The following is a 144,179-nucleotide window of genomic DNA, read 5'->3' as shown; positions in this document are numbered from 1 at the left end:
CAGTATAATGGCCCACACTAGCCCTCCAAACAGTATAATGGCCCCACACAGCCCTCCATACAGTATAATGGCCCCACACAGCCCTCCATACAGTATAATGGGCCTACATACAGTATAATGGCCCACACTAGCCCTGCAAACAGTATAATGGCCCCACACAGCCCTCCAAACAGTATGATGGGCCTACATACACTATAATGGCCAACACTAGCCCTCCAAACAGTATGATGGACCCCACACAAACCTTCACACCGTATAATTGCTTTCATACAGTATAATGGCCCCCCACATAGCCCTCAAAATATCATAATGGCCCCACATAGACTTCCATATAGTATAATATGCCACCCATAATCCTCCATATAGTATAATGCACCCTCCAAAATCCTCCATATAGTATAATGCACACCCCATAATCCTCCATATAGTATAATGCATCCCCCATAATCCTCCATATAGTATAATGAACTTCCCATGGTCCTCGATAGAATATAATGCACTCACCATAGTCCTCCATACAGTATATTTCACACCCCAAAGGGCAAAATGCAGCCCCCATATAGTATAATGCACCACACAGTCCTGCAGTATTATGGGCACCACGTACTCATTGATTTTAAAATACCGTATGTTTTAAATAAGACGACCCGAGTATAAGCCGAGGCCCTTAATTTTACCACAAAAAAACTGGGAAAAAGTATTGAGTTGAGTATAAGCCTAGGGTGGGAAATGCAGCAGCTACTGGAAAATTTCACCATCCTGGTATGTATGGCACCCCTCATCACCAATCCTGGTATGTATGGCACCCCTCATCCCCCAATCCTGGTACATATGGCACCCCTCATCCCCCAATCCTGGTATGCGTGGCCCCCTCATCCCCCAATCCTGGTATGCATGGCCCCCCCTCATCCCCCAATCCTCGTATGCATAGCACCCCTCATCCCCCAATCCTGGTATGTGTGGCCTCCTCATCCCCCAATCCTGGTATGTATGGCACCCCTGATACCCCAATCCTGGTACATATGGCACCCCTCATCCCCCAATCCTGGTATGCGTGGCCCCCTCATCCCCCAATCCTGGTATGTGTGGCCTCCTCATCACTCAATCTTGGTATGTGTGGCCTCCTCATCCCCCAATCCCGGTATGTGTGGCCTCCTCATCCCCCAATCCTGGAATGTGTGGCCTCCTCATCCCCCAATCCTGGTATGTGTGGCCTTCTCATCCCCCAATCCCCTGGTGTGTGTGGACCCCTCAACCCCCAATCCTGGTATGCATGGCCCCCTCATCCTCCAATCCTGGTATGTGGGGCCTCCTCACCCCCCAATCCTGGTATGTGTGGCCCCATCACTGCACACTGTCTGTCATCACTGTATTCCTGTGACAGCCAGCCTGTTGCTAGTGTTCATAGGAGACCGTGATTTCTGCTATATATAGCAATGCTGTATATAGCACAAGCAATCAGATGACTGCAGGTTCAAGTCCCCTAAAGAGACGAACAAATACAGTGAAAAGTAAAAAAAAATTGAAAAAAGTATAAAAGTTCAAATCATCCCAGTTTTCCCCCATTTAAAATTAAGAAATATAAAACATTTAAAAAATACACATATTTGGTATCGCTGCGTTTGTAAAAGTCAGATCCATCAAAATATAAAATAAATTAATCCATTTAGTAAACAGCGTAACTAGAACATTACATAAAATGCCAGAATTACAGAATTTTTTTAAAAAAATATATAATAACAGGCAATCAAAACATTGTATATACCCCAAAATGATATCAATATAACCATCAGTTTGTGGTGCAAAAAACTAGCCCTCACGCAGCCCCATTCCCGAAACATGAAAACGCCGCGGCTTTCAGATCTCGGAAAGTGGCGACACAAGCAAATTATTTTTATTATTTTTACAAATTTCAGAATTTTTTTTCATCACTTAAATATAAATCCTATAAATCGTCACTTAAGTAGAAGAGATGAAGCTTTACTACCTCCTGCTCCAGTTCCAGCACTTCACCGCTGCCGCTGATCTTTAGTCACTGGCATCTAGGGTGACATCATGACTGCAGCTCTGCAGCCAATCACTTGGCTCAGTGGGCCATGCTGACAGAGCTTCTAAGCTCAGTGATTGGCTGCAGCAATGATGTGTGCTGAAGTTGAGCCATCACCCCTGCAGCCTGTCACAATAGAGCACAGGAAGCGCTGAAGATCCAGAGCTGGAGCAGCAGGAGAAAGTAAAGCTCTGTGTGTTTTCTCTACCACTGGGACCCTCCTATATATTACATAAAAACATTCCTGAAAACCCCTTTAATCTGACTTTATAGAAAAAGTCTATATCCGGCTACTGTCCCCCCCTCATGAATCACAAAATATGCCAAGTGTGAACAACTCCTGTCCCCAAATGAGGACTTGCAGGCGATCAGTTGATAGTCGGGGGTCTGGCAGTGACCACCCTCAGCAATCAGCTGTGTTTTGCTGGACGTAGTGGCCTCTCCAGGACACATGTGGTATTACATGGTGCTCTTTCAGAATAATATGTAATATGTAATACATGATATCTTGAAGTCTTCCAGAAGAAGATATTGGCAGACAGGTAATGACTTATTACCTACCAGCCATTGTCTCCTTTATCACTCGCTAGTTCTTATACACATTTGGATGATGTCACATCTTCGTTGGAAGCCGTATTAGGAACCTCCATCGCAGATTTTATCATACAGGACGAGTTCTCAGCCAACAGCTATTTGGCCATTGTTCACATGACGCAAGCCTATGTTATATACAGCAATATGCAGCAGGATACACAGGGAAATGCAGGGAAATATCCAATCGCCAGAAATGGGGTCAGGAGTGGTATGTGTGGCCTTCTCATCCCCCAATCCTGGTATGTGTGGCCCCCTCATCCCCCAATCCTGGTATGCATGGTCCCCTCATCCCCCAATCCTGGTATGTATGGCCTCCTCACCCCCCCAATCCTGGTATGTGTGGCCCCATCACTGCACACACAAAAAATAAACACTTATACTCACCTTCCTTCCTCACCTCTGCTCCAGAGCTGCTGTGTTTTGTCTGCCAGCAGCTCATGTTGGTATCTGAGCAGCGCGCGCTCTCAGTTGCCTAGGTGAGCTGCTCCTGCTGCCGGCATATTCACTCCTCTCCACGCCGGGACTATGAGCGTTGACAAGCGTGAATATGCATTCTCTTTAGTAGCGGGCACTGTAAGCAGGAGCCACGGCTCAGCGCTCCTCCGTGCCCGCTACTAAAGAGAATGAATATTCCCTCTTCTCCACACCCATGGAAGTGGAGAAGAGGGAATATTCATGTCCCTTTAGCAGCGGGCACACGTGGTAGCTACAGCAGCCGCTACTGCGTGTGCCCGCTCCTCCGCCGCCGCAACCTCCCACCCCCCCAATACTCACCTATCCTCCTCGCTCCCCCGAGGCTCACGGGCCCCATAGCAGTGGTGTGGCCTGCCACCATTGGCGGTACGCCACTCATTATGGCTTACAGCCAATGAAATCACAAAAGTCATTATCTCAGTAAATTAAAATACTTCATAACATCAGCTTGAAAAATGTTTTTAAAATCCGAAATGTTGTCCTACTGAAATGTATGTTCAGTAAATGCACTCAATACTTGGTCAGGGCTCCTTTTGTATCAATACTGCATCAATGCGGTGTGGTATGGAGGCGATCAGCCTGTGGCACTGCTGAGGTATTATGGAAGCCCAGGTTGCTTTGATAGCAGCCTTCAGCTCGTCTGCTTTGTTGGGTTTGGTGTTTCTCATCTTCCTCTTGACAATACCCCATAGATTCTCTATAATAGACTCTCTATGGGGTTAAGGTCATGTGAGTTTGCTGACCAATTAAGCACAGTGATACTGTTGTGTGTAAACCAGGTATTGGTTTACTTTTGGCCGTGTGGACAGGTGCCAAGTCCTGCTGGAGAATGAAATTTCCATCTCCAAAAAGCTTGTCGGCAGAGGGAAGCATGAAGTGCTGTAAAATGTCCTGGTAGACGGCTGCGCTGACTTTGGTCTTGATAAAACACAGTGGACCTCCACCAGGAGATGACATGGCTCCCCAAACCATCACTGATTGTGGAAACTTCACACTAAACCTCAAGCAGCTTGGATTGTGGCCTCTTCACTCTTCCTCCAGACTCTGGGACCTTGATTTCCAAAGGAAAATTGGAACTCTGGGACCTTGTGGAGTGTGTCAATGACTGCCTTCTTGGCATTTGTCAAGTCAGCAGTCTTCCCCATGATTGTGGAGCCTACTGAAACAGACTATGGGACATTTTTAAACACTTAGGAAGCCGTTGCAGGTGCTTTTTGTTAATTATTCTAATTTACTGAGATATTGACTTTAGTGTTTTCATTGGCTGTAAGCCATAATCGTCAACATTAACAGAAATAAACACTAGAAATAGATCTCTCTGTCTGTAATGACTCTATATAATATAGGAGTTTCACTTTTTGTATTGAAGAACTCAAATAAATTAACTTTTTGATGATATTGTAATTTAGTGAGATGCACCTGCATATGATGACTGTTGCCCCCAGTGGAATATATGCGGTGTCTATTTTGGGATATTTTAGTACACCCATGATGATACTATAGACAGCCATTATACCTGGAATGGCCCCTTCCTTGCGTGCCTTGCTTTTTTTTGCTTACATGTCTAACAATCACATATGTGTTGTGTCCCTTCCCCCATCATCCTATTCTTCTATTGCTGAATAAATATGATAGATTTTATACTCCCTGGACTCCTTTGATGGTCTTTTACCCTGCGGGGTTTTCTTTCATATATGGACTCGCTGTGTGGTGGTGATGGTAGAGGACATTGTGTAGGAGGATCATTTTGGCCTTGTATAGTAGAAATTTTGGGAATATTGGTCTTTGTATAGTGTATTTTAGATTAGTAACAGTCGTATACTGTAATTATAGATGTATAAATCCTCTTTTAAGTGGCGGGTAGGTTATATGGGGAAACATGTACTTTGGGGCTGGGGTCCCTGATCTCTTAGGACCCCAGCAACGCTCCTGCACTGGGGAAAAGCAGGGTCTGGAGGCCACTTTAATATCATCATTTTACGGATATGACGCCAAAGAAACTAATGAAGTGCTTTGCAAAGTGCCAGAATTTTCACAATTCTGAAAATAAATTGTAAGTTTAGTTCCACTATAAGTGATGTTAATTCTGTTATGAGAGCTAACCTTCTGAGACAATTTATCAATGCGCTGTGTGAATTGTCACATTAAGCTTTGCTACATCTATACATAGTGAAGTTCAGGATGAAAATGCTGCAGGTCCCATCTCTTCTACAGAACAATCCCATGGAAATAAAGCTGATCATTTTATCAGACGGGATCATTAGAACTTACCTGGTTGGATCCTTTGTTTCTGGTGGTTTCTTTCCCAGGTCGTCATTAAGGCCCTTTACAATAAGCTCCAAAAACTCATCGGACTTTCTGAATCTTTCAAGCGTTTTCTCCATCACAGAAAGGACAGAAAGGACGCGCTTATCCTGGCAGAAGAGAATCACAGATATATTGTTCTACATCTTCCAGATGTTTGGATTTATCTACAGACTAATGATTAATCTCGCATGAAGAATGATAATATTATCAGAGATCACAATTTTGGGGTAAAATTATTCAATTTTAAATATATATATATATATAGCAATTACATTATTCTGACAAGAGCAATTTTTTGTTTTTTTTCCTCCCCTTTTTCCCAAAAAATATAACTTTGTTTTTTCATTAACAGACGGAGGGCTTGTGTTTTGTGGGACTAGTTGTTGTCTGGAATGAGAACATTCAATTTACCACATAAAGTATTGAAAAATGGGGAAAAAATCAAAGTAAGGTTATTATTTTTGGTTTTTTGTTTTTTTTTATGAACATTTAAAAAAAATGTGGTTTGTGAGACCATTTTCATCTTGTGAAGACCTAATTTTATAAAGTGATCCCATTGATGGAGTTGTCGGCTTTTTCTTGTGGAGAGATCAGTAGTTACAAGTTTCTGATTGCATTTTTGGGAGGGAAGTAGAGTGACCCAAAAACCACAACCACAACCATGGCACTTTACTGTTCTTTACAGCATTGACCCGACGTGTAATAGATTTATATGTAATGAAAGATTGTACTTATGTCAATGCAGCAGCAACAAATATTGTTTTACGCTTTTTTTTTTTTATAGTTGGCCAGAAAACTGCAGAACCTTAAGCAGAAAATGACATGAATGAGAACATCTGCCCGGCTTGTACCGGATCCGGGGGTGTTACGTACAAGGCGAAGCTCCCAGAATAAGGATTTGCTTCATTTTGGTGCAGAGTTTCTAGTAGTTTCTGGTTACTACTGTTACAAGCAGATGCCGTCTGCATAATACAGCCAGCACCGCCTCAACCCCTCCATGCATGTGGACCCCGGCACAAACACTCCGGTACATCCTTTTATGTAAGACATTAATAATTCTACAATTATCACACACAACTTATATACAGAAACCTCCCAACCATCCCAGATCCAATGGGACTGTCCGGCTGTCGCTGGAGGTCGGGGCTATGTCCTGACGAGCTGTGTTCTGACAAGACAGTCTGTGTAGTACAAGAACGTCTCATGCCGTGCTGCTGTGATCGCTCCTGGAGAGGGGCAGCATCCGCTCCGTACGCCTCGTACACGCGCGGCTCTGCTCCATACACCTCGTACACGCGCGGCTCCGCAAGCCTCGTACACACCCGGCTCCGCTCTGTACGCCTCATACACACGCGGCTCCGCTCCGTACACCTCGTACACACGCGGCTCTACTCCGCACGCCCGGCTCCGCTCCGTACACCTCGTACACGCGCGGCTCTGCTCCGTACACCTCGTACACGCCCGGCTCCGCAAGCCTCGTACACACCCGGCTCCGCTCCGTACGCCTCGTACACACGCGGCTCCGCTCCGTACGCCTCGTACACGCGCGGCTCTGCTCCGTACACACGCGGCTCTGCTCCGCACGCCCGGCTCCGCTCCGTACACCTCGTACACGCGCGGCTCCGCTCCGCACGCCTCGTACACGCGCGGCTCCGCTCCGCACGCCTCGTACACGCGCGGCTCCGCTCCGCACGCCTCGTACACGCGCGGCTCCGCTCCGCACGCCTCGTACACGCGCGGCTCCGCTCCGCACGCCTCGTACACGCGCGGCTCCGCTCCGCACGCCTCGTACACGCGCGGCTCCGCTCCGTACGCCTCGTACACGCGCGGCTCCGCTCCGTACACCTCGTACACAGGCGGCTCCGCTCCGTACACCTCGTACACAGGCGGCTCCGCTCCGTACACCTCGTACACACGCGGCTCTGCTCCGTACACCTCGTACACACGCGGCTCTGCTCCGTACACCTCGTACACACACGGCTCTGCTAAGTTCACCTCGTACACACGCGGCTCTGCTCCGTACACCTCGTACACACGCGGCTCTGCTCCATACACCTCGTACACGCGCGGCTCCGCTCCGTACACCTCGTACACACGCGGCTCCGCTCCGTACACCTCGTAGACACACGGCTCCGCTCCGTACACCTCGTACACAGGCGGCTCCGCTCCGTACACCTCGTACACAGGCGGCTCCGCTCCGTACACCTCGTACACGCGGCTCTGCTCCGTACACCTCGTACACACGCGGCTCTGCTCCGTACACCTCGTACACACGCGGCTCCGCTCCGTACACCTCGTACACACACGGCTCTGCTAAGTTCACCTCGTACACACGCGGCTCTGCTCCATACACCTCGTACACGCGCGGCTCCGCTCCGTACACCTCGTACACACGCGGCTCCGCTACATCCACACTGTAAACCCCTCCTGACCCCACACATAACCTTCAGCTCATCCAGCACCATGACAACCAGCACAGCAGAGTCCTGCATCCACTGAGGCCCCTGATCATGTGACCCCTGACTCCTCCCCTCCTGTGACCTCATCACAGCTCCTGTGCGCACAGAGCAGCCATATATGTGGTGGCGGCTCTGCAGGTGGAGGTATGTGGAGACCCCATTACTGGGCGCAGGGGGCATTAACCCCTTCAGCACGGAGACTCTTTATAAGAATCATAAGGTTTTTGTTCTGTTTCCTGTAATAGATACATAAGACCCAACTATGGAGACAGGAAGGGGGGAAACGTATTGTTCTCATAGTACAGGACCCCTTTACTGACCCCACAGTGTAATGCTCCCATTATGCCCCTTATGCAGGATGTATGATGCCCCACACAGTGTAATGCCCCCATTATGCCCCTTATGCAGGATGTATGATGCCCCCCACACAGTGTAATGCCCCCATTATGCCCCTTATGCAGTATGTATGATGCCCCCACACAGTGTAATGCCCCCATTATGCAGTATGTATGATGCCCCCACAGTGTAATGCCCCCATTATGCCCCTTATGCAGTATATATGATGCCCCCCACAGTGTAATGCCCCCATTATGCCCCTTATGCAGTATGTATGATGCCCCCACACAGTGTAATGCCCCCATTATGCCCCTTATGCAGTATGTATGATGCCCCCACAGTGTAATGCCCCCATTATGCCCCTTATACAGGATGTATGATGCCCCCCACACAGTGTAATGCCCCCATTATGCCCCTTATGCAGTATGTATGATGCCTCCACACAGTGTAATGCCCCCATTATGCCCCTTATGCAGTATGTATGATGCCTCCACACAGTGTAATGCCCCCATTATGCCCCTTATACAGGATGTATGATGCCCCCCACACAGTGCAATGCCGTCATTATGCCCCTTATGCAGTATGTATGATGCCCCCATTATGCCCCTTATACAGGATGTATGATGCCCCACACAGTGTAATGCCCTCATTATGCCCCTTATGCTGAATGTATGATGCCCCCAGTGTGATGCCCCCATTATGCCCCCTATGCAGTATGTATGATGCCCCACAGTGTAATGAACCCATTATGCCACCTATGCAGTATGTATGATGCCCCACACAGTGTAATGCCCCCATTATGCCCCTTATGTGGTATGTATGATGCCCCCACACAGTGTAATGCCCCTTATGCAGTCTGTATGATGCCCCCCACACAGTGTAATGCCCCCGTTATGCCCCTTATGCAGTATGTATGATGCTCCCACACAGTTTAATGCCCCCATTATGCCCCTTATGCAGTATGTATGATGCCCCCACACAGTGTAATGCCCCATTATGCCCCTTATGCAGGATGTATGATGCCCCACACAGTTTAATGCCCCCATTATGCCCCTTATGCAGTATGTATGATGCCCCCACACAGTGTAATGCCCCCATTATGCTTCTTTTTCAGTATGTATGATGCCCCCACACAGTGTAATGCCCCATTATGCCCCTTATACAGTATGTATGAGGCCCCCACACAGTGTAATGCCCCTATTATGCCCCTTATACAGGATGTATGATGCCGCCCCCACAGTATAATGCCCCATTATGCCCCTTATGTTGTATGTATGATGCCCCCACACAGTGTAATGCCCCCATTATGCCTCTTATGTAGTATGTATGATGCCCCCACACAGTGTAATGCCCCCATTATGCCTCTTATACAGGATGTATGATGCCCCCCACACAGTGTAATGCCCCTATTATGCCCCTTATGTAGTATGTATGATGCCGCACACAGTGTAATGCCCCCATTATGCCCCTTATGCAGTATGTATGATGCCCCACACAGTGTAATGCCCCCATTATGCCTCTTATGTAGTATATATGATGCCCCCACACAGTGTATTGCCCCTTATGCACAATGTATGATGCCCCCACACAGTGTAATGCCCCCATTATGTCCCTTATGTAGTATGTATGATGCCCCACACAGTGTAATGCCCCTTATGCACAATGTATGATGTCCCCACACAGTGTAATGCCCCCATTATGTCCCTTATGTAGTATGTATGATGCCCCACACAGTGTAATGCCCCCATTATGCCCCTTATTTAGTATGTATGATGCCCCCACACAGTGTAATGACCCCATTATGCCCCTTATGTAGTATGTATGATGCCCCCACACAGTGTAATGCCCCCATTATGCTCCTTATGCAGGATGTATGATGCCCCACACAGTGTAATGTCCCCATTATGCCCCTTATGTAGTATGTATGATGCCTCCACACAGTGTAATGCCCCTTATGCAGTATATATGCTGCCCCCTCAGTGTAATGCCCCCATTATACCCCTTATGCAGGATGTATGATGCCCTCACACAGTGTAATGCCCCTTATGCAGTATATATGCTGCCCCCTCAGTGTAATGCCCCCATTATACCCCTTATGCAGGATGTATGATGCCCCCACACAGTGTAATGCCCCATTATGCCCCTTATGTAGTATGTATGATGCCCCACACACAGTGTAATGCCCCAATTATGCCCCTTATGTAGTATGTATGATGTCCCCACACAGTGTGATGCCCCCCTTATACAGTACGTATGATGCCCCCACACAGTGTAATTCCCCCATTATGCCCCTTATGCAGGATGTATGATGCCCCCACACAGTGTAATTCCCCCATTATGCCCCTTATGCAGGATGTATGATGTCCCCACACAGTGTAATGCCCCCATTATGCCCCTAATGCAGGATGTATGATGTCCCCACACAGTGTAATTCCCCCATTATGCCCCTTATGCAGGATGTATGATGCCCCCACACAGTGTAATGCCCCCATTATGCCCCTTATGCGGTATGTATGATGTCCCCACACAGTGTAATGCCCCCATTATGCCCCTTATGCAGGATGTATGATGCCCCCACACAGTGTTATGCACCCATTATGCCCCTTATGCAGTATGTATGATTCCCTCACACAGTGTAATGCCCCCATTATGCCCCTTATGCAGGATGTATGATGCCCCCACACAGTGTAATGCCCCCATTATGCCCCTTATGCAGTATGTATGATTCCCTCACACAGTGTAATGCCCCCATTATGCCCCTTATGCAGGATGTATGATGCCCCCACACAGTGTAATGCCCCCATTATGCCCCTTATGCAGTATGTATGATGCCCCCCACAGTGTAATGCCCCCATTATGCCCCTTATGCAGGATGTATGATTCCCTCACACAGTGTAATGCCCCCATTATGCCCCTTATGCAGAATGTATGATATCCCCACACAGTGTAATGCCCTCATTATGCCCCTTATGCAGTATGTATGATGCCCCCCACAGTGTAATGCCCCCATTATGCCCCTTATGCAGGATGTATGATTCCCTCACACAGTGTAATGCCCCCATTATGCCCCTTATGCAGAATGTATGATATCCCCACACAGTGTAATGCCCTCATTATGCCCCTTATGCAGGATGTATGATGCCCCCACACAGTGTAATGCCCCCATTATGCCCCTTATGCAGAATGTATGATATCCCCACACAGTGTAATGCCCCCATTATGCCCCTTATGCAGGATGTATGATGCCCCCCACAGTATAATGTTCCGTCTGAAGTCCTGCAGTTGGAATAATATCTCTGGAAAATAGTTTTCCCTCTGCCTGCTCCCCTACATGTAGACCCTCAAGCATGTATATAGAAACAACCTTTATTCCAAATGGATTAAAAATTCATGTTCTTAAAACAAGCGCTGATTCAGATGCATTCAACTGACTCGTTTTGAACCAATAAAGTTCTTACTCCTAGAATTGCAATTTCATTTGGATTAAAGGTTGTTTTTATTTATTTTTCAGATATTTCCACGTGAATGGTGCTGGATTATTCACCTGCCTCTTTTTGCTCTAATTACTTGTGGCTGATACAAGCTTTCAGCTCGGGCACTACCGATGGACTTCATCAGAAATAGTGAGTGAGCTGGATATATTGTTTTTTATTTTTTTGTTCCTCCAGCATGTAGGGGAGCAGGCCTTACTCTGCTCCCAACCGTCCTGAATTCTGCGGGACTGTCCCGTCACGGCTCAGCTGTTCTCCTGCGGGACTGTCCCGTCATGGCTCAGCTGTTCTCCTGCGGGACTGTCCCGTCACGGCTCAGCTGTTCTCCTGCGGGACTGTCCCGTCACGGCTCAGCTGTTCTCCTGCGGGACTGTCCCGTCACGGCTCAGCTGTTCTCCTGCGGGACTGTCCCGTCACGGCTCAGCTGTTCTCCTGCGGGACTGTCCCGTCACGGCTCAGCTGTTCTACTGCGGGACTGTCCCGTCACGGCTCAGCTGTTCTCCTGCGGGACTGTCCCGTCACGGCTCAGCTGTTCTCCTGCGGGACTGTCCCGTCACGGCTCAGCTGTTCTCCTGCGGGACTGTCCCGTCACGGCTCAGCTGTTCTCCTGCGGGACTGTCCCGTCACGGCTCAGCTGTTCTCCTGCGGGACTGTCCCGTCACGGCTCAGCTGTTCTCCTGCGGGACTGTCCCGTCACGGCTCAGCTGTTCTCCTGCGGGACTGTCCCGTCACGGCTCAGCTGTTCTCCTGCGGGACTGTCCCGTCACGGCTCAGCTGTTCTCCTGCGGGACTGTCCCGTCACGGCTCAGCTGTTCTCCCGGCTTCTTATACTCACCGCTCCGATGTTGGGCTGTAGCTCCTCCTGCTCAGTGGGGGTATGGGGGGAGGGTGTCAGTGAATAAGTTAAATTATATTACTCAGTAGATGCCTCTTCATTCTCCTGTGACCACACCTGCCCGCGACTCCAACCAGGAACTCAGTATCCAGAGGCTGAAGATCTAACCATTGAGCTACAGCTCCAAATGGTGAACATAGGAGGATTTAGTTAACTTGACTTTACAGTGCAGTCAATGCATCCAGAAGCAGCTCATATAATTCCATAGAAATACATTGTGTATAGCAGTATTTTTATGGTGCCTGTATACTGAGCAGAAGAAAATGATTATTTTGGTCCTATAAATGAAAAGTGGTAAATTTATGAGCTATTACAAATTATGTTTTTTCTGAGAGTCCCTGGTTTTGAACCCTCAACCTCAAAACATTACAGACACAGCAGAATGAATGGATTTCTATACTCACATTGTACACGCCTCTTCATTCTCCTGTGACCGCACCTGCCCGAGATTTTTTTCATCCTATAAAATTTCTTAAAAATAATATAGAAAAACACTTGATAATTAAATAAAAATTGTAATTTTTAATGAGTTTTGTAAAAAATAATGAACATCACAAATCCGCACATAACATGGACATATTTGGTGTCCCTGTAATCGTAACGACCTGCAGAACACAGCGATCAGATTATTTATGGGGATCGGTAAATGGCGCAATAAAAATCTTCTCTGACTATTGTGTGTTTGCTGCGTTTCTATTATGCGTTTTCCTGCTTATTTGATGTGATTTTGGGGCGGATATGAAGCAGAGTTTTTAACGCTTTTTAATAGTACAGAAAAGCTTTGATTCTGCGCTTAAAAACGCAGCTGAGTTTTTTTTCTTCATCCGTTTTTTTCAGAAGAAGCATATAGAGAAAATGCACCAAAACCGTAGAGTAGTGATGAGGGTGTATTGTTAACCCTTTCGGCTAGCACACTCTGGTGCTTGCAGAGTATTTTCAGCGTGTTTGGCATCTATGTTTGAGCTGCTGCATGTGTGTGGCGGCACTAAGATTAATACCAAGCGTGCTAACAATACACACTCACTCATCTCGCTCTTCAAACGCTTCTATGTGGAGCCTAAAAAATGCAGATACTTCGTTATGTTCAAAATCAAAGCTTTTCTGTCCTATAGAAAGCACCTTAAAAACACGGCTTCACATCTGCACCAAAACGCATCAAATAAGGGGAAGAAAAGTGTTCTTGTGTAGTTTGGTGCGGACATCTGCAGACACACAGATGACGTCGCGCTGCCCCGAAAGATAAGACTCATGGCCTCTCATCCACCCACCAGGTGGCACTGACCTGGACTCTGGACCAGAGACCCAGGAATCCATCTGCTTATCTCTGTCCCAGATACTGTGGACAGTCCCGGATTTGGGTCTACACCCTACAGTCTCAGGCTCCTCACTACCAACGCCCCTCTGACAACTCTTTCTACGGGGGGGGGGGGGGGGGATTGTAAATGGGCGTGGATTGGGGTGTGGCCAGGGGCATGACCAAAATTTGCCATGGCGCGCGTAACTGGTGAAAGGAAACCACAATATCATTGAGAATAATAAGTGGTGACATCCATATATTGGGGTATGGTATAGATAGATATATTGATGACATTTTTGTCATCTAGTCAAGGACGAGTGAACAATTTCTTGAATTTGTCAAGGAACTCAACATCAATAGAGTGGGCTTTAGATTTATATCCAAGTTTAATTATTACCAGTTCCTCGATATACTAATCAAGAAAGAACGGGATGGGACCCTAGAAACATAAACCTACAAAGCACTAATAATCTATTCAAGTGGGTTAGCCACCACCCCATCCCCCCTAAAAAAAAAAAAAAAAAAAAAAAAAGAATGCAAAAGGGACAGTTTTTAAGGCTGAGAAGGAACTGTTCTAATGTCACAGATTTTAATATGCAGGCAATAGACATGAATACCAGATTCAGGGAAAAAAGATATCCACAGTACATTTTGGATTCCGCATGATCATTTGCAGAAAAACAGGAGAGAGAGACACTCCATACCTAACCAAGAGATCAAGAAAAGGATGGGATAACACAAGTAATAGGAACTTACGCCAATCAGAGTGACCATATCTTTAATATCCTCAGATAACACTGGGATATACCTGTGGTTGACTTGGACCTGAGGGTGCTGTGGGATCTACTCCCACAATAACTTTCAGAAAGGGTCAGTCAATTATGGACTGTTTAGTGAATAGTTTCTATAAAAAAAAGTACGGATCCGGGAAATATTTTTGAGTTGGAGTTGGCAGGAAGTGGAAAGGGCTTGGATATGTGGCTTGAAGGGGAGATCAGAGTACAGGGTTACCCCGAGGCAGCGAGTCTGTGGAACTGTGGAGAGTGAGCAGTCATTTACTTTAACAGATAGGTCTGTTGAGGGAGTTGAGTGAGATGGGGGATAGATGATAAATTCTGTTTTGTCCATGTTAAGTTTTAGAATTCTAGCAGAGCAGAAGTATGAAATAGTGGACAGACATTGTGAGATTCTGGTTAGTAGGGAGGTGATATTGGGTCCAGAGAGGTAGATCTGTGTATCATCAGCATAGAGGTGATACTGAAATCTGTGGGATTCTACAAGCTGTCCTAGGCCAAAGGTGTAAATGGAGAAGAGCAGGAGCTTTAGGCATGAACCTTCCGGGACACCGACACATAGGGGCCGAGGTGAAGAGGTGGTGTGTGAGACTCTGAATGTCCAATCAGTTAGGTATAATGAAATCCAAGATACGGCCAAGTCTGTGATGCCAAGTGATGAGAGAATCTGTAGTAATAGGGAATGGTCCACCATGTCAAAAGCAGAGGACAGAATAGTGTCGCTTGGATTTGGTGGCTAGTAGGTCATTGGTGACTTTAGTCAGGGCAGTTTCAGTGGAATGGTGTAGTCGGAAGCCAGATTGAAAGCGGTTGAAGAGGGAGCAGGAGGAGAGGTGGAAGGACAGTTCATGATGGACATGTTGTTCCAGTAATTTTTTGAGGCATATAGGAGAAGAAATATGAGGCGATAGCTAGACAGAGAGGATGGGTCATCAGAGGGCTTTTTGGGGAGGGGTGTGATTGAGGCATGTTTAAAGTATGAGGGGAAGACACCAGTTGTTAGTGATAGGTTGAAGAAATGGGTTAGGGTTGGAGTAAATTCTGTTGTGAGATTTGGGATGAGGTGGGAAGGCAACGGGTGCTGTGAGGGTTGTTGGCCAAAGCTTTCTCTAATGTTATCAATCTTCTGCTTGAAGAATGAGGCAAAGTCTTCAGCTAAGATGGGTGGAGAGGGAGGACGTGCTTGGGGACGGAGGAGAGAATTTATAGTGTTGAATATTTGTTTAGGGTTGTGAGACTGGGAGGATATGAGAGATGAGAAGTATGTTTGCTTTTCTGCAGGGAATGTGGACTTGAAAGTAGTGAGGGATAGTTTGAATGCGTTGAAGTGCCTCTTTGATGTGGGATCTTTTTCATCTCCGATCAGCAACTCTGGTCTAGTCTCTCTGGTGTGCAAGGGTTGCCTGTTAATTTTACGAGCTTTGGTATGTGTGAGAGGGGCAGCCGCTTCGAGAGCTGTAGATAATGTGGTGTTATATAAAGCGGCAGCAGCATCTGCATTGTGTAAGGATTCAAACTTACATTTGAAAGAGGGAGAAGGGACTCAGAAAGTGAATGTAGATCAAGGAGCATAAGATTTCTGCGAGGGTGTGCAGGTTTGTGGAGTGGGGATTGTGGACCTAGAGAGGAGAGGGAAGATAATGTAAGTAGGTTGTGGTCAGAAAGAGGGAGAGGTGAGTTAGAGATGTTAGATACAGAACAGAGAAGGGAGAAGATGAGGTCCAGTGTGTGGACATCTTTGTGAGTGGCTGCGGAGGACCATTGAGCGAGGCCGAAAGAGGAAGTGAGAGATAGAAGCTTAGAGGCAGCTGTGAGGGAAGTATCAGTGGGGATGATGAAGTCACCCATGATGATAGTGGGGTTGTCAGCGGAATGGAAATGAAATTAACCCCTTCTCGACCTTGGGATTTTCCGTTTTTGCATTTTTGTTTTTTGCTCCCCTTGTTACCAGAGCCATAGCGTTTTTATTTTTTGGTCAATATGGCTATGTGAGAGCTTATTTTTTGCGGGACGAGTTGTACTTTTAAACGCCATCACTGGTTTTACCATATCCTGTACTGGAAAACGGGAAAAAAAATTCCAAGTGCGGTGAAATTGCAAAAAAAAGTGCAGTACCACAGATTTTTTTTTTTTTGATTTTTTTTTTACCACGTTCACTGAATGCTAAAACTGACCTGCCATTATTATTCGCCAGGTGTTATGAGTTCGTAGACAACAAACATGTATAGGTTCTTTTTTATTTAAATGGTGAAAAAAAAATCCAAAGTTTGCTAAAAAAAAAATGGCACCATTTTCCGAGACCCGTAGCATCTCCATTTTTCAGGATCTGGGGCTGAGTGAGGGCTTATTTTTTGCGCACCAATCTGATGTTTTTATTGATACCATTTTGGGGTAGATCCGATGTTTTGATCGCCCGTTATTTCATTTTATTGCAATGTTGCGGCGACCCAAAAAACGTAGTTCTGGCGTTTAGAAATTTTTTTCTCATTACACCGTTTACCGATCGGATTAATTCTTTTTTTATATTGATAGATCGGGTGATTCTGAACGCGGCGATACCAAATATGTGTATTTTTTATTATTTTACTTTGAATGGGGCAAAAGGGGGGTGATTTAAACTTTTATATTTTTTTCATTTTTTTTATATTTTTAAAAACTTTTTTTTTTTTTTTTTTTTTTACACTTTTTGCTTGCTTCTACAAGCTGCAACTGTCCGATCTCCTCTGCTACATACAGGGGACGAATAGATCCCCTGTATGCAGCAGAAATGCTCCTGTACTATGAGTGCTGACCACTAGGTGGCGCTCATAGCGATCAGTGCATGACCACCACTGGGGTCTGCTGCAGACCCAGGGTTGTCATGACCACCCATCGGTGACCCGCGATCAGAGATTGACAGCGGCATTTAACATGTTAACAGCCGCAGGTGGATCGCGATTCCACCCGCGGCTGTTGCGGGCACATGTCAGCTGTAATAACCAGCTGACATGTGCTCGGTTCAGTGCGGGCTCAGTGCCGGAGCCCTCACTGATCCGGGTGTGATGACCCGGGGTGTAATAATACGCCCTGGGTCGTTAAGGGGTTAAAGGGGAATAAGTTAAGAACAGATTCCCTATCTTAGGCTAACATTTAAGCAAACAATTGTCTATACTAGAGAGGAAGTTACAGTGTTACCAAACTGGGACATGAGTTCTCCCACGAAGAACTGAAGATGAAAAGCCACAGCAAGGAGGTATTGAATGTAGTTTGTGAGTACCAGTGAGGAGTCGTACCGATATACCTCAGCCAGTGAGGTACTGACAAATCAACTGGGAGTAGAGGGCACCCATATGGTCCCCATAGAGGATGATGGACCTACCTATAATGATTTTTTGGACTGTTGTAGCCTGTAACAAAAGTTATGTACCGCCAAATATAACCGGAAAGTTCTTGACTCTGCATAATGCAAAAGAACCATCCATGAAATGTTGTGCCTGCCATCTGATGTATATCAAGTTCTTGTAAAGTAAAGAAAAGTTTATTTTCAGACTTTGGTTTCCCTCATTCATCTCCATACCATCTGGTCTGCGTTATATAGTTATATTTATGTTTTATATTGGGATCTGTGATTTCAGTCTACTCCACTGTGTGTAGGATGTCTATAGGATAATAGAGTATAGTAAAGTTGTTATGGACGTGACTTAACTAACATTGTGCAGTGTGTCTGGTTTCCCTATAGTGACGGATATTTCTTGTTGCTAAAACTGTGATATTTTTTTTACGTTAAACCTTTTTTAAACAGCTCTCATTAGTGCGATCATACAACATACAAGCCTCTGATTGCTCCGGTGATGCTCTGTACTACTGTAGTGCCGTGTATTATCACTGCCTGTCAGTGTAATACTAACGGCCCTATACACATGAGATAATTGTTGACTGATCGGTCATTTGGCAGCCGGCTATCTCTCCTGACTCCCCCCATACACACAAATATTCCAGCTTTCCTGTGGTCTGTATGAGAGAGTCACCTCCAGACTCCTCTAGCGGAGGATTATCTACAGGAAGAACAATAACTGATTAACCTCTGAAATTCATGATGCCAGATTTATCTCTGCCCTGACATCATCTGTCAGGAGGCCCCCAAATACATTATATAGTCTAAACCCCCCCCCCCCCCCCCAAAAAAAAATATAGTGCTTTCTTTAGTCTAATATGACCTTTAGTCTAATATGTAGGGGGCATTAAAAGGTAACTTATTGGACGCTGCCTCTGGCCCGGCCTGATAGAATTTAGTACATTGCAGGGCCAGACACCATTATTAGGCATTTATATATCATAGTAACTAGGCAGCCCCATTTTATCAAAACCTTGGAGGAGGAAAAGCATTCAGAATAACTCTGCCAAACCTTCTTAGATGCCATGTTTGCTTTTGACAGCAGCAAGTGGTTAAACTGCCAGGCTTTGTGTTGCAGCTGCATCTGCAGTGTACATCTATGTTCTGGTGCTCAAACGAGTTAATTTTTTTTGTATTTAACGTATTAAAAAATAAGAAAATATGTCTCATGCTTTTGCATGTTTTTTTCTTTTTACAAGAATTTTTGTTGCCAGTTTTCTTTTGAAGCATTTTAATATCTGCTTTTTTTCTGCCGTTTCTCTTGTAATATAGGAAAGCCTAAGGCCAGAAATAAACCCCATAATACACTGTATATGGAGACTTTGGTATCAAATAATTTCTGTCCGAGGTGTTTGTGGAAAGAAAAAAGCTTTTATAAATGTCCCAAACTTCTGTATGTGAATCAGACATGAGATCTAACGTGATAGAAGATTACAGCCCGGAGAAGACGGGAAACATTCATATAGACGGTCGGTGGTGATGTAGTCAGTGACGGACTCTGGCCCAATATGTTTCTAGAGCCGTAGTAGAAGATGAATATGTCGTCCTCCTCATGAAGTAGTTATTTCTCATGTCGCGTGTAATGAATATCTCTTGCAGTATTACTAATGCCGATTCCAGTGTCTGTAAATAAAATGATAATTAGCGTCATGGAAGATGAGTTTATGAGAAACGTATTCAGCTGGAGACTCCGAGGAAGAAAGTACTTATTGTTTGTGGGCTAAAATATATAGGTTTTATTACTAGATGTAAAGAATAAAACTAAATACTGTAAAATAATAAATCTCCTCATATGTTTCCCTTATTATCTCCAGTAATTGTATTATTACACAGGATTGTTATGTTACATTGGCTCATCTTCTTCTCATTCAGGTCTCTACAATATCAGATCCTCTCACTGAAGATCTTCTATATAAGAGAATTTTCCCGATTTACCCATCAAAGATGGATATGGACAGAGACAAGATGGCGGAGAGGATATTACACCTCACCCTAGAGATCCTCTTCCGTCTTACTGGAGAGGTGAGAGATTCTGATGACGTCACATTACATCATTCTTATCTATGGGAATAACAGATGGACAGAACTGGAGAGGTGAGGACTCTGGAAATGTCTGGAGGGAGATTTATTAATGTGTCTCTCCATAACCAGGATTACACAGTAGTGAAGAAAACCTCTAGTGAGCGCTGTCAGGACCCTGTGTCTGAGGGATGGGGAAGACCCCTGAGCCCAATCACAGGGCCTCCACCTCACCCCCTGATACATGAGGACATTAATACCCAGAAGATCCTAGAACTCACCTACAAGATGATTGAGCTGCTGACTGGAGAGGTGACACTGCTGGGAATGCTGGGACATTATACAGTAACGCTATGAAGGGATCGGTGGGATGACTGAATCATTGTATGTGTCAGGTTCCTATAAGGTGTCAGGATGTCGCCGTCTAATTCTCCATGGAGGAGTGGGAGTATTTAGAAGGACACAAAGATCTGTACAAGGACGTCATGATGGAGGTTCCCCAGCCCCTCACATCACCAGGTAATAGACAGGACTAAATACACACGGCCTATAATTATCTGTATGTAAAGAATGAATTCAGTCCCTGTATGTGTTTCCTCCAGATCTATCCAGTAAGAGGACAACACTAAAGAGATGTCCCCGTCCTCTTCTTCCACATGACTGTAAACAAGAAGATCCCAATGTTCCTCAGGATCATCAGGTAGATGGAGAGAAGGTGTCATGAGATCTCCCCTATGATGTGTAGACGGCTGTGAAGGTCTTATGCTCAGTCTTGTTTTATCCACCATTATTATGTTTTATACTTGTGTAATGAGAACGGTGGAGATGGCAGGATTAGAGCTGATCATAGATGGGACTTCTCCATATGTCTGTGACTTTTACAATATTTGTTTCAGGGTGAAGATGTGACCCATATTAATACTACAGAGATATATGTGAGGGGTGATGAGTGGTGTAAAGAGGAGATTCTTACATATGACTACCCAGGTGAGTAGTAACCACTAAATGCAGAGAAGTTACAGATTCTTCTCACCTTTGCTGGTAGTGTATCCTGACCATATCACAATCGTGTGATCACCATTTTGCCTCTAGACCACAACATTCTCCAACACCCAAAACTGTTCAAATGACTTTGGGTATTGAAGAAGGGAAAGAGCAGCATTTAGCTATTTGAATGTAGATCTTACTGGAATAGTTTGCAGACTCAATGTATTGGGGTCAGAAAGGATGGCTACCACAAACAGTCTTGGCATTATCTACTCCCTTTCCAGATTTCATAGATTGCCTTGTTCATTACTAGCGATGAGTGAGAACTAAAATGCTCGGGTACTTGTTGCTCGAGTTGAGCAAATTGGAATGCTCGAATGCTCAACCCGAGCAACGAGCCCAATCTAAGTCTATGGGAAACTCGAGCATTTTTCTGGCAGCGGAGGTCTCCTGGGGTTAGGGTTTTGAACTGGAGTCTCAGGTCAATGGGGAGCCAGTGAAGGGATTGACCGAGAGGAGAGGCCAGGGAATAGCGAGATAGAAAAAACTGACAGCGCTTCCAATACAAGAAATAGGTGTGAACAGGTGCTTACTAGGAGGAGCTACCTTCATATACAATTAATAAACAAAGTAGTACTCTGTAACGCTTAGTATATAATTATGAATAGCATTACTGCTGTAGAAAATAGAAATAAATGAGAAATTTTAGCGCATGTAAATATGAAATATGAATAGCATTACTGCTGTGGAATATAGAAATCAATGAGAAATCTTAGCGCATAAATTGGCCAATTCATGTGTACCTGACAGCCGCAATAAGTCGTTTCTCAATGTCAGGACCCATTTCTCGATGTCAGGCAGCTCCTCCTAGTAAGCACCTGTTCACACCTATTTCTTGTATTGGAAGTGCCGACAGTTTTTTCTGTTTCTATGTTTAAGGTTTGACTGAGCACTTCACCCTGATGCCGCAGGTGGTTTTAATTGCAGTAGGATCTTACTTTCCCACACATGAGCAAACGGATGTCCCTTAGAGAGGTATTCACATTGGTAGGGTCCTGACATTGAGAAACGCCTTATCGCGGCTGTCAGGTACACATGAATTGGCCAATTTATGCGCTAAGATTTCTCATTGATTTCTATATTCCACAGCAGTAATACTATTCATATTTCATAGTTACATGCGCTAAAATGTCTCATTTATTTATATTTTCTACAGCAGTAATGCTATTCATATTTCTTAATTATATACTAAGCGTTACAGAGTGCTACTTTGTTTGTTAAGGGAATAGCGAGGGGACAGGTGGATTCTTCGGGCTACAGAGTTTAGTATAGATTGGAGGAATGCTAGTATGTTTGAAGGGAGGCCACAGAGCAGGAGGTTGTAGTAGTCGAGACGGGAGATGATGAGGGCGTGCACTAGTGTTTTTGTAGATTCGTGGTTGAGGAATGTGCGGATCCGGGAGACTTTTTTTTTACTTGGAGTCGGCATCTTCTTCACCCTGATCCTCCTTCCTCCCACCATTCCAAGTTCCCTGAGACAACTGATCCCACACTTGGACACTTCGAAGAGCTGTTTTGTTCATCTTTCCATTTATAGATTCTGGCCTCTCGCACGGTCTGCTCGGAAGTCGAAAGAGCTTGGATATGTGGTTTGATGGAGAGATTACAGTCCAGGATTACCCCAAGAGCTGTTCACTTTTCTATTGTTAGATTCGGGCCTCTCGTCCGGCCAGCTTCAAGCAGGGCAACAGAAGATCACATGTAGCGATTTGAGCAGCCATGGTCACCCGAAGGTGACAGTGGGAAAGTGCAATTATTGTCGCAAGGGGTGGATAATTATAAGGCACAATGGACAGAAAGTCAGTAGGAGAACCAGGGTGCGGAAGTGGAAGACGAAGCTGTGGACTATGAAGTCACTAACACAACCTGGCAAGGGGACATGCAGATCAAGGAAAGCAGCACACAGGGGGAATGAGGCGTAGCACCACAACAGGCAAGAACAAGCAGTGTGGTGGCCACAGACACAAGACGGGCAGCCGTTCCCTGGAACACCAACACAATGGAAGTTGCCAGTACAAATATTAGGTCTTCCTGAGTCTGGTTCTTTTTTAAAGATGTTTAGATAACCCCAAAAAGAGCATTTGCAACATCTGCCAGGCCAGCATCAGCAAGAGCACCAAAACTAACAGCCTGACCACCACCAGCATGCTCAGGCACATGACAGAGGATTGTGGGTCATGGGTCAATCATGGTTGCCTCCACATTCTACAGCTCCTGCATTACCTCCTCCTCCTCAGCCCTCCATCTCCATCACTTGGTTAATTTTTTTCAGGAGATGTTCCAGATTATGTACTTAAACTTCATGGGTGCCAATAACAATAAGCAGCACTGTATGCTTAGGTGACAAACCGCTCACCGTTGCAGAGTTGTTGAAAGCTGTATCAGAGAACCTGATGGTGGCTCTGATGCTAGGCAAGCTTGCACACGTACCATGCCTGGTCTATGTGCTCAACTTAGTGGTTCAGGGGTTTCTCAAAACCTACCTGGATCTGCCAGAGCGGCTTCTGAAAATACTCCGCGTGTGTGCCCATTTCAGAAAGTCAGCTACAGCTTCCACTGCCCTGGCAGGGTTTCAGCAGCGTTTGCAGCTTCCAGCTCACCGACTGGTGTGTGATGTGACTACACTTTGGAAATCAACGTTGCAGATGTTTGGAATGATTTTGAGCAGCAGAGAGCAGTTGTTGAGTACCTGCTTCAACACGCCCGTTGGCATTCAGGTCAACCTCCGCACATAAGAGCTGATGAGTGGGCATGGATGTCTGACATCTGTGCCGCCCTCCAAAACTTTGAGGACTCCACCAAGATGGTGAGCGGCGATGAAGCAATAATTATCGTCATCATCCCGCTTCTCTGTCTACTGAAACGCTCACTGCTCACAATTAAAGAGGAGACATTGCAAGCGGAGAAGGGAACTATACAGGGTGATGCTACTCAGCCCAGCCTCATCTCATCTCAACGTGGATTGGGTGATAATGAGGAAGAGGAGGAGGAGAACATGGACAGTCGTCCTCTTGGTGAGAACAGGGAAGTCTTGGCTGTTGGCAGTCTGGCACACAAGGCCGACTTTATGTTCCGCTACCTTTACCATAACCATCATGTTGTACCCGTACATTTTGGGCATTGCAGATAACTGGCATGGCATGAGAGAATTCTTGGAGACGGAGGTGTGAGGTTTTGATTAAGGAGGATGTCTGTCTTAGATCAGTTGCAGAATGGAGGGTACGGGAGGGATGATACACAGAAATGAGGGATGAGATATAGGGCGGTGCAGAACTGTGGACAGCTTGGTGGGTGAGAGAGATGAGTTTGTATTGTATTCTGTAGTGCTTGTTTAACCTAACCAGTGCAATTACTGGCACAGGGTAGAGGTGTCGGTGAAGCAGCTTGATAGAAATACGACCTTGGCTGCTGCATTCAGAAGGGATTGAGAGGAGACAGTTTGTTTAGAGGGAGACTGATTAGAAGAGTGTTGCAGAAGTGAATAAGAGTGACAGTAAGAGTTTTTGCAGTATCAAAGGTGAAAAAAGGTTGAATTCTGGAGATGTTTTTAAGGTGCAGGTGACATGAGCAAGTGAGTGATTTTCCACGTTGAATAAAGGATAGTTGTGTGTCAAATATGACACCCAAGACAGCAGGCGTGCAGAGTGGGAGTTATGGTGGCACCAACTAAAAGGAAATTTTTAAGTCAGGTATAGGTAGGTTAGTAAAAGTCAGATATAGGTAGGTTAGTAAAAGTCAGGTAAAGGAAAGGCAGGTTAGTAAAAGTCAGGTATAGGTTGTCGAGTATTCGCCGAACATTGCCGAACGCCATTGGATTCAATGGGGGTCAAAACCCAACGCATACACAACACCTTCAAACGGGACCAAAAGCTGCAAAACACATCAATTTAGGGGCAGACAACAGGAAAGTGCCATCAATTGACCCACAGTACAAGTAGTATAATAATTATTATTATAGTGAAATTTTTTCCATGGCGCTTTACATGTGAAAAGAGGTTACGGACTGGTACAAGAGGAGAGAGGACCCAGCCCGTGAGGGTGCACAAACAGTTTATAAGGGATGGGTGAGGGTACAGCTGGTCGTGCAGCAATATGGTGGAGCAAGGGTTACTGGGGGTTGTAGGCTTGTCGGAAGAGGTGGGTCTTCAGCTTCCTTTTAAAGGTTTCGACAGTAGGCGAGAGTCTTCCCACAGACTTCTTAGCCGGGGCTGCTTCTTGTCTGGGTTGGACGGGCCCACCAGAGAACAGGAGACTCCTCCGGTGGGCCCTGGCTGCTCCATCAGGAGAGTTCATAGCGCAAACTTTGCAGCTACTATGGGGCTCTTGAGCTGGGGAGAAAGGTGGGCCCTCAGAATCAAATCCTCTGGTGGGCCCAATGTTCTTCAGTCTGACACTGCTTCTCGGTGAGAGTTGTATTTCACCACAGCCATATTCTTTAGCTCGGTGAAAGGACTGGCATAGAGGGAAACCGTATGTAGTCCGGCTGTCATTTCTCCCAGGAAGTCCTCTCATGCAGCTTGTTGCATAAGCAACGGCAGCCCGTCCAACATCAGCTCACACTTCTCAGTGGTGCTTCGACACACAAAGATCTTTCTTTGCGACTTGAATTTCATGACTACAGGGTTGGGCAATGGCCTCATCTGTAATGCGGTTTGAGAAATAACATGCATAAGCACGTCCGATCCACATTAAAATAGCAGCCATAGAGTGCCAGGGAACCTTCACACAGACTTTTCTTAGCCAGGGCTGCTTCTCTGAGAGAGTTGTATTTCACCACATCCATATTCTTTAGGTTGGATGAAAGGACTGGCATATAGGGAAACTGTATCTACCCCGTCTGTCATTTCCCCACAACCAGGTTCTGGCCATTGTCACACATGACCATGCCTAGCTGTATGTTCAGCGGTGAGAGCCACAGATCAGGCTGCTGTGTTACAGCTTTCAACAACTGCACCGGTGTGTGGTTTGTCACCTAAGCATTAAGCATATTATCTTCAGCACATCCTTTTGCCGCTTGGCCAAGGCAGTGCTACAAGCTTCCAACTTGGGACTGATGTGGTCATTTCGGAGATGGAGGCTGAACAGGAGGAGGAGGTGCATGAGCTGAACAATGTTATTACATTGAGGGTACATTGGCGAGTCTTGTTTTTATACTAATGAAAGATCCTACTGTGTTTTTATTTATTTTTTTTTTTTTTACGACATTTCAAATGTGTACTGGGTTCCGTCCTAATTTTTGGCAGCCCTTGAAATTGCTGCATATGCAATAACAGTATAGGAGACACACTCTTTAATAAGGGGAAAGACAATTCAAATAGATTCTATATTCTAGAATATTAACTGTCTTATCTGAAATTCATTTACGGGTGAGGAATCGCAGTATGGATAGCGTATTACACCGATCCAGCCAGGTATTATTGCCTTATACTGTGTGCTGCCCAAAAATTTTTAAATCTATTCTACTCCCTATTGATAATGCTGTTAGATGCATTTACAATAGGGACAGGTGCTGCTTGGTGGTATCATCAGCTCCAGATGAGTTCATTTTGGTCGCATAAATGTCTTCCACAGTCCATACATTTTTTTTTTAGTATTTCTTTGGCCTTATATACAAGTCATTACCCTGGAAAGAATGTTTCTTAACAATTGTTTCTATTTTAGCTTATTTTTGTATGTTTTTTTTTTTTGTCAGTGGTGTAATAATACTCTGACAATATTGTTCACAGATTGTTTGTCAGCGGCCAATTGTGAATATGTTTGAACCCACAACTGCAATTCTTTAAATGGAGTGTAATATTTGACACGCTTACAAAAATTGCTGGATTATTAGGGCAGTCATATGGGATCACGTCTGATGGCCACAGTTTCCGGTAGTTGCCAAATAGTATGGTATTTGTCAGCGACCAACTATCAATTGGTTCAACAAAACACAGCTGTCTGAATTTAAATAGTCTGATCATTGAAAAAAAAAGTTTCTCTGCTTCCACAATACAGTAATGTGAATAAAATAAAAAAAATCTGGCTGTATTCAGCGAACAAGCAAATGGAGCAGTAAAATGGTGTACTCTGGATTACTTTTTAAGCAAATAATCAAGATAAAATTTTTTTTAGCCCTGGCCCCTGATACCTTGGGCTATATCTACAGATATCTGTAACAGCAGCAGCAGACGGAACGTGCAATGGACCCTCTTGTGCTGTATACACTGCCACAAACCCTGATTGCCTAACTCCTGCTATCACCACTGAATATATGCAGCTGGATTAGTCCTCAGAAGGACTGTTAGTTCAGATGAATATATATATACTCCTGGAGTACCACTACCAATATCTAATTATTACACCGCCAATTCTGTCCCTCACACAGCAGCACCTCTCCCTACTCTGCCTGTTTCCGGGATAGACTGTGACAAGCCTAGTGTTATCAGGTCTTATATAGACCTGATGACGCTATGCGGCCAGCCAATCCCTGTAATGCCACAACCAACATGGCTACGACATTACAGTGCATGGCAGGAATCCCTGCATGTTCGTTGGCTCTCTAAAGAGCGTCAAACATGCGGGGCGGAGCTCCCCCCGAGCAAGCCGGAAATACTCGCCAAGCATGTCGAGCAGGTTGATGCTCGGGCGAGTAACGAGCAGTAGTGAGCATGCTCGCTCATCATTACTCACTACCCTTTATCCCCTCTACATGGATCTGGACTTACACAGAGACTCTTAGGCTTGGGCTAAGGTGTTACCTGCTGTTCTGGGGAGTGAGATGGGAAGAAGAATAGTCAGGTATCCGGGTTAGAACAAGGGGGGGAAGAGAAAATACAAAATTAGAAGACACAAGAGTAGTCCGTAAACGGGCTGGGGTCACAACAGGAAACAAATACACAAGCCGGGAGCTGAGCACAGAGGACTGAACCAGAGGAGAACAAGGCTGTATCTGGCAGCTTCCGGCAATATGCTTCCAGCTTTAGTAGGGTGCGGTGCTTTCCAGTTGGCTGAAGCAGAGACCAGATTACTTCAGCTGGACAGCACACACACCATACTGCCAGACTGGATGGTACTACAGGTCGCAGGCACCCTAATCTTAGTGGCTAGACAGAGCATGAGTCACCCAGAGCTTTGGTTCAGATGTCTCTTCCATTACCAGCGCGGCCTGCAGGATGAATAAGGCGGCTCCTGGTGACTGAATCAGTCGTCACAGCAGCAGATCCCAGAGGAGATGGGACACATCATTTGCAGAAGCCCTAATGTGACAAAATGGCAAAAAAACACAGCAGTAGAAATTCCCATAATGTCTCCATTTTGGACATTATAACCCTCTGTGAATTCATCTGTAGGAATAGTGACTATATTGACTCCACAGACAATTTTCGGAAATTAGCACACAGTGGATGTTGGAGAATGAAAATTGGAAATATACCATTTTATTACCCAACACATAGTGCCCAGATTGTGCTCCAGGAGACACACACCGTAAATTAAATGGGTTTTTCTCACTATAGTAATGCCAAATACATGGATGCTAAATGTGGTTTGGACGCACTGCAAGGCTCAGAAGTGAGAGGGAGATTTGACTTTGGGAGATCGGATATTGCTGGATTGGGTTATGGAAGCCATGTTGATTCTCAAGAGCCTTTGAGTCACTAATAATGAGGAAACATCCGTTTTTCCACTGACAGATGATGGACTTGAATAGGGTCTTGTTTTTTATGAGATGAGTAGAAGTTTTTATTGGTATCATTTTTGCCTACATAACATTGTTTGGCTTTTTATTCCATATTTTGGAGGCAGAATGAACAAACAGTTGAACACTACGATCCACTGGTTCATCCTATGAGGTTTTCTATTAGACTGTGATCTGTCATCTTGGTGCATAATTCAATATTTTACATAACTTGACATTTTTACGGACAGTTTGAGTAGAAATGTTTAAAAATATTAATTTCAAGGATATTTTATTAAAAAATAATCATTGGTTTTATTCTTGGCAGTTGTCTGTACTAGGAGATCAGATGGACAGCTGACATCTTCAATTTTTAAATCAGTTGAGCTTGAGATCCCACAAGATACAATTGAAATGAATGACATTACTCCTGAAATACCATCATCCCTTTGCAGCAACGATCTGTCATCTGATCCTTCGAAACAGCTCCTGTCTTCTGATTCATTGCTGACAACTAAGGAAAATCCAAGCCATGAAAGAACTATTAAAAAACGAACTGCTCTTAAAGCAAAGAAACCATTTTCATGTTCAGAACGTGTGAGATTTTTTAACAAGAAATCGCAACTTATTAGTTACCAGAGAACTCACACAGGGGAGAAGCTCTTTTCATGTTCAGAGTGCAGTAAATGTTTTGTAGATAAATCAACTCTTGCTACACATCAAAGAAGTCACACAAGGAAGAAGCCTTTTTCATGTTCAGAATGTGGAAAATGTTTTGTAGAGAAATCACACCTTGTTAGACACCAGAGACTTCACACAGGGGAGAAGCCATATTCATGTTCAGAATGTGGGAAATGTTTTGTAGGTAAATCAGTTCTTCTCGCACATCAGAGAATTCACACTGGGGAGGAACTGTATTCTTGTTTAGAATGTGGGAAATGTTTTATCTGGAAATCATATCTTGTTAAACACCAGAGAATTCACACAGGGGTTAAGCCATTTTCATGTTCAGAATGTGGAAAATGTTTTGTGAATACATCATCTCTTATTAGTCACCAGAGAAGTCACACAGGGGAGAGGCCTTTTTCCTGTTCAGAATGTGGGAAATATTTTACACAGAAATCAAGTTTGGTTCTGCACCAGAGAAGTCACACAGGGGAGAAGCCTTTTTCCTGTTCAGAATGTGGGAAATGTTTTAACTATAAATCATATCTTGTTAGTCACCAAAGAACTCACACAGGGGAGAAGCCTTTTTCATGTTCAGATTGTGGAAAATGTTTTAACCAGAAATCGCATCTTGATAGACACCAGAGAACCCACAAAAGGGAGAAGCCTTTTTCATGTTCAGAATGTGGAAAATGTTTTAACCATAAATCGTATCTTGTTAGTCACAAAAGAACTCACACAGGGGAAAAAGCCTTTTTCATGTTCAGATTGTGGGAAATGTTTTAACCAGAAATCGCATCTTGATAGACACCAGAGAACCCACAAAAGGGAGAAGCCTTTTTCATGTTCAGAATGTGGAAAATGTTTTAACCATAAATCGTATCTTGTTAGTCACAAAAGAACTCACACAGGGGAAAAGCCTTTTTCATGTTCAGATTGTGGGAAATGTTTTAACCAGAAATCGCATCTTGATAGACACCAAAGAACCCACACAGGGGAGAAGCCTTTTTCATGTTCAGAATGCGGAAAATGTTTTATCCATAAATCATATCTTGTTAGCCACCAAAGAACTCACACAGGGGAGAAGCCTTTTTCATGTTCAGATTGTGGGAAATGTTATAACCAGAAATCGCATCTTGATAGACACCAGAGAACCCACACAAAAGAGAAGCCTTTTTAGAATGTGAGAATTGTTTTGCAAAGAAATCACAGCTTATTAAACATCAGCAAACTCACATAGGGGAGAAGCCTTTTTCATGTTCAGAATGTGGAAAATGTTTTGTAGTAAAGTCACACCTTGTTAAACACCACAGACTTCACACAGGGGAGACCTGTATAAATCTTGAAGGTAAAACTAGAGAAGACAACTGAGACCTGGCTCCCTGAAAGGCTGTTGAGTGTATCATGTACCTCCTAAGGAACCGTGCAGCATAGGAAGAAACCCAAGCAGTACACTTATTGGACTGGCCTAGATATTCAGAAGTAGGACCAGAACTCCAAGCAGAATCCACTATAGACTATCACCAGCAGCGAAGACCAGCAGGGGGAAGATTTAACTAGTAGGACAGGCAAGATAACAAATGAAAAACAATTGCTATTCAAAATGAATGGACAAAGGCAAATGGTAATCAGCACCCATACAGGTACAGAACCTGCTGTGGCTTCGTGGACAAAGACGGCAACAGAAAAGAACAGGACCGCCGATCAAATCCCGAGGCATGACAGTTTTATACAGAAATAAAATATTATCACACATCAAGGAACTTACACAGGGGATAAACTGTATTCTTGTTTAGAATGTGGGACATTTTTTTAACTGGAGATTACATCTTGCTAGACGCCAGAGCAGTCACACAGAAAAGAAGCCTTTTCCATGTTCAGAATGTGGGAAATGTTTTACACAGAAATCAAGTTTTGTTCAGTACCAGAGAACTCACACAGGGGAGAAGCCGTTTTCCTGTTCAGAATGTGGAAAATGTTTTAACCAAAAATTCAATTTTGTTAAGCACAAGAGAACCCACACAGAGGAGAAGCCTTTTTCATGTTCAGAATGTGGGAAATGTTTTACACAGAAATCGCATCTTGATAGACACCAGAGAACCCACACAGGGAAGAAGCCTTTTTCATGTTTAGAATGTGGGAAATGTTTTACACAGAAATCGCATCTTGATAGACACCAGAGAACCCACACAGGGAAGAAGCCTTTTTCATGTTTAGAATGTGATAAATGTTTCGTAGAGAAATCGCAGCTTAAGCTTATTAAACATCCGAGAACTCACACAGGGGAGAAGTCTTTTTCTTGTTTAGAATGTGGGAAATGTTTTGTGAAGAAATCATTTCTTCTTAGTTACCAAAGCAGTCACACAGGGGAGAAGCCTTTTTCATGTTCTTAATGTGGGAAATGTTTTACACCGAAATACTCTTAATACACATCAGAGAAGTCACACAGGGAAGAAAACCTTTTTCATGTTCAGAATGTTGGAAATGTTTTATCCGGAAATTGTATCTTGTTAACCCCTTCACCCCCGAATTTGTTTTACAATTCTGATCAGTGTCACTTTATGTGGTAATAACTCTGAAACACTTTAACAAATCCCAGTGATTCTGAGATAATTTTTTCGAGGCACATTGTACTTTGTTAGTGGAAAATTTGTGAAGTTTATTAGTGGAGTTTATTTGTGAAAATATCGGAATTTTGGCGAAAATTTTGCAATTTTCAAACTTTCCATTTTTATGTCTGTAAAGGGATTTTCTGGTCCAAATCAATAAATCTACAGTCACTGTGCGCTGTGAGAATTTGTAGGTTTCAGACTCTGTACTGAAGGGTATGTATGAGCTATACATACTGCCGGTCAGTGGGTATAACCTCACTTCCATACAGTTGTATGGAGTGAGGCGGCGTCCACTAGTCAACCATGCCTACTAGCTGAACGTTTCACGAGTGGGGGGGGCGGCCTCGCTCAATACAAGTGTATGGAGCAAGGCCATGCCCACTGTCTGGAAGTATGTATAACTCAAACATACCTTCCAGTCCCGGGTCTGAAACAGTCAGTGCACACTGGGGGGATTTATAATTCTGCAGACTTATCGATTTGGACCGGACAACTCCTTTAAACCAGTTAGTCATGCTGTAGAAAATAATTTATAAATAACATTTCCCAACTGTCTTCTTTACATCTGCATCATTTTTTTTTTTTTTTTCTGTTAGGAAGTCAAAAGGATTAAAAGTTTATCAGCAATTTCTTATTTTTCCAAAAACACTTACAAAACCGTTTTTTTTTTTAGGGACCACATCACATTTGAAATGACTTTGAGGGGTCTATAAGACAGAAAATGGCCAAAAGTGACACCATTTTAAAAACTGCACACCTCAAAGTGCTCAAAACCACATTCAAGAAGTTTGTTAACCCTTTAGGTGCTTCACAAGAATTAAAGCAATATGGAAGGTAAAATATTAACATTTTCATTTTTCACACAAAAATCTTAATTTAGCCCCAAACTTTGCATTTTAACAAGGCTTACTCCAATTGACTTTGGAACACAAAATTGGCTGGAATAGATAGCGCATATGTCGCATTTGCAGAACTCCTGATGTGCCTAAACAGTGGAAGCAAACCTCCCACAAGTGACCCCATTTTGAAAACTACACCCCTAAAGAAACTTATCTAGAGGAGTAGTGAGCAGCTTGAACCCACAGGTGCTTCACATTATTTTATAATGTTGAGCCTTGAAAATTAAAAAATAAATTTTTCCCAAAAACATGTTCCTTTTGCCACAAATTTTTAATTTTCACAAGGGTAACAGGAGAAAATGGACCATACAATTTGTTGTGCAATTTCGCCTGAGTATTCCAATACCGCATTTGTGGTGGAAAACTACTGTTGGGTGTATAGCAGGGCTTGGAAGGGAAGTAGCGCCAAATGAATTCTGGAGCACAATTTTGGCTGGAACAGATTGTGGATGCTATGTCACATTTGAAGAGCCCCTAACATGCTAAAACATCAGAAGCCCCCACAAGTGACCCCATTTTGTAAACTATACCTCTTAAGGAATTCATATAGCAGTGTAGTGAGCATTTCTAACCCTCAAGCAATTCATAGAGTTGTATAACGTTGGGCTGAGTGAATGGAAAATTACCATTTTTTCCACTAAAATGTTATATTGGCTTCAAGTTTTCAATTTTCAAAAAGGATGATAGGAGAAAATAAACAAAAATGGGGAAATCTCACCAAAATATTAGGGGTACTCCTACACTTTTATTGAGGTCTGATATTAATGATTAAGGTCAGCTTTGACTAGTAACAATTATTATACAACTTACTGATGCTTTATCGCTTCCTATTCCTTATATATGTAAATATTTATTTATTTTACTCACAATCTGGATTCCTTATCAGTATGTCTTAAGGCCCCGTCACACTTAGCGACGCTGCAGCGATCCCGCCAACGATACGACCTGTCAGGGATCGTTGCTGCGTCGCTATGTGATCGCTGGTGAGCTGTCAAACAGGCAGGCTCACCAACGATCGGGGAGCAGCGACATCGTGGAAACAATCTTTCCACGATGTCCTGCTCCTGGTTACAAGCCTGCTGAAGCAGGAGCAGGCTGGTAACCATGATAAACATTGGGTTACTAGGGGCACACGCGCACCTAGTAACCCGTTGTTTATCATGGTTACGAGCCTGCTACGGTGAGCGGGAGGTTACCGCTCACTTTAGCAGGCTCGTAACCATGATAAACAACTGGTTACTAGGTGCGCGTGTGCCCCTAGTAACCCGATGTTTATCATGGTTACGAGCCTGCTTCGGTGAGCGGGAGGTTACCGCTCACTTTAGCAGGCTCGTAACCATGATAAACAATGGGTTACTAGGTGCGCGTGTGCCCCCTAGTAACCCGATGTTTATCATGGTTACGAGCCTGCTACAGTGAGCGGGAGGTTACCGCTCACTTTAGCAGGCTCGTAACCATGATAAACAATGGGTTACTAGGTGCGCGTGTGCCCCCTAGTAACCCGATGTTTATCATGGTTACGAGCCTGCTACAGTGAGCGGGAGGTTACCGCTCACTTTAGCAGGCTCGTAACCATGATAAACAACGGGTTACTAGGTGCGCGCGTGCCCCTAGTAACCCGATGTTTATCATGGTTACCAGCCTGATCGCTGGTCACACACAGCGATGTGTGCTGACCAGCGGGAGGGCAACGACCAAAAAATGGTCCAGGACACTTTGCAGCGATCAGCGACTTCACAGCAGGGGCCTGATCGCTGCAAAGTGTCACACATAGCGACATCGCTGGTGAGGTCGCTGTTGCGTCACCAAAACCGTGACACAGCAGCGATCTCGCTATGTGAGAGGGGGCTTTAGGACAGTGGGATGAAACCAGAGCAAACGCAGGCAAACACGGGGAGATCATACAAACTCTTTGCAGATATTGTCCTTCGTTTGATTTGAACCCAGGACCCCAGCACTGCAAGTTGCAGTCCTAACCACTGAGCCACCGTGCTATTCAATATTCTTATATCTGTAAGAACGACGACTAACTGAGACAAAACTGTGTACTAATCAGTGCTGTGGAGTCAGTAAGCCACGCCACCAACTTAGACTCCTCAATTTCCCTGACTCCCAACTCTATGACATGTGCATACAGTGCAGCACAGATTAATCTCAACTAAAAGCCTAAATGGAACAGACATTTATAGGACATTTCATAACTTTTTTTAATTTTTCTGAAAAAAATGACTGCACATATTATTATATATTTATACCCAAGCTGGAGATTATATAATATATAAGGAACACTTAAACAACACAATGTAACTCCAAGTCAATAACACTTCTGTGAAATCTCCCTGTCCAGTTAGGAAGAAACACTGATTGGGAATCAATTTCTCCTGCTGTTGTGCAAATGGAACAGACAACTGGTAGAAATGATAGGCAATTAGCGAGATACCCCTTATAAAGGAGTGGTTCTGCAGGTGGTGACCACAGACCATTTCTCTGTTCTCATCCTTTTTGGCTGTTGTTTTGGTCACTTTTTCATTTTGCCATTGCTCTCACCCCTAGAGATACAGTAGCATGAGGCGATGTCTACAGTACAACCCACAGAAGTTGCTCAGGTAGTGCAGTTCATCCAGGATGGCACATCAGTGCGAGCTGTGGCAAGAAGGGTAGCTGTGTCTGTCAGCACAGTATCAAGAGCATGGAGCAGATACCAGGAGATGTGGAGGGAGCCATAGGAGGGCAACAACCCAGCAGCAGGACCGCTACCTCCTCCTTTGTGCAAGGAGGAACAGGAGGAGCACTGCCAGAGCCCTGCAAAATGACCTCCAGCAGGCCACAAATGTGCATGTTTCTGCACAAACGGTTAGAAACCGAATCCATGAGGGTGGTATGAGGGCCCGACGTCCACAGATGGGGGTTGTGCTCACAGCCCAACACCGTGCAGGAGGCTTGGCATTTGCCACAGAACACCAGGATTGGCAAAGTCGCCACTGGCGCCCTGTGCTCTTCACAGATGAAAGCAGGTTCACACTGAGCACATGTGACAGAGTCGTGGAGAGCGATCTGCTACCTGCAACATCCTTCAGCATAACGGGTTTTGCAGTGGGTCAGTAATGGTGTGGGGTGGCATTTTTTTGGAGGGCCGCACAGCCATCCATGTGCTCGCCAGAGGTAGCCTGACTGCCATTAGGTACCGAGATGAGATCCTCAGACCCCTTGTGAGACCATATGCTGGTGCTGTTGGCCCTGCGTTCCTCTTAATGCAGGACAATGCCAGACCTCATGTGGCTTGAGTGTGTCACCAGTTCCTGCAAGATGGCCGCCCGTTATCCAGACCTGAATCCTGTTGAGCATATCTGGGACATCAGGTCTCGCTCCATCCACCAACGTCACGTTGCACCACAGACTGTCCAGGAGTTGGTGGATGCTTTAGTCCAGGTCTGGGAGGAGATCCCACAGGAGACCATCCGCAACCTCATCAGGAGCATGCCCAGGTGTTGTAGGGAGGTCATACAGGCAAGTGGAGGCCACACACAATACTGAGCTTCATTTTGAGTTGTTTTAAGGACATTACATCAAAGTTGGATCAGCCTGTAGTGTGTTTTTCCACTTTAATTTTGGGGGTGACTTCAAATCCAGGCCTCTATTGGTTAATAAATTTGATTTCCATTGATTATTTTTGAGTGATTTTGTTGTCAGCACATTCAACTTTGTACAAAACAAAGTATTCAATGAGAATATTTCATTCATTCAAATCTAGGATGTGTTAGAGTGTTCCCTTTATTTTTTTGAGCAGTTTATTATAGCTGCGATCAGACTGGTACTATAAGTAGTCCCCATAGTGGGACTAAGTAAAAAAGTGGGAAAAAAAAACAACAATAAAAGTACACATATTTGGTATCGCTGCATCCGGAACGACCTGACCTATAAAACTGTCCCACTAGTTAACCCATTTAGTGAACACAGTAAAAATAAAAGACTAAACAAAAAATGGTGCTTTATCATCATACCGCCGAACAAAAAGTGGAATAAAACGTGATCAAAAAGACAAATATAAATAAAAATTATACCGCTGAAAACGTCATCTTGGCCTGCAAAAGACAAGGTGCCATACAGCTCCATCAGGGGCTCCCCAAATGCGACATGGCGTCCGCTAATTATTCAAGCAAATTTTACATTCAAAAAGTCAAATGGCGCTTCTTTCCTTCCGTACCCTACCGTTCACCCAAACAGTGGTTTTCTCCCACATATGGGGTATCTGCTTACTCAGGAGAAATTGCACAACAAATGGTATGGTGAAATTTCTCCTGTCACCCTTATGAAAATGCAAAATTGATGGCTGAAAAACATTTTTGCGGGAAAAATGTGAAAATTTTATTTTTACGTCTCAATGTTATTGACTCGCCCCCTGGGCCGTGGGGCACTCGGATCCGGGCAATAGGGAACGATGGGAGTAGTAGTGGCAACCCGGGTCCGTGGCTCAGGGTGGTCAGGCCAGTGGTAGTCCGTTATGTGCTATTGATTATGTCCGACTACGCCACCAGTGGATTTGCGGTCATTAGGTACCGCCGCTGCAAGGCAGACCGCTGGGGCTGATGAGGTGTGCAGCTGGGATGGTGTGACTCCCCACGGGAAGAGTGCGGCCCCAGGGCAGTGTAGTGAATGGTGGGAGTGATGGTGGTGAGAGTCCCAGTACCGGTAGTGCTGGAGGCGCGAAGGAGCACACAGACAATAGGTTGCGGTCCAGGGTCTTTACTGAAACAGGTAAACTGACCCATAAACAGTCCCAGCTATGAGGGGACCTGGATGTCTGAGAGCAACGGGGAAATTGGCCCTGGTCAGGGTGAGGGTGTAGGCCTACCGTGCTTCCTGCGCTCCTTCTGGCTATCTCCTCGTTATAGGGTAACAGCCCACGTTTCCGAGCTTTCCGTGTATTCTCGCCTGTATGGCCTGCGACGTGGGTTCCTTTCTGCTCCCAGCCTTGTACGGCTTTACTGGTCCCTTCGGTTGTGGCAGGGCCTCCAGGCTTCTTAGGCCAAGGAATATACAGTCCCTTGCGGACTGGTTCTCTGCTGGGGGATGTGGAATCCTCCCAGCCTCAGACACCAAAGTCTGGTAAAGTAAGTCTTTTATCTGCCAAGACAGGCTCACTTCGCCTCTTGTCTCTGGCTTGTGGCTCTCCTCCTGCCACACTTCCTCTTAGGTGCAATACAACTTTCTGTCCCTGCTCTGCTCTGGGACACATCTCAGTCCTGAGACAGGCCTTTAAGTTCTCCCTAACCCTGCCCCCAGCACCAGCTTTTATAGGGGCAGCCTGCTCCCCCTACTGGCCTGAGACAGGAGGTACTGCATGCTAATGTTCCCCTGACTAGAGAACCTCCCCCTTGCTCTCAGACACAGCTTTATTACATTTTGTGGCATCCAGGCCAGGGTGACACATTCCCCCCTAGTGAAATTTAGTACTCCAGGACTAAACAATAAACAAGGATTATATGCATGACCATAAAACATTAGTATACAAGCGACGCACAGATTGAGTTCTTAAGGTCACAGTGTGGTCTGTGACCGGGTGTCCATATCACCAACACAACGGGGAGCCTTAACCAGGTGGGGGTCTGTCCTACCCCAAGTCCTTCACAGTCTTAGTTCATTCCTGGGTTAGGCTCCGAACGCAGTCCATACAAGGTCCCGGTTATAAAAAGTCCATAACCTTTGAGTCCTTACGATAGCTGCAAGAAACTGAAACACAGAATTACCAAACATGCATGTAACTTTGCAAACATTTCAACAGTTGGTAACAGGGTCATTTACAATCTTAGTGCACTCTATATTCTCCAGCGAGCGGGTATCTGTCCCTTTGTGCTCCTGGTTGACCTACGTAGCCCACTGTCTGGTGGTGGACTGACCTGGCTTTCCCCACTAGCGTTAGGGGTACAGCTACCAGCTGGGTGTACAGGTAGGGCAGGCAGCTGTCTGCGGGTCCTTTGGCTTACCGCAGGCATGGCAGGCTCACTGTCAGCAGAGGGTTGACTCTCCTGGGCTGCTGGTACAGGCTCTTCTGCCTCTGGAACCGCTTGCTCCTCTTCACCTTCCGGCTCTGGTGTTGGTTGTTGCTGTGCCGGTTGCAGGAAATCCAGGACGGGTACCACTATGGCATCATTTATGCGAGTCCAGGACTGAGGGAACTCTCCGAGAACGGTGCTGATCATTTCTTCCTTGTCCTCTGCGGGTTCAAGGTCACTCTGATCCTCTTCTGCACTACGGAGTTGCTCGGGGCACCTTTTGAGGTGGTCTCTGGAGACGACACTAGTGATTTCTCCTCCGTCCTTGGTGATTACGCACACCTTTGGGTTGTCGTGGTCAGACTGCAGTACGGTGTAGGGTTCCCTTTCCCACTGGTCATCCAACTTATGTAGACTTCTTTTTCACTTCAGGACTTGCTCACCAGGTCCTAGGGGACCAACAGGGGCGTGTTGGTTGAAGAGTTTTTCTTGCCTCTCTCTCACCTGGGCCAGGCTCTTCTCCACACTCTCCTGTACCTTCTTGTACTGCAGTTGCCTTTCCGTATCCCAGTCTGCATCCGGGGAGGTGTCCTCAGGTGTTAGGACTCCCATCTCCAGGTCTACGGGCAGCTTACCTGGTCTAGCTCGCATCAGGTAAGCCGGGGTGCAGTTTGTAGCATTCACCGGGATATTGTTGTATAGGTCTATCAGGTCCGGCAGTTTTTCTGGCCACAGGCTGCGTTCCTCCAGGGGCAACATCTTCAGGAGATCAATGACTATATTGTTCATCTTCTCACACATCCCATTAGTTTGGGGGTGGTAAGGCGTTGTACGAATCTTCTTACAGCCATAGAGGTTGCAGAACTCCTGGAAGATTTCAGCCTCGAACGCTGGACCCTGGTCTGTCAGGACCTGTTCCGGATACCCGTGTGGACGGCAGAAATATTGCTGGAAGGCTCTGGCCGCTGTTTGGGCTGTCAAGTCCTTTACCGGGACCACCACTAGAAAACGGGAATAGTGGTCCACGATTGTCAGGGCATAGATGTATCCAGACCGGCTTGGAGCCAATTTGACGTGGTCCAGAGCTACCAGCTCAAGAGGCTGCGTGGTGACGATGGGCCTCAAGGGTGTCTTCTGGCTTGTGCGGTCCTTCCTCCTCAGGTGACAAGGGCCACAGTCTCTGCACCACTTTTCTACAGCTCCTCTCATGCCGACCCAAAAGAACCTTCCTCTTAGCAGGAACTCCAGTTTCTTCCAACCGAAGTGCCCCACTCTGTCATGGTAAGCCCCCAGGACAATAGCTGCATCCCGCCTTGGAACCACGACTTGCCAGGTCAGCTCGTGCGTCCGGTGGTTGACAATCCTTCTGCACAACTTGCCTTCGTAGAGGAACAGCTTGCTCTTCTCCTTCCATAGCTGCTTGGCTTCCTCTGGGGCATCTGGATCTAAGCGGGCGTCTTCCTGGGTCAACAGATCTTTCACCAGGCGGATGGCAGGGTCACTATCTTGGGTCTCGGCCCAGCTGTGGTGAGGTAGGGGATTGATCATCACGGTTGTTAGATCCTCCTCCTTCACGCGGTGGGAGTATTGAGCGGCTCCATACCGGTGAAAGGCGGGGAGTTCTACCTCCTCCAGCTCTTCTGGGTCTTCGTCACCTTCAGGTAAGTGAGGCATTCTTGATAGGGCGTCCGCGTTGGCATTGGTTTTGCCTGCCCGGTACTTGATCACGAAGTCATAGTTGGAGAGACGGGCCATCCACCGCTGTTCCAGGGCACCCAGTCTTGCATTGTCCAGGTGTGTCAACGGGTTGTTGTCCGTGTACACGGTGAACTTTGCGGAGGCCAGGTAATGCTTGAAGCGTTCCGTCACGGCCCACACCACCGCCAAGAATTCTAGCTTGAAGGAGCTGTAATTCTCCGGGTTCCTCTCGGTGGGTCTCAGCTTCCGGCTACCTGCCATTACCCGCTAGTAAGGTCCAAAGTAGAAAAGAAGTTAGCTGATTTTAGTGCGGCTAAAGACTCCTCTATTCTAGGCAGCGGATATGCGTCTTTGTGGGTGATACGGTTGATTTGTCTATAGTCGACGCACATTCTCATGGTGCCGTCTTTCTTTTTCACCAGAACCAAGGGGGCTGCCCAGGGGCTACAGCTGTCTCTAATGACCCCAGCTTCTTTCATTTCTCTTAGCATGCCCTTGGCGTTCTGATAATGTGCAGGGGGTACAGGCCTGTGTCTCTCTTTTATTGGTGGGTGGCTCCCTGTGGGGATGTGGTCTTCTATCCCCTTTACTCTGCCGAAGTCTAGCGGGTGCTTACTAAAGACTCTCTCGTACTCCTGTACCACCCGGTAGACTCCTTGTTTTTGGTGCAGGGGAGTGGAGTCAGCACCCACATGGAGTTTCTGGCACCAGTCCTCCTTTTGTTTCTGGGAGCCATTACCCTCCGCCTGACGAGATGGAGGCAAGGGTTCCACGGCCCTGATAGCTTTGTGTTCGACCACAAACAGCTTGGCGAGTGTAGCGTACCTGGGTAAGTGTACCTTCCTCTCCCCAATGTTGAGGATGCGGACGGGCACCCTCCCATGATGGACATCAACCACCCCCCGGGCTGTCAAAATGGTGGGCCTGCTGTCTGAGTACACGGGTTCTACCATGGCTTGGTAGTCTCTACCTCTCAACCCGATTGCAGTCCGACACCAGATCATCATTTCACTTTTGGGAGGCATGGAAATGGGGAATGGGTCACTCAGTCTTACGCTACCGATCTCACCACCAGACAGTTCTACCTGCTGCCGTCTCATCAGGGCTTTTATCTCCTTGTTGAGGACTCTCTGTTGGCTGGAACTAGCATTCACCGCCACCTGTTGTAAGATTACAATTGCCTCTGAAAGACAATTTTCAATTACGTTAGTACCCACAGTTATTTTAGGGTGACTTTCACGACGGTCAATGTCCACAATAATCACTCCCTGTGTCGGTAGTTCAACTTTACCAATCTTAATGGTCATCTCCTTGAACCCCATCTGCGGCACGGGTAAGCCATTACTGGCGATGATGCTCAAGTTACTGTCTGGATACCGTGTGATATCAGCATCAGTCCAATACTGCTTAAAAAGTACATAAGGGATAGTGGTTACTTGCGACCCAGTATCCAGCAAGGCGCTCATGGGGATACCGTCCAGCACCACGGGTAAAACCGGGCGCCCCCCAACGTGCTTATCACACCAATTATAAGGGCCTGGTGATCTTATGCCTGGGGGTTGGCCCTCTGCCCCAGGTTGGACCCGTTTAAATTACAGTACCTGGAAAGGTGTCCGGGCTGGTTGCATCGACGGCAAATGGGCTGTCCATCCTCTGCGTAGCGGTCTGTGGGCCTCCCTCGGAACGACGGGATCCTCCTCTGTCGACGCCACGGGACATCCTCCGGACTGGAAGCCAGCTCGATGGGTCTTGACGGGTCCACTTGCAACGCCTGGACGGTCCTGGTCAACGCCGCGACGCTCCTGGTCAGCTCCTGGACTTGGTGGTGCAGGTCTTTCGACGGGGCTTGGTTCAGGGCCTGTGCATCAGCCCCCACGGGGTCCATAGAGGAGGGCGCCGCCTCCTGGTGGTAGGTGAGAGCAGGGCGCCGGGGGTTTATAGCGCCACTGGTTGCAGACTCACGGAGCACCCATATGGCCCTGTCCTTAAATTGGGAAAAGGTCAGGTCGGGGTTCTGAAAGAACATGAGGCGCAGTTGGGCCCTGTGGGCGCTAGACAGCAGACCTTCTATGAATTGTTCTGTTAGCAGCTTATCCGTTTCCTGCACACTGCCAGGGTCAGTTTGTTGAATAGCCCTCAAGGCTTCCTGCAGATTTAGGGCATAGTCTCTGATGCTGTCCTGTGCCGCTGCTTACATCCATAGAACCTCATTTTAATCTCAGCGGAGGTACGTGTGTCAAAGGTACCCCGCAGCCGGGCCAGAATACCCTTCACAGTCCTTTTCTCCTCAGTGGGCGATGATTTTACCTCCCTTTGGGCTGCGCCAGTTAACTGCCCTGTCAATATGCTGACCTTCTGTTCCTCTGTCAGGGGGTAAACCTGAAACAAACTGTACAGCCTTTCCTTAAAGTCAGTTAGGGCATGGGGCTCCCCTGAGTAATTGGGCAGCCAGGCCGCTCCAGGGATGTAGGGCAGGGAAAAGGGCATCACCGCTGCTGCAGCTGCGTTGGTGGTAGTGGGCGCCTCTGTATCTGACATCTTCCTCCCCCCTAGTTAAGTGTGGCCTACCTTCCAACGATCCTCTTCTGTAGGCCGCGGCTCCGCTGCTGCTGCTCTGGACGAGGACCTTGCGTCGCGTCCTGATGACGTCAGCGTCGCTCTCTCTCCCTTCCAGGACCTTGCGCAGCGTCGGTGCGTGGGGCGGAGCTTCGGATCTCGCGCGCTTTCGCCGTCCACGCCCCTCTTCTTCCCGCGCGGCGTCCTGAAGATGGCGTCCGACGGCGGGAAAACGACTTCGGATGGCGGGAAAACAGCTGAAGATGGCGGGAACCGACTGAAGATGGCGGGAAACGGCTCCGGATGGCGGGAAAACAGCTGAAGATGGCGGGAACCGACTGAAGATGGCGGGAACCAACTGAAGATGGCGGGAAACGGCTCCGGATGGCGGGAACCTTCACCATGGCAGGTATGACAGTCTTTTGAAGGCACGCAGTACCCGGTGGTTGCGGGCACGAAATCCTGCCGACTACGCCAAAGCTGACTCGCCCCCTGGGCCGTGGGGCACTCGGATCCGGGCAATAGGGAACGATGGGAGTAGTAGTGGCAACCCGGTTCCGTGGCTCAGGGTGGTCAGGCCAGTGGTAGTCCGTTATGTGCTATTGATTATGTCCGACTACGCCACCCGTGGATTTGCGGTCATTAGGTACCGCCGCTGCAAGGCAGACTGCTGGGGCTGATGAGGTGTGCAGCTGGGATGGTGTGACTCCCCACGGGAAGAGTGCGGCCCCAGGGCAGTGTAGTGAATGGTGGGAGTGATGGTGGTGAGAGTCCCAGTACCGGTAGTGCTGGAGGCGCAAAGGAGCACACAGACAATAGGTTGCGGTCCAGGGTGTTTACTGAAACAGGTAAACTGACCCATAAACAGTCCCAGCTAGGAGGGGACCTGGATGTCTGAGAGCAACGGGGAAATTGGCCCTGGTCAGGGTGAGGGTGTAGGCCTACCGTGCTTCCTGCGCTCCTTCTGGCTATCTCCTCATTATAGGATAACAGCCCACGTTTCTGAGCTTTCCGTGTATTCTCGCCTGTATGGCCTGCGACGTGGGTTCCTTTCTGCTCCCAGCCTTGTACGGCTTTACTGGTCCCTTCGGTTGTGGCAGGGCCTCCAGGTTTCTTAGGCCAAGGAATATACAGTCCCTTGCGGACTGGTTCTCTGCTGGGGGATGTGGAATCCTCCCAGCCTCAGACACCAAAGTCTGGTAAAGTAAGTCTTTTATCTGCCAAGACAGGCTCACTTCGCCTCTTGTCTCTGGCTTGTGGCTCTCCTCCTGCCACACTTCCTCTTAGGTGCAATACAACTTTCTGTCCCTGCTCTGCTCTGGGACACGTCTCAGTCCTGAGACAGGCCTTCAAGTTCTCCCTAACCCTGCCCCCAGCACCAGCTTTTATAGGGGCAGCCAGCTCCCCCTACTGGCCTGAGACAGGAGGCATTGCATGCTAATGTTCCCCTGACTAGAGAACCTCCCCCTTGCTCTCAGACACAGCTTTATTACATTTTGTGGCATCCAGGCCAGGGTGACACATTATAAACTTACATCTAGATAAGTTCCCTGAAGGGTCTAGTTTCCAAAATGGTGTCACTTGTGGGGGGTTTCCACTGTTTAGGCACATCAGGGGCTCCCTAAACGCGACATGGCGTCCTCTAATTATTCCAGCAAATTTTACTTTCAAAAAGTCAAATGCGCTCTTTCCATCCCAAGCCCTGAAACACTGAACACGAGGTCGGTGAAAAACCTTTATTTCACAAGCAATCGGTTACATGGTGGCACCGCAGAAGCGGGTGCCCACACTACATAAAATACAATGAATGTATAAATACACAAACAGTTAAATATATAATATATATACATACATATACATACACACAAACATGTATTCTGAACCACAAAGGAGCAAGTATGTACAAGTAGAATGAGGCCAAGCATATAAAGCAATATACCTAGTGCAGCATGTCAATGGTCCTGGGGTAGCCTAAAAATAATAACAAGACAAGTGCCCAGAAGATGCTGGTTAGATGTTAGAGGAAGTGTTCAACGTGAGGGCCAGGTCAAAACTTGTAGACAAGCAGACAAGATAGGTAATATGCCTTATACTTCTGCTCTACGTGGTCCAGGGTACCGAGTATGCGCCACGCTCTGTACCCTGGACCACTTAGGTAATATGCCTTCTATGACCTCATGTTCGGTGTTTCTGCTTTGGGTTTTGGCTTGCAAAACGCAGATTTCATTAGAATAGATTGTGGGCTCCATTAGCTGAGCCCCTAAGAAACACCCCCCCCCAGGTGACCCCATATTGGAAACTTCACTGCCTAAGGAATTAATCTAGGGGTGTAGAAAGTATTTTGAACCCATAGGTGCCTTACAGAATTTTATAGCATTGAGTCATGGAAATATGACATTTTAGTGGTAAAAATGTAATTTTTGTATTTGCTACAAATTTGTCAGGTACACAATGGTTAATAGGTGAAACTGAACCCCATAATTTATTAAATAATATCTCCTGAAAGCGCTGATGTCCCATATGTCATCAGAAATTAGTTAGCCCACACCTCAGGGGCCGATCATCATGTCATCATGACAACATCCGGGTGACCAGAGCTAACAAGTTATTTAGGTCATGTGCAGTGCATGATCTACCTAACTGGTGTCAGTGCAGCACCGACAGTTATAAAGCATAGCAAAGCTCCTGAATAATTAATATATATTATATATATAAACACATACATGCAGTTGTGCTCAAAAGTTTACATACCCCGGCAGAATTTTTCATTTTTTGGCCTTGTTTCAGAGAATATGAATGATAAAGTTTTTTTGTTTTCTCCACTCATGGTTATTGGTTGGGTGAAGCCATTTATTGTCAAACTACTGTGTTTTCTCTTTTTATATCTTAATGACAACCAAAAACATCTAAATGACCCTAAGCAAAAGTTCACATACCCTGGTGATTTTTGCCTGATAACATGCACAGAATTTGACCCAAATGGGTTTGAATGGCTACTAAAGGTAACATCCTCACCTGTGACCTGTTTGCTTGTAATCAGTGTGTGTGCGTAAAAGCTAAGTGAGTTTCTGGGATCCAGACAGACTCTTGCATCTTTCATCCAGTCACTGACATTTCTGGATTGTGAGTCATGGGGAAAGCAAAAGAATTGTCAATGGATCTATGGGAAAAGGTAGTTGAACTGTATAACACAGGAAAGGGATACAAAAAAATATCCAAGGAATTGATAATGCCAGTCAGCAGCATTCAAACTATGATTAACAAATGAAAAATCAGGAGCTCTGTAAAAATCAAACCACGGTCAGTTAGACCAACAAAAATTTCGGCCACAACTGCCAGGAAAATTGTTCGGGATGCAAAGAAAAACCCACAAATAACATCAGCTGAACATCAGGACTCTCTGAAAACTATTGATGTGGCAGTTTCAAGATGCACAATAAGGAGGCACTTGAAGAAAAATGGGCTGCATGGTCGAGTCGCCAGAAGAAAGCCATTACTGTGCAAATGCCACAATGTATCTCACCTAGAATACGCCAAACAGCATAGAGACAAGCCTCAAAACTTCTGGAACAAGGTAATTTGGAATGGTGAGACCAAAATTGAACTTTTTGGCCACAACCATAAACGTTACATTTGGAAAGAGGTCAACAAGGCCTATGATAAAAAGGACCACCATTCCTACAGTAAAGCACGGAGGTGAATCGCTGATGTTTTGGGGATGTATGAGCTACAATGGCACAGGAAACTTGGTAAAAGTTGAAGGAAGGATGAATGCAGCATGTTATCAGCAAATACTGGAGGCAAATTTGCACTCATAAGCCCGGAAGCTGCGCATGGGACCTACTTGGATGTTCCAACATAACAATGATCCAAAACACAAGGCCAAGTCGACCTGTCATTGGCTACAGCAGAACAAAGTGAAGGTTTTGGAGTGGTCATCTCAGTCTCCTGACCTCAATATCATTGAGCCACTCTGGGGAGATCTCAGGCGCGCAGTTCATGCTAGACAGCCCAGGAATTTACAGGAACTGGAGGCTGTTTGCCAAGAAGAATGGGCAGCTTTACCATATGAGAAAATAAAGAACCTCATCCACAACTACCACAAAAGACTTCAAGCTGTCATTGATGTTAGAGGGGGCAATACACGCTATTAAGAACTGGGTTATGTGAACTTTTGATCAGGGTCATTTGGATGTTTTTGGTTGTCATTAAGATTTAAAAAGAGAAAACACAGTAGTTTGACAATAAATGGCTTCACCCAACCAATAAAAATGAGTGGAGAAAAAGTTTTTTTGTTATCATTCATATTCTCTGAAACAAGGCCAAGAATGGAAAAATTCTGCCGGGGTATGTAAACTTTTGAGCACAACTGTAAGAGATTTCAAGAATGTGGAATGTTAATTGGAAGATATAGGAACTGCAAGTTGTCAGGCAGTAATGGGCAAGCTGAAAGGATATATAGGAGAGATGAATGTATGTGATCCCTATGGTATGTTGTTTCATTATTGTATGTACTGGTTTCTTGTTTTGTCAAAAAAAAAAAAGAACTAATGAAAAAAATCTCAAAAATGTATTGGATTAAAAAGAAAAAGACTAAGAAAAAGTCTTCTCCACTGTGTGGGTTCTCTGGTGCCTAATCAAATCTGATTTCTGGTTAAAACATTTCCCACATTCTGAACATGAAAAAGGCTTCTCCCCTGTGTGAGTTCTCTGGTGCTTAACTAAAGCTGATTTATCGTAAAAACATTTCCCACATTCTGAACATGAAAAAGGCTTCTCCCCTGTGTGAATTCTCTGGTGGCTAACCAAAGCTGATTTCTGTTTAAAACATTTCCCACATTCTGAACATGAAAAAGGCTTCTCCCCTGTGTGCGTTCTCTGGTGCTTAATCAAATCTAATTTCTGGTTAAAACATTTCCCACATTCTGAACATGAAAAAGGATTCTCTCCTGTGTGAGTTCTCTGGTGCTTAACCAAAGCTGATTTATCGTTAAAACATTTCCCACATTCTGAACATGAAAAAGGCTTCTCCCCTGTGTGAATTCTCTGGTGGTTAACCAAAGGTGATTTATGGTTAAAACATTTCCCACATTCTGAACATGAAAACGGCTTCTCCCGTGTGTGAGTTCTCTGGTGCTTAACCAAAGATGATTTATCGTTAAAACATTTCCCACATTCTGAACATGAAAAAGGCTTCTCCCCTGTGTGGGTTCTTTGGTGCTTGACAAAATCTGATTTATGGTTAAAACATTTCCCACATTCTGAACAGTTAAAAGGCTTCTCTCCTGTGTGAATTCTCTGGTGCTTAACCAAAGCGGATTTATCGTTAAAACATTTCCCACATTCTGAACATGAAAAAGGCTTCTCCCCTGTGTGGGTTCTCTGGTGGATATTAAGATGTGCTTTCTGGTTGAAACATTTTTCACATTCTGAACAGGTAAAAGGCTTCTCCCCTGTGTGAATTCTCTGGTGCTTGACCAAAGCTGATTTCTGGTTAAAACATTTCCCACATTCTGAACATGAAAAAGGCTTCTCCCCTGTGTGGGTTCTCTGGTGGATATTAAGATGTGATTTCTGGTTGAAACATTTTTCACATTCTGAACAGGTAAAAGGCTTCTCCCCTATGTGAAGTCTCTGGTGCTTAACCAAAGCTGATTTATCGTTAAAACATTTCCCATATTTGGAACAAAAAAATCTATTGTCCGCTGTGTGTATTTTTTCATGTTTAAGAAAATACTTTTCAAGGGTAAAATTATTTCCATTTTCTGAACATGACAATGACTTCATTCCTTTATGAGCAGTTTGTTTTGTAATGCTTATTTTTTTATTTTGATTTTCCTTAGTAGTCGGTAATGAATCAGAGGACAGGAGCTGTTTCATAGGACTAGATGATAGATCTTTGCTGTGAAGGGATGATGGTATATCTGGAGTAATGGCATTCACTTCAATTGTATCCTGTGGGATCTCAAGATCATCAGATTTAAAAATTGAAGATGTCAGCTGTCCCTCTGATCTTCTGGTACAGTCATCTGCCAAGAAAAAAACAATTATTAATTTTGAATAAAATATCCCTGAAATTTATATTTTTGAACATTTCTACTTAAAACGTCTGTAGAAATGACAAGTTATTGACAGAATGACAGAGAAACGTGAAAACCTCATAGGATGAACCAGTAGAGCGTTGTGTCCAACTGTTTGTTCATTCTGCCTCCAAAATATGGAATAAGAAGCCATCAAAAAATGTTATGTAGGCAAAAATTATACCAATGAAAACTTCTTCTCATCAATAAATCAATCCAGCAAAGTCCGCTCTCCCAAAGTCAAATCTCCCCCTCGCTTCTGAGCCTTGCAGTGTGCCCAAACCACATTCAGCCTCCATGTATTTGGCATTACTATAGTGAGAAGAACCCACTTAATTTACGGTGTGTGTCTCCTGGAGCACAATCTGGACACTATGTGTTGGGTAATAAAATGGCCAATGTGCAATTTTCACTCTCCACCATCCATTGCGTGCTAATTTCCGGAAAGTGCCTGTGAAATCAAAATAATCGCTACGTCTATAGATTAATTCACTGAGGGTTATAATTTCCAAAATGGAGTCACTTTGTTATATCAAAGAAGTTGTCCAGTACTTTTTACAATTGCCCCAATGTCCCCCAATGTATTTACCCTGTGCCCATAAGTCTTTTTGTAATTACCTTATGCAGTCCTTCTTGCCTGTGAGCGGCACTATCTCTGGCCGCTCTCAGGCATCACGTGACCCCCGATAGCGTCACTCACAGGCAAGAAGGACAGCAGAAGGTAATTACAAAAATTCTTATGGGCACAGGGTAAATACATTGGGGTACATTGGTCAATTGTTAAAAGTACTGGACAACTTCTTTAAGGCTTCTGTAAATAGTGTGTCCAATCCCTGGGATCTGCTCCCCCGACGTCTGCTTCTGTCACCACCTTAATCATTCTGCAGGTAGCGCTGGTGATGGAGGAGACGTTGGAACCAGAAGCTCTGGGCAGCGCAGGCTCTGTCCAGCCACTAAGATTAGGGTGCCTGGGACCTGTAGTACCATCCAGTCTGGCAGTATGGGTGTGTGTGCTGTCCAGCTGGAGTAATCTGCTTCATCCAATCGGAAAGCACCACACCCTACTAAAGCTTATGGTATATTGCCGGAAGCTGCCAGATACAGCCTTGTTCTCCTCTGGTTCAGTCCTCTGTGCTCAGCTCACGGCTTGTGTATTTGTTTCCTGTTGTGACCTCGGCCCGTTTACTGACTACTCTTGTGTCTTCTGATTGGTATTTTCTCTGCCCTCCTGGTTCTGACCCGGCTATCTGACTATTCTTATTGGGGTTAAAGGGTGATGAGCGAGGCAATCCGTGAGATCAGGAAAATGGAGTATATAGCACCAAGTCTGTTCATGGTAGCCATCTTTTGAGCTGTCAGGTGACAATGAACAGTGCCCCCAATACATTGTGCCTGAAATATATTCCAGCAAGATCTGCATTCAGATAGCTAAATGGCGCTCCTTCTATACAACCTGTACAACCTTATATAGAATATTGTTGGATTCAAGAGAAGTTGGTAAATAGTTTGTAAGGTCCATTTGTTTCCTATTATCCTTTGTGAAGAATTCCAAAATTATCACCACATAAAGTGACACACGTCAGATTTGAAAATGCGCCCTGATAGGAACACAAAACTGTCTGCAGAAAAGGGTTAAATCAGAGTATTTTGGGAACTAACTGCTGCAGTCAAAAACTGTGACTATAGACAATAACACATCTACTGAAATGATCAAATTCAACAGTCTCCATCAGTAAGTAGTGAGTAACTAGTGGTGAAACCTCTCTGGGGTAATTACAGTATGGCGCTTGGTGGCTGTTAGTAATCTAAACTATCGTAAGGGCCAATATTTTCTGTCAGATGAGTTTCAAGAAGAAATATTAGACATTGAAACAGAACTTTTTATAATAGAGCAGAGATGAGGTGTCTTAAATGTAGACCTCGGGCATTGGGAAGAGGTAATGGAGACCTTCTTTTAAAGACTACCAGGGAGTTACAGACTCACATAAGTGAGGCAGGCCGATCCCACCACAATCAAACAAAATGAACCTGTAAAAAAAGACAGAATAAAAGATATGTTACATCCCCAACAACAACGTATATATAAGGGAGAGCTCCAACACTAAACCGGAGTCGCACTCATTTATGGTGGACCATTGGAGCTACTAGGAGTCCTGACCAGGAGAGTAGAGAAAGTATTAGCGCCCCCATTTCAGGAGAGATTGTGCAGGAATCTGAATTCCTTAGGAATGAAAACATAATGGAATTTATGACGTGGAGTGAATCCATGAAACCAGGGCTGGAGCCAACACATCTCCTGCAGGCGTGAATAAATGTATATTACAGCCATCAGCCACGCACAGCTTAGAGATTTATCAAGATCCTGTTTGAAGTTAGTTGGTTTAAAAAGAAATTGAAAAGTCAGGATAAAGGGAAACTCTGTTGTTATTGTACAGAAATTCACACTTGGCCCTCACTGCACATTTAATGTTGTCGATCATAAAAGTGAAGTTTGTCCAGAAAGACTGGACCTGGTCTTGTAGGGACCATATGAGCACATTCAGCAGCACAGAAGGGAGAGAAGGTAGATTCATCCAATAAGATATCAGGGTTCTAGGAAGCCAACAGCATCATTACCCTCCGCTTTCTCTTAGAGGTCCATCATAATTTTGATTTTCTCACTTGTCAGCACATATTACATACTCTGCCATTTGGCTTTGCAGTTTACAGATCTGGGCAGGTAACGGTCAGCGTCTCCTAATCCCAGGCGGTAGGTGGATCCTCCAGGTTGTAAGTTCTACAGAAAATATCTTTTACAATTACACAAAGTAGTGTGAACATTTTCGGATGGAGGAAAATGTTGTGGTCTAGCGGTAAAATGGTGATCACACGATTGTGATACAACTGGACTACACCAGCGATAAAGCAGCCACAGCCGGTGACTGAGAAGAATCTGTGACTTGTCAGCATTTAGTGGTCGCTACTCACCTGGGTAGTCATATGTAGGAATCTCCTCTTTACACTGCTCATCACCCCTCACATATGTCTCTGTAGTATTAATATGGTTCAGATCTTCACCCTGAAACAAATATTGTAAACATGGAGAAGTCACATCTATGATCAGCTCTAATCCTGCCATCTCCACCGTTCTCATTACACAAATATAAATACTGGTGGATAAAACAAGACTGAACACAAGACCTTCACAGCCGTCTACACATCATAGGGGAGATCTCATGACACCTTCTCTCCATCTACCTGATGATCCTGAGGAACATTGGGATCTTCTTGTTTACAGTCATGTGGAAGAAGAGGATGGGGACATCTCTCTGGTGTTGTCCTCTTACTGGATAGATCTGGAGGAAACACATACAGGGACTGAATTCATTCTTTACATACAGAAAATTTTAGGCAGTGTGTATTTAGTCCGGTCTATTACCTGGTGATGTGAGGGGCTGTGGAACCTCCATCATGACGTCCTTGTACAGATCTTTGCGTCCTTCTAAATACTCCCACTCCTCCATGGAGAAATAGACAGCGACATCCTGACACCTTATAGGAACCTGACACATACAATGATATCGTCATCCCCCGATCCCTTCATAGCGTTACTGTATAATGTCCCAGCATTCCCAATAGTGTCACCTCTCCAGTCAGCAGCTCAATCATCTTGTAGGTGAGTTCTAGGATCTTCTGGTCATTGATATCCTCACGTATCAGGGGGTGAGATGGAGGTCCTGTGATTGGGCTCAGTGGTCTTCTCCATCCCTCAGACACAGGGTCCTGACAGCCCTCACTAGAGGTCTTCATCCCTACTGTGTAATCCTGGTTATGGAGAGACACATTAATAAATCTCACTCCAGACATTTCCAGAGTCCTCACCTCTCCAGTTCTGTCCATCTGTTATTCCCATAGATAAGAATGATGTAATGTGACGTCATCAGAATCTCTCACCTCTCCAGTAAGCCAGAAGAGGATCTCTAGGGTGAGGTGTAATATCCTCTCCGCCATCTTGTCTCTGTCAATATCCATCCTTGATAGGTGATTTAGAAAAATTCTCTTATATAGAAGATCTTCACTGAGAGGATCTGATATTGTAGAGACCTGAATGAGAAAAAGAGCCGATGTAACATCATAAAGAATTCTGTGTATTAATACAATTACTGGAGACAATAGAGGAAATATATCAGAAGATGTGTAGATGTTGTATTCTCTAGTCTTTTATGGACTGGAACATAAGTTGAATTGCTGACTTAGACATCTCCTCCATACTTCCAATCACTGGCTAAGTTGGCCACTGCTTCAGTAAGAATCACCCAGAAACCCAAGCAGCAATGGTATTTTTATTATTTTTACAATATTCTGCTTTTGTCCCTGACGTACTAATATAACCTATATATTTTAGGCCACAGACAACAAGTAGTTTCTTCCTCGGAGTCTGCAGCTCAATACGTTTCTTATAGACTCATCTTCCATAACGCTAATTCTTGTCATATTCATTACACGTGACATGAGAAATAACAACTTCATGATGAGGACGACATCTTCATCTTCTAATACCGCTCTAGAAACAAATTTGGCCAGAGTCAGTCGCTGACTACATCATCACCGGCCATCTATATGAATGTTTCCCGTCTTTCCCAGGTTATAATCTTTTAACACGTTAGATCTCATTTATAAGAGCTTGTTTGTAAGAACACCAAGACAGGAGTTATTTGATGCTAATGTCTCCATGTACAGTGATTTTTTTCCTGGATATCATGTTTCTAAAAGCATTTTCCTATAGGTTTCCATATATTACATGAAAAACACCAAAAAAAGAAAACCAAGTGGTTAATACATAAAATAAAATTGGGGTTGGCGGGACTGTGACAACATTATACTGTATGTTACATAGTTACATAGTTTATAAGGCCGAAAAAAGACAAGCGTCCATCCAGTTCAGCCTATTTCTTGTGCACTGCAGCTATTCCGCAGCGTTGATCCACGGGAAGGCAAAAAAAAAACATGCGGTATTGGCCAATTTACATCATTGAGGAAAATTCACTTCCCGACTCCAATCTGGCAGTCAGATTAAATCCCTGGATTAATTAACTATCACTAAGCATAAGATGTAATTTTATTCTTCTCAAGAAAGGCGCCCAGGCCTCTCTTGAACTCATTAAGTGAGTTGGACATCACCACTTCCTCTCCCAGAGAGTTCCAGAGTCTCACGGCTCTGACCGTAAAGAATCCCCTTCTATGCTGGTTCAGGAACCTCCTTTCCTCCAGACGCATAGTGTGCCCCCTCGTCTTTGTCACCATCCTTAGTATAAACAGGTCATGGGAGAGATCTCTGTACTGCCCCCTGATGTATTTATACATGTTTATGAGGTCTCCCCAAAGCCTTCTCTTTTCCAATGTAAATAAGCCTAATTTTGACAACCTCTCTGGGTATTCTAGTCCCTCCATTCCCTTTATTACCTTAGTCGCCCTCCTTTGTACCCTCTCTAGCTCCAATATGTCTTTCCTGAGCACCGGAGCCCAGAACTGTGCACAATATTCTAAGTGCGCCTTACCAGCGCTTTATACAGAGGAAGAACAATGTTCTCATCATATGCCCCTATTCCTCTTCTGATGCATGCCATGACTCTATTTGCCTTCGCAGCTGCTGCCTGACACTGGGCACTCCAATTTAATTTGCTGTTAACCAAGACGCCCAGGTCCTTCTCTATGTCAGATTTCCCCAACGGTTTCCCATTTAATATGTATGGGTGACTGCTGTTTTTCTTTCCCATGTGCATGACCTTACATTTATTGGCATTGAACCCCATTTGCCATTTTTTGGCCCAACTCCCCAATTTATCTAAATCCTCCTGTAGCTGTGCCCTATCCTCATCTGTATTAACTACTTTACAAAGTTTAGTATCATCTGCAAATATTGCTATTTTACTATGCAACCCTTCCACTAGATCATTAATAAATATATTAAATAATATAGGGCCCAAGACAGATCCTTGAGGCTCCCCGCTAGTAACCCTGACACACCCTGAGCTTACTCCATTGATAACCACCCTCTGCTTTCTATCATTCAGCCAGCTATTTACCCACTTGCACACATTATCCCCCAGACCAAGCATTCTCATTTTATATACCAACCTTTTGTGTGGCACGGTATCAAACGCTTTGGAGAAGTCAAGGTATACAACATCCACTGACTCTCCCCGGTCCAGCTGTGAGCTCACCTCCTCGTAGAAGGCGATCAGGTTTGTTTGGCAGGTGTTATGATGTGCTACAAGCACTAAGGAAAGAAAGGAGATCTGTCCCAACAATAGAACTAAGCTGGATCCCTACGATGTAACGGGGAACCTGATCCTGCGATCAGACCCGCTAAAGTCCTCGGCTAGTCTGAACGAAGACCTATAGATGTGAGGGAGGGATCCCTACAAGAACTAGGGACTGGGAGAAAGGTGGACACTTCCTAGCAGAAATTGTATCAGAAATAAGACAAACAAACAACATAGAACATAGAGGTCCGAAGACCCAGCAAAACTGACTGAGAAAGGCAACAGAGCACCAAGCTAGCTCAAGAGTAGAAATTACAATGAAGTCCAGCAAGGCCAGGAGGGCGGAGCAGGATTAAATAGGCAAAAAAGGTCATGTGATGAGCAAACTAGAAAAAACCTAACAGGAGAGTTCTAACAGTACCCCCTCTTCTAAGAGGATCCTCCGGATCCCCTAGGCCCAGGCTTATCAGGAAACCTCCTGTGAAAAGCTCTGACAAGTCTGGAGGCAGAAACATCATCTTCCCTCACCCATGAGTTATCCTCGGGTCCGAAACCCTTCCAAGCGACGAGATACTGCAAACTCCCTCTATACTGTCTAGAATTTAGGATGCGGGAAATTTCATATTCCCCATCCTCCACCACTGGAGGAACAGTGGCAGAGGCGTCACCATAAGACACATCAGCTCTTTTCAACAGAGAAACATGAAACACCGGATTAATCTTCCAGGAGGTAGGAACCTCCAACCTAACAGCAGATTGGTTAGCTATCTGAAGCATCTTAAAGGGCCCTACAAACTTGGGACCCAATTTTTTAGAAGGAATCCTCAATCGCAGATTCTTAGAGGACAACCAAACCATGTCACCAATAGCAAACAAAACCTCTTGCCGTTTCCTATCAAAGTACCTCTTAGATTTTTTGTTAGCCTCCTGAAGATTACCACGCACATCCGTCCAAACTCTCTCCAAATCACCGGAAAAACTCTCCTCCTCAGGCACAGCCGATACCAATTTGGAGAATGACCCAAAAGATGGATGTCTCCCAGAACAACAAAAAAAAGGCGAACACCCAGCAGTAGAGGATGTATGGTTGTTAAGAGCAAATTCAGCAAGTGGCAGAAACTCAGACCACCCCTCTTGATTGTCTGCCACAAAACAACGCAAAAACTGCTCAACATCCTGGTTCTTCCTTTCTGTCTGGCTATTAGACTCAGGATGATATCCGGATGAAAGCGACAAATGAACTCCCAACCTGTCACAAAAGGCACGCCAAAAACGAGCCACGAACTGAGGTCCCCTATCAGAAACAATGTCAGTAGGAACGCCATGTAGTCTGACAATTTCCTTGACAAAGGCCTTAGCGAGTGTCTTAGCGCAGGGCAGTTTGATGAAGGGAACCAAGTGACACATCTTGCTAAAACGGTCCACGACCACCCAGATGACCGTGAAACCCTCAGAGGGAGGAAGGTCAGTAATAAAGTCCATAGCTAGATGTGTCCAAGGTGCACTAGGAACCTCCATAGGGCAAAGCAACCCCGCAGCAGGAGCATGCGAAGACTTAGATCTAGCACACACAGTACATTGACGCACCCACTTAATGACTTCCTTCTGCCATCCAGGCCACCAAAAACTGCGACCCACAAGTCTCTTGGTCTCAGAAATTCCTGGATGACCTGCCAACCGAGACTCATGACACTCAACAAACAAATCTCTCCTAAAGGTCCTAGGCACAAACAACCTCCCATGGGGAGTGTTAGATGGGGCATTCTCCTGAGCTTTAAGAATCTCATCCTCCAAAACGGAGTCCAAAGCAGCAATCACAACACCTTCTTGTAAAATGCTCTCTTCCTCCTCAGCACCGACCATGGGAGAAAAGCTGCGAGACAAAGCATCAGCTTTAACATTCTTGGTACCCGGGATGTAAGTAACGGAAAAATTAAACCACGAGAAAAAAAGTGCCCACCTAGCCTGACGGGCATTCAAGCGCTTGGCAGCATCAAGATAGATCAGATTTTTATGATCAGTGAAAACCTGAATGGGAAATTCAGCACCTTCCAAGAGATGACGCCAGTGTTCAAATGCGAGTTTAATAGCCAGCAATTCCCGATTACCAATATCGTAATTAAGTTCAGTCTCAGAAAATTTTTTTGAAAAAAAGGCACAGGGATGTACTCCGACCCCCACCGAAGAAGCATCAACCTTGACCAAAAACGGCTTAGTCACATCAGGCAGCATAAGGATGGGGGCAGAGCTGAACCTCTCCTTTAGAAACACAAAAGCTTCAATGGCCTCAGAAGTCCACTGAACCGTATTAGCACTTTTCCTGGTGAGATCGGTCAGTGGTTTGACAATAATAGAATTTTTTTTTATGAATTTTCTGTAATAATTGGCGAAACCCAAAAACCTCTGTATCGATTTCAAGCCAATAGGCCTAGGCCATTCCTGCACAGCTTGAACTTTAACCGGGTCCATCTCAAAACCTTCACTGGAGATAATGTAGCCCAAAAAACTAATTCTCTGTACAGCGAACTCACATTTCTCTAGCTTAGCAAAAAGCGAATTGTCAATTAATAACTGTAATACCTCACGTACGCTCCGCCAATGAGACTCCAGATCAGGCGAATAAATCAAAATGTCATCCAAATACACAACCACATTTTTGCCGATCAAAGGTCTAAGGATGTCATTAATAAGATTCTGAAAAAATGCTGGAGCATTGGTAAGACCAAAAGGCATAACCAGATTCTCAAAATGACCCACAGTAGTGTTAAAAGCAGTCTTCCATTCATCACCCTCCTTCATGCCCAACAAATTGTATGCCCCCCAGAGATCAATTTTAGAGAACCACTTGGCCCCCACTAACTGGTTAAACAAATCAGGAATCAATGGCAGTGGGTAAGGATTGCGTACAGTAATTTTATTAATCTCGCGAAAGTCCAGACAAGGACGTAAACCGCCGTCCTTTTTTTTAACAAAAAAAATTCCAACCGCCACAGGAGACTTGGAAGGCCTAATGTGACCGGCGGCCAAGCTTGACTGTATGTATTCCTCCAAAGCCTTTCTCTCAGGAATAGTAAGATTAAATAAACGACTTTTAGGAATAGTCGCTCCAGGGACAAATTCAATGGTACAATCATAGTCTCTATGGGGAGGCAAAATTTGCGATTCCTTCTCAGAAAAAAGTTTCCAAAAATCCTGAATAGGTACAGGTAATTCCCCTTTATCCACAGCAGCAATGCGCCCGTTACAACACTTGTCATAACACTTAGGGCTCCAGGACTTAATTTCATTGGTAGACCAATCCAGTACAGGATTGTGCAATTTTAACCAGGGTAACCCCAACACTACTGGAGAAGGAAAATTATTTAATACTACCAAATCCAAATTCTCTTGGTGAATACCATTAATAGTGAGGGGAAATTCATAAACCTTGTGAGTAACACTCTTTAAGGGAGAGCCATCGACAGAAACCACGGCAATAGGGGATGACAAAGGTTTGGGTTTTAATTTAAGTTTTTCCAAGAATCCCCCATCAATCACATTCAGAGTAGAACCACAATCCACAAATACCCGAAATTCAATTAATTCATCCTGAGCAGTGGTAGTAGCAGAAAGAAGTACACCCTTAGTATTTAACCCCTTAACAACATCTGACGTACTAATACGCGTCTGTGCCCTGGGACTTAAGAGCCAGACCCGTATTAGTACGTCATCGCGATCGCGCGCGCACACAGGCTGTGCGGGCGCGATCGCCGCCGGGTGTCAGCTGATTGTCACAGCTGACACCCGGTACTATGTGCAGGGAGTGGTCACGCACCGCTCTCAGCACATTAACCCCTGTGATGCTGCGATTGAAGTCGATCGAAGTCAATCGCAGCATTGCGGGGGCAAGGGGAGGTGATCGCCGATACTCACCTCCTCTTCCGGCTTCCAGCGCAGTCTGCAAAGGCTTCCCGGGTGTTGCCATGACGACCCGATGTCGTCATGACAACATCCGGTCACCAGACAGCAGGAAGATTGTTTGGACATGCGCAGTGCATCTCCAAACAATCTTCACACTGTGCCCCGCTGACAGCCTGCATGGCATAGGGATGGTGCTCCATTCCTATGCCATGCAGGCGATCAGAGAAAAAAAAGTGAAAGTCCCAGAGTGGGACAAAGTAATAAAGTGTATAAACTGTCTGAAAGTGGAAAAAAAAAAAAAATTGCAAAAATATAAAAAAAAAATAAAAAAAATTATCCACCAAAAATAAAAATATAATGTACCCATCAATAATATTATTATAAAAAAAAAAACAATAAAAGTACACATATTTGGTATCGCAGCGTCCGGAACAACCTGACCTATAAAACTGTCCCACTAGTTAACCCCTTCAGTGAACACGGTAAAAAAAAAAAAAAAAAAAACGAAGCAAAAAACAATGCTTTATCACCATACCGCCAAACAAAAAGTGGAATAACACGCGATCAAAAAGACGCATATAAATAAAAATGGTACCGCTGAAAACGTCATCTCGTCCCGCAAAAAACAAGCCGCTCCATCAGCCAAAAAATAAAAAAGTTATAGCTCTCAGAATAAAGCGATGCTAAAAAATATTTTTTTCTATAAAATAGCTTTTATTGTGTATAAGCGCCAAAACATAGAAAAATGATACAAATGTGGTACCGCTGTAAACGTACTGACCTGAAGAATAAAGCTACCTCATCAATTTTACCACACGCGGAACAGAATAAAAAAAAACAAAAAAAAACAATTCCTGAATTGTTGGTTTTTGTTTATTCTGCCTCCCAAAAATCGGAATAGAAAGCGATCAAAAAATGTCACGTGCCAGAAAATGGCACCAATAACAACGTCAAGTCATCCCGCAAAAAAACGAGCCGTCACATGACTGTCTGACAAAATCTGGAAAAATTATAGCTCTCAAAATATGGCGATGCAAAAACTAGATTTTACAAAAAATGCGTCTTTTAGTGTGTGACAGCTGTCAGTCATAAAAACCCCATATGATTCTGGCATTGCTGTAATCACACCGACCTGAAGAATAAACTCGTCTAATCACTTATACCGCACAAGGAACGGCGTCAAAAATAAACTCTTGGGTTAGGATTGGGCTAGGGTTAGGGCTGGGTTTGGGGCTAGGGTTGCGCTGGGGCTAGGGTTGTGCTGGGGCTAGGGTTGTGCTGGGGCTAGGGTTGTGCTGGGGCTAGGGTTGTGCTATGGTTAGGGTTGTGCTAGGGTTAGGGCTGGGGTTGGGATTTTTTTCAAAAGTAAGAAAAAAAGATGACGATATGGTGACTAGTGTTGAGCGCAAGTGCTCGCTACTTGAGTTTGCATCGGGTGCTCTGGTATGCATTGAGTATCGTGGGTATTTGAGTGACATGCTCGAGTCTCCGCCCCATATGCTTTACGAAAACTTTACGAGGATTGCCTGCCATGCACGAGCGATCCCCGCATGTTTTTTTTTGGGTGTCTAATAACCGTGAAACATGCGGAGCAGGGACTCGAGCATGTCACTCGAGCACACGCTGTACATGGTGCATACCTGAGTACCCAATGCAAACTCAAGTAGCGAGCACTTGCGCTCAAGAATAATGACAACTTATTCAATATGATGACCTAATGTAAACAAATTCTGTGCCGTACCTCTGGGTTCAAAATGTTCACTATACACCTTAATAAAATCCTTGAGGGGTATAGTTTCCAAAATGGGGACACTTGTGGGGGAGCTCCACTGTTTAGGCACATCACGGGCTCTCCAAACGCGACATGGTGTCCGCTAACGAATTGAATGGAAAATCGGCTCAAATTGTTAGCGGACACCATGTTGCGTTTGGAGAGCCCCTGTGTGCCCAAACTTTGGAGCTCCCCCACAAGTGACCCCATTTTGGAAACTAGACCCCCCAAGGCACCTATCTAGATGCATAGTGAGCACTTCGAACCCCCAGGTGCTTCACAAATTGATTCGTAAAAATGAAAAAGTGAAAAAAAAAACACTTTTTCATTTTTATGAATCAATTTGTGAAGCACCTGGGGTTCCAAGTGCTCAATATGAATCTAGATATGTGCCTTGGGGGGTCTAGTTTCCAAAATGGGGTCACTTGTGGGAGAGCTCCAATGTTTGGGCACACAGGGACTCTCCAAATGCAACATGATATCCGCTAACAAATTGTCGGCTCAAATTGTTAGCAGACACCATGTTGCGTTTGGAGATCCCCTGTGTGTCCAAACTTTGGAGCTCCCCCACAAGTGACCCCATTTTGGAAACTAGACCCCCCAAGGCACCTATCTAGATGCATAGTGAGCACTTGGAACCCCCAGGTGCTTCACAAGTTGATTCGTAAAAATGAAAAAGTGAAAAAAAAAACACTTTTTCATTTTTATGAATCAATTTGTGAAGCACCTGGGGTCCTAAGTGCTCACTATGAATCTAGATAGGTGCCTTGGGGGGTCTAGTTTCCAAAATGGGGTCACTTGTGGGGGAGCTCCAATGTTTGGGCACACAGGGACTCTCCAAATGCAACATGATATCCGCTAACAAATTGTCGGCTCAAATTGTTAGCAGACACCATGTTTTCCTGAGAGTGGGGTGACATCGCCCCAATCTCCATCGGCTCTCCAATGTCAGTACAGACCCTCTCAAGACTCGGAGCTGACATGGCAGAGGATTTACTCTCATTAACCCTTGCATGCAGTCTCCTGTCCACCCGTATAGCTAATTGCATTGCCTCCTGTAAGTTTCCAGGTGAAGGATAAGCAATCAGCAGATCCTTAACCCTTTCACCTAGCCCCGCAAGAAACAAACTTTTCAAAGCTGAATCGTTCCACCCTACCTGTGCAGACCACCGACGGAAGTGAGTACAATAATTTTCCACATTACCTGATCCCTGCCTCAAACGTCTTAATTCAGACTCAGCAGATGAGACACGATCAGGATCATCATACAACAACCCCAAAGCAGCAAAAAAACTATCCACTGATCTAAAGCACGGATCATTGGTTGGAGAGAAAAGGCCCATCCCTGAGGTTCTTTGCGCAAAAGTGACATTATGAACCCTATGCGCTGTGATTCATCACCAGAGGATCCGGGTCTTAAACGAAAATACAATAAACAAGCATTTTTAAAGGAAAAAAAATCTTGTTGTTCACCAAAAAATAGATCAGGCAGACGTACCTTTGGCTCTACAAAATGTGCTCCAGAACAGCTACTCACGTGTTGTTGGAGCTTGGCCACCTCCAGAGAGAGTCCCTGCAAGCATTGAGCCAAATCATGAACCGAGACCATGATGGAAACTGGAGGTCTTTTCCTTAGAGAAATTTTTCAGGGCTGGACTTACTGTTATGATCTGCTACAAGCACTAAGGAAAGAAAGGAGATCTGTCCCTACAATAGAACTAAGCTGGATCCCTACGATGTAACGGGGAACCTGATCCTGCGATCAGACCCGCTAAAGTCCTCGGCTAGTCTGAATGAAGACCTATAGATGTGAGGGAGGGATCCCGACAAGAACTAGGGACTGGGAGAAAGGTGGACACCTCCTAGCAGAAATTGTATCAGAAATAAGACAAACAAACAACATAGAACATAGCGGTCCGAAGACCCAGCAAAACTGACTGAGAAAGGCAACAGAGCACCAAGCTAGCTCAAGAGTAGAAATTACAATGAAGTCCAGCAAGGCCAGGAGGGCGGAGCAGGATTAAATAGGCAAAAAAGGTCATGTGACCAGCAAACTATAAAAAAAACTAACAGGAGAGTTCTAACAGCAGGAGCGATCCCTCATGAATCCATGATGATATGGAGTTCGACAGTTATTATCATTAAGATATTCTACAATAGCATCTCTAAGAGACCCTTCAAACAATTTACCCACAACATGTGGGAAGATGGCGGTACTGTGAGAACATTATACAGTGTGGGGAAATAGAGGTATTATGAGAGCATTATATTGAGAGGCTTAATGACCGCAGTTGCTCCTGCAACCGGGCCCAGCCAACACCAACCCCTGCTGCAGCTGGATGTGTGTTCTCGGACTGACATTCAGCTGAAGTGCCACAATACACGCTGCCGACCAATCAGAGGCCAGCAGCTGACATCGGCATGTACGTCATTAGGGGTGCATGGAAGTAACATCATCCTCTCCTGTCGCTTCCAGCTGAAGTCAGCTGGCAGCTCCAGAAAAAGACACTGCGCAGCGAGGGAGCGGAGTGAAGGTGAGTATAATGTTTCGGTTTTTTAAATCAGCGAGTACACGGTGCCCTTGGCCATACTACTACATGGATGACTGTGGGCTGTGCATTATACTACATGTATGGGCTGTGCATTATACTACATGTATGGGTTGTGCATTATACCACATGTATGTGTGTCACCCTGACCTGGATGCCACAAGTGTAATTAAAGCTGTGTCTGAGAGCAAGGGGGAGGTTCTCTGGTCAGGGGAACATTAGCATGCAATGCCTCCTGTCTCAGGCCAGTAGGGGGAGGTGGCTGCCCCTATAAAAGCTGGTACTGAGGGCAGGGTGAGGGAGAACTGGACGACCGATCTGAGGATTCAGGTCCCAGAGCAGAGAGGGACAGTTGTGTTGCACCTAAGAGGAAGTGTGGCAGTAGGAGAGCCACAAGCCAGAGACAAGAGGCGAAGTGAGCCTGTCTTGGCAGAGAAAAGACTTAATTTTACCAGACTTTGGTGTCTAAGGCTGGAAGGATTCCACATCCCCCAGCAGAGAATCAGTCCGCAAGGGACTGTACATTCCTTGGCCTAAGAAGCCTGGTGGCCCTGTCACAACAGAAGGGACCAGTAAAGCTGTACAAGGCTCGGAGCAGAAAGGAACCCACGTCGCAGGCCATGCAGGCTAGAATACACGGAAAGCTCGGAAACGTGGGCTGTTACCCTATCAGGAGGAGATAGCCAGAAGGAGCGCAGAAAGCACGGTAGGCCTACACCCTCACCCTGACCAGGGCCAATTTCCCCGTTGCTCTCAGACATCCAGGTCCCCTCCTAGCCGGGACTGGTTGTGGGTCAGTTTACCTGTTTAGTAAAGACCCTGGACTGCAACCTGTTGTCTGTGTGTTCCTTGCTCCTCCAGCACTATCATCACTGGGACTCTCAATACCATCACTCCCACCATCCACTATACTGCCCTGGGGCCGCACTCTTCCCGTGGGGAGTCACACTACCCTAGCTGCACACCTCATCAGCCCCAGCGGTCTGCATGCAGCGGCGGTTCCTAATAACCGCAATCCACGGGTGGCGTAGTCGGACATAATTAATAACACATAACGGACTACCACTGGCCTGACCACCCTGAGCCACGGAACCGGGTTGCCACTACTACTCCCATCGTTCCCCCTATTGCCCGGATCCGAGTGCCCCACGGCCCAGGGGGCGAGTCATATGGACTATGGGCTGTGCATTATACTACATGTATGGGTTGTGCATTATACCACATGTATGGACTATGGGCTGTGCATTATACTACATGGATGACTGTGGGCTGTGCATTATACTACATGTGTGGACTATGGGCTGTGCATTACACTACATGTACGGACCATGGGCTGTGCATTATACTACATGTGTGGACTATGGGCTGTGCATTACACTACATGTACGGACCATGGGCTGTGCCTTACACTACATGTACGGACTATGGGCTGTGCATTATACTACATGGATGAGTATGGGCTGTGCATTATACTGTATGGAGGATTATGGGGAGTGCATTATGTGGCACCCCAGGGTTCTGGTTACCACAGTAATAGCAATATTACGTCTGTGAGCAGGTGGGAGGTCTCCTGGTCAGGAATCCTAAGCATGCCACACCTCCTGCCCAGTCCTGGGAGGGGAAGAACTTCCCCTATATAAACTGGGGCTGAGGTGGGGTTAGAAAAGAACACAGACAGAGACAGAGACACAGTCTGGTCTGGTGTGGATCAGTTACAGGGAAAATAAGAACAGGAGCTCTGTGGGAGCAGTGATAAAAGGAGTCCGGGACTGGAAGCTGTAGAGCTCGTCCGGACTGGAGAGATCTCACCGGACACGGAGTCCGAGGCTGTGGGGACTGTTCCATACCCAGCAGCAGAAACCGACCGGCAGGGGATTTCAGGTCCTCTGGCCAAGAAACCCGAAGGCACGGTCACACGCAAGGGACCAGCACCGCCGTCGTGGAGCGGAGGCTACCAGAAGGCCCCGAGTCACCGGCCATACGGGTGAGCACCACACGGTACACTCAGGGACGTGGGCTACTTTTATCCGCTTCTAGCAAGGTAGCCAAGAAGAGTACATTTAGTTGGGGAGGCCTACAACTCCGCCTGGCCAGGGGAGATCCTGTCTGCTCACGGACTGACCAGACCCCGACCGCTAGCCAGTACTCCCGGGAGGGTCTATCTTTGTCACCAGTAAAGACCCTGAACTACACCGCACCGTCTCTGAGTGGTTCCTGGTGCCTGCGTGCAATTCTACCATCCCCATCATCCACGTCCGCTGCCCTGAGGCCATACCCCTCCCGTTGAGGGTTATACTACCCACGCTGCACAACTGTACCACCGGCCTCAGCGGTCTGCTCTGCAGCGGCGGTTTCGTAACCGCATTCAACGGGTGGCGTAGTCGAACAATATCACATCTGCCACTAAAAACATCGCCACTTAGTTTGACACCCTGGGCACGGACCGGGTCACCGCCACGAGGACTACCACCCCCCAACGGATCCGGCTCCGGGTATTCCCCCTGCGCAGCAGAAGCAGCACAGGCCCAGGGAGCGCGTCACATTATACTTCGGTTATGGGGCCCCATTACTTCTATGTTCGCCCCTGGTGAGTGTAATAGTTTATTTTTTTCTATACACTAAAGAACAGAGGCAGAATGGGGAACATAAACCAGGTTGGGGTCAAGGATAAGGGACATACATATACAGTGGGTACGGAAGTATTCAGACCCCTTTAAAATTTTCACTCTTTGTTTCATTGCAGCCATTTGGTAAATTCTAAAAAGTTGTTTTTTTTCTCATTAACCCCTTTACAACCAAAGGTGGTTTGCACGTTAATGACCAGGCCAATTTTTACAATTCTGACCACTGTCACTTTATAAGGTAATTACTCTGGAACGCTTCAACGGATCCCGCTGATTCTGAGATTGTTTTTCGTGACATGTTGTGCTTCATGATTATGGTAAAATTTCTTCGATATCACTTTTTCAATTTTCAAAATTTTAATTTTTATGCCCTTAAATCAGAGAGATATATCTCACAAAATAGTTAATAAATAACATTTCCCACATGTCTACTTTACATCAGCACAATTTTGGAACCAACATTTTTTTTTATTGGGGAGCTATAAGGGTTAAAAGTTGACCAGCGATTTCTCATTTTTCCAACAAAATTTACAAAACCATTTTTTTAGGGACCACATCACATTTGAAGTCAATTTGAGGGGTCTTTATGACAGAAAATATCCAAAAGTGACACCATTCTAAAAACTGCACCCCTCAAGGTGCTGAAAACCACATTCAAGAAGTTTATTAACCCTTCATGTGCTTCACAGGAATTTTTAGAATGTGGAAGAAAAAAATTAACATTTAACTTTTTTCACAAAAGTATTATTTAGACCCAATTTTTTTATTTTCGCATGGGTAACAGAAAAAAATAGACCCCAAAATTTATTGTGCAATTTCCCCTGAGCACACAGATACCCCATATGTGGGGAAAAAACACTGTTTTGGCTCATGGCAGGAAGGGAAGGAGCCATTTGACTTTTTGAATGTAAAATTTGCTTGAATAATTAGAGGAAGCCATGTTGCATTTGGGGAGCTCTTGAAGTGTCTAAACAGTGGAAACCCCCCATAAGTGACACCAGGGGGTATAGTGAACATATTGAACCCAGAAGTACGACACAGAATTTGATAACATTAGGTCATCATATTGAATAAGTTGTCATTAGTCTTGAGCGCAAGTGATCGCTACTTGAGTTTGCATCGAGTCCCTGCCCCGCATGTTTCACGGTTATTAGACACCCAAAAAAAAACATGCGGGGATCGCTCATGCATGGCAGGCAATCCCTGCAATGTTTTTTTGGCATATAAAGCATATGGGCGGAGACTCGAGCATGTCACTCGAGCAACCGCGATACTCAGTGCATACCCGAGCACCCGATGCAAACTTAAGTAGCGAGCACTTGCGCTCAACACTGGTCGCCATATCGTCATTTTTTTTTTTTTTACTTTTGAAAAAAATCCCAACCTTAACCCCAACCCTAATACAACCCCAACCCTAACCCTAGAGTTTATTTTTTACACTGTTTCTCGTGTGGTATAAGTGATTAGACAACTTTATTCTTTGGGTCGGTGCGATTACAGCGATACCAGAATCATATCGGGTTTTTATGATTGACAGCTGTCACACACTAAAAGACACATATTTTGCAAAATCTAGTTTTTGCATCGCCATATTTTGAGAGCTATAATTTTTCCATATTGTGGCCGACAGAGTCATTTGACAACTTGTTTTTTTGCGGGATGAGTTGATGTTTTTATTGGTACCATTTTCAGGCATGTGACATTTTTTGATTGCTTTCTATTCCGATTTTTGGGAGGCAGAATAAACAAAAAACAACAATTCAGGAATTGTTCTTTTCTTTCATTTTTTTATGCCGTTCCGCATGTGGTAAAATTGATAAGGCAGCTTTATTCTTCGGGTCTGTACGTTTACAGCGGTACCACATTTATATAGTTTTTCTATGTTTTGGCGCTTTTACACAATAAAAGCTATTTTATAGAAAAATATTTTTTTTGCATCGCTTTATTCTGAGAGCTAAAACTTTTATTTTTTGGCTGATGGAGCTGTATGGCGGCTTGTTTTTTGTGGGACAAGATGAAGTTTTCAGCGGTACCATTTTTATTTATATTCGTCTTTTTGATTGCGTTATTCAATTTTTTGCTTTTGCGGTATGATGATAAAGCATTGTTTTTTGCTTCGTTTTTTATTTATTTTTTCTACCATTTTCACTAAAGGGGTTAACTAGTCTGACAGTTTTATAGGTCAGGTCGTTCCGGACGCGGCAATACCAAATATGTGAACTTTTATTGTTTTGTTTTTTCATAATATTTATTGATGGGTACATTATATTTTTATTTTTGGTGGATTATTTTTTAGATTTTTTAAAATATTTTTACAAATTATTATTTTTTTTTTTCCATTTTTTAACACTTTTTTTTACTTTTATACTTTTTCCCACTATGGCACTTTCACTTTTTTTACTCTGATCGCCTATATAGCAGAGGGATGGAGCACCATCCCTGTGCTATACAGGCTGTCAGCGCTGCAGATGCAGAAGATACTTTGGTCGTGCACTGCACATGACCAAAGTATCCTCCTGCTGTCTGGTGACCCAGATGTTGTTATGACGACATCGGGTCATCATGACAACATCCGGGAAGCCGCGGCAGACAGCGTTGGACGCCGGCAGGAGAGGCGAGTATCGGCGATCACCTCCCCTTGCCACCGCAATGCTGCGTTCGACTTCAATCGCAGCATTGCGGGACCACTCCTAGCACATAGCACTGGGTGTCAGCTGTGACAATCAGCCGACACCCAGGCTGTGTGGGCGAAATCAACACGGCATACTAATATGTACCTGGCTCTTAAAGCCCAGGGTGCAGGTGCGTATTAGTACGCCCTGGGCTTTTAAAGGGGTTAAAGTACACTCTGCACCCCATGTTGACAGAAAAAAACAGAAATGTATACATTTTTGCAAATTTATTAAAAAAGAAAAACTGAAATATTACATGGTCATAAGTATTCAGACCCTTTGCTCAGTATTGAGTAGAAGCATCCTTTTGAGCTAATACAGCCATGAGTCTTCTTGGGAATAATGCAACAAGTTTTTCACACCTGGATTTGAGGATCCTCTGCCATTCTTACTTGCAGATCCTCTCCAGTTCTGTCAGGTTCGATGGTGAATGTTGGTGGACAGCCATTTTCAGGTCTCTCCAGAGACGCTCAATTGGGTTTAGGTCAGGGCTGTGGCTGGGCCAGTCAAGAATGGTCACAGAGTTGTTCTGAAGCCACTCCTTTGTTATTTTAGCTGTGTGCTTAGGGTCATTGTCTTGTTGGAAGGTGAACCTTCGGCCAAGTCTGAGGTCCAGAGCACTCTGGAAGAGGTTTTCATCCAGGATATCTCTGTACTTGGCCGCATTCAAGTTTCCTTCAATTGCAAGCAGTCCTGTTCCTGCAGCTGAAAAACACCCCCATAGCATGATGCTGCCACCACCATGTTTCACTGTTGGGATTGTATTGGGCAGGTGATGAGCAGTGCCGGGTTTTCTCCACACATACCGCTTAGAATTATCAACAAAAAGTTCTATCTTCATCTCATCAGACCAGAGAATCTTATTTCTCATAGTCTGGGAGTCCTTCGTGTGTTTTTGTTCAAACTCTATGCGGGCTTTCATATGTCTTGCACTGAGGAGAGGCTTCCGTCGGGCCACTCTGCCATAAAGGCCCGACTGGCGAAGCGCTGCAGTGATAGTTGACTTTGTGGAACTTTCTCCCATCTCCCTACTGCATCTCTGGAACTCAGCCACAGTGATCTTGGGGTTCTTCTTTACCTCTCTCAGCAAAGCTCTTCTCCCACGATTGCTCAGTTTGGCTGGATGGCCAGGTCTAGGAAAACTTCTGGTGGTCCCAAACTTCTTCCATTTAAGGATGATGGAGGCCACTCTCCTCTTAGGGACCTTGAGTAATGCAGAAATTCTTTTGTAACCTTGGCCTGTATACCAGGGTCTGAATACTTATGCCCGTGTGATATTTCAGTTTTTCTTTTTTAATAAATTTGTAAAAATTTCTACATTTCTGTTTTTTTTCTGTCAATATGGGGTGCAGAGTGTACTTTAATGAGAAAAAAAATGAACTTTTTAGAATTTACCAAATGGCTGCAATGAAACAGAGTGAAAAATTTAAAGGGGTCTGAATACTTTCCATACCCACTGTATATATCAGGATAGGGGGTGGTCAAAATCTCGCAACGAGTCCCATCAGACCCTATTTATGCATCTGATTATACTGTGTGGGGGGATGGCGGTACTATGGGAACATTACACTACGTGGGGCCAAGAAAGGGGCCCTGTACTATGAGAACAATACGTTTCCTCCCTTCCTGCCTCCATAGTTGGGTCGTATGTATCTATTACAGGAAACAGAACAAAAACCTTATGATTCTTATAAAGGGGCAACACAAGACCCCAAAAGAGTCTCTGTGCTGAAGGGGTTAATGCCCCCTGCGCCCAGTAATGGGGGTCTCCACATACCTCCACCTGCAGAGCTGCCACCACATATATGGCTGCTCTGTGCACACAGGACCTGTGATGAGGTCACAGGAGGGGAGGAGTCAGGGGTCACATGATCAGGGGCCTCAGTGGATGCAGGACTCTGCTGTGCTGGTTGTCATGGTGCTGGATGAGCTGAAGTTTATGTGTGGGGTCAGGAGGGGTTTACAGTGTGGATGTAGCAGAGCCGCGTGTGTATGAGGTGTACGGAGCAGAGCCGCGTGTGTACAAGGCGTATGGAGCGGAGCCGTGTGTGTACGAGGTGTACGGAGCAGAGCCGTGTGTGTACGAGGTGTACGGAGCAGAGCCGCGCGTGTACGAAGTGTACTGAGCAGAGCCACGCGTGTACGAGGTGTACGGAGCGGAGCCGCGTGTGTACGAGGTGTACGGAGCAGAGCCATGTGTGTATGGAGTGGAGCCGCGCGTGTACGAGGCTTTCAAAGCAGAGCCGCGTGTGTACGAGGCGTAAGGAAGCGGAGCCATGTGTACGAGGTGAGCGGAGCCGTGTGTACGAGGCGTACGGAGCGGAGCCGCACGTGTACGAGGTGTGCGGAGCGGAGCCGCGTGTGTGTGAGGTGTACGGAGCAGAGCCATGAGTGTACGAGGTGTGCGGAGTGGAGCCGCGCGTGTACGAGGTGTGCGGAGCGGAGCCGCGCGTGTACGAGGTGTACGGAGCGGAGCCGCGTGTGTATGAGGTGTACAGAGCAGAGCCGCGTGTGTACGAGGTGTACGGAGCGGAGCCGCGTGTGTATGAGGTGTACAGAGCGGAGCCGCGTGTGTACGAGGTGTGCGGAGCGGAGCCGTGTGTGTATGAGGTGTACAGAGCAGAGGTTTTATTTGATAATCTTGTTCTGCCATTTGGATTCTCCAATGCACCAACAGGATTTCACAACTTTCTGAATGATATTTCTCTGATTACTTTGGGAGATTTCTTGTGATTTATCTTGATGATATAGAATTTTTCTCCTGATTTGGATTCTCACCAGGAACATGTCCGTGTTGTGTTAGAAAGGTTGAGGGAGAATTCTTTCTTTGTTACAATTGAGAAATGTTTTTTTTCTGTTCAGGAAATTTCATTCCTGAGTATCATTTTATCAGCTGATGGGTTTACGATGGATCCTGGGAAGGTGAAAGCCATAATAGATTGGGTCCAACCTAGTGACCTGAAAGTGTTGCAACATTTTGTAGTATTCGCCAACTATTATAGGAAATTCTTTTGTTTTTTTTTCTCAGATTACTGACCTCACATGTAAGAGGGCAGATCTCAAGGTTTGGCCACCGGATGCTATGAGGGCTTTTGAAAAATTGAAGGAGTGTTTGTCTGCTCCTGTTCTAATCCAACCCCATCTCCAAAAACCATTCATTGTGGAGGTGGATGTTTCGGAGGTCGGGGTAGGGGCCGTTTTATGTCAATGTTCCAAGACTCTGACCAATTTGCAGCCATGTGGTTTTTTATCAAGAAAATTTTCATCTGCTGAAAGAAATTCTGCTGTTGGAAATTGTGAGTTACTCACTGTTAAATTAGCCTTTAAGGTTTGAAGACATTTTCTGCAGGGAGAAGTTCATCAAATCACTGTGGTCACAGGCCAGAAGAATTTAGCGTATATTGAATCAGCTAAATCGCTAACTCCTAAACAGGCCAGAAGGTCCTTATTTTTCTCTAGATTCAATTTCTCTATCACTTTCAGGCCGGGGTCCAAGCAGTTTTAGTTCTGTTTCTCCTCTAAAACCTCCATTCTCCCTGAGGGCATTGTGGTTTCTGTGATATCCTTGGAGGTTGAAGCGGAGATCCGTAAAGTCCAATCGTTTGCTCCTTTCACCACGCCTAGGTCCAAATTATTTGTAGTTGGGTACCTAAGATTGTGTCTGTTGCAGGAGTTTCATGATTTAATCATGAGTGGTCATCCGCGGTTCACAGCTATGCAGAAAGTTATTACTAGGCAAGTAGTAAGAGCACCCACCTCTCGTCAACAAGCCCACTTCCGGTTTTTGACAGGTGCCCTGCCCCTTTTTGGCACATGTCCCGCCTCCACTTCCGGTCTAAACCCCTCCCCTCTCCATTCTCCACCGACTCTCCGCCCCTATGTGTGTCAATATCTGTTACGTCAGTTCCGTCCCCACCCCCGGAAGCAAACCCTTACCGCCCCTATGTGTGTCAATATCTGTTACGTCAGTTCCGTCCCCGCCCCGGAAGCAGCCCATGTTCAGCCTCTGTTACGTCCCCCATGACCGCCCACATGCCCTTCACCCAAGGTTGTAGGTTAATGTGTGAGCGCCGTATGTAAGAAAAACATGTCAAGACATGTTTTTGTGAGAAAAAGCAGCCCCAGGATCCCTAGGGTTAGCATTCTGTAGTGTTCATAATAATGACGTAATAAAATTGTTTAAAAAAATATACATTTATTGTATATTCACTTAGAGGTATACACAAATTAAGAAATGGAAAAAGGTGTAAATAGATTTCAAAATACAACATTATACAAGCAAATCTATAGGTTACAATACATTTCAATGCTAATATTTAAAAAGTTAACCATGCGCTCGTCGACAGCGTCTCTGTAAGGTTGTAGGATAATGTGTAAACTTGGCACATTATCCATTAACAGCGTCTCGATTCTCTGTAAGGTAATAGATTAATGTGTAAGCGCCTTATGTAAGACAAAAACATGTCAATACATGTTTTGTTTTTGTGAGAAAAGGCAGTCCCAGGGTTAATGTTAACAGGCACAGCAAAATAGATTGAATGATTTATTGAACAAGAAATACTAAGATATAAACATTTATAGTACACATTACAAAAAGGAAATATTGTTATGAAACCACATTAGTTCTATAGCAGAAATAGAGCAAGATCATGTTTCGCAGGGCGGTTTGCAAACCTGATTATAATCGCATAATAGCTTACATAAAATCGTGATAGAGTTAGAAAGATTTTGTACAAATGCATCTACTAGACGATCATTATGTTTTAGATCATTTGTAAAGTTTTTCATTAATCGCTTCAATGTTATTCCCGCAGCGACGTGATACAACACGTAAATACAAAACTATCTGCAAAAACTCGACATAGAGTCTTGCAGCTGGCGGTTCTGATATCAATACGTCGTGGTGTTTCTTCTTAAAAATTGTATAATCGTATTCGGAAATACGGCGGCGTCAGGTTGTAACCCATAACTGTCAAAAAATAAGGATTTGTTCCTGCATAGAATAATGAGTAGCCAATGCGTACCGGGCTCTTCCGAAGAATCTGTGTTGACGATATAGGCTCTAGGTCTATACCTGATAACGTGGCGTGGTAAGAGGTCGCAGGGAAATACGCCGCCAAACATACTCCGAGTAACGGGATTTCGGCTCAAAATGTATCACAGTTGCATAGTATTCATTATAGACGAAGTCCACTGTGGAGTCACAAAAGTTTAATTAAAGTCGTATAGGACTTCTCGACATTGGTTAATCTCCAGTACAGCCGTGTTGACAGCATAAACGATCATATTCGCCGTGTGTGGTGTGGCATCCGCAAAATGAATTTCGGCCCGTAGGTTACCCGTTTTAATGAGTGAAAAGTCAGCGCTCGGTTCCTGATCCGGTGACAAATCGAATGCGAAGAAAGTGTAGCCGCTCATAAAATCATCACGGTCTATGCTTAATCCTGCGTCGGCTTTTTGTTTTCCGGAGATATGAACGAGAGCCATATATTCCCTCACAGCATGTTCAGCGTCAAAATTAGGGTGAAACGGCTTGGCGGGGATCTGCTGTCCATCCAAATACAGAGCAGCGTGGTTGATCCTATAATGGTGAAAGCAAAGTGGGTTTTTCTGGTAACTGCCACTGAAGGCCTCGTTGTCCACAAAGCAAAGAATCACCGTTGGCCCAGAAAAAGATTTTCATGATTACTATTTCTCGTTCCTCCAGGGATGCTATAGACTTTCAAACAGGCTCTGTCTAGAGCGTATTTAGCGGGGCTTGATAGAAGAGCTTGGCTGTGACCGATCCTGACTGCTGGAGAGACTTGTACTCTCTTTACGTAGAGGGCTGCGTTCACGATCTGAACCTTAAACTGTTCCTGTTCGGGAGTCATAAGGCAAAACGAGTCCTTATTTCTTGATAACTTGATCTTAAGATCTAGACCGTTCAAAATGAGTTTTGGTTGATTAAAAATGTCCCCGAAGATCGGGCCCACAAGTTCCACAGGCCTTGAGAGACGGGTTGCGTGGGCTCTGCGTGCGAACCCATGATTTTGATTTTCGCCGTCGAGTACGGTGGTCTGGTGATGGCCTGCAGTGTCTTTATAGAATAGCCCCGCTGTAAATTGCGATCTCAACGCTTGCGTACTGTAGTTTAAAAGCGTTTCAATGTAGGCCCGGTAACTATAAAGGTTATCAGATTGTGAAATCAAACGGTCCCCCAGAGTAATGTCCACCTGATTGAAAAGTGTGGCTATGGGGTAATTAATAAGTCCCACACGCGTGCCGGCAGCGAGAACCGTACCGTCCTGTTTCAGGATGCGGCACTGGACGTTCAAGAGTGTATTATTTAAATCGTAATAATATTCTCTGCTTCCCGATACGAAAAATTCCAGGGGTGCGTTATCGGCTAGAGCGGCGATGGGTTGCACCTCGACAAAAAACGATTTTTCGACGCTAGTCTGCGTGGGAGGCACGGTAAAGATATCCAGTTCGCTTTTAGCGCACTCTATCGACGCATCGTGAATAAATGCCATGACCTGTTATTAGAAGATGTCACTCATGAGGCGTCTTGCTTACTTCTGACGCGAACTCGATCTACGTTGAGCGGTGTTATTCATGAGGCGCGGCGGGAATCGCGGTGAGCGGTGTCTTTTCGCTCGTGGTAAAGAGTTTTTTTCTCTTTTTCTTTTACGTGATTTTGTGGTTACGTAGATTAGTCCGTCGCTCTCTTGATTATTTTTAGAGGTGCGATTCAATCTGTCCACGGCGGCCGTAGACATACTCGTGATAGCGTCTTTAGCAATGTTTCTTACGGCTGTTTTTACATGCGGTTTGACTAGTTCTAGGCCTTTTCTGAAAAGCGGTACTGCTCTTCTAAAAAGACTTCTAAACAGACCACCGAGACCGGCACCGTACATGTATTCATCACCGCGGAACCCCTCTAAGCCATGCCCTACTTGAGCTACATAGTACTGGGCGTACAAGGCGGGATAACCATAAACTCTTTGAGACATAATTTTTACCATGGCGTAGTCTTGCGAGGCCTAAAATGTAATTGCACTATACACTTTCCGTATCTGAATTTAACCGGCGTACCCTGGTCCGACAAGACAGTAACAGTTACGGAGTCAAAGTGTTGTTTGCACAGCGGTATGTAATCTGGCAGCGAGTACCGCACTGTGACAATATCGTTATCATCGTCGCTAACTTCTACGGTCCGTAACAGTTGAACGTAGCTGTCGCCCACAAGCTGATGTTGAATTATATCAGTGTATACAAAAAGCGAATAAAAACCCGCCTTTGAATCGGGGTAAAAGCGGCGATTTCACGGCATTAAAGCTGCGGGTGAATCATCGACGGTCTGTAGTCCGAAAATAAATTTTAGCTTAGTACCCAGAGCAAACTGTATAGTAGGATTACCTCTCGACGTATATCATCATAACGTATCCTATAGGCAGGCGTGGATAAATTCAGCGATTCTATTCGTGCATTGACTGTACCGACCAGCTTTTGAATGTTCGGGTAAAATCCTGATTTTACATGATAAACCTCTAATGGCTCGTTGTGTTTAGCAGCGTAGAAGTTCCCTTCAAAAGCGTCGAACGTGTTCCACGTATGGGGGTACTGTATTTCCGTTAACGCCACTTCATAAGCTCCTGAAAGATGAACGGCCTTTGCTAGCTTGGTGGTGTAACTCAAAATAGTATTTTCGGGGTAGATTTTGGATGATGAATTGCTAGGTAGTGTAACGTAAAACGAATAGTCTTCCATGCTTTATACGGTCGTTAATTGATTTTCTTCTATCCAACTATTGAATTTGATCGGGATATCCGAGCCACTTCACAAAATAATGACTTGCACCGCGATTCCTGCGTTTTTTCAACACTTTTTCAACTTTGTAGATCCTATTAGCGTCTTGCGGCACCTTTTGTAGTTCGTCTTCATAAAAAGACCCTTCTACGTTTTCACCGCTCAAATCGTTTAATGCGTAGAGAGGTTTTCTGAATCGTGTATTTACAGACCAGAAAACGAAAATTTCACGCATGTAGGTTTGCTCGTAGCCTTTTGAAAAGATATGCTTATGCCGTACAATCGGGACGTTATCCCCCGATTTTAATAGAGGTTTAAATCTTTTCGCTGTAGAGACGTCTTGATAAGCGCTGCGCCATACGGTCATGGAGTTAGCTTTCGTGACAGAGGCAGGACTGCATCTTATAGTGCGATGATAAGCGTTATTGTAAGAGTGCACTAAATCAGGTAATACGTCTATATATCTCAATGTGTTATGAGCCGTTAAATAGCGCCACATACGAGCTTTCAACATGCGATTAAATCTTTCCACGACCGCAGCTTTCACTGTATTATTCGTAAAGAACTGATGTACGTTATACTTTTTACAAAGCGTAGCAATGGGCTTATTCATAAATTCCCGCGATCCGTTTGTAGTTTTTGCAGGATACGTCGTTCGCTTTTAAAAATCATCTCAAAAGCTTTTGCAAGCTCCTTGCCGGTCTTGGTCCACAGGCCGATTACCCAGACGTATTTGGATAGAACATCTATGACCGTTAAAATATATTTTAAACCGTCGTTATTGTTAGCGTAGTCATTCATGCAGACGAGATCCGCCTGCCAGAGACTATCCACATCGCTAACTATGATCCGATTTCTGATAAACCGTCTTCTTACAGATTTGTGTAGAGAATACACTTCTTGATCGCTAAGCCACTCTGTGACAGTCTTTCTACGCACGCCATATTTCTTAACGGCATTATGGAGCCGCTGTATCCCTCCGTAGGAACCGGGACTCTTTGCTGTATAATGATGCTTGTGTAACAGAGTTTCGACGTTAGGCATTTTGAAAACAAAATGGTGTCAGATTTAGATTCAATCCTTAATTAATTAACTATTATAGTTATACATGGTAAAACTGGTATGGATTGATTTTCCCATCCTAGGGAACATTTTTAGTATGACGCAGCAAAAAAACTATTCCCAGGCTATGAAGTAACATTAACTAGCCATATCAATCAATACAATAATGTTAATGATTATTGTTTTTTTTTTCCCAACCTAGGGAACATTTTTTTAGTATACCGCAGCAAAAAAACTGCTCACGTGACATAGTCAACCGTGTATATACAGTACAGACCAAAAGTTTGGACACACCTTCTCATTTAAAGATTTTTCTGTATTTTCTTGACTATGAAAATTGTACATTCACACTGAAGGCATCAAAACTATGAATTAACACATGTGGAATTATATACTTAACAAAAAGTGTGAAACAACTGAAAATATGTCTTATATTCTAGGTTCTTCAAAGCAGCCACCTTTTGCTTTGATGACTGCTTTGCACACTCTTGGCATTCTCTTGATGCGCTTCAAGAGGTAGTCACCAGAAATGGTCTTCCAACAATCTTGAAGGAGTCCCCAGAGATGCTTAGCACTTGTTGGCCCTTTTGCCTTCACTCTGCGGTCCAGCTCACCCCAAACCATCTCGATTGGATTCAGGTCTGGTGACTTTGGATGCCAGGTCATCTGATGTAGCACCCCATCACTCTACTTCTTGGTCAAATAGCCCTTACACAGCCTGGAGGTGTGTTTGGGGTCATTGTCCTGTTGAAAAATAAATGATGGTCCAACTAAAGAAAACCGGATGGAATAGCATGCCGCTCCAAGATTCTGTGGTAGCCATGCTGGTTCAGTATGCCTTCAATTTTGAATAAATCACCAACAGTGTCACCAGCAAAGCACCCCCACACCATCACACCTCCTCCTCCATGCTTCACGGTGGGAACCAGGCATGTAGAGTCCATCCGTTCACCTTTTCTGTGTCGCACAAAGACACGGTGGTTGGAACTAAAGATCTCAAATTTGGACTCATCAGACCAAAGCACAGATTTCCACTGGTCTAATGTCCATTCCTTGTGTTCTTTAGCCCAAACAAGTCTCTTCTGCTTGTTGCCTGTCCTTAGCAGTGGTTTCCTAGCAGCTATTTTAGCATGAAGGCCTGCTGCACAAAGTCTCCTCTTAACAATTGTTGAAGAGATGTGTCTGCTGCTAGAACTCTGTGTGGCATTGACCTGGTCTCTAATCTGAGCTGCTGTTAACCTGCGATTTCTGAGGCTGGTTACTCGAATAAACTTATCCTCAGAAGCAGAGGTGACTCTTGGTCTTCCTTTCCTCGGGTTGTCCTCATGTGAGCCAGTTTCTTTGTAGCGCTTGATGGTTTTTGCAACTGCACTTGGGGACACTTTCAAAGTTTTCCCAATTTTTCAGACTGACTGACCTTCATTTCTTAAAGTAATGATGGCCACTCATTTTTCTTTACTTAGCTGCTTTTTTCTTGCCATAATACAAATTCTAACAGTCTATTCAGTAGGACTATCAGCTGTGTATCCACCAGACTTCTGCCCAACACAACTGATGGTCCCAACCCCATTTATAAGGCAAGAAATCCCACTTATTAAACCTGACAGGGCACACCTGTGAAGTGAAAACCATTTCCAGTGACTACTGTCACACTGACTCTGCGTACAGGAGGTCAGGGGCCTAAGCTGACCCTAAGCTGGGGCCCTGACTAATCCCTCTACCTGGAGGTACTGTTAAAGGTACAGAGGTCCAGGCCGCCAGCGTAACCCCTAACTCCTGAGGATCCCTGCACCTCAGTAATCTAGTCCTGAGAAGGACCCCGATCACAACAATAGGGGACAGGAAATAATATGCCAACACTCAGTACTTAGACGAACGAGACAGTACAAGGGTCAAACCAAAAAACCACCTTGCATACAAAAACTACACCACAACTACAGAGGGAACACCAATGGGAAAGGAGATAAATGATAAAGCGAGGAAGGGAAAAAACACATCAAATACACTTAGCTCAGAACTCCAAAATACCACGATCCGCTCTGTTAGTCTGTATGAAATGCTTTCACCGACACTTCCCTAACAGACCGGCAGGCATATGAAGGAGTCCCACTACTGCAGCATTGATTGCAGCTGGGCGAGGCTGAACCTCGTCTAGCACAGAGAGAGAGAGAGTTAACTCCCTCACTGCCGAAAAAACACAAAACACCAAAAACTCAGCTGTGAGAAGTCAGGCTGTGTAATCGTGCCAAGAGTGTGCAAAGCAGTCATCAAAGCAAAAGGTGGTACTTTGAAGAACCTAGAATATAAGACATATTTTCAGTTGTTTCACACTTTTTTGTTAAATATATAATTCCACATGTGTTAATTCATAGTTTTGATGCCTTCAGTGTGAATGTACAATTTTCATAGTCAAGAAAATACAGAAAAATCTGTAAATGAGAAAGTGTGTCCAAAATTTTGGTCTGTACTGTATATCAGTGCAAATTGTTCATTCAGATTATCAGAACACTCAGTCTGAAGAGGTGACAAGATATTGAATACCGTCAATGTAAGTAATTATCTTTTAGCATATCATGGGGCTGTATAATGTTTATTTAATACTGAATGCCTGATTGTCACCATTATTATGTCTTGTATATTAATTTTTAATTGTAATTGTTGTAAGTATTTTATAGTTTATGCGCTTATTTTGTCGCTATATATTGTATGACGTTATGCGTTTGTTACAGATGAACTGTAATTTTAACGATCACGGCGCCTGCGAAGAGCACCTCACGGACAGCCAACTAAGTAGAGTTTTAGAGAGAATGTGTGAAAATGAAGTTATAGGATGGGGGATACCTACCACGCTTTTATTTTATTTTAAAAGCTAGATTCCTAGACGCCGATATGGAAGAGGAATGCCACGCAGCGACACAGTGTCTGATGGCTGAAGCGCAAGGTGAAATGGTCTCTGGGGGCCATCATGTTAATTTCGAACTAGTGGAAGATCCGCAATACCCAGACTCACAGGAACTACTGACCGAATCGCAGCAATTGGACGCTGAAGTAATGGCCGAGTGGTCCCAGGATAACTCCAGGACCTTGGATATACACAGCATACCTATGTATGGTAAGTCCGGTAACAGTTTTGTTGTAATTCGACGTCTATTTATTTCAGAGAGTTTCATAGATTGTACAGTCTCTGACGATGACCGTCCGTTCGCCACCACCAGCGACGATGAAGCTTGTACGCAACAAAATGTATATTCAGTCACAGGCCGGGATATCTGGAGCCCTACGTACCCGTCAACATCTACGGAAGTTATTGTCAACTACAAATGTCGCCGTGCTCTACAATAGAACGGACAGCTGTGTGGTAAGTCACCGGTTATTTATTTCAGAGACCATCATCGATTTAACCGGATCAGACGATGAAACAGAAGACAAAGAAAATGCTTCACTACTCGGTACCGGTACAAGAACCAAAGAAAATTATACACACCCGTCAACGTCTTATTCATCCCCCACCCAACCGCTCTGGAGACCTATCAACCTGACGTGTAAGTTTTTTAAACCGTACTAATCCGTTACGACAATGTTTACTCTCATTTTCCTATTTTGCTAAGATGCGCCATAGATTAATTACGAGCTCTCCATTTTCTTACGCAGACGCACCTAGAAAGACAGCTGGTAGACAAGCCTTCAGAACTATTTTTGAGAAAAAAGAATTTGAATGCAGGTCACCGCTGGAACATCTGTGGAAGCAACCCACTCAACTTAAAGAAGTAAACCCTCCGCATCCCTCACAGAAAAAAGCCACAAGTAACTCATTTCATCCAAGCCCTAAAACCAGATCTGTCAACAAAAGCGGCAATCTAAATGCAGGAACCTCGACATCCCATGATTCTGAAACAATCTCTGCAGGACCCTCAGGTAGGTCAATGAGTATTGAACCAAATGTATTAAGGGTTTGTGACACTATAGCTACACCACAGAAGCCTAAAGTTCAGAAACGACCGCGTGACACCACAATACGGCCAATAAAACCTAAAAAATAGAAAACTCGAGACAGTATATCATCGTACAAATAATGGCCCCTAGATGTAAAAAGAGTATTTAACAACCTATACAGTCATACCATGACTAGTGTTGAGCATTCCGATACTGAAATATCGGGTATCGGCCGATATTCGCGGTATCGGAATTCCGATACTTAATTCCGATACTTTTACAATATCGAATACCGGAATCGGAAGTTCCCATAATGCCAGCGCTCTGCAGTGTCTCTGAAGGATGACAAGTTGGATAGCAGCACTCAGCTGCGATCCAGCCTGTCATCAGAATGCCATCCCAGCGTGAGAGAATTCTCCTGATTGTTTAAAAGCCGGCGGGCGGTAAAAAGCTGCCGCCGCTAGAATGATGGGGCCGTAAAGCAGCCCCGTCATTGCATAAGCGGGTTCGCCGGAGTTCAGGCAGCGCTGCTCTGGTTAGCTGCTTTACGGCCCTGCTGTATCGTGAGAAATTCCCACGGTAGAGCAGTGCCGTAAAGGAGGTCTCCGGAGCTGCGCTGCCTGAATGCACTCCGGTGACCTCAGTCAGTGGCTCCCGCTGCCGGGAGCGGACGTGTTCCCGGCAGTGTGAGCTTACAGCAGCCATGCACAGCTGTTACCATCTCCAGATGTGACAGCTGTGCATGGGAGATCAGCGCAGGAACGTGGACAGGTAACTATTTTTTTTTAGTAAACTAAGAATTAAATAAAATGGTGTGTTTTATTTCAAATAAATTATTTTTTTCTGGGTGTAGTGTGTGTTTTTTCTTTTTAACACTTTGTAGGTTAGTAATGGGGGTGTCTTATAGAAGCCCATCATTACTAACCTGGGCTTCATGGCAGCTGGCGCTGACATGAACCCCACCACTATTACCCCCTGCCACCGCACCAGGGCAGCGTGGAAGAGCGAGGCTAAGTGCCAGAAATGGCGCATCCTATGGATGCGCCATTTCTGGGGCGGCTGACGGCTGGTGTTTCTAGCCTGGGAGGGGGCCAATATTCATGGCACCCTTCCTGGGCTATTAATATCAGCCCCCAGCTGTCTGCCTAGCCTTTGCTAGCTATTAAAATAGGGGGTACCCCACGTCATTTTATTGGGGGGGTCCCCCATTTTAATAGCTAGTAAAGGCTAGGTATTCAGCTGGGGGCTGATATTAGTAGTCTGGAAAGCTCCGTGGGTATTACCCCCTTCCCAGGCTTCAAACATCAGCCCCAGCCGTCTGCTTAACCTCCGCTAGAGACTAAAATTATGGGGGATCCCACGCCAATTTTTTTTTTAAATAAATCCTTTATTTTAACACTAAATGACATTTGAGGAGTTAATAAAGATGCAGTCCCTAAATTATTATTTATTTTTTAATTAATTTTTCCCAAAAATTTTGACGTGGGCTTTGCCATATTTTTGTATGCCAGCCAGGAGCAGCATCCAGCTTCTATGAACGCGCCATTTTCCGGGGTGGCTGCGGACTGCAATTTGCAGCGGGGGGGGGGGGGGGCAGAAAGCTTGGGCCTCCCTGCGCTGCAGATTCCATCCCCCAGCTGCCTAGTTGTACCTGGCTGGACACAAAAATAGGGAGAAGCCCCACGTATTTTTTTTTTAATTATTTCATGAAATTCATGAAATAATAAAGAAAAAAGGGCTTCCCTATATTGTTGTGTCCGGCCAGGTACAAATAGGCAGCTGGTGGTTGGGGGCAGCCCGTTCCTGCCTGCTGTACCTGGCTGGACACAAATATAGTGCAAAGCCCCACGTCAATTTTTTTTAAATTATTTCAGGAAATTCATGAAATAATTAAAAAAAAATTGATGTGGGGCTTCGCACTATATTTGGGTCCAGCCAGGTACAGCAGGCAGGAACGGGCTGCCCCCAACCACCAGCTGCCTATTTGTACCTGGTTGGACACAACAATATAGGGAAGCCCTTTTTTTCTTAATTATTTCATGAATTTCATGAAATAATTAAAAAAAAAAAATACGTGGAGCTTCGCCCTATTTTTGTGTCCAGCCAGGTACAACTAGGCAGCTGGGGGCTGGAATCTGCAGCGCAGGGAGACCCAAGCTTTCTGGGCCCCACCCGCTGCAAATTGCAGTCCGCAGCCGCCCCGGAAAATGGCGCGCTCATAGAAGCGCCATCTTCTGGCGCTGTACCCAACTCATCCAGGGCCCTGGTGCGGTGGCTCACTGGGTAATACAGGGGTTAAAGCCAGCTTGGCATAATCAGCTGGCCCTAAGCCCGAAATTCATGGGGTCACGCCAATATTAGACATGACCACCATGAATTTCTAGTAAAGTATTTAAAATAAACACAACACCCAGAATAAAGTCCTTTAATTGAAATAAAGACACAATTCTTTATTGTTCTAAATTAAACCATACTTACCATCACGCCCATTCCAGCTGAAGCCAACGATCTCCTGCAATAAAAGAAAAATAATAAACCAACCTCATCCTTACCTTCCCATGGATCCCACGACAGCTTCAGCTCTGCTACATCGAGATGACAGGCTGGACAGCAGCAGAACGCTGCCATCCACCCTGTCATCCCGCAGACACTGAGAAGCGCAGGCTTGCTTGCGCTCCTCAGTATCTCTCTGTGACGGCATCCAGATGAGCCGAGGTCATGTCCAATGAACTCCGCTCACCTCATGCACGTCACTGACAGCTTTGGAAAATTCTCCTGCACTCAGCGCTTCAGCGTGAGAATTCTCCCACGCTGTCAGTGACGTGCATGAGGTGAGCTGAGTTCATTGGACATGACCTCACCTCATGCACGTCACTGACAGCGTGGGAAAATTCTCACGCTGAAGCGCTGAGTGCAGGACATGACCTCGGCTCATCTGGATGCCGTCACAGAGAGACACTGAGGAGCGCAAGCATGCCTGCGCTTCTCAGTGTCCGCGGGATGACAGGCTGGATGGCAGCGTTCTGCTGCGGTCCAGCCTGTCATCTCGATGTAGCAGAGCTGGAGCCGTCGTGGGAACCATGGAAAGGTAAGGATGAGGTTGGTTTATTATTTTTCTTTTATTGCAGGAGATCGTTGGCTTCAGCTGGAATGGGCGTGACGGTAAGTATGGTTTAATTTAGAACAATAAAGAATTGTGTCTTTATTTCAATTAAAGGACTTTATTCTGGGTGTTTGTGTTTTTTTGTAACTTTGACTATGGGGTTAGTAATGGGGGTGTCTTATAGACGCCTCTCCATTACTAACCTGGGCTTGATGTCAGCTGGCATTATAAGCTAACATCAACCCCAGCCCTATTACCCCACTGCCACCGCTACAGGGCAGTGGGAAGAGCGAGGCTAAGTGCCAGAATTGGCGCATCCTATGGATGCGCCATTTCTGGGGCGGCTGACGGCTGGTGTTTCTAGCCTGGGAGGGGGCCAATATTCATGGCTCCCTTCCTGGGCTATTAATATCAGCCCCCAGCTGTCTGCCTAGCCTTTGCTAGCTATTAAATTAGGGGGGATCCCACGTCATTTTTTTTGGGGGGTCCCCCATTTTAATAGCTAGTAAAGGCTATGTATTCAGCTGGGGGCTGATATTAGTAGCCTGGGAAGCTCCGTGGGTATTACCCCCATCCCAGGCTTCAAACATCTGCCCCAGCTGTCTGCTTAACCTCCGCTAGAGACTAAAATTAAGGGGAACCCCACGCCAATTTTTTTTTAAATAAATCCTTTATTTTAACACTAAATGACAAGTACAGTAATCAACACTGTCACTGTACTTCATATATATGTGACTGACATGTTTCTATCTATCTAATCTATGTGTGATTCTCTATTCCTTCTATTCTAAATTGTCGGGTACCGCTGCTGAATTGCCGGTCGACTTTTTTAAAGAGACGGTGCATGAAAACACTATTATTTTTTTTAATAAATCCTTTACACTAAATGACAAGTACAGTAATCAACACTGTCACTGTACTTCATATATATGTGACTGACATGTTTCTATCTATCTAATCTATGTGTGAAGCTCTATTCTTTCTGTTGTAAATTGTCGGGTACCGGTGTATGCTGCTGATGAATTGCCGGCTTTTCGCATAATACATTCTACATTATTCTTAGTTGTTTTACTTCATGTAGAATTAACCTACAAGGAAAGAAAGGGTTTATTTTCATTCCGATATTAGTGTCCCATTGACTTGCATTGGTTTCTGGTATCGGAATCGGCGATATCCGATACTTTTTGAGTATCGGTCCGATCCAATCCGATACGATATTTCCTGATATCGGAAGGTATCGTTCAACACTAACCATGACGCTTATCAACGCACACAATCATTTAGCTTACCTGTTGGATCGTTGTACAGAACTGTCCGCACAGCGTCCGGATAGAGCCAGCATTTCAGAAATAATGGCTTTAGAACCACTGTACACAGAGGCTGTTGAAGCCTTTAAAACCTACCGAGGGCTCGTACATTATGACTAGGCATGACGGGTCGCGATATGAAACGCAGACCCCCGCTTAAAGGTTTTTTCAATAAACCACGCGTCATAAAACGTTGTATTAAAAAAGCAACAAACGCTACACGCGCGTTAAAGAGGCGAAAAAAACTAAAGAATAGGGTAAAGCACACTGCTATTGACTCACCACACGTTACGCAAGGACGACCCCCACAGAACACTACGACTCTTCAGCTTTCGCCGACAGTCGTCACTGAGACGGCAGAATGCGAATTCTCAATAGATTCTCAATTCCTAGACACGCCGCAGAATTCCACGTCGGATACACCTACAGTCTCCGGCGTTGAAATCTCGAACGATGATCGACAAGATGCAGCGCCACAGTTTTCACCTCCTCATACACTGGCCATAAGCGAACATTCGCACTTTTTGGAACACTTATTTCCTGTTCGTAGGGAGATGAGTACCCTCCACGCCTATCAGTATATCGATCATTTTAGATTTGTGAATTTAGACCGTATGCGCTCCTTTGGAGAAAGTTTGGAGATCATACACGGTTCTATTCAAACGTTACTGGATAGGATCGTGAGGGATATCGAGCCGGGCGACTTTATACAATTAAGATTAGAAGGGGACGGTAGACTAAATCCAGTCTACGGTTTTAAACAATGTAGAGAACAATTTGACGCTTTCTTAAATGCCGTGGGCAACGCGTTGCAAAGCAACGCTGAGTGCATAGCCGGCGACTGCTTGAAATTGATAGTAAGCGTCGTTAGGAATAGACGGGGAGGTATAAAACGCAGACGACTGAGATCTATAGTTTATACACAAATTATTCATCAGAAACGTCAAATGTTGTTTGATTTTAACAATTACGGCTCTAATCAGTGTTTGGTCGCGTCTCTCTACGCCTTACTGGCTGAAGACGACCCGCCTGACGATGATTTAATGAAACGTGCGGCGGAGCTGCACAGAAATTTGAAACTACCCGACGATCAACTAGTGAGCTTTAGCGACATTAGAGCGTTTGAGACGTATTTGAACATTACCATTAAAGTTCTATACTTTAGTCAGGGAGACTGGCGCTATTTTCACACGGATAAAGAACCCACAGGCAAAATATTATATATTCTACATCATGATAATCATTATTACGGTATAAAAAATATAAAAGGATTCATAGGAGCTAAATTCTTTTGTGAAAAGTGCAGTTCTGCATTTCATCACAAAAATAATCACTCTTGTCAATACTTTTGCTCCACGTGTCAGAGGTCGGATTGCTCTGATACAGCTGCAGAGCATCTGCAATGCCCACGCTGCCGTGTATTTTGTCGTTCAGCGAGCTGCTTAGAATTCCACAGAAGTCTCGCTGAGACTGACTGGTCATTTTGTAAACTTAAATTTTTCTGAAAGCGATGCTATCGCTATGTGCCCCAAATCGTAGGTGATGAACACCGATGCGTCGGTGTACGATGCTCCATTTGCGGTGTTCCGGTGAGCAGATTTGATAATCATCTATGTTACATGCAGCGCTATACACCGAAGAAATCTACGGAACAATACATCTTTTACGATTTTGAATGTACGCAAGAGATTGTGAACGCACCATCCCAATTACGTTTTTGCCACAGATTTGCACGGGATATCTAGCTGGGAGTTTGTGGGTAAAACATGTACTACCGACTTTGTACATTTTTTTACAAAGGGTGAGTAAGTAGGTTACACTTTTATAGCTTACAATGCTGCTCGATACGATTCCTACTTTATCGTTAAAGAGCTGATCCGTGAGAAGCTGCGCGTCAACATGATAGCACAAGGCGGTCGCCTTTTGTGCGTATCATTACTCGATTTAGACATGAGATTCATCGACTCTTTAAATTTCATTCCCATGAAGCTCAGTAAGTTGCCGCAAGCTATGGGATTTTCAGGCGCTAAGGGTCACTTTCCACATTTTTTTAACACTGATGAAAATCAGTCCTATGTAGGGCCTATGCCAGATGCTAACTATTATGGCGTAGAGTACATGACGCATAGTGAGAAAAAGGAATTCACAACATGGTACGAATCGGTGAAAAACAATACGTTTGATTTGCAAGCAAAGCTCAAAGCATACAGGACGTAGAGGTCTTGAGACGCGCCTGCGTAGCGTATCGCAAGCGCGTCGTAGAAATGACAGGCAAAAAACAAATACAGTTCTGTAAGCGCAAAAATAAATTTACTGAAAATCTCATCAGTATAGATCCGTTTCAGCTCACGACACTAGCATCTGTTTGTCTGGCCATGTACCACTTTAAATTTCTCCCCAAAGACAAAATAGCCATTTTGCCTGGGGATAATTATCACAAAAAGCACAAACGTTACTCGTCCCCGGCTATTCAATGGTTAATGTACGTAGCGCATACAGAGAGCCTAGATCTGCAACACGCTTTGAAAGGTGGTGAGAAAAGAGTAGGAAACTTTTTTCTAGATGGCTATGCGAGAGTCAGCGGTCGCCCAACAGCTTTTGAATTTCAGAGGTGTTTTTACCACGGGTGTCCCGTTTGCTATAACGATAATGACACGAACAATCTCACAAAGACCACTTACGGGCAATTGTATCGAATGTTTGAGGTGAAGAAACGTTTCTTGCTTCAACAGGGGTTCGACGTCCGCGTATTGTGGGAGCACGAGTGGCGAGAGATGGTTGAAAAAAGCTCTGACCTACAAGCGTTTCTGCGCCACATGCAGTTCCCTGAGCCTTTAGAGCCTCGTGACGCGCTGTACGGTGGTCGTACTAATGCTGTCAAACTCTATCATAAACAAGAACCTGGTGAAACTATAGAGTACTACGATTTCACCAGTTTATACCCGTACGTCAATAAAACAAAAGTGTACCCCTTAGGACATCCTAAAATAATCTATGACCACTTTGGTTATATCAAGCAGTACTTTGGCATCGCCAAAGTGAAAGTCTACCCGCCCAGGGATTTGTTTTTCCCTGTGCTCCCTGTTAAAATGAACAAAAAATTGATCTTCCCCCTCTGTCACACATGCGCTTTGCATTCAGAAGAAGATCCCTGCGCTCATTCAGAGGAAGAGAGGGCTCTGACGGGTACGTGGAGCACGATAGAGGTAGAAATTGCTTTGGAGAAGGGTTACAGACTCGCACACATTTACGAGGTGTGGCATTTTGAGGAGACGACGACCGATCTATTTGCGCAATACATTGATTTACATCTTAGACACAAACAGGAAGCCTCGGGGTATCCCTCGTGGTGCACGGACGAAACCAAGAAAAAAGACTATGTAGCCGCCTATCTTGAAAAAGAAGGTATAAAGTTAGACCCCGATCATATAGAACCAAATTAAGCTAAAAGACAAATCGCCAAACTATTCTTAAACTCTTTATGGGGAAAGTTTGCGCAGCGTTCTAATTTACTTACCACCAGCGTCGTGAACAACGCTGATGAACTCTTTGAGTATGCCTTTCTCCCGTACTATGAGATTTCTCAGTTAAACTTTATCAGCGACGATACGGTGACTGTCAATTGGAAATACACAAAAGAACACCGCACCGTCAACAAAAACACCAACATTTTCATTGCATGCTTCACTACAGCTTATGCGCGCTTAGAATTGTACACCCTTCTAGACAAACTGCAGGAGCGCTGTCTTTACCACGACACAGACTCCGTCATTTTTGTAAGTCGTGACGGCGAGTGGCAGCCTCCCTTAGGTGATTACCTGGGTGAACTCACCAGCGAAATACCCCAGGGGAGTCACATCACAGAATTTGTATCCGCCGGTCCGAAAACTTACGGCTACAAATTAAACACGGGTGACACGATCTTGAAAGTGAAAGGTATCACGCTTAATATTGCTAACGCTGGCGTTAACAATTTCGACAGTCTAAAAGATTTAGTGTTAGCTTACAAGAACTCTGCAGATCCTGGAAATGAAAAGACGATCGTTGTAGAGCAGAATGGTATTGTGCGGATCAAAAAGTACTGGGATATTGTAACGCGACCCCTACGCAAAACTCAACGCTGCGTCTATACCAAGAGGCAGTTGTTTGATGACTTTACTTCTTTACCCTACGGGTATTAACGATGAATTCCCTTTTCTTCAAACAACTGACGTACCTTTATCTCCGCTACAGGTGCAGAATACGCTACCGACTACCGTACCATCAAATGACCAACACGTAGCTATAGATAGAGTCGTGAAGTCTAAAGAGAAACATGCTCGACGAATTTACTCCGTGGCGCAACAGGTCTTAAACATACAACATCATGGATCCTCGGTTACAACACCCATTCTCATGCATTCTAGTGGGCCCCTCTAACTCAGGAAAATCCTATTTTGTCAAACAGGTTTTAGCTCACGCGACAACAAATTTATCTCACAAACCCGATAATATTGTTTGGTTTTATTCTTGTTGGCAAAAAATGTACGATGAACTGAGTCATTCCTTCCCCAGTATTCGTTTTATCGAAGGTTTGACACAGACGTTTGTAGATGATGAACTATTCCCGCCTGACATGATCAACTTGGCGGTGGTGGACGATCTCATGGAGGCCGCTAGCTGTAATTCAGAACTGGAAAAAGCATTTACTAAATACGTTCATCATAGAAGCTTGAGCCTGTTCTATTTGGTTCAAAATGTTTTTTGTCAGGGGAAAAAGAGTAGAACCATCACCTTGAATACCAAGTACATGGTTCTATTTAATAACCCCCGCGATAAATTACAAATTGTGACGCTAGCCAGATAGATGTATCCGAGGAACTCGCATTTCTTCTTAGAAGCTTTCGAAGACGCTACGCGAGAGCCTTACGGATTCTTGCTCGTAGATTTGAGAGGTGATACGCCCAAGGAATATCGCTTAAGAACTGGTTTGTTTCCACCAGCTTTACCAGCAGCGTACATTCAAAAAGATAAAACTCGTTCTAAAAAGTGAATTTTTTACATTGCTGTGATTATTCATACCCGTAACCTTCATTCTGTCAACATGTCTGAGAGAGTGAGGCGTAACTGGGCTCTCTTGAAAAAGCTGGTGAAAGCAAACGCGTCTGAGAGAAAGCTTATTCTGAAGACTGCCGGCAGAGATTTAATCGCTGCCATCGTGGAAATAGCTCTCAATATTCTGAAAGGGCGGCTTCCTCTCAAAGAGCGCCAAAGAAAAATATTGCAAAAATGGCATAGAGCTATAAGAAATCTGAGTGACAAAACAGTGTCCATTCGGAGAAAACAGTATCTATTGAATCAGTCTGGAGGCTTCATAGGGCCGCTTCTAGCTATGGCTATACCACTAATAACGAGTTTAATAACCGGTAGATGATGAAACGTACTGAGAAAATGTACTTGGTTCCGGCGCATGAGATTAACAGACTAAAAAACGTGGGTCCGCCGGTGCCTACCGTGCGTCAGACGACACTCCAAAGGTTAGACGACGAAATCGGCGACATTCTACGCCGCACTGATTTGCCTGACGACGTAAAGATTAAAAGATACACAGAAATCCTACAGAGAAGTTTGCTGCATGCTAAGCGCGAAGGTTCTGAACTTACACGTTTAAACCTTGTGATCCCTCCTGACGGTGAACAAGCACCATCACCAGCGGGTGAAATAGAGATACGCCCCTCTGCCCCTCAGTTTGTAGATCACCTCAACCCCCGTTTCCGAAAAAAAGCAGATATACTACTCAACAGTTTCTTGCAACACAAAGACATTGCTACATGGACTGAGAAAGGTGAATTTATCTACAAAGGGATCGTCATTCCCGGCACCCATATTTTGGACCTTGTACGGAGCACTCTGCAAAGTCACAGACTAACCAAAAAGAACACTCCACAAGGATGGGACGTTTTTATGAGGGCTATGGCCGAGTTAAACATACCTTCGACCGTGATCGGTCTCCATATGACCAGAGACGCTCTGAACGAATTAAAAATGATGTTGAGTGCGCCGTCAAATCCCTTCAAAACACCATCACAAGTACTCACTACCTCAACGCCAGCCGCTAGAGGACGTTTCCTGTCGAAACAGAGAATCGCGCCGCTGTCGCCGAGCGCATGGTTAACTTTTTAAATATTAGCATTGAAATGTATTGTAACCTATAGATTTGCTTGTATAATGTTGTATTTTGAAATCATTTTACACCTTTTTCCATTTCTTGATTTGTGTATACCTCTAAGTGAATCTACAATAAATGTATATTTTTTTAAACACTTTTATTATGAACACTACAGAATGCTAACCCTAGGGATCCTGGGGCTGCCTTTTCTCACAAAAACATGTCTTGACATGTTTTTCTTACATACGGCGCTCACACATTAACCTACAACCTTGGGTGAAGGGCATGTGGGCAGTCATGGGGGACGTAACAGAGGCTGAACATGGGCTGCTTCCGGGGCGGGGACGGAACTGACATAACAGATATTGACACACATAGGGGCGGTAAGGGTTTGCTTCCGGGGGCGGGGACAGAACTGACGTAACAGATATTGACACACATAGGGGCGGAGAGTGGGTGGAGAATGGAGAGGGGAGGGGTTTAGACCGGAAGTGGAGGCAGGGCATGTGCCAAAAGGGGCGGGGCACCTGTCAAAAACCGGAAGTGGGCGTGTTGACGAGAGGTGGGTGCTCTTACTACTTAGGCATTTTTGGTGGCTATTTATGAATAATTATATTAAAGATTTTGTATCTGCTTGTGAAGTTTGTGCACATGCTAAAGTCTGTCATAACAGGCCGGTTGGACTATTGGCTCCATTGCAATTCCAGAAAGACAGTGAACTCATCTGTCCATGGATTTCATCACGTATTTGCCTCTGTCTGGTGGGAATACTGTCTTTGGGTGGTTATTGACTGATTCATTAAACGGGCTCATTTTGTTCCTTTTCAGAGGATTACCTAATGCAGAGACATTCTCCAGGTTTATTATTTTTCATAAAGTAAGGCTACATGGGATCCCTCTTAACATTGTGTTTGATAGGGGAGTGCAATTTGTCTCCAAATTCTGCAGAGCTTTTAGTAATAAACTGGGAATTCATTTATTTTCCTGTGTCTACCACCCTGAAACCAATGGTCAGACAGAAAGGACAAATCAATCTCAAATTTTAATTGTTTTGTTGCGACTTCATTCTTACTTCTTGCCGAGTTTGCCTTTAAGGCCACCCCCCCATTATTAGTATTTGGTCAGTATTTTTTCTCAGGAGTGATAGCCCAAACCAGGAGTAGGTGATAAATGTAGAATTGGTGACTTGTTTCTATTAAACCTTTTCTCTGATTATTCTTCACCTGGTTTTGGCTCCCACTCCCGAGGGAAAATACTGACCGTGGCCTAAAAGTCGGATCAGTCAGTCTGCTGGAACCTCGCCGTTTTATTGTAATTATGGTGATCATCCCCATTTTTTTGAATTTTCCTTTTTCCTGTTTGCCTGCATGGCAATTTCTCCACCCGTAATAAGTGCTTCCTAGTCCTTAGTATGGTCTTTGGAAGGAATAAGTCAGCTAATAATCGTAAATCATCGGCAAACAATGCCACCTTCTCTTCCTTGGTCTTATATTTAAATCCATTTATCTCAGACATTTTACTAATTACTGCCACAAGAGGTTCAGTTGCTATTGAAAACAATAAGAGAGACAGGGGGCACCTTGTCTTGTACTTCTGTGCAACAAAAATCGGTTAGCCATAGAGCCATTCACTTATTTTGGCCTTTGAGTCCGAATAAAGCAATTGCACCCATTATATAAATTTGTCACCAAAGCCCATCTGCCGCAATGTAGCTCACAAATATTGTCATTCTACACTGTCAACGGCCTTAGCTGGGACCAAAGACAGGATCCCCCTCTGACCAATATTATCAGTCTTTGCTTGTTTATTAATATAAAGCCTTCTGAGATTGATCGCTGTGGACTTATTTGGCATAAACCCAGACTGATCGGGGTGTATTATTGAGATTACTTTTGAAAGTCTGTTAGAAAGAAGTTTGACGTCTACGGTTAAAAGAGAGATGAGTCTATAGGATGCCGGCAAGCGGGGGTCCTTGCCTTGTTTAGGTAATACCGTAATTATGGCTTCCAGCATGGATGTGGCAATGATCCCCCTTCGAATTGTATACCTCCAACAATATTGGTAGTAATACTTCCTTATATCTCTTATATACTTCCACTGGAGGACCGTCCATTCCCGGTGCTTTATCGTTGGTCATTGAGCTCAGTGCAGATTCTATATCAAGTAGTTCATCTAATAAATTCTGAGAGTCTAAGGAAAGGATCGGGAGCTGAGCTTTATCTAGGAAGGTCTGGGTCTGTTCTTCTGAGGGTTGAATCTGAGAAGTATACAGCTTTGCATAGTATTCCTCCAACACTTTCAGTATGTCCACTGTGGACTGTACCACATTACCCTCCCTAGTCTGCAGACTGGATATAAAGGCGGAGTCCCTCTGGGCGTTAGCTATCACAGATATAAGTGACCTGCTTTATCCCCCTCTTCACAATATTGCATCCTGTGGAACATCTTCTTTCTTCCTCAGCTGCAATGTTCCCTGATTCAGCAGGTCCTGAGCTGCTTTCAGCCTGTTTTGCGCAGCCGGCGTTGGATCTGTAATCATCGCACTCTCTGCATCTCCCAATTCCTGAAACACCAATGGATCCTGCTGCTTAGTTCGGGATTCAGCTGCTGAGATTTCTGTTATAAATATTCCTCTAAGGTCGGCCTTCATGGCTTCCCATACATATAAAGATAGAAGTTGTATTTTTATTAATCACAAGATTCTCCTTTAGTTTCCCATCAATTTTCCCCTTAAGGTCTATAACTTGCAACATAAAGGGGTTAATTTCCCTGTGGGTCTGTACTGCATTGGGGGATTAAGCTTAGGGAGACACAGAGGAGAATGATGGGATAGCGCTCTGGGCAGGAGCTGATGTCAGATATAAGACCCTGCATCCGTTCATTTCCAAGAGCCAAATCCATTCTCCACAAAGAGGAGAATGTGGACGAGAAGCAGGAGTATTTGTATACATTAGGAGGACGGGCTCTCCAAAGATCAATTACGGATGTCTCCTTAAAGGGGTGGTGCCACCATAGAACATATAGGTAATCCTGTAAACATCATGTAAAGAAATGCTTTTGTAAATTAAACCTAATACAAATGATGCCCCATTTAATACATATGTACCTCTGATGGTCAGTATGGCGCCCCCTAGTGATAGCATTACTGGTATCTGTCCGTCCTTTTAGCGCTCTCTAGAGGCCGAGCATGCATGGTGCCCTCTCCAATGCAGGTTGGATCCCTCTGCCCGTCAGCCTGCCAGATCTCATCCAGCTGATTAACAGCCGCTGTGAAGTCCCTGCGCTGCTGGAAGTCCCTGCGCTGCTGGAAGTCCCTGTGCTGCTGGAAGTCCCTGCGCCTCTGCTGTCCTCACTCCGTCAGGTGTTTTCTATTGATGGCGGCTGCTGGAAAACAGCGGAGTGTCCGCTCTCATTCTGATAATATATGGAGGAAAGCACAGACCTCGGACATTGTCCTCCCACAGACATACAGCACAGGTCACCAGCAATTCTGGCTCCAGCACAGGTATGTCTCAGACCTTCCCTGCAGTCAATGAGTGACGGGAATATTCATAAGCCACATGTAAAGCCAGGGCTGGGCAAAATGCAGAATGTGAACACAGGCAGAGGACAACACCTTTCTCAGGGACACAGATAACAATAGGAAACAACTTTACATCAAATCTCCATCCCCTAAACTGGATCATCCAGTAATAGTGACTGCGGACACAGGATTACAATACCTGGGAGTGCAATACAGAGAACCAGTATACGAGGAGTCCTACAATGCCATTTATGATGACGGAATCCATATCACCTGATAATCATATAGTGAGTTTTACTCCAATAACATTTACTGTCATTTGCCTGTGGATGAAGAAAGCGATAATTGTGAAGACACTTCCTCAGATTCTGATAAGAAAATAAAGGATGAAATCCTTGGATTTGTATAAAAAAAAGTCCCGGTGAATACACCGATGTCTCATCTTATGCAAAAGACGTACGAGACAACCAGACAGAGAAAATAACTGGACTACTGGCAGGAAATATATGTCAATACAATGTAAGGAAGATTAATGTCAGTCACACATTAATTAAATTGCCCAGACCATCAATGGCTGACCATTCGGAAAGATGCAAAATACCAAAAGAGAAAAAGCCAAACAAATTGGTCGTAAAAAAGGGGGGACAGAGACAATAAATCTCAAAAATAGAAAACCTTTATTTATACACAAACAGTGGTTCTAAATGGCACGGCACTGAAGGGTGCACACACAATTCAATCAAAATTGATATCTCATGTAGCATTATTTAAACACAACCGGACCAGGCCCATCACACATATAAAGAAGGATCCATGATTATAATGTAGAATAAAGGTGTCTGAATATACAATGATGTAAACAGAGTGCAACTAATTCTACGTGACCAAAATAATACACATTGTTCTTTTATAAATATGATATTTTGCCTCAGAAATAAAGCTGTTAATTAATAAAGAGCACCCATAAGGGTTGTTAAATAGGAAACAATAGGATCATATCACCATAAATATAAAATATAGATAATTAATTAGGTAGAAAAGGGTTCCCTATCTTGCACTAATACATCAATAAGATAAATCATTAGACATGTTTATGGGTCTCCTATATTGCACTAATATATAATAAGCTAAAGATCACATGGAGGTAAGCAGGTGAACAAGAATACAATTTATGTCCCCTGTTCATGTACCATAAGGAATTCTGTGGTCAGTTGTAAAGGGAGGATATATTACCTGGCCGTCTGGAAGCCTGTGCGTTGCACACCAAAACCCCGAGGCGTTTTGGATGCTGCTCCTTCGTCAGGTGTTTATTTTATTTGGGAAGGGGACCAAGATTCATTGAAATTATTTTTTAATAATTTAAATAAAAATGATTTTAATCTACATTAGTAAAGAGTCAATTAATTTTTTGAATATCACAATATTTACAGAGAATAATCAATTAATAACAAAAACGTATAATAAACCAACAGATAGCAAAGGATATATCCAGGTAGATAGTTGTCACCTGCCCATATGGCTTAAAAACATCCCAAAAGGACAATTTACATGTATCAGAAGAAACTGTACAAAACAAGAGAACTTCCAAACAGAAACTGAGAATGATGTAGATATTTGAGAAAAAAGGATATAATAAAAATAAATTGAGGGAGATAAAAAAAGAAAATAGCGAATATACCTGGAGAATCTCTATTAATTACCAATATAAAAAAAATCTGTAAAATGCGCTATTTGATGTACCAATTATTACACAATACAGCCATGACTATAGGATAATAAAACGGATCGTGGAAAAACATTGGCCACTTCTACAAGGCGACAAAATAATAGGTGATTTGATCCCATCCAAACCAAGCTTTATATATAGAAAAGCTCCTAATTTAGCGAGTAACATAGCACCTACAGTTGTAAGAAATCAACACAGGACCAATGGTACAAACAGAGAAAAAGTTTTTTTTCCATCAAAAATTGTGTCATGTGCAGAGTGATAAAAAAACAGGAACCTATACACACTATCAAAACTGCTAATAATCAATATACAATAAAATCCCACATCACATGGCATACAAAAATTGCAATACACTGCTCAAAAAAATAAAGGGAACACTTAAACAACAGAATATAACTCCAAATAAATCAAACTTCTGTGAAATCAAACTGTCCACTTAGGAAGCAACACTGATTGACAATCAATTTCACATGCTGATGTGCAAATGGAATAGACGATAGATGGAAATTATTGGCAATTATCAAGACACCCTCAATAAAGGAGTGGTTCTGCAGGTGGGGACCACAGACCACATCTCAGTACCAATGCTTTCTGGCTGATGTTTTGGTTACTTTTGAATGTTGATTGTGCTTTCACACTCATGGTAGCATGAGACAGACTCTACAACCCACAGAAGTTGCTCAGGTAGTGCAGCTCATCCAGGATGGCACATCAATGCGAGCTGTGTCAAGAAGGTTTGCTGTGTCTGTCAGTGTAGTGTCCAGAGGCTGGAGGCGCTACCAGGAGACAGGCCAGTACACCAGGAGACGTGGAGGGGGCCGTAGGAGGGCAACAACCCCGCAGCAGGACCGCTACCTCCCCCTTTGTGCAAGGAGGAACAGGAGGAGCACTGCCAGAGCCCTGCAAAATGACCTCCAGCAGGCCACAAATGTGCATATGTCTGCACAAATGGTAAGAAACCGACTCCATGAGGGTGGTATAAGGGCCCGACATCCACAGATGGGGGTTGTGCTCACAGCCCAACACCATGCAGGATGCTTGGCATTTGCCACAGAACACCAGGATTGGCAAAGTTGCCACTGGCGCCCTGTGCTTTTCACAGATGAAAGCAGGTTTACACTGAGCACATGTGACAGATGTGACAGAGTCTGGAGACACCATGGAGAGCGATCTGCTGCCTGCAACATCCTTCAGCATGACCGGTTTGGCAGTGGGTCAGTAATGGGGTGGCATTTCTTTGGAGGGCAGCACAGCCCTCCATGTGCTCACCAGAGGTAGCCTGACTGCCATTAGGTACCAAGATGAGATCCTCAGACCCCTTGTGAGACCTTATGCTGGTGCGGTTGGCCCTGGGTTCCTCCTAATGCAGAACAATGCCAGACCTCATGTGGCTGGAGTGTGTCAGCAGTTCCTGCAAGATGAAGGCATTGAAGCTATGGACTGGCCCGCCCGTTCCCCAGACCTGAATCCGATTGAGCACATCTGGGACATCATGTCTCACTCCATCCACCAACGTCACGTTGCGCCACAGACTGTCCAGGAGTTGGTGAAAGCTTTAGTCCAGGTCTGGGAGGAGATCCCACAGAAGACTATCCACAACCTCATCAGGCGCATGCCCAGGCATTGTAAGGAGGTCATACAGGCACGTGGAGGCCACACACAATACTCAGCCTCATCAGGAGCATGCCCAGGCGTTGTAGGGAGGTCATACAGGCACGTGGAGGCCACACACAATACTGAGCCTCATTTTGACTTGTTTTAAGGACATTACATCAAAGTTGGATCAGCCTGTAGTGTCTTTCCACTTTAATTTTGGGGGTGACTCCAAATCCAGGCCTCCATTGGTTAATAAATGTGATTTCCATTGATGATTTTTGTGTGATTTTGTTGTCAGCACATTCAAGTTTGTACAGAACAAAGTATTCAATGAGAATATTTAATTCATTCATATCTAGGATGGGTTATTTGAGCGTTCCCTTTATTTTTTTGAGCAGTGTATATTGTATCAAATGCCCTTGCCAAAAATTCTACATAGTAATTTTGTATCAAAGTACGTCCAAAATATATTTTGCAATTTATATTTCAAAAATATACAATTAATAAACACTCACCAGGTGCTGGATGTTACCTGCCGAGTATGAGAAGTGACACACATATTGATTATAAAATATATATTTTATTGCCAATTTTTTTAAAACACATAAAATAGGAAAGGATGCTAGAAAAATACACTGGGGCTCAACTACATATATTGTCTATACAAATCTGCAACAGATACAATTCATTTATAGCCTAGGGACGTGAAATGCCTTGTTAAAAAATTATCTGAAGTAATCCTCTGGTACAATAACGTGCTATAGTGCAAATATACCTCCAAAAAGACAACATGTAGATATAAATATAAATATATATATATATATATTAAGGTATTGTACGTGTAGAAGGCGCTTATCAGGCTAACTACTACCAATGGCAGCGATAATTGTGGACAGGGAACCACTAATGTCCGTAGTAGATATACTACAATAAATTAACTGTTCTATAGTAAAAATCGCGCTATCGGTAGTGAAAAAGAGATCAGGAGAAGAGTACTATTATTTTATAAAAAATGTTTTATTTGTTTGGATGCTAGAGATAAAAACTTAATAAAATACAGGATTAAAAGACGAGTGTAGTAAACAATATTTTGTTTGGGATAAAAAAACCTAATGATATACAAGGTGTAATAAATAGTTAAATCCAGCGGTTAATTTGGTGTGGTAAAATGCCTGTGGTGGCTTTGTACCTGGAAAGTAGAGGAGTTTGGTTAGGGCTATTGTTCTCTAGTATTGGATATGCTTAGCTGGCTGTGGAGCTGTTACTCACCAGGTATCAGAGTGGGTAAAGTGCAGGTGTGCACTAGGACTGAGGTCCATCAGGATTCTTTGGGTGAGGCGTGGTCCTAAACGCTTTGTTATGCTCCTGGAGATTTAATGATATGGGGTTAATGCTGTTAGCACTGGGTAGGTAGATAGTGGGGTTAGCGACTTACCCTCGGAGGAGCTGTTCTGCTTTTGGAGATTGCTTATTAGCACTCCCTCAGTTGGGGGGTGCAGCAGGAGGCTCTGGATTGTATCTGACTTTATTGCAGAGATGTGGCAGGGGGGCTTTTTGGTTGCCGGTAGGCGTAGTAACGCTTGAGGATACTCAATGTCCTGTATATAGATATGGAGGAAGGGTTAGGAACTGAGGTATACAGGAATAGTCCACAGTATGTGGTAAACCTAGATGTTTACCTGTGCGTAATTATCAGTAATCCAGGGGTGCAACAGGAGGCTCTGGATTGTATCTGTCTCTGAGCAGAGATGTAGCAGGAGGCTTCTGATTGCCGGGTGATAGGGGGCGTTGTAGCACTCAAGGATATTTGATGTCCTGTATATAGATGGGGAGGGAGAGTTAGGAGCTGAGGTGTGCAAACAATAAGCCACAGTGTAAGTAAGCCCAGGTGTTTACCTTGTTTAGGGTCCAAGTGTGAAATGGTCGGTCACCTTCTTATCTGTGGCTGGAGGCCTTAATCAAGGGAAGGTGTTCAAGAGGTTCTGCAAGAGGTTTCAGCCTAGTGGTAGGTGCAGCAGGAGGCTCTGGCTGAGTAGTTTACTGGCTAAGTAGCAGTGGGTCTTGTCCCTGGACGCTGTGGTGCAGCAGGGGACCGGCTGCAAATGTGGCAGGAGGCCTGGTCTGGGTAAGTATATTCAAGTAGGTGGGAGGCTTTGGTAGCAGGCTGTGTAGTAGATATCCGGGCAAGGTCTATGGTTATGCAGAATCCGGTTTTCAGGCACGGTCCCTACTCGTGTGGAGTCAGGCAGGCCGCGTTCCTGGAATCCTGTCGGTAATAAAGAGGTGAATGTGTGTGGTTTTGGTCCTTGTGGTGGCGTGTGTCATAAGCGGTGGGGGCCGTGGCCCAGGGTACTTACGGTCCGTAGACCTGCGGAGATGTCAAGAGGTTGTGGGGCCCGGAGCGAGAGCGGGGTCCCGGGCGGTGACCGCCGTTACTCGCGTGCTTCCGGGTAGGTGGAACAAGAGAGGAGGGGCGGAGAAGGTGAGGGGGCGCGTTCTATTGAAAGCCCGCGAGAGGCAGAGAGACGAGCTGACACGTGGTGTGCAGCGTGTATTCGGGACGGATGCCTGTGGGTGCCTTCTCTGCTGGGTCAGTCAATTCCAACGCGTTTCGACAGCTGACGGCTGTCTTCATCAGGGATAGTCTGGCCCAGTAGGTGGAGTCCTTTATATACCTGTCTATAATGACGTCATGGCAACGGTCCGCTGTTTGTGGCGTTGTCATGGTAACTATCAGTCATTGAAAGCGAATAGCTCAATTTCACTGTTAAGACCCCATGGTCTCAAGGTGTTTAATTTAAAGATCCACTCGCTTTCTTTTCTTGACATATGTTTAATAAAATCACCCTGTCTCCAATGTTTGTGAACTATTTGTATGCCTATCACTTTAATTCCTTTGATGGATCCTTTATGTTTGTCCGCAAAGTGCTAGGACAGGGGGTGGCCCATGTATTTATTTTTAATATTCCTCAGATGTTCATTAATTCTAGTGCCCATTGCTCTTTTAGTCCGACCTATATACATTTTTTCACAAGGGCACATTAGTCCATAGATAACCCCCGTAGTGGTACATGTGACGAAGTCTGTGATGGGATATGACTCTTTGCGGTGATTGACAGTGTGTGATTTGGCTGGTTTCAGGGTTTTGCATATTTTGCATTTTTGGCATGGAAAGAACCCTGTTATTTTTTGTTGAAAAGGTGTGACTGTTTTTTTTGTGATGATATTATTTTTTACGGTGGGGGCTATGAGTGATCCTAGGTTCCGTGCTTTCCTGAATATGAACCTAGGCCTATTGGGCATTTGATCGCCAATGATTTTGTCATCCTTTAGTGTATGCCAGTGTTTTTCCACAATTTTTTTAAAAATATGCGTATTGGCGGAGTAAGGGGTGATGATGGGCATGATTATATTGGGATTGGGATTGGTTCGTGTTGATTTTGTGGTGTTTGTATCAGTTAAGAGGTTTTGTCTTGGTATTGCAGCTATTTTTTCTTTAGTATTTTTAAGAAACTGAGCATTGTATCCTTTTTCCAAGAATTTATCCGTGAGTGAATCTGCCTCATTGTTGAAGTCTTCCTGTTTGGAGCAGTTTCTATGGAGGCGCAGGTATTGGCTGCGGGGGACATTAAGTAACCAGTTGGGAAGATGGCAACTATCTAGCGGAATATAGCCATTGGCATCAGTTGGTTTGTGGTATGTGCGAGTCTGAATGGAATTGTTTTCGATATAAATATTGAGATCTAGGAAGTTAATTGCAGTGGAGCTAGTGGTAGATGTAAATTCTAAAAAGAATTCGTTTTTGTTTAGTTCCTGTATAAATAGATCCAGGGAGGGTTTGTCGCCTGACCAAATGAATAATATGTCATCAGCATTAACCCCATATCATTAAATCTCCAGGAGCATAACAAAGAGTTAAGGACCACGCCCCACCCAAAGAATCCTGACGGACCTCAGTCCTAGTGCACACCTGCACTTTGCCAATTCTGATACCTGGTGAGTAACAGCTCCACAGCCAGCTAAGCATATCCAATACTAGAGAACAATAGTCCTAACCAAACTCCTCTTCTTTCCAGGTACAAAGCCACCACAGGCATTTTACCACACCAAATTAACCGCTGGATTTAACAATTTATTACACCTTGTATATCATTAGTTTTTTTTATCCCAAACGAAATATTGTTTACTACACTCGTCTTTTAATCCTGTATTTTATTAAGTTTTTATCTCTAGCATCCAAACAAATAAAACATTTTTTATAAAATAATATATATATATATATATATATATATAGTGCAAATGAGGAAACTAACTACACCACAATAATTTGTTAATATAGTTAAATTAACCTATTTTTTCACTAAACATAAGGTGATAATGTTTTCCTAAAGTGCACTGTGCAAAAGAAGATATATATAATAAGCCAATCTACAGTACAGACCACAAAAGTTTGGACACACCTCCTCATTTAAAGATTTTTCTGTATTTTCATGACTTTGAAAATTGTACATTCACACTGAAGGCAGCAAAACTATGAATTAACACATGTGGAATTATAGACTGAACAAAAAAGTGTGAAACAACTGAAAATATGTCTTATACTCTAGGTTCTTCAAAGTAGCCACCTTTTGCTTTGATGACTGCTTTGCACACTCTTGGCATTCTCTTGATGAGCTTCAAGAGGTAGTCACCGGAAATGGTTTTCACTTCACAGGTGTGTCCTGTCAGGTTTAATAAGTGGGATTTCTTGCCTTATAAATGGGGTTGGGACCATCAGTTGTGTTGTGCAGAAGTCAGGTGGATACACAGCTGATAGTGCTACTGAATAGACTGTTAGAATTTATATTATGGCAAGAAAAAAACAGGTAAGTAAAAAAAAACGAGTGGCCATCATTACTTTAAGAAATGAAGGTCAGTCAGTCCGAAAAATTGGGCAAACTTTGAAAGTGTCCCCAAGTGCAGTTGCAAAAACCATCAAGCGCTACAAAGAAACTGGCTCACATGAAGACCGCCCCAGGAAAAGAAGACCAAGAGTCACCTCTGCTTCTGAGGATAAGTTTATCCGAGTCACCAGCCTCAGAAATCGCAGGTTAACAGCAGCTCAGATTAGAGACCAGGTCAATGCCACAAAGAGTTCTAGCAGCAGACAACAACTGTTAAGAGGAGACTTTGTGCAGCAGGCCTTCATGGTAAAATAGCTGCTAGGAAACCACTGCTAAGCACAGGCAACAAGAAGAAGAGACTTGTTTGGGCTAAAGAACAAAAAGGAATGGACATTAGACCAGTGGAAATCTGTGCTTTGGTCTGATGAGTCTAAATTTGAGATCTTTGGTTCCAACCACCGTGTCTTTGTGCGACGCAGAAAAGGTGAACGGATGGACTCTACATGCCTGGTTCCCACCGTGAAGCATGGAGGAGGAGGTGTGATGTTGTGGGTGTGCTTTGCTGGTGACACTGTTGGTGATTTATTCAAAATTGAAGGCATACTGAACCAGCATGGCTACCACAGCATCTTGCAGTGGCATGCTATTCCATCCGGTTTGCGTTTAGTTGGACCATCATTTATTTTTCAACAGGACAATGACCCCAAACACACTTCCAGGCTGTGTAAGGGCTATTTAACCAAGAAGGAGAGTGATGGGGTGCTACGCCAGATGACCTGACCTCCACAGTCACCAGACCTGAACCCAATTGAGATGGTTTGGGGTGAGCTGGACCGCAGAGTGAAGGCAAAAGGGCCAACAAGTGCTAAACATCTCTGGGAACTCCTTCAAGATTGCTGGAAGACCATTTCCGGTGACTACCTCTTGAAGCTCATCAAGAGAATGGCAAGAGTGTGCAAAGCAGTCACCAAAGCAAAAGGTGGCTACTTTGAAGAACCTAGAATATAAGACATATTTTCAGTTGTTTCACACTTTTTTGTTAAGTATATAATTCCACATGTGTTAATTCATAGTTTTGATGCCTTCAGTGTGAATGTACAATTTTCATAGTCAAGAAAATACAGAAAAATCTTTAAATGAGGTGTGTCCAAACTTTTGGTCTGTACTGTATGTTAGCCACACTATAGTGAAGTTCTATTCATATATAAGAGGAAGGTTTCATATGTAGATATAAGGCTATTGCAATCAATGACATTCAACTGCAAAAGGCACGGGCACAGTTACAGCTAAAGTAAAGCTTATTATAGGCAATTGTTATTATTGAAACATAATCTGAAATGCTATTTACCTGTAGACTGAAGTATAACAATATGCGAGCTCTACAGTGCAACCCCGACGCGCACGTTTCGCCCTGCTTGCTTCTTCTGGGGGAGTGTCTATGTGAGGGGGCATGTGTGTTTAAATACCCGAGACATCCAATGAGGAGATGTGCTTAGTGTGATGTCACCGGTTTAGGCATATTACGGTGCATGCACCTGCTGAGCTGTCTGCATTGTCAGTGAGGATTCAGCTATGCGGTCACGTGCCTGGAGATGCCCACCCCTCGCCTAGAGACGCCCACCCCTCGTTTCTCCTGTAGCCTTGGTGGAAAGCGCAAATAAAGAAAATGTAATGCTGTGTGCTTTTATTCCGAGTGTGGATTTTTCTTTAGAAGCAGAAGAGGAGGTGACGTTGCCAGTAGCAACCTCCGGTACAGTACTGAGACAGAAAGATCCGACAGTCCTAAAAGAGGAGGCGGCCAGTCATGACCAAGAGCTGGAGCCTATCAGGCAGCAGTATCAGAGTGACGTGCAGCAACTAAGAAAAAACCTGGAGAACGTGTCCTCAAACCAGCTGAGCCTGGAGTCTAAACAGCAGAAAATAAACCAGGTTGCGAGGAACTTACAGCGAGAACTGGAGAAAAGCAGCAAGGAAGTCAACAATTGGAAGGAAAAGTTCCAGAAAAATAAAGAGGAGGTTTTTCAGTTGGAGCTTGACAAAGAGGAGATTGAAGATGAGCTGTGCGAGTAGAAAGATCGGTTCTCCCTGGTACATTTAGAGCTGATGCAGGTGAAGCAATAGCTGGATGAGGGACTACACCAGAGGGATAGGGAGCTGTCTGCCTTAAAAGAGGGGCTGCAGGATGAAGTTTCTGGACGTGACCAAAACCTAGAACGACTGCGCAAACAGTTCAACCGGGAGCTGTGTGACTGAAAGAAGGAGTATGGTGAACTCATGAGGGAGCTGCAGCAATTCCAGGACCAAGTAAATTCTCTAATGCAGGAGAAGGAGCAGCTGGTGGACTCTCTGTACCAGCAAGACCGGGAGCTATCCGCCCTGAAAGAGGCAATAAAAGGTGAAGTGTCTGGTTACAACCGTGAGGCAGAAAAGAGGCATGAAAAGTTCAATAGGGAACTGCAACAAATCAAGAGAGACTATGAGGATCTCCTCAAGGTTAAGGAAAAACTAGAGGATGATAAAACTGATGCAGAGCACATGCGCCAAGTGATTGAGACTACTCTACAGGACACCCGTGATGAGAATGATGATGTCCGCAGAAAGATACCAGGTCTGGAAGCTCAGGTGAAGGACGTTCTGTGGTGATCTCCAGAGGGCAGAGATGTGCCTTAAGGATAGAATCTGCAGGATGGAGGAGTCCATCAAAGAAGGGAGGTATGAAGCAAATGCCTCTTTGGATAATGCGAGCTTGGGTGATTCGGTGGATGTGAGAGCCGAGATCAAGAAGCTCAAGGAGTCGCTACAAGCCCATTTGAAGCAAGAGAAGCTTGAGAGACTGGATGTCGAGAGCCGAGTGGGCGCATTGGAGACAGAGAGGTCTGAGAAAGTTTTACTGATGAAGGAGCAGTTGAAGCCGGAGGAGCTTCAGAGATGGGTTGCAGAGAGGCGAATAGTTGAGCTAGAGAAAGAAGTCGTCGAGCTCAAAAGTCGCCTGGCAAAGTACTAATCAGTGAACAAGGCCTCCTTGGAGAAGGGCAAACAAGTTGCGCTCAGTCCTTTGGGCCATGAGAGGGTTTGACCTGAGGAGAGCTGAGAGAGTGTTGAAAGAAAATAAGTATGAAATGGGAGTGGTCAAGACGATAATTCTTGAGTTCATAGCTGTGAGTCAGCTCAGGGGAAGCATACAGGGTGAAGAAGCTGAAAGTCAGTTGTCCCTGAAACCTGAGCCAGATGATCATTTGGAGACCACTGGTGAGACAGAAACGTCTCGGTACAAGTGTCTCATAGATGTACCCAAAGATTTGAGAGAAGAATGCACTAGAGAGTCAGTGCATGAAGAGTTTAAGAAGACCATGGGAGCCTGTAAGGTGTACTCGACCTCAGAAGCTAAACAGCTGGTGGTCCTGTCCACAACCGAAGTCACAGTGAAGAGGGTGGCTATCCTAAGTGACATGCACTGGCGATGTATTCGCACAAAGTGGTTTGTCCGGATGAAGACGGAACAAGCCATTAGACAACTGGAGCTTAAGAGAAAAGCTCAAAGTCTGCGGGAAGAAGTCATCCGAGTGCCTCATGCTCTGGTAAGAAAGCTCATTGGGAGAAATGGCCAAGACATACAAAGGATGGTAAAGAAGTCTGGTGTGATGAAAGTAAGCAGTCCATGTGATCATCAGGACTGGATACCAGATGAAGACGGCATGGTGTCATTCTCCGCTGTAGGAACGGAAGAAAATCTTGGATATATACGCATGCTGATTGAGTACCGAGTGACCTACCTGCGAGAGGTAGAACAGTTGAATCTCGCCAAAGAGAGCATCGCCTGAGCAGCAGAATGTGGCAGCCGTCTAGAAATTGTGAGACCAGACCGAGAAAGGGCCCTTCAAACAATAGGACGGCTACAGTAGAAGTTAGAGACCTTTCAAGATGTCCTGAGGATAGTCGGCGTGGGTTTAGAGGTAGTGAGACCTCCAGTAACTCAGGTCTGAGAGGCCCATACAAACGACCCAATAGAGTACGGGACAGCACGCAGTCAGACCTGATAGTAGATACAAGGGCAAGTAAGTCACACTGCTGTATTGACCGCTGGGAGTGGGGGGGGTCTGACAAGGTTACGACTGACCGCTGGGAGCGGGGGAGGTCTGACAAGGTTACTACTCGGAAATGTGACTTAGGGAAGGTAGTGACAATGACAGATGGTAGGTCCCTAAGGAATGGGATAATGTCGATGACTAATGTTCCAGGGGCTGAGCAGCGCAATTGTCAAGTACATGGTCTCTGTGTGAACCGTGGGTTATAATGTGATTGTGTATGCTATGTGTTCAACCCCACAAGTTTGAACAGAGGGGGGGGGGATACGTAATGCAGCGGCTTGCTGCATTGCTAGAATGTCCAGGGGGTGTGCTCTAGCTGACCATTTACCTCCCCCTCAGGTGACTGATCACGTGACTGTGACATCATCACAGGTCCTATGTGCACAAAAGAATATATAAACCATGGTAGTTTTGAAACAGGTAGAGAAAGAGTGGCCTGGTGAGGCCTAGAGAGAGAGGCCTGGTGAAGCCTGGAAGGCAGAGGCTGGATCCCCCTGTGTTTGAGATACCAGTAGCCTTTGAAGGTACGTAACCCGGAGGCCCTATCTGGGGAGCCTTAAAGCCACAGCTGTGGCAGAACCGAGCTGACTGAAGCAGCTACGACCCGGCAAAGGTAAAAACGCTGCTTGATGTGGACATTGATATTGTTACCTTGATGAAGGCTGTGTCTGGAGCCAAGTGGGCATATCTGTCACTGGAAAGGCTCTTGGATGTTATATGTGTAACATGTCGGCGAGCCACTGAGATGGACCATGTTATGTGCGGTTTATGAGGTGTAATAAACTGCTGTACTACATATTACTGGAAAACGTTGCATGTGTGCTTTAATTGACCCAGTGAAGCGAGTGCCCCCCAGTGTGATGAATAGCGCTACCTTACAGCACATTTACATACAAAATATCTGCTCCATTTAAATATAATGACCAATGATACATACATTGTATCTACCTTGTATGTATCATTGGTCATTGTATTTTAACGGTTTTCATAATACTCCATGATACTTACCATTTATCTGTTTATTTTATATGTATTTTATAATTATTCTTTTGTTTTTTCAACTTTTGTTTTTTGATTCTTTGGTTCTTTTTCTCTTTAGAGTTCCATTGTATTTCTTTGCTTTTGTTAATGGTAGCTCCACTATGTGCACACTTGATAGGTTTTTTGCTTTGGTCTCAAGTCAAATCAACTGTTATCAATTAATCACTTATTCTATAGTAACACCCATTGGGATGGTATTCATGCTAGTATATATAATAGTTCTGTGAGTTATCAGCCTATACAAGTCACTAGTGCGATCACACTTAGAATACTGTGTACAGTTCTCGTCTCCGGTGTATAAGAAAGACATAGCTGAACTAGAGCGGGTACAGAGAAGAGCGACCAAGGTTATTAGAGGACTGGGGGTCTGCAATAACAAGACAGGTTATTACATTTGGGGTTATTTAGTTTGGAAAAACAAATGCTTAGGGGTGATCTTATTACTATGTACAAGTATATGAGGGAACAGTACAGAGACCTTTCTACTAATCTTTTTACTCTGAGGCCTGAGACGGAGATAAGGGGGCATCTTCTATTTCTGGAGGAAAGAAGGTTTAATCATAATCACAGACCCGGATTCTTTACTGTAAGAGCAGTGAGACTATGGAACTCTTTGCCGCATGATGTTGTAATGAGTGATTCACTACTAAAATTTAAGAAGGGCATGGATGCCTTTCTTGAAAAGTATAATATTACAGGTTATATATACTAGATTCCTTGATAGGGCGTTGATCCAGGGAACTAGTCTGATTGCCGTATGGAGTCAGGAAGGAATTTTTTTCCCCAATGTGGAGCTTAGTGTTTGCCACATGTTTTTTTTTGCCTTCCTCTGGATCAACATGTTAGGCTATAGGTTGAACTAAATGGACTTAGTTTTTAAGGTTGAAGGAAGGCTATGTTACTATGTATACTCTATGACTAAGGGCTTTGGCCAGAAACGCGTCAGAGTGAAATGATTTGTTTTTAAATATATGGATATCCTTACCTCTGTTTTTTTTTATGGAATTCATGCTGCATGAATACTTCTCACTTTTTTCTTGGTGGTTTTCCGGAGGTCAACGGATCAGAATCCAGGCAACTCAAATTAAGGAGCTACTATATGATAGATTGCACAGTGAGGCTCTTTCTATCTCCTTTCCTTTGTGTTTACAAAGGAAGCGTGTCATCTTTAACTTTAGGCCTTTCAGAGATCATTTAATCTTCAACATTCTTAACTGTTCTCAATAACAGTAATTTTGACCAGGGGTGCCCAAACTTTTACATGCCATGTATTTAGCTCTACTAAATATGCACATTTGCATACATGTACACTGTATATACATGACCCCATTTTGTAGTTCCTTCAAGGTCATGTGATTGATTACATGATATAAAAGGTCCTTGAGCTAGTCGGGTGGAAGGTTCTTCAGTTGCTCACTCAGGATGTGCATCCTCTGTGCAGGACCCGGTACCTTCCTCTCCTGCTCTGCACCAATCAGTTAGATAAGTGTAAGGCTGGAGGAGAGAGAGCAGTTCTTTCAGTGATCAGGAAGGACACTGTCTCATTGTTCTCCTCTGTCACAGAAATTTGCCTCCAGTCTAAAAGACGCACATTATTAGCAAGATTTTTTTCTTGCTAAAAGTGTGCTTTATAGTCTAAAAAATACAGTCAGTTTTAAAGTAATATCTTTCTCATTTAATTATACAACTGTCTGTTATACAGTCTTTTGTACAGTTTTGCACAGTCTTTTATATAGTCTTTTGAACTGTCTTTTGCACAGTTTGTAAATAACAGTTTCTCTCCCCGTTTGAGTTGTTTTTGTTTGTCAACAAAATACGATTTTCCAGAAAATCATTTTTCACACTCTAGGTAGGATAATGACTAGCCTCTAAGTGGGATTTTTGATGTTTAAAGGGGTTGAACAATGCTTTAAAAACCCCTTCTCATTCCTCATGTTTGATCCTGTTAAAATTTAAAACAATTATACAAACTTCCTAATCCAGCGGTGTCAGCATTTGCGTTCCCAAGGCTCATGTGAGGTTGTTGTGAACCTTGCGCCCAATCAGTGCTGTCGTTACTGTCCCCACCTTCGAACAAATCGACCATTAACAGGAAGTCGGAGAGTAGCTGCAGCCCTGGCTTCCTGTCGATGTTCAACATGTCTGAAGGCGGAGACAGTGAAGCCGATTGGGGGCAGGGCTCGTGTGATTTAACAACCTCACATGAGCCCCAGGAATGAGAGTGTCAACACCACTAGAACGGCACTGACATGGGAGGTTATTCTGAGTGTTTTGATTTTAACAGAGTTAAACATGAGGAATGACAAGGTGTTGTCCTAGTAGTTGACAACTCCTTTAAGAGGATACAATTTTCAGTTAAAAAATTCTAAACATGAAAAGGGCGTCTCCCCTGTGTGAGTTCTCTAGTGTATAACATCTGATTTATTGTTAAAACATTTCCCATATTCTGAACATGAAAAAGGCTTCTCCCCTGTGTGAGTTTGCTGGTGCTTAACAAGATGTGATTTGTGGTTAAAACATTTCCCACATTCTGAACAGGAATAAGGCATCTCCCCTGTGTGGGTTCTCTGGTGACGTACAAAATTTGATTTCTGTGTAAAACATTTCCCACATTCTGAACAGGAAAAAGGCTTCTCCCCTGTGTGAGTTCTCAGGTGCTTAACACAATTTGATTTGTAGTTAAAACATTTTCCACATTCTGAACATGAAAAAGGCTTCACCCCTGTGTGAGTTCTCTGGTGCTTAACAAAATGTGATTTATCGTTAAAACACTTCCCACATTCTGAACATGAATAAGGCTTCTCACCTGTGTGAGTTCTCTGGTGTATTACAAGATTATTTTCCTGTTAAAACATTTCCCACATTCTGCACAGGAAAAAGGCTTCTCCCCTGTGTGGGTTCTCCAGTGGCTATCAAGATGTCCTTTCTCATTAAAACATTTCCCACATTCTGAACAGGAAAAAGGCTTCTCCCCAGTGTGAGTTCTTTGGTGCTTAACAAAATATGATTTATCGTTAAAACATTTCCCACATTCTGCACAGGAAAAAGGCTTCTCCCCTGTGTGAGTTCTCTGGTGTATAACAAAATCTGATTTCTGGTTAAAACATTTCCCACATTCTGAACAGGAAAAAGGCTTCTCCCCTGTGTGGGTTTTCTGGTGATTAACCAAAGTTGATTTCTGGTTAAAACATTTCCCACATTCTGAACAAGAAAAAGGCTTATCCCCTGTGTGAATTATCTCATGCCTAACAAGCTGTGATTTGTGGTTAAAACATTTCCCACACTTGAAGCAAGAAAATGCATTTTCTGCTTTGTGAATTTTTTGATGTTTAAGAAAGTTAGTTGGTGGTAAAGAATCAGAAGACAGGACCTGTTTCAAAGGATCAGATGACAGATCTTTGCTGTGAAGGAATGATGGTATATCTGGAGTAATGACATTCACTTCAATTGTATCCTGTAGGATCTCAAGATCATCTGATTTAAAAATTGAAGATGCCAGCTGTCCCGCCGATCTCCTGGTACAGTCATCTGCCAAGAATAAAACCAATTATTATTTTTGAACAAAAAATATCCTTTAATTTTATATTTTTGAACTTTTCTTCTTAAACTCTCCGTAAAAATAGCAAGTTATATAAAAATATGGAATTATTCACCAAGACAATGACAGTACATTGTCTAATAAGAAACTGTGAAGACCCGGGGTCTTCAGTGGGTATAATACTCAGGCAAAACAGTGAGGGTAAAACAGTGTGGCAATACTTTATTGAACCACCAAAAGGACAATAAACACAGACCAGTCCCAGCAAATACCCAATATGGTGCAAAATTACAAAGTCTCATTCTTCCGCTGGCCCACCTGGAAGTAGAACAGCTGCGACTTCCAGGGCCAACTACATAAACCAGTGGCCCCCCGCTTTTGGTGAGCCCCCACACAGAGGAGGTAGCGGCAAGTTTAGGAAGCTGACAGTCCATCAAGGTACAAGGACAGGGGACCCAAGCTTCGTCTCAGAGAGTTCCATGGGGCCAGATGACCAGTGGGTCCCAATCTGGCTTCTCCGAATGTCTCCATGGGTTCCAGGCGACCGGAGGGTCCCACCTGGCAAGCCCAAACAACATATCCATCGGGCCAGGTGACTTCATCATCCCAACCTGGTCTCCTCAAATGTATCCATGGTCTCTCTGATGGTCAATGATGCAGACCCTTTCCTTCCAGTTACAGCTATGTACCCTTAGGCCGGAATCATGTAGAATCCAAATCTGTGTCTCTCTGGATGGAGCCATGCTACCATGCTGATGTCCTGAAGTCTCTCTGATCTTTGATTCTCTCTTTCAATTCTGACTGCTACAGAGGCATATGTCCCTTAAATAGTTACAATTATCCTTTCAAGTACACATCCACAGGTCAAAAATAAGGGATGATATTATTCCACAGGGCTCAGGTCTCATTGTTTGTACATTTAATACATTTACATAGCTGTTATAGCAGGGGGGCTTTTGTAAATCAACAATTAGCTGGCTTTAGTACCATATGTAATTAGCATATTAACAAACATTATTGTTTCCAGACCAAGAGAAGTCAACATTCAGGTTTATACACATAATAGTATGTCCTTCTTGACCAGCCTAAGAAAAACACATTCACAAGTCAACACAAACACAATAGTGTATTTCTCTTGGCTTAACAAATCTAGATGTCTGACTAAGATTAGAAGCTGTTTCGTCACAGAAACTTTATAGGATCAACCAGTGGAGTGTGGTGTTCAACTGTTTGTTATTCTGCCTCTCAAATATGGAATAAAAAGCCATCGAACAATGTTATGATGGCGAAAATTATACCAATAAAAACTTCTACTCATCTCACAAAACACAAGTCCCCACTCCAGTCCATCATCTATCAGTGGAAAAACTGAGGTTTCCACATTAGCGATTCAAAGGCTCTTGAAAAGAAACATAGCTTCCATAAACCAATTCACCAATATCCACTCTCAAAGTGAAATCTCCCCCTCGCTTCTGAGCCTCACAGTGCACCCAAATCACATTTAGCATCCATGTATTTGGCATTACTATAGTGAGAAGATCCCACTTAATTTACGGTGTGTGTCTCCTGGAGCACAATCTGGGCACTATGTGTAGGGAATTAAATGGCATATTTGCAATTTTCACTCTACAACATCCACTGCATGCTAATTTTTGGAAAGTGGCTGTGGAGTCAAAAATAGTCACTACTCCTTTAGATTAATTCACTGAGAGTTATAATGTCCAAAATTGAGCCACTTTATAAGGATTTCTACTGTTCTGATTTTCTGCCATTTTGTTATATTAGGGCTTCTGCAAATGGTGTGTGCCATCTCCTCTGGCATCTGCTCCTGCAATGTCTGCTTCTGTCACCAGGGGGCGCCTTATTCATTCTGCATGCGGAGCTGGTAATGGAGGAGACATAGGAACCAGAAGCTCTGGGTGGCATAGGTTTTGTCCAGCCACTAAGATTAGGGTTTCTGGGACCAGTAGTACCATATAAAAGGAAAAAAAACAGCATCCAATCCAGGGTGTTCGAAATATCAAAACTGTAGTTTATTCCGCCAGATGACAATATTAGTACCATCCAGTCTGACAGTATGGTTGTGTGTGCTGTCCAGCTGGAGTAATCTGCTACCCGCTTCAGCCTACTGGAAAGCACCGCACCCTACTAAAGCTGGAAGCATATTGCTGGAAGCTGCCAGATACAGCCTTGTTCTCCTCTGGTTCTGTCCCCTATGCTCATCTCCCAGCTTGTGTATTTGTTTCCTGTTGTGACCTTGGCCCATTTGCTGAATACTCTTGTATCTTCTGATTTTTCTACGTCCTCATGGTTCTGACCCGGCTACCTGAATATTCTTCTTCCCATCTCACACCACAGAACCGCAGGTAACACCGTGGCCCAAGCCTAGGGAACTCTGTTGAAGTCCAGATTTATGTAGAGGGTTTAATGGGTGATGAGCAAAGCAATCCGTGGGATTTGGAAAACGGAGTAGAGAGTGCCAATGTCATGGGTGTGTCAGATTTGACAGACAGTCATTCTGGATCCGGCTGTAGAAGGTCGCTGCGCTTGGCCTTGTAGACACCTTCTTGATCCTTCCATCATCCCTCCCTCTCTAGAACCCAGCGGTGATCTCCACATTCTGCTGCTAATTAACACACACCTGCTGGATCTGTAAATACACTCAGTTTCTCCAGAGAGTCACTGGTGATAGAGTAACATCCTTGGAGTTCCTTTGTGGATTGTAGTTGTTATCTCTCTGGTACCTTCTCAAAGCTAAGTGTATCCCCTTGTCTGTTTCCCTGGTTTGTCTTTACTTGCAGTGGGGCTGACTAGTGCTCACCCCTCCCCCTCCCTACCTAGGGCCTAGCTCTAGGGTCAGCCAGGGCTAAGGTATCATGCTTGGTGATAGGTATGGAACCTATTTAGGGGCGATAGGTGAGTCAGGGTGTTGTTAGATCTGCTTAGGGGTCTCCATTCCCTCTTTCCTTAGTGGCTGGGCTTCCCCAGTTTCCCATTGTTGTAAGCTGGGTTCTTCCCATACCTAGCATGACAGTCAAACCTGTTCATGGTAGCCATCTTTTGAGCTGCCAGGTGACCATGAACAGTGCCCCCAATACATTGAGTCTGCAAACTATTCCAGCAAGATCTGCATTCAAATGGCTAAATGGTGCTCCTTCCCTTCTTTACCCTGCCATGTGTCCAGACAGTAGTTTATAACTGTATACAGGGTATTGTTGGATTCAAGAGAAGTTGGAAAATAATCAGTAAGGTCCATTTGTTTTCTGTTATCCTTTGTGAATATTTCCAAAGTTATCACTACATAGTGATACACGTCAGATTTGAAAAATGGGCCCAGATAGGAACACAACACTGGCTGCAGGAAGGGGTTTAATCAGAGTATTTTGGGCACTAACTACTGTAGTCAAAAACTGTGACTATAGACAATAACACATCTACTGAAATGATCAAACTCAACAGTCTCCATCAGTAATAAATGAGTAACTAGTGGTGAAACCTCTCTGTGGTAATTAGAGTATGGGGCTCAGTAGCTTTTGGCAATCTAAACTATCGTAAGGGACAATATTTTCTGTCAGATGAGTGTCAAGAAGAAATATTAGATATTTAAAGAGAACTTTTTATAATAGTGCAGAGCTGAGGTGTCTTAAGTTTAGCTTAGAGATGTATCATGGCACAGGTGTAATGTTTTCTGTATAGTTTATCACAATCCTGTTTGAAGTTATTTGGTTAGAAAAGAAATTGAAAAGTCAGGCTAAAGGGAAACTCTGTTATTATTGTACAGAAATTCACACTTGGCCTCACTACACATTTAATGTTGTCGATCATAAAAGTGAAGTTTGGTCAGAAAGACTGGACCTGGTCTTGTAGGGACCATATGAGCACATTCAGCCGCACAGAAGGGAGAGAAGGTAGATTCATGCAATAAGATATCAGAATTCTAGAAAGCCAACAGCATCATTACCGTTCGTTTTCTCTAAGAGGCCAATCATAATTTTTCTTCACCTGATTTTCTAACTTGTCAGCACATTCTACGTACGCTGTCACTTGGCTTTGTAAATTACAGATTTGGACAGGCAACGGTCAGCGTCTTCTAATCCCAGGGCGTATGTGGATTGTCCAGGTTGTAAGTTCTATAGAAAAGGGCTTTCAAATCCCAAAGTCATTTGAAAAGTTTTGGGTGGAGGAGAATGTTGTGGTCTAGGGGCAAAATGGTGATCACACGATTGTGATACAGCAGACATTACACCACTGATAAAGCAGCCACAGCCGGTGACTGAGAAGAATCTGTGACTTCTCTGCATTTAGTGGTTACTACTCACCTGGGTAGTCATATGTAGGAATCTCCTCTTTACACCACTCATCACCCCTCACATATGTCTCTGTAGTATTAATATGGGTCAGATCTTCACCCTGAAACAAATATTGTAAAAGTCACAGACAGATGGAGAAGTCACATCTATGATCAGCTCTAATCCTGCCATCTCCACCGCTCTCATTACACAAGTATAAAACATATAATACTGGTGGATAAAACAAGACTGAGCACAAGACCTTCACAGCCGTCTACACATCATAGAGAAGATCTCATGACACCTTCTCTCCATCTACCTGATGATCCTGAGGAACATTGGGGTCTTCTTGTTTACAGTCCTGTGGAAGAAGAGGATGGGGACATCTCTCTGGTGTTGTCCTCTTACTGGATAGATCTGGAAGAAACACATACAGGGACTGAATTCATTCTTTACATACAGATAATTATAGGCCGTGGGTATTTAGTCCTGTCTATTACCTGGTGATGTGAGGGGCTGGGGAACCTCCATCATGACATCCTTGTACAGATCTTTGTGTCCTTCTAAATACTCCCACTCCTCCATGGAGAAATAGATGGCGACATCCTGACACCTTATAGGAACCTGACACATACAACGATACCGTCATCCCCCAGATCCCTTCATAGCGTTACTGTATAATGTCCCAGGATTCCCAGCAGTGTCACCTCTCCAGTCAGCAGCTCAATCATCTTGTAGGTAAGTTCTAGGATCTTCTGGTCATTGATGTCCTCATGTATCAGGGGGTGAGATGGAGGTCCAGTGATTGGGCTCAGTGGTCTTCCCCATCCCTCAGACACAGGGTCCTGACAGCGCTCACTAGAGGTCTTATTCACTACTGTGTATTCCTGGTTATGGAGAGACACATTAATAAATCTCACTCTAGACATTTCCAGAGTCCTCACCTCTCCAGTTCTGTCCATCTGTTATTCCCATAGATAAGAATGATATAATGTGACGCCATCAGAATCTCTCACCTCTCCAGTAAGCCGGAAGAGGATCTCTAGGGTGAGGTGTAATATCCTCTCCGCCATCTTGTCTCTGTCCATATCCATATTTGATGGGTAAATCAGGAAAATTCTCTTATATAGACGATCTTCACTGAGAGGATCCGATATTGTAGAGACCTGAATGAGGAGAAGATGAGCCGATGTAACATCCTAAAAATCCTGTGTAATAATACAATTACTGGAGATAATAAGGGAAACATATGAGATTTATTATTTTACAGTGTTTAGTTTTCTTCTTTACATCTAATAATAAAACCTATATATTTTAGGCCACAGACAACAAGCAGTTTCTTCCTTGGAGTCTGCAGCTGAACTCGTTTCTCATAGACTCATCTTCCTTATTGCTAATTCTCGTCTCATTTACCAACACTGGAATTAGCATTCGCAATTCTGCAGGAGATATTCATTACACGTGACATGAGAAATAACTACTTCATGATGAGGACGACATTCATCACCACCGGCCGTCTATATGTTTCCCGTCTTCCCCGGGCTGTAATCTTCTATCATGTTAGATCTCATGTCTGATTCACACACAGAAGTTTGAGGCTTTTATAAAAGCTTTTTTGTTTGCAAAAACACCACAGACAGAAATTATTTGCCCCCAAAGTCTCCTTGTACAGTGTCTCATGGGGTTTGTTTCTGGCCTTAGGCTTTTCTATATTACAAGAAAAACACCAGAAAAAAAGCAGATATTAAAATGTTTCAAAAGAAAATTGGCGCCAACAATTCTTCCAAAAAGAAGAAAACATTAAACATTTGTTTAAAAAAAAATTAACTCTTTTGGGCACTCGAAAATAGATGTACACCACAGGGATGGTACAGGTACGGCTGCAACAAAAAAACTGTCAGATTAACCACTTGCTACTTGTCAAAAGGAAATATGGCATCTGAGAATGTTTGACAGAGTTCGGCTGAATGCCCCTCCTCCCCCAAATACTCGATAGTATGAGGCTGCCTAATTACTATGATACTTAAAGCGCACCTGTCAGCAGGATTGTGCTCAGTAAGCTACATACACTCTAATGTGGACGACATTACACTGATTAATATGACATGTTTGTTGATGAAATCCGTCCTGTGGTTCTTGTGTAATCTTTACTTTCAGTTCGCAGATAATGATATGCTCGTGCTTTGGAGCGGCCTGTGGGGGGCGCTCTATCTGGTGCGCTGCTTACATATTCATCTGTATGCTCTTATGACCGCTCACTGTGCCTTCACTGACCTGCCTCCTGTTTTACCTAGCCCCGCACTACTAGATGCATTATGTAAAATAGGAGGCAGGTCAGTGAAGGCACAGTGAGCGGTCATAAGAGCATACAGATGAATATGTAAGCAGAGCACCGGTTAGAGTCCCCGAAGGTGGTTTGCACGTTAATGACCAGGGCAATTTTTACAATTCTGACCACTGTCACTTTATGAGGTAATAAGTCTGGAAAGCTTCAACGGATCCCTCCGATTCTGAGATTGTTTTTTCGTGACATATTGTACTTCATGATAGTGGTAAAATTTATTCGATATGACTTGCGTTTATTTGTGAAAAAAACAGAAATTTGGCGAAAATGTAGCAATTTTCAAACTTTTAATTTTCATGCCCTTAAATCAGAGAAAGATATGTCACAAAAAATAGTTAATAAATAACATTTCTAACATGTCTACTTTACATCAGTACAATTTTGGAACCAATATTTTTTTGTTAGGAAGTTATAAGGGTTAAAAGTTCACCAGTGATTTCTCAATTTTTTTGGGGACCACTTCACACTTGAAGTGACTGTGAGGGGCCTGCAGAAAATACCCCAAAAGAGACACCATTCTAAAAACTGCACCCCTCAAGGTGCTCAAAACCACATTCAAGAAGTTTATTAACCCTTCAGGTGCTTCACAGGAATTTTTGGCATGTGGAAGAAAAAAATGAACATTTAACTATTTTCACAAAAATGTTACTTTAGACCCATTTTTTTTTATTTTTGTATGGGTAACAGGAAAAAATGGACCCCAAAATTTGTTGTGAAATTTCTCCTGAGCATGTCAATACCCCATATGTGGGGGAAAACCACTGTTTGGGCACACGGCAGGGTTCGGAAGGGAAGGAGCACCATTTGACTTTTTGAATGTAAAATTTGCTTCAATAATTAGCGGACGCTATGTTGTGTTTGGAGAGTCCCTGATGTTCCTAAACAGTGGAAACTACCCACAAGTGACACCATTTTAGAAACTAGACCCCTCAGGGAACTTACCTAGATGTGTGGTGAGCATCCTGAACCCCCAGGTGCTTCACAGAAGTTTATAACATGGAGCCGTGAAAATAAAAAAAAAATCTAACTTTTTCCACAAAAATTATCTTTTAGCCCCAATTTTTTTTATTTTCACAAGGGTATAAGGAGAAAATAGACCCCAAAAACTGCAATTTCTCCTGAGTACACCAATACCCCATATGTGGGGAAAACACACTGTTTGGGCGCACGGCAGGGTTCAGAAGGGAAGGAGCACTGTGTGACTTTTTGAAGTCAAAACTGTCTGGAATCGAGACCGGATGCCAAGTCGCATTTGGAGAGCCCCTGATGTGCCTAAATAATGGACCCCCCACCACAAGTGACCCCATTTTTTAAACTAGACCCCTCAAGGATTTTATCAAGGGGTATAGTGAATATTTTGAACCCAGAGGTATGACACAGAATTTAATAACATTAGGTCATCATATTGAATAAGTTGTCATTAGACTTGAGCGCAACTGCTCGCTACTTGAATTTGCATCGGGTACTCGGGTATGCACCATGTATTGCGGGTGCTTGAGTGATATTGCAGAGTCATATCTCCCAACTCTGCAGATCGCATGCTGCCGTTGTACTTGGCAAGCCCAGACCAAATGTTATGGAGATGAAGGAGGGAGACCAGATTCCAAATAAAAACTTTTCTTTACTTAACAAGAACTTGATGAGAAGTATATACATCAGATAGCAGAAACAACATTTTATGAATGCTTCATCTGCATTATGCAGAGAACTTTATGGTTACATGTGTTACAAGCTACAAAAGTCCATCAAACCATTATGGGAAGGCACATCATCCCCTGTGGGGACCATATGGGGTATAATGTGTTGCTACGGCCCCTAAAAGCTACTCTCAGCTCCCAGTTTATTTCCAAGGACCTCACTCATACTGTCAAAGTCCATTCGATGATAGCCACACACTCCTTGCTGTGGCACTTCATCTTCAGCTCTCCATAGGAGAACTGGTGTCCTTATTTGGTGACACTGTAGCTTCCTCCCTAGTATAGACAATTTTTTGTTTAAATCCTGTTTGTCTAAGATAATGAATCCTTCCTTAACTTAATCCCCTTTAATTATACCTTCTGACCCCCCTTCCCCAGGGCAAAGTTCTGTATTGTTTAAGTAGGCTTCCTGGCCTGAGCCAAGGACCTCACCCTGCTATTTATCTCTGCTATGCTCTCTGCCTGGAATCTGGATTCCCACTGACAGCCATTATATCTTATCTTTCCTTCATAACATACCAATCTCTTCCTCTTGTCACACAACACCATATCAATTCAAATCTGCAACCATATAGACCAAAGGACTGTATTTCTCACGTATCTCTATCTGACACATCACCATAAAATTGTTTTTCTCTGTGCCCATGTAGCTCAGAATAAAAGCTCCCACACAGTATGATGCCCCCCTACACCCCACACAGTATGATAGCCCCCACAGTCTGCTACAGAAAAGTACTCTTAGTACTCAGTATTATGGACCCCACCAGCCGATTTTGAGTGCAAACCTCCTTCCATTAGCAAGGGCATTGAAGATGAAACATGGCTGGGTTTTAAGCATGTCAATGATCCCAAGCACACCAGCAGGGCAACGAACGAGTGGCTTCGTAAGAAGCATTTCAAGGTCCTGGAGTGGCCTAGCCAGTCTCCAGAACTATACCCTATAGAAAATCTTTGTAGGGAGTTGAAAGTCCGTGTTGCCCAGCGACAACCCCAAAACATCACTGTTCTAGAGGAGATCTGCATGGAGGAATGGACCAACATACAAGCAACAGTGTGTGCCAACCTTGTGAAGACTTACAGAAAACGTTTGACCTCTGTCATTGCCAACAAACGATATATACAGTGGTGGCCAAAAGTATTGGCACCCCTGCAATTCTGTCAGATAATACTCAGTTTCTTCCTGAAAATGATTGCAATCACAATTTTTTGGTATTATCTTCATTTAATTTGTCTTCAATGAAAAAAACACAAAAATAATTGTCCTAAAGCCAAATTGGATATAATTCCACACCAAACCTAAAAAAGGGGGTGGACAAAAGTATTTGCACTGTTTGAAAAATCATGTGATGCTTCTCTAATTCGTCTAATTAACAGCACCTGTAACTTACCTGTGGCACCTAACAGGTGTTGGCAATAACTAAATCACACTTGCAGCCAGTTAACATGGGTTAAAGTTGACTCAACCTCTGTCCTGTGTCCTTGTGTGTACCACATTGAGCATGGAGAAAAGAAAGAAGACCAAAGAACTGTCTGAGGACTTGAGAAACCAAATTGTGAGGAAGCATGAGCAATCTCAAGGCTACAAGTCCATTTCTAAAGACCTGAATGTTCCTGTGTCTTCCGTGCGCAGTGTCATCAAGAAGTTTAAAGCCCATGGCACTGTGGCTAACCTCCCTAGATGTGGACGGAAAAGAAAAATTGATGAGAGATTTCAACACAAGATTGTGCGGATGGTGGATAAAGAACCTCGACTAACATCCAAACAAGTTCAAGCTGCCCTGCAGTCCGAGGGTGCAACTGTGTCAACCCGTACTATCCGTCGGCGTGTGAATGAAAAGGGACTGTATGGTAGGATACCCAGGAAGACCCCACTTCTTACCCCAAGACATAAAAAAGCCAGGCTGGAGTTTGCCAAAACTTACTTGAGAAAGCCTAAAATGTTTTGGAAGAATGTTCTCTGGTCAGATGAGACAAAAGTAGAGCTTTTTGGGAAAAAGTATCAACATAGAGTGGACAGGAAAAAAAAAAGAGGCATTCAAAGAAAAGAACACGGTCCCTACAGTCAAACATGGCGGAGGTTCCCTGATGTTTTGGGGTTGCTTTGCTGCCTCTGGCACTGGACTGCTTGACCGTGTGCATGGCATTATGAAGTCTGAAGACTACCAACAAATTTTGCAGCATAATGTAGGGCCCAGTGTGAGAAAGCTGGGTCTCCCTCAGAGGTCATGGCTCTTCCAGCAGGATAATGACCCAAAACACACTTCCAAAAGCACTATAAAATGGTTTGAGAGAAAGCACCGGAGACTTCTAAGGTGGCCAGCAATGAATCTAGACCTGAATCCCATAGAACACCTGTGGAGAGATCTCAAAATGGCAGTTTGGAGAAGGCACCCTTCAAATATCAGGGACCTGCAGCAGTTTGCCAAAGAAGAATGGTCTACAATTCCAGCAGAGCATTGTAAGAAATTCATTGATGGTTACCGGAAGCGGTTGTTCGCAGTTATTTTGGCTAAAGGTTGTGCAACCAAGTATTAGGCTGAGGGTGCCAATACTTTTGTCCGGCCCTTTTTTGGAGTTGTGTGTGAAATGATCAATGATTTGATTTTTGCTTCATTCTCTTTTGTGTTTTTTTCATTGCAAGCAAATTAAATGAAGATAATAAGACCAAAGAATTTGTGATTGCAATCATTTTCAGGAAGAAACTGAGTATTATCTGACAGAATTGCAGGGGTGCCAATACTTTTGGCCACCACTGTATAACAAAGTATTGAGATGAACTTTTGTAATTGACCAAATACTTATTTTCCACCAAAATTTGAAAAAAATTACTTTCCAAATCAGACAATGTGATTTTCAGGATTTGTTTTCTCATTTTGTCTCTCATGGTTGAGGTCTACCTATGATGTCAATTACAGGCCTCTCTCATCTTTTTAAGTGGGAGAACTTGCACAATTGGTGACTGACTAAATACTTTTTTTCCCCACTGTGTGTATATATATATATATATATATATATATATATATATATATATATATATATATATATATATATATATATATATATATATTTTTTTTTTTTTTTTTTTTTTTTCACACTGATACATTAAATAGGAGCAGATATGCCTCTTGGTATATACAGTGGGGAAAATGAGTATTTGAGACACTGTCAATTTTGCAAGTTTTCCCACCTACAAAGAATGGAGAGGTCTGTCATTTTTAATGTAGGTACACTTCATCTGTAAGAGACAGAATCTAAAAATAAAAACCAGAAAATCGCATTGTATGATTTTTTACATTGAATTTTATTACATGAAATAAGTATTTGATCACCTACCAACCTGAGAGAATTCTGGCTCTCACAGACCTGTTAGTTTTTCTTTAAGAAGCCCTCCTTCTCTGCACTCATTACCTGTATTAATTGCACCTTTTTGAACTCGTTACATGTATAAAAGACACTAGTCCACATAATTAATCACACTCCAACCTCTCAAACATGGCCAAGATTAAAGAGATGTCTAAGGACACCAGGGACAAAATTATAGACCTGCACAAGGCTGAGATGGGCTACAGAAAAATAGGCAAGAAGCCTGGTGAGAAGGCAACAACTGTAGGCACAATTATTATAAAATGGAATAAAGACAAGATGAATATCAATCTTCCTCGGTCTGGGGCTCCATGCAAGGTCTCGCCTCGTGGGGTAAGGATGATTTTGAGAAAGGTCAGGAATCAGCTTATAACTACATAGAAGGAACTGGTCATTGACCTGAAGAGAGCTGGGATCACATTCTCAAATATTACCATTAGTAACAAACTCAGTCGTCATGGATTAAAATCCTGCAGGGCCCACAAGGTCCCCCTGCTCACGCCAGCACATGTCCAGGCCAGTTGAAGTTTGCCAATGACCATTTGGATGATCCAGAGGAGGCATGGCAGAAGGTCATGTGATCAGATGAGACCAAAATAGAACTTGTTGGTATCAACTCTATTCGCCGTGTTTGGAGGAAGAAGTATTAATACACCCCAATAACACCATTCCAACTGAGAAGCATGGTGGGAGAAACATCATACTTTGAGGGTGCTTTTCTGCAAAGGGGACAGGACGACGGCACTTTATTGAAGGGAGGATGGATAGGATCATATATCGAGAGATTTTGGCCAACAACCTTCTGTCAGATAATGCCCATCTCCTAGTGTGCATGTCCGGAAGTGACGTGTTTTACACTGAAACCCCAGATAAACTGATTGCCGCAGCACCACTCGTACCCGTGACTGCGCATGCCCGTAGTTATACATTCCACGCCGGAGAGCATAATGGAGTATATGTGTCCGGAGTGAGCCGGAGAATTCATTGTATATCTGATATTGTAGATTTCACCTTGTAATCTCCCTCTTCTGCATTATTCACTGTTACTATAGTTATCACAATTCCCCCATATCAGGGACATAATTATATTGGTACTTCCACATTTTGTATGTCTGTGCATTGTACCCGGTCACCTGATTATAGGGGCATAATGGGGGCATCATACATCCTGCATAAGGGGCATAATGGGGGCATTACACTGTGTGGAGGCATCATACATACTGCATAAGGGGCATAATAGGGGCATTACACTGTGTGGGGGCATCATACACACTGCATAAGGGCCATAATGAGGCATTACACTGTGTGGGGCATCATACATATTACATAAGGGGCCTAATGGGGGCATTACACTGTGTGGAGGCATAATATATACTGCATAAGGGACATAATGGGGGCATTACACTGTGTGGGGGCATCATACATACTGCATAAGGGGAATAATGGGGGCATTACACTGTGTGGGGGCATGAAACATCTTGCATAATGGGGACATTACACTGTGTGGGGGCATCATACATACTGCATAAGGGCCATAATGGGGGCATTACACTGTGTGGGGCATCATACATCCTGCGTAAGGGACATAATTTGGGCATTACACTGGGTGGGGGCATCATACATACTGAAAAAGGTGCTTAATGGGGGCATTAAACTGTGTGGGGGCATCATACATACAGCATAAGGGGCCTAATGGGGGCATGACACTGTGTGGGGGCATCATATATACTGCATAAGGGGCATAATGGGGGCAAGATTGTGAGCCCTCGCGGGCAGGGTCCTCGCTCCTCCTGTACCAGTCGCAGTCACATTGTGTTCAAGATTATTGTACTTGTTTTTGCTATGCATACCCCTTTTCACATGTAAAGCGCCATGGAATAAATGGCGCTATAATAATAATAATTATACTGTGGGGGCATCATACATACTGCATAAGGGCCATAATGGGGGCATTACACTGTGTGGGGGAATCATACGTACTGCATAAGGGGCATAATGGGGGCATTACACTGTGGAGGCATCATACATACTGCATAAGGGGCATAATGGGGGCATTACACTGTGGGGGGGCATCATACATCCTGCATAAAGGGCATAATGGGGGCATTACACTGTGGGGGGGCATCATACATACTGCATAAGGGGCATAATGAGGGCATTACTCTGTGGGGGCATCATACATATGGCATAAGGGGCATAATGGGGGCATTACACTGTGTGGGGGCATCATACATGCTGCATAAATGGTGGCATTAATCTGGGTGGGGGCATCATACATACTGCATAAGGGGCATAATGGGGGCATTAAACTGTGTGGGGGCATCATACATACAGCATAAGGGGCATAATAGGGCATTACACTGGGTGGGGGGCATCATAGATACTGCATAAGAGGCATAATGGGTGCATTACACTGTGTAGGGGCATCATACATACTACATAAGGGGCATAATGGGGGCATTACACTGTGTAGGGGCATCATACATACTGTATAACATAGTTTTTTTTAACATAGTAACATAGTTTTTAAGGTTGAAGGAAGACTAAGGTCAACCCATAGCCTAACATGTTGATCCACAGGAGGGCAAAAAAAATCCATGTGGCAAACACTAAGCTCCGCATTGGGGAAAAAAATTCCTTCCTGACTCCATACGACAATCAGACTAGTTCCCTGGATCAACACCCTATCAAGGAATCTAGTATATATAACCTGTAATATTATACTTTTCAAGAAAGGAATCCATGCCCTTCTTAAATTTTAGTAGTGAATCACTCATTACAACATCATGCGGCAGAGAGCTCCATAGTCTCACTGCTCTTACAGTAAAGAATCCCCGTCTGTGATTATGATTAAACCTTCTTTCCTCCAGATGTAGAAGATGCCCCCTTGTCCCCGTCTCTGGCCTCAGAGTAAAAAGATCAGTAGACAGGTCTTTGTACTGTCCCCTCATATACTTGTACATAGTAATAAGATCACCCCTAAGCCTTCATTTTTCCACAGTAAATAACCCCAAGTGTAATAACCTGTCTTGGTATTGCAGACCCCCCAGTCCTCTAATAAGCTTTGTCGCTCTTCTCTGCACCCTCTCTAGTTCAGCTATGTCTTTCTTATACGCCGGAGACCAGAAGTGAGCACAGTATTCTAAGTGTGGTTGCACTAGTGACTTGTATAGAGGTAAAATTATGTTCTCCTCATGAGCATCTATGCTTCTTTTAATGCATCCCATTATTTTATTTGCCTTTGCAGCAGCTGCCTGACACTGGCCACTAAACGTGAGCTTGTCGTCCACCAATACACCCAGGTCTTTTTCAGTTACAGTTTTGCCCAGTGTTTTACAGTTAAGCATATAATTATACATTTTATTTCCTCTGCCCAAGTGCATTACCTTACATTTATCCCCATTAAAGTTCATTTGCCATTTATCAGCCCAAGCTTCTAGTTTACATAGATCCTCCTGTAATATAAAATTGTCCTCCTCTGTATTGATTACCCTGCAGAGTTTAGTGTCATCTGCAAATATTGAAATATTACTCTGTATGCCCCTACAAGGTCATTAATAAATATGTTAAAAAGAAGGGGGCCCAATACTGACCCCTGTGGTACCCGACTGTTAACTGAGACCCAGTCTGAGTGTTTTCCATTAATAACCATCCTTTGTTTCCTATCACTGAGCCAATTCTTAACCCACATACATATATTTTTCCCTATCCCCATTGTTCTCATTTTATGTATCAACCTTTTGTGTGGAACCGTATCAAAAGCTTTTGAAAAGTTCATATACACAACATCCACTACATTTCCTCGGTCCAGTCCGGAACTTGCCTCCTCATAAAAGCTGATCAGATTACTTTGACAGAAACGGTCCCTCGTAAACCCATGTTGATATTGGGTCGTGAGGTTATTCTTCTTCAGATACTCTAGTATAGCATCTCTTAAGAAACCCTCCAGGATTTTACCCACAGTAGAGGTTAAGCTTACTGGCCTATAATTTCCAAGTTCAGTTTTTGTCCCCTTTTTGAATATTGGCACCACATTTGCTATACGCCAGTCCTATGGTACAGACCCTGTTATTATGGAATCTTTAAAGATTAAAAATAATGGTCTATCTATGACGTTACTTAATTCCTGCAGTACTCGCGGGTGTATCCCATTCGGGCCCGGGGATTTGTCAACTTTAGTGATTTTTAGACGCCGCTGTACTTCCTGCTGGGTTAAGCAAGTGACATTTAATGGAGAATTTTTGTTATCACAGATCATGTTTTCTGTCATGCGATTTTCTTGTGTAAATACGGTTGAAAAAAAATCGTTTAGCATATTGGCTTTTTCCTCATCCTCATCCACCATTTCCCCCAGACTATTTTTAAGGGGGCCAACACTATCATTTTTTAGTTTTTTACTATTTCTGTAGCTAAAGAATATTTTGGGGTTATTTTTACTTTCTCTGGCAATTATTCTCTCTGCCTCAATCTTTGCTGCCTTGATTTGGTTTTTACAGAATTTATTTAATTTTCTATATTTATTTAATGCCTCATCACTACCTACTTGCTTTAGTTCTCTAAATGCTTTCTTTTTGTCACATATTGCGCCCCTTACAGCTCTATTTAGCCATAGTGGTTTCCTCCTATTTCTAGCATGTTTATTCCCATAGGGTATATATTGTGCACAGGTCCTATTCAGGATGCTAATAAATGTCTCCCATTTGCTTTGTGTAGCTTTATGTCTCAGGATATCGTCCCAGTTTATTGCACTAAGATCATCTCTCAACCGTTGGAAATTTGCCTTCCTGAAGTTTAGTGTCCTTGAAACCTCTCTACTACACATCTTATTAAAGGTTACATGAAAATGTATTATTTTGTGATCACTATTACCCAAATGGCCCCCAACTCGTATATTTGCTATGCGGTCTGGCCTGTTGGTTAATATTAGGTCTTGCAGTGCCCCCCTTCTTGTTGGGTCCTGAACCAGTTGTGAAAGGTAATTGTCTCTCATAGTTGTCAAAAACCTATTACCTTTGCTTGAACTACAGGTTTCTGTCCCCCAATGTATTTCAGGGTAGTTGAAGTCCCCCATAATAATGACTTCTCCTTGAGTCGCTGCTTCATCTATTTGCTTTACGAGGATATTCTCCGCTACTTCCATTATTTTTGGAGACTTATAACAAACCCCTATCAGTAATTTATTATTTTTTCCCCCTCCCCTTATCTCCACCCACAGAGACTCTACATTTCCATTAGATTCACATATATCCTCCTGCAAGATGGGTTTTAAGGATGATTTTACATATAAACACCCCCCCCTCGCTTGTTTGTACGGTTATTTCTGAACAGACTATAGCCCTGTAAATTAACTGCCCAGTCATGGTTCTCGTCCAGCCACGTCTCAGATATCCCCACCATGTCATAATTATTTTCCAACAAAATTAATTCTAATTCCTCGATTTTGTTGGTGAGGCTTCTGGCATTAGTGTACATGCATTTTATGTATCTCTCTGTACCTCTATTCCTTCTTACTTTATTGACTGTTCTAACCCCACCCCCAATTTCTTTATTTGTGCCCAGGTCACTATCTGCACTATCTTCCCCACCTATAAAATGAATACCCTCCCCCCAATCCCTAGTTTAAACACTCCTCCAACCTTCTAGCCATTTTCTCCTGCAGCACCCATTGAGGTGCAGCCGGTCCCTAGCGTAGAGTCTGTAGCCAACTGAGAAGTCAGCCCAGTTCTCCAGGAACCCAAATCCCTTCTTCCTACACCAGTACTTGAGCCACTTATTTATCTTACTAATCTCCGGTTGCCTCTCTGGCGTGGCACGTGGTACCGGTAGTATTTCAGAGAATACCACCTTGGAGGTCCTTGCTTTCAGCTTGCAGCCTAATTCCCTGAAATCATCTTCAAGGACTTTCCACCTACCTCTAACTTTGTCATTTGTTCCAATGTGCACCATGACCGCTGGGTCCTCACCAGCCCCTCCCAGTAATCTGTCAACCCGATTAGCGATGTGCCGGACTCGAGCGCCAGGTAGGCAGCACACTGTTCGACGATCCCTGTCTTTGTGACAGATTGCCCTATCTGTTTCCCTAATAATTGAGTCCCCCACTACCAGCACCTGCCTGGTTTGCCCTGCTCTCCTATTTCCCTCCTTACTGGAGCTGACACTCCTCTGGCTTTCAGGGGACATGTCTTGCTGCAGCAGTGCTACCCCTGTACCGTCACCCCCCTCATATGCCAACTTTGCAAACTTATTGGGGTGTGCCAGATCAGGACTAGCCTCCCTGGTACTCTTCCCTCTACCCCCCCTCACTGTCCTGCAGCTCCCTACTACCACCCTCCCCCACATCTACCCCAGTGAGCAGCTGCTCAGTGAGCAGCAGACTCCTTTCCATATTGTCAATAGACAGTACGACTGAAGAGAAGGTAACGTGTAGGCTACACCTGGGAGTCATAGTGAGTAAATACTGGACTTTCCAGGCTGGGGCAAGGGAATTACTGGAAGAGCAGTGGTCAGTGAAGGGCAGAAAAAAAGGAATGGAGTTTTCAGGCCCAGCAACTGTACTGCTTTAAAGTCATTTACAAGTGAAGCACCACCACCAGGATATAAAATGATTCTGCCTCTATGTAAAACAGATGAAGATGTGAGTAATAAGTGTTGTGGCTGCTATCTCTTGTACAGGCGTTACACCAGTTTCATCAGTGTGAGGAGCTGGCCACGGACAAAAGACTATTGGACCAATGGACGTAGAGCAGAGTGCACGTCTCTAAGGGATACAGACTTTTTCCAGCACGGAGTACTGGTTATGTCGGTCTTATTGTTGTGTTTTATTGGAGATTTGCTTGCTCATGAGATTGAGGTGCACGGGTCTCTCCTGGAGAGCGTTCAGCATCGGGAATCACTGTTTCCATTCAGTAATAGTAAGCAAAGAAAGACATGCAAGCTGGATCTTATGTATCCATAAGGCCAGACACAAAATTGGTAATCAGGTAATTCAATCATTCCATTACTCTTGTTAGTCTCTCAGAGGCCTCAATTGAGTCATTGTTTCATATGAGACTGTACGTTCACTCTTGTGGTATGTTCATTTGTAAATGCCTGCTGAGTATATATTGCATCAGCCCACGGCAGTTTACTAATTACACAATTTAGGACAAATATGCTAGTTAGGTGAACAGTGAAGTATCACCTCCCCCCAACTTCTCCAATCCTGTGGAGGAATGTCCTGAATGGGAACTGTGGGTATGAAGTCTCTGACTCCCACTCCAGAGGGTCTCTTCAGTAACAGTCCAAAACACCATGGCTCCATCTGGTGGAATACAGGTCTGCTCCTCTGCCCAACACTGAACCCACAAATAAGTTTGGACAACCCCAGTTGAGACTGTACTATATGTTGCTGGAGTTAGATAGATGTTCTACGGTCATGGTATCTATCGTCTGTATGTGATGAACTATGTATGTGAGGACTGTAGTTGCTGACTGGATACATGTGCGATGGACGTGATATCTGTTGTCTGGACTAGCATGAACTGTAACCAGGGCCGGACTGGAGCAATGGGACATCGGACAACTCTTCGGTGGGCCAGGATCTTTGGCGTGTCCCCGAGCAGGACATAGAGTGGGCCCACTGGTTTCAACTGAATGTACATCCGTGGACACACATTCAATTGAAATGTATTGGTGTTCCATGGGGGAAACAAAAGGGAGGTCCTGTTACTGTGCAGGGCTGCACTACATCGCCTTTTTTCTTCATCTAGCGTAGTGTATAAGTCAGGGAATAAGTGGAGACCGTGCCACCTGACGAAGGCTGGTTCGAAATGCGCGTCAGGGGCGGACGCACTAATAGTTAGAGCTCCTGCATCATTGCTGTCCAAAGTATTTCATAATGCTTCTTGTTTGGTGCATTAGCATAGTTCTAGTGGGATAATTTGTCACATATACCTTGATAACGCTATTTATTGGTATAACGGCAGGATTTCTTTTTTATGACATAGTATTCCTTTATATCTGTTATGATAGTACATATGATAATGTATATGATATTTGATATATACTATTATTAATGTTCCTATATTGCGTGCCCCTTTTTTCCACAGTTTGTCTTCACACGTGGATGTGTGTCCTATTCCCCCCTGCCCTGTTCATGTATATTTTTATTCATCAATAAATTTTCTACTTTTGAACATTGAAACAAAAGAGGAAAAAAAAGTCAGCTCAACTTACTCAGACATCAGGTGCATGGAACAGCCGGCAGTGCCCCGGGAGATTAGCAGGAAAAAACAAGGAGTGATCCGGCATCCAAAAGTCTTCTTTAAAATCAATAATCCTATATTAGAAAACTATTTTAAAAATCATATGCAGAGAAGTCACAGCCCCCACAGGAGGAGGTGATGTACAGACGAGTTTCAGACCTTATGGTCCTTAATCATTGTATGATGTGACTTATCTGCATATGATTTATAAAATAGTTTTCCAATATAGGATTATTGATTTTAAAGAAGACTTTTGGATGCTGGATCACTCCTTGTTTTTTCCTACTTTTGTACATTACCCTGGACTATTGCTCGTCATTTTTTGTCTCCGTATATATGTATTTCATGACGAGTTGTCCACCTGAGTCCTTCAATACCTGCATGTGTATTATGCCATTATATAACCTTTGATTTTTTTATACTGGGCTTAGCATGCTACTATTTCCTATGAGTTATTACTAAGAACTAACAGGCAGGTAATTGCTAACTACCTGCCTGTTTTAGCCGGTGGCGACTCAGATCGCTCCTGAACTGCTCCTAACAGCAATTCTGGTGTTTCACGTCAACAGGACAGCTCTTCCTTTTCCTATCTGCTCTGTCATGGAGGCATGACTGCCAACTTCATGCTGATTGGCAGCCGGCTCCCTGCTGTTAGGCAGCGGGGAGCCAGCTGTCAGTCAGCATGACACCAGCAGTCATGCCCCATCAACAGAGCAGAGCGGGAGCTGGAGAATCACCAGCAGGAGCGGGCTGTGACCACTGTTAGCAGGCAAAGATCGGCCTGTAAGTTCTTAGGTCCACGGTAAAAAAAAAAAATAGTCCCGGACAACCCCTTTAAATATTAAGGAGCAGGAATTCTCCGAATGATTCTATAATCAAAAGAACATAAAATTCTCTCCTGCCCAGTCAGTCTGCCCGGTCTGTTACACCATGATTACCAAAACTTCGACTCATTTCCCTGCGCATTTATTATTACCACATACCCGGATCTGCTTGACCCGTTTCCAGGTCATTGTGTTGTCTGACTGCACTTACGTTTCGCCCTGGTACCACTTATCTGCATCTCCAGAAGTTTCCCATTTCTCTATTATACTCTTCAAATTACATTTTGAGACTTTCTCCTCCTGTTGTTGCACATATTTTTTCCCTTCATCTGCACAGGTATCATTAATCTATCAACTATAATGGCCGCACCAGGTCCTGCAGGTCCTGTATCCCGTACACATGACGTGGGCAGTGCACGGCATGCCGCTAGTTTTTATTCTGAGTGCTCTTATATATGGTGGTAGTTTTACACAATGTTGAGCCTGTGATCTGCAGAGTGAAATGTCTGACTGCTAGAACAGAAGTATACGGCAGATTCTGCAGCATGGATACATAAAGGACGTCCTGGGGGAATATACCTCCCTCCAACACTCGTCCAGTCCCTGCCTCACACTAGAGACATTTATAATAACTCCAGGACTATGGAGCTGGTCATTTTCTCATAATCTGTGGCCATTATTAGTGATCTCGCATTGTACGGTAATATCACCCTGGAGGTTGTGATGTATTTAGTGTAATAGCGCCATCTAGAATATACAGTATATATCAGGCGATACCATGCTTTCTATAGTTAGTCATCTTATGTGCCCTCTATAGATATATATTATACTTTATATTTATTAATAATAAAATTACTCGACACTTTTTCAGCTTTATGATATTTATTAATCTGCTGTAATTATAAAAGAAAGTCCAACCTTACAGTGGACACAGGTGGAAGTGTCCTCCATGATGGTATTGGGTAAGGTGGAGCAAGTATATAGTCAGTGGGGGTTCAGAATGATCAGTATTCACTAGGGTCCCTTGTAATCAGGGAGGAACCTGGATGTGTCCCATCAAAAGTTATTGACCCACTGTTCAGCTGTGTACCATCAACAGGTAATGAACCTCTGGCTGTGGGCCATCAATAGGTCATCACCCTCCAGCATTTAGCCACCCAGAAATCTGAACTTCAAGCTTATCGTCATCTGTAGGATGTGAACCACAGATGGTTACGGTGCTGATGACATCAGGAGGTATCCCTCAAATCTGTGATGGATCGGGAATAGGTGAGATGCAAGCGATGGAAACTACAGGCAGATGTTTTCTCAATCTTTTTTGCCTCTTAGACATCTACAGAAAAATCTTCTCCTCTCGATTCTGTGTTGCAGTATTGTGGGATTTTTAGGCGCCAGCATTCAAGGTTCTGAATCTCTAGGCTCTGGTATTCTTGGTACTGGTGTGCTCAACTCTGGCGTTCTCGGCTCTGAAATTCTAGGTTATTGATTATTAGTTTCATTCAAAGATCAGAAACCTCTTTTTGCTCTGTAGAACTTCGAGCTCTTCTTCTGCTGTAATATGGTACAGTATGGACCCAGTATGGAACTTTATTCGCATCCTATGGTGCAGGAGCCATGGATGGACCAGAACATTTGCCATTTGGCAGAACAGTTATTCTCCTGGAAACTTGCTCCTGAATCTGAGGGATACAAATTGGTTCCTTACAAGTACTTTGTTCTTCCAGAATGTTTTTGTTCTTAGGAGTGGGTTTTATAGTTGTTTCACCAGGTTTAGACTTTGCCTTCTTGCTCAGGACAAGCCTTAAAGCGCACATGTGAGCAGGACTGTGCTTAGTAAACTACATACACTGAACGGTGGGCGCCATTACACTGAGTAAAATGATACCATTGTTGATGAAATCCGTCCAGAGGTTCTTTTGTAATCTTTATTTTCAGTTCTGCCATAATGATATACTCTTGCTCTGGGGTGGGACTTTAGGGAGGGGCTGTAAGTGGTGCTCTCATTATGTATTCCTATCTCTGGCCTCTGACAGGTCACTGTGCTTCTGCTTCTATTTTAAATATTGCCTTTGTAATTTCTCTGTCAATTTGAAATTTACATCCCCCAAAATGGCCGCCGGGGCCTGCGCATGCGCAGTAGCATCTTTCGGTTGCTGGGTGCCATATTGCTGCAGGCAAGTTTCTTTTTCCTTTAGCAAAATGGCGACCGCGCGTGTGCAGTAGCATCTTTCGGTAACCGAAAGATGCTACTGCGCATGCGAGGGCCTTTGCGGCCATTTTGGGGATGTAAATTTCAAATTGGCAGAGAAATTACAAAGGCAATATTTAAAATATTAGGCCGGCGACTGAAAGCACAGTGACCTGTCAGAGATAGGCATACATAATGAGAGCACCAGCTACAGCACCTCCCTAAAGTCCCGCCCCAGAGCACGAGTATCTCATTATGGCAAAACTGAAACTAAAGATTATAAAAGAACCTCTGGACGGATTTCATCAACAAAGCTATCATTTTACTCAGTGTAATGGCGCCCACCGGTCAGTGTATGTGGTTTACTAAGCACAATCCTGCTGACAGGTGCGCTTTAAAGCCAAGTTCTCTAGTATTGTCACAAGTGTCATCAGCGCAACAAAAACTGTGGCACGGAAGATCCAAAGAGGAAGCTTGATGGAATCTTCAGAGGAATTTTTCCAGGGATCCACACGTAGTGGGTCATCCTGTAATAAAAAAAAAAACATTTAGAAATTCTCTTATACATAATCTAATCAACCAGAGAGCCCTTGTTATTATATAGTCATGGATAAAATATAAAGCAGCTTCATGAATATCCCATAGAGAAGATCAGGGAGAAGTTTGGGATTTACCTTGAGGGTCCATGGAATATTGTTTATGGTTGGACTTTCATATGATGGACGGTGATGTATCCAGTATGAAAAGCCCTGCAAAAGGCGATAACATTAGCTGAACCTTTGTGACCCCATATGGATGAGACCATACTCAACGTCAGTGTACTGTGAAGAAGGGAGTAAAGCAACGTAAAGCTCAGAAATGGATAGTATAATACTCATCATCTTCAGAGGTCTCGCAGCAACAATTGAAAAAATGTAAAGCACTAAAGTTTTAATTTAAAAAAAAAAATCTTTTAATGGTAATAAAATATAAAAATTGTAAAAGTTTTGATATTTTCAACTTTTAAACACTAGGGGGAGCAGCTGCAGACATTTCCCATGAATCTAGTGTAGTGTTAGATTGCATTAAGACTGCAGTAAAAGTGGGCGGGATGTGCTCACATGGTGTGATGTCTCCTCCCCTCTTTTTCTGGTCCTTTGCAAAAAGATAAGTGAAAATGTAGTTTAAGGTCACAGTGCGGAGACATTCTGTTGGCTGCTGCAAAGTGATACCACCAGGTAAACAGTGTAAAACTGTAAAGGGCAGGTAGGATCCAGCATTAATTAAAAGCCTTAGGCACCTTCATAAATTCATATAAAACCGTTACCGGAAAAACACCATCTATAATATAACACTGCAAGCGTGTCTCTGTCTGAAGCCTCGATAGACTGCGCATGCGCGACGCGCAGTCTGGCTCCAGACAGAATCACCCATCCAGCCGTTACAGGTAAGAGGAGTGTATGGCGCCGGAGATCGCGGTATGCGTAGGCACTGAACGCATACCGCGATCTCCGACGCCATACTTACATACTTAGCTGACCGGGAGAAGCGTTGCCGCAGCGCCTCTCTTCGCCGGAGACCGGGGCAGGAGTGGGGTGCCGGATCGGCGCATACACATAGCGCTATCTTGCGCCATTTTACTGAAGACACATTTGCAGTGTGTCTTCAGCAAAATGGCGCCGGACAGCGCGGTGCTCCGTCGCCACACTCCTCCCCCGGCCTCCAGCAGAACAGGACGCAGCAGCGCTGGAGCACAGAGAAGAAAGGTGAGTATAACTGTTTATTTTTTTGTATGTGTGTACAGTGTGAAAGGGATGAGGGGGCCACACATACCAGAATTGTGGGGTGAGGGGACCATGCATACCAGGATTGTGGGGTGGGGGGATCAAGCATACCAGGATGAGGGGTACCACGCATACCAGGATTGGGGGGGTGAGGGGACCATGCATACCAGGATTGGGGGGTGAGGGGTACCACACATAACAGGATTGGAGGGTGAGGGGTACCACACATGCCAGGATTGGGGGGTGAGGGGACCATGCATACCAGGATTGGGGGGTGAGGGGACCATGCATACCAGGATGAGGGGCACCACACATACCATTATTGGGGGGTGAGGGGACCACGCATACCAGGATTGGGGGGTGAGGGGACCATGCATACCAGGATTGGGGGGTGAGGGGTACCACACATAACAGGATTGGAGGGTGAGGGGTACCACACATGCCAGGATTGGGTGTTGAGGGGACCATGTATACCAGCATTGGGGGGATGAGGAGACCATGCATATCAGGACTGGGGGTGAGGGGACCATGCATACCAGGATTAGGGGGTGGGGGGACCATGCATACCAGGGTTAAGGGGTGAGGGGACCATGCATACTAGGATTGGGGGGTGAGGGGACCGTGCATACCAGGATTGGGGGGTGAGGGGACCATGCATACCAGGATTGGGGGGTGAGGGGACCATGCATACCAGGATTGGGGGGTGAGGGGACCATGCATACCAAGATTGGGGTGTGAGGGGTGCCATGTATAACAGAATAGGGATGTGAGGGGTGCCATGCATACCAGAATAGGGATGAGGGGTACCATACATACCAGGATAGGAATGCGGGGTACCATGCATACCAGGATGAGGGGTACCATACATACCATGATAGGGATGAGGGGTACCATGTATGCCAGGATTGGGGATGAGGGGTACTATGTATACCAGGATTGGGGATGAGGGACCCATGCATACCAGGATAGGGATGAGGAGTGCCATGCATACCAGGATGGGGATGAGGGGTGCCATGCATACCAGGATGAGGGTGAGCGGCCCATGCATACCAGGATCTGGGATACCATACATACCAGGATAGGGATGAGGGATGGGGTACCACACATACCAGGATTGGGGGTGAGGGGTGCCATGCATACCAAGATTGGGGGTGAGGGGTGCCATGCATACCAGGATTGGGGGTGAGGGGTGCCATGCATACCAGGATTGGGGGTGAGGGGTGCCATGCATACCAGGATTGGGGGTGAGGGGTGCCTTGTATACCAGGATTGGGGGTGAGAGGTGCCATGCATACCAGGATGGGATGGTGGGGACAGGATGGGGGCAGCACAAATACCAGGAGGGGGGCAGCACATACCAGCATGGGAGACCATATACCAATAAAAATGCTTGCCACCCGGGCGTAGAACGGGTTGAATAGCTAGTAGGTTATAATGGGCACGTGTGGTATCCATGAAAAAAACGGATGCCACACGTAACTCAGACACGTACATGTGAAGGGGGCCTTAGGCTGATCAGAGGAGTGCACAGTCAGAAAAGGAGGCTGTCACAACTAGAGATGAGCGGTGTTCGACTAGAACTGTTCGCCAATCTCAAATTCGAGCTGTTTTGGGCGGTGTTCGAGTTGTTCGACGAACCCGAACGATTTGCAAAAAATTCGGCTGTTCGAGGTTATGTTCGATAACTGTTCGTGCACCAAAAGCGTGTCCTGCATGTCTGGCGCTATTTAGAGCACCAATCATGCAGGGATTGTCTGCCAATCACTGTAATGCCACAGCCATGGTGGTTGTGGCATTAGAGTGATTGCCCAAATCGATAGGATCAGTGCTCACAGTGAAACATGAAAAGCCAGCAATTCAGCAGCGGCATACACCGGTACCCGACAATTTAGAACCGAAAGAATAGAGCTTCACACATAGATTAGATAGATAGAAACATGTCAGTCACATATATAAGAAGTACAGTGACAGTGTTGCTTACTGTACTTGTCATTTAGTGTAAAGGATTTATTAAAAAAATATATTAGTGTTTTCATGCACCGTCTCTTTAAAAAAGCCGGCCGGCAATTCAGCAGCGGTACCCGACAATTTAGAATGGAAGGAATAGAGAATCACACATAGATTAGATAGATAGAAACATGTCAGTCACACATATAAGAAGTACAGTGACAGTGTTGATTACTGTACTTGTCATTTAGTGTAAAGGATTTATTAAAAAAAATATTAGTGTTTTCATGCACTGTCTCTTTAAAAAAGCCGGCCGGCAATTCAGCAGGGTACCCGACAATTTAGAATGGAAGGAATAGAGCATCACACATAGATTAGATAGATAGAAACATGTCAGTCACATATATAATAAGTACAGTGATAGTGTTGGTTACTGTACTTGTCATTTAGTGTTAAAATAAAGGATTTATTTAAAAAAAAATTGGCGTGGGGTTCCCTGTAATTTTAGGCTCTAGCGGAGGTTAAGCAGACGGCTGGGGCAGATGTTTGAAGCCTGGGAAGGGGGTAATACCCACGGAGCTTCCCAGGCTACTAATATCAGCCCCCAGCTGAATACCTAGCCTTTACTAGCTATTAAAATGGGGGACGCCCCAAAAAAATGACGTGGGGTCCCCCCTATTTTAATAGCTAGCAAAGGCTAGGCAGACAGCTGGGGGCTGATATTAATAGCCCAGGAAGGGTGCCATGAATATTGGCCCCCTCCCAGGCTAGAAACACCAGCCGTCAGCCGCCCCAGAAATGGCACATCCATAGGATGCGCCAATTCTGGCACTTAGCCTCGCTCTTCCCACTGCCCTGTAGCGGTGGCAGTGGGGTAATAGGGTTGGGGTTGATGTCAGCTTATAATGCCAGCTGACATCAAGCCCAGGTTAGTAATGGAGAGGCGTCTATAAGACACCCCCATTACTAACCCCATAGTCAAAGTTAAAAAAAAACACAACCACCCAGAATAAAGTCCTTTAATTGAAATAAAGACACAATTCTTTATTGTTCTAAATTAAACCATACTTACCATCACGCCCATTCCAGCTGAAGCCAACGATCCCCTGCAATAAAAGAAAAATAATAAAGCAACATAATCCTTACCTTTCCATGGTTCCCACGACAGCTTCAGCTCTGCTACATCGAGATGACAGGCTGGACCGCAGCAGAAAGCTGCCATCCAGCCTGTCATCCCGCAGACACTGAGAAGCGCAGGCATGCTTGCGCTCCTCAGCGTCTCTCTGTGACGGCATCCAGATGAGCCGAGTTCATGTCCAATGAACTCGGCACACCTCATGCACGTCACTGACAGCGTGGGAAAATTCTCACGCTGAAGCGCAGAGTGCAGGAGAATTCTCCCACGCTGTCAGTGACGTGCATGAGGTGAGCTCATGTCCAATGAACTCATTAACTCGGCTCATCTGGATGCCCTCACAGAGAGACACTGTGGAGCGCAAGCAAGCCTGCGCTTCTCAGTGTCTTCGGGATGACAGGCTGGATGGCAGCGTTCTGCTGTGGTCCAGCCTGTCATCTCGATGTAGCAGAGCTGAAGCTGTCATGGGAACCATGGAAAGGTAAGGATGATGTTGCTTTATTATTTTTCTTTTATTTCAGGAGATCGTTGGCTTCAGCTGGAATGGGCGTGACGGTAAGTATGGTTTAATTTAGAACAATAAAGAATGTGTGTTTATTTCAATTAAAGGACTTTTTTCTTGGTGTTGTGTTTTTTTTAAATACTTTACTAGAAATTCATGGTGGTCATGTCTAATATTGGCGTGACCCCATGAATTTCGGGCTTAGGGCCAGCTGATAATGCCAAGCTGGCCCTAACCCCTTTATTACCCAGTGAGCCACCGCACCAGGGCCCTGGATGAGTTGGGTACAGCGCCAGAAGATGGCGCTTCTATGAACGCGCCATTTTCCGGGGTGGCTGCGGACTGCAATTTGCAGCGGGGGTGGCCCAGAAAGCTTGGTCCTCCCTGCGCTGCGGATTCCAGCCCCCAGCTGCCTAGTTGTACCTGGCTGGACACAAAAACAGGGCGAAGCCCCACGTCACTTTTCTTTAAATTATTTCATGAAATAATTAAGAAAAAACGGGCTTCCCTACATTGTTGTGTCCGGCCAGGTACAAATAGGCAGCTGGTGGTTGGGGGCAGCTCGGTCCTGCCTGCTGTACCTGGCTGGACCCAAATATAGTGCGAAGCCCCACGTCAATTTTTTTTTAATTATTTCATGAAAGAATTAAAAAAAAAAGGCCTTCCCTATATTGTTGTGTCTGGCCAGGTACAAATAGGCAGCTGGTGGTTGGGGGCAGCCCATTCCTGGCTGCTGCACCTGACTGGACACAAGTATAGTGCGAAGCCCCACGTCAATTTTTTTTTAATTATTTCATGAATTTCCTGAAATAATTTAAAAAAATTGAAGTGGGGCTTCGCACTATATTTGTGTCCAGCCAGGTACAGCAGGCAGGAACGGGCTGCCCCCAACCACCAGCTGCCTATTTGTACCTGGCCGGACACAACAATATAGGGAAGGCCTTTTTTTCTTAATTATTTCATGAATTTCCTGAAATAATTAAAAAAAATTGAAGTGGGGCTTCGCACTATATTTGTGTCCAGCCAGGTACAGCAGGCAGGAACGGGCTGCCCCCAACCACCAGCTGCCTATTTGTACCTGGCCGGACACAACAATATAGAGAAGGCCTTTTTTTCTTAATTATTTCATGAATTTCATGAAATAATTAAAAAAAAAATACGTGGGGCTTCGCCCTATTTTTGTGTCCAGCCAGATACAACTAGGCAGCTGGGGGCTGGAATCTGCAGCGCAGGGAGGCCCAAGCTTTCTGGGCCCCCCCCCCCGCTGCAAATTGCAGTCCGCAGCCACCCCGGATAATGGCGCGTTCATAGAAGCACCATCTTCTGGCGCTGTACCCAACTCATCCAGGGCCCTGGTGCGGTGGCTCACTGGGTAATAAAGGGGTTAGGGCTAGCTTGGTATTATCAGCTGGCCCTAAGCCCAAAATTCATGGGGTCACGCCAGTATTAGACATGACCGCCATGAATTTCTAGTAAAGTATTTAAAAAAAACACAACACCCAGAATAAAGTCCTTTAATTGAAATAAACACACAATTCTTTATTGTTCTAAATTAAACCATACTTACCATCACGCCCATTCCAGCTGAAGCCAACGATCTCCTGAAATAAAAGAAAAATAATAAACCAACATCATCCTTACCTTCCCATGGATCCCACGACAGCTTCAGCTCTGCTACATCGAGATGACTGGCTGGACCGCAGCAGAACGCTGCCATCCAGCCTGTCATCCCGCAGACACTGAGAAGCGCTGGCATGCTTGCGCTCCTCAGTGTCTCGCTGTGACGGCATCCAGATGAGCCGAGGTCATGTCCAATGAACTCGGCACACCTCATGCACGTCACTGACAGCGTGGGAAAATTCTCACGCTGAAGCGCTGAGTGCAGGAGAATTCTCCCACGCTGTCAGTGACATGCATGAGGTGAGCTCATGTCCAATGAACTCAGCTCACCTCATGCACGTCACTGACAGCGTGGGAAAATTCTCCTGCATTCAGCGCTTCAGCGTGAGAATTCTCCCACGCTGTAAGTGACGTGCATGAGGTGAACTGAGATCATTGGACATGAACTCACCTCATGCACGTCACTGACAGCGTGGGAAAATTCTCACGCTGAAGCGCTGAGTGCAGGAGAATTTTCCCACGCTGTCAGTGACGTGCATGAGGTGAGCTGAGTTCATTGGACATGAGCTCACCTCATGCACGTCACTGACAGCGTGGGAGAATTCTCCTGCACTCAGCGCTTCAGCGTGAGAATTTTCCCACGCTGTCAGTGACGTGCATGAGGTGAGTTCATGTCCAATGATCTCAGCTCACCTCATGCACGTCACTGACAGCGTGGGAAAATTCTCCTGCACTCAGCGCTTCAGCGTGAGAATTCTCCCACGCTGAAGCGCTGAGTGCAGGAGAATTTTCCCACGCTGTCAGTGACGTGCATGAGGTGAGCCGAGTTCATTGGACATGACCTCGGCTCATCTGGATGCCGTCACAGCGAGACACTGAGGAGCGAAGCAAGCCTGCTCTTCTCAGTGTCTGCGGGTTGACAGGCTGGATGGCAGCGTTCTGCTGCGGTCCAGCCTGTCATCTCGATGTAGCAGAGCTGGAGCTGTCCTGGGAACCAGCGAAAGGTAAGGATGATCTTTGTTTATTATTTTATTTTTATTGCAGGAGATCGTTGGCTTCAGCTGGAATGGGCGTGACGGTAAGTATGGTTTAATTTAGAACAGTAAAGAATTGTGTGTTTATTTCAATTAAAGGACTTTATTCTGGGTGTTTGTGTTATTTTTTAAATTTCACTATGGGGTTAGTAATGGGGGTGTCTTATAGACGCCTCTCCATTACTAACCTGGGCTTGATGTCAGCTGGCATTATAAGCTGACATCAACCCCAGCCCTATTACCCCACTGCCACCGCTACAGGGCAGTGGGAAGAGCGAGGCTAAGTGCCAGAATTGGCGCATCCTATGGATGTGCCATTTCTGGGGCGGCTGACGGCTGGTGTTTCTAGCCTGGGAGGGGGCCAATATTCATGGCACCCTTCCTGGGCTATTAATATCAGCCCCCAGCTGTCTGCCTAGCCTTTGCTAGCTATTAA

General features: G+C 44.4%; 1 long non-coding RNA gene and 2 pseudogenes across 1 annotated transcript; 2 read left to right on the top strand and 1 right to left on the bottom strand.

The window, feature by feature from the left end:
• The first annotated feature begins 7,960 nt into the window (after positions 1 to 7,960).
• On the top strand, positions 7,961 to 20,143 carry LOC141197755 (uncharacterized). The gene is made up of 3 exons (XR_012269850.1): positions 7,961 to 8,025; positions 11,729 to 11,840; positions 19,940 to 20,143. It is a non-coding gene; the product is annotated as an uncharacterized lncRNA (long non-coding RNA).
• Positions 20,144 to 29,345: 9,202 nt separating this feature from the next.
• Positions 29,346 to 31,273, top strand: LOC141197704 (uncharacterized; annotated as a pseudogene).
• A 16,250-nt stretch (positions 31,274 to 47,523) lies between these two features.
• Positions 47,524 to 118,514, bottom strand: LOC141197703 (uncharacterized; annotated as a pseudogene).
• Positions 118,515 to 144,179: the final 25,665 nt, after the last annotated feature.

This window comes from Phyllobates terribilis, unplaced genomic scaffold (genome assembly GCF_046119375.1).
Source record: "Phyllobates terribilis strain yellow unplaced genomic scaffold, ASM4611937v1 Scaffold_86__1_contigs__length_6382490, whole genome shotgun sequence".
Lineage (NCBI taxonomy): Eukaryota > Metazoa > Chordata > Amphibia > Anura > Dendrobatidae > Phyllobates > Phyllobates terribilis.
Note: the sequence above shows the minus strand (reverse complement) of the source record. Positions and strands in the feature narration are given on the sequence as shown.